Source organism: Vanellus vanellus (genome assembly GCF_965231255.1).
Source record: "Vanellus vanellus genome assembly, chromosome: 3".
Classification (NCBI taxonomy): Eukaryota; Metazoa; Chordata; class Aves; order Charadriiformes; family Charadriidae; genus Vanellus; species Vanellus vanellus.
In genome coordinates this window covers 13,476,258-13,586,510 of record NC_138907.1, presented here as the reverse complement: position 1 = coordinate 13,586,510, position 110,253 = coordinate 13,476,258, and the positions used below count along the sequence as shown (strand labels likewise).

At 42.3% G+C, this 110,253-nt stretch overlaps 2 protein-coding genes across 6 annotated transcripts; both read right to left on the bottom strand.

Moving 5' to 3' along the window:
• Positions 1-29,738: 29,738 nt before the first annotated feature.
• THUMPD2 (THUMP domain 2 tRNA and snRNA guanosine methyltransferase) lies at positions 29,739-46,519 on the bottom strand (the record flags this gene model as incomplete). The annotated part of the gene is made up of 10 exons (XM_082481623.1): positions 29,739-30,226; positions 31,846-31,963; positions 35,441-35,555; positions 36,164-36,235; positions 40,195-40,282; positions 40,589-40,641; positions 41,978-42,055; positions 43,282-43,694; positions 44,923-45,055; positions 46,424-46,519. 10 exons carry the CDS (start codon positions 46,517-46,519, stop codon positions 29,908-29,910), a joined length of 1,485 nt encoding a protein of 494 aa, XP_082337749.1. The 3' UTR covers positions 29,739-29,907.
• A 2,247-nt stretch (positions 46,520-48,766) lies between these two features.
• GPCPD1 (glycerophosphocholine phosphodiesterase 1) lies at positions 48,767-94,670 on the bottom strand. Of its 5 annotated transcripts, none has more exons than XM_082481208.1 (20): positions 94,537-94,670; positions 85,980-86,065; positions 82,686-82,770; positions 81,671-81,755; positions 75,210-75,285; positions 73,348-73,389; positions 71,937-72,060; positions 68,818-69,064; positions 67,599-67,761; positions 67,377-67,509; positions 67,088-67,142; positions 65,265-65,357; positions 63,208-63,285; positions 62,102-62,141; positions 61,247-61,308; positions 60,076-60,141; positions 58,931-59,067; positions 57,570-57,705; positions 57,070-57,230; positions 48,767-50,546 (listed from the first exon to the last, which is right to left on the bottom strand). In XM_082481208.1, the coding sequence occupies exons 2-20, from the start codon at positions 86,026-86,028 to the stop codon at positions 50,342-50,344; spliced, it is 2,037 nt and encodes a 678-aa protein (XP_082337334.1). In that variant the 5' UTR covers positions 86,029-86,065; positions 94,537-94,670; the 3' UTR covers positions 48,767-50,341. The 5 variants fall into 5 exon arrangements, with proteins under 5 accessions (XP_082337334.1, XP_082337335.1, XP_082337333.1 ...); XM_082481209.1 differs by lacking the exon at positions 94,537-94,670 and adding an exon at positions 93,724-93,886; XM_082481207.1 differs by lacking the exon at positions 94,537-94,670 and adding an exon at positions 86,396-86,448.
• Positions 94,671-110,253: the final 15,583 nt, after the last annotated feature.

Below are 110,253 nucleotides of genomic sequence, written 5' to 3'. Positions count from 1 at the left end.
GTGGCCAGCAACCAAAGCTATGCTTTGTCCTCGCAGTCCCCTGCACCAGCTTTCATTGCCCCACAAACCTGGGTATACAGCCTTCCTATAGACTTGAGCCTCAAAACCACCTTGGGCCATTTTCCCTATGATCGGGGGCAAAAATACTCAAAGACCAGCCATTGCTTCAACACCAAGGGGCCATCAACCGAAGCTGTGCCTTGTCCTCGCTGTCCCATGCAACAGCTTTCATTGCCCCACGAACCTTGTGGCTCAGGGCCTTCCTCTTGACTTCAGCCTCAAAACCACCTTGTGCCATTTTAGCAAAGGTCGGGGTCAAAAATACTAAACAACCAGCCATTGCTTCCACACCAAAGGGGACAGCACGCAGAGCTGTGCCTTGTCCTTTCTGTCCTGTTGAACAGCTTTCATTCCCCCACAAATATTGGGGCTCAGGTACTTCCTCTTGACATCGGACTCAAAACCACCTTGCGCCATTTTCCCAATGGTCATGGCAAAAATACTCAACGACCAGCCATTGTTTTCACACAAAATTGGCCATAACGCAAAGCTGTGCCTTATCCTCGCTGTCCCCTGCAACAGCTTTCATTGCCCCACAAATATTGGGGCTCAGAGACTTCCTCTTGAATTCAGCCTCAAAACCACCTTGGGGCATTTTCCCAATGATCGGGGGCAAAAATACTCAACGACCAGACATTGCTTCAACAACAAAACGGCCAGCACACAATGCAGTGCCTTGTTCTCGCTGTCCCTTTGAACAGCTTTTATTGCCCAACAAACATTGGCGCTCAGTGCCTTCCTCTTGACTTCTGCCTCAAAACCACCTGGTACCATTTTCCCAATGGTCGGTGGCAAAAATACTCAACAATGAGCCATTGCATCCACACCAAAGCGGCCATAACTCAAAGCTGTGACTTCTACTTGCTGTCCTCTGGAACAGCTTACATTGCCCATAAAACTTGGGGCTCAGGGCATTCCTCTTGAATTCAGCCTCAAAACCACATTGTGCCATTTTCCCAAAGGTCAGGGGCAAATATACTCAATGCCCGGCCATCGCTTCCACACAAACGGGGCCACCAACCAAAGCTATGCCTTGTCCTCACTGTCCCCTGCAACAGGTTTCATTGCCCCACAAACATTGGTGCTCAGGGCCTTCCTCTTGACTTCAAAGTCAAAACCACCTTCTGGCATTTTCCCAAAGGTCGGGAGCAAAAATACTCAACGACCAGCCATTGCTTCCACACCAAAGGGGCCAGCAACCAAAGCTGTGTCTTGTCCTCGCTGTCCCGTGCAACAGCTTTCATTGCCCCACAAAATTTGGGGCTCAGGGCCTTCCTCTTGACTTCAGACTCAAAACCACCTTCTGCCATTTTCCCAATGGTCATGGGCAAAAATAATCAATGACCAGCCGTTGCTTCCACACCAAAGGGGCCAGCATGCAAAGCTGTGCCTTGTCCTCGCTGTTCCCTGCAACAGCTTTCATTGCCCCACAAACCTTGCAGGTTAGTGCCTCGCTCTTGACTTCAGCCTCAAAACCACCTTGTGCCATTTTCCCAATAGTCGAGGGCAAAGATACGCAACGATCAGCCATTGCTTTCACAACAAAGGGGCCAGCACGCAAAGCTATGCCTAGTCCTTTCTGACCTGTTGTACAGCTATCATTGCCCCACAAACATTGAGTCTCAGGGCCTTCCTCTTTACTTCAATTTCAAAACCACCTTGTGCCATTTTCTAAATGGTCGAGGGCAAAAATACTCAACCACCAGACATTGCTTAAACACCAAAGGGGCCAGCAACTAAACGGGGGCCTTGTCCTCACTGTCCCCTGGAATATCTTTCAGTGCCCCACAAACCTTGGGGCTCAGGGCTTACCTCTTGACTTCAGCCTCAAAACCACCTTGGGCCGTTTTCCCAATGGTCGGGGGTAGAAATACTCAACGACCCACCACTGCTTCCGCACCAAAGGGCCCAGACACCAAAGTTGTGCCTTGTCCTCGCTGTCCTGTTGAACAGCTTTCATTGCCCCACAAACCTTAGGGCTCAGGGCCTTCCTCTTGAATTCAGCCTCAAAACCACCTTCGGCAATTTTCCCAATGGTCGGGGGCAAAAATACTCAACGACTAGCCATTGCTTCCACACCAAAGGGGCCAGTACGGAAAGCTATGCCTTGTCCTTGCTGTCCCCTGGAAGAGCTTTCATTGCCCCACATACCTTGGGTTTCAGAGCTTTCCCCTTGTCTTCAGCCTCAAAACCACCTTGGTCCATTTTCCCACTAGTCGGGCGCAAAAATACTCTTGGATTGCCCCATAAACCTTGTGGCTCAGGGCCTTCCTCTTGAGTTCAGCCTCAAACCCACCTTGTGCCATTGTCTCAAGCGCCAGGGGATAAAGTACCCAACGACAAGACATTTTTTGCACAACAAAGGGGCCAGCATGCAAAGCTGTGCCAAGTCCTCGCTGTCCCCTGGAACAGCTTTGATTGCCCCTCAGACTTTGGGGCCCAGGGTTTTCCTTTTGACTTCAGCCTCAAAACCACCTTTTGCCATTGTCCCAATGGCCGGGGGCAAAAATACCAAATGACAAGCTATTGCTTCCACACCGAAGTGCCGCGATTGAGAGACGGGACGCAACTTGATGCAAGCAGAAAGTCGGTTTATCGAAAACTTGCAGATGTTATATAGAGATCGCATCACAATCTGGTTCGTTCTTTCAAACATGTACAACTAAACCTACTACTTCTTATTGGCTAACGATAGTATCAGAAGGCCGTTGTTAGGGGCTTTCCTGGCACTTCTCACAGCCAATTGTTATCACTTCCATAGGTGCGTGCCCCGCTTAAGACCTATTCATCAGGTGGCACCTTTCTGCAACCTCTTAACGTTTTACCAAGTTCTGTGGCCCACAAGCTCCAGCAGATCTCCGCCTATCAGATGTGTAGAGCTTGGGGTTTTGCTCTTTAACCCTTCTCTTCCCGAATCACCTCGCAATCCTCGTGCCACATCTCCCCCTTCTCTTTGCACCACAAGCATCTTCTGCATTGACCGAGTCACCAGCATTTGAAAACATTGAAACACACAGGGTAATATCAATAACAAAAACATAAAAGCAACTAAGGCATTAAAACTGTAAGCCGTCCCAAACTACAAGGGCCTCCTCTGACATGAGAAGGGTTGGTGGGCCGTGCCCTGCCCCCACAGGAAAAAACATTCCTGTGGGCAATTGGAGCAGGACATTGCTAGATGTTGACATGTATTTCGCCGCACAACCATGCCAAGCGGTTTCATTCCCAAAAACGGGATGCGTCAGAGACACATTCCAAGCCCTTGATTTATTTGGATCTGTGTAATTAAACTTAACACAAAGATCCATTTTCACTGATCCTAAGAGTTCAATTTCTTATGGTTCCAGATCGGACGTACAGGCAATTTCACAAGGCATGTGGAAAAAGGGGTTATTTGGCAAGGTCATGGCAAGACATAACATGTCCTGTCCTGTAATATTGGCCAAAGTAACCCAGACATTAATTTTTGGAAGCGGGGGTGGCACAAAAGAGAAAAGAATAGTACAAAAATCCTTGTTATCTTTTGCCTAACTTCCATGCAAATCATCACCTGCATTTCTCTTTAGTCTTTTCCCACTCCTGCCGGGAAATTGTCCAGGTGACAGGCACTAGAATGCCTTTGCTACACTCAAGTTTACGCACCCAAAGGTTTTCTGCACGTTTATACACAGACAAAACCCAGTCCCAGGAATAGTCCCAATATCGATGTCCATTCACCGTCTCATGTCCGGTGACGAGCAAGATCTTAACAATGTCAAGTTCAAATGTGAAGCAATCCTCACACCACCTGTTGGCTAGCGATGCTCTACACCATTGCTCCACCTGGCACCTGTGGCAAGTACGTAATACCCATAGGTCACGTCTGCATTTCACATACCAGATCTGGGCAGCCTGCTTCTCCTAAAGTGCTGTCATCCACTGGTGTCTGCTTCAGTATTGCCTGCAAGAGATTCTCGAAAAGGACGCACGTTTTTTGCCAGAACCCTGCGTGGACCTCTTTCCATGGAGACACAAGCATACCCTCTTCCCCATGCAACGAGCGGGTAGGGCCCCAGAACCTTACCTGATTCTGGGTCTCGAACTAGTACCGGGGCCTTACAATTCATTTCAAAAGAAGTATTTGAGTTAAAGTGTCGGACTATCGGAGGGTTATCGTCGAACAGTGAGCAGTTAAAAAAATTAAAAACATATAAAGCTTTCTGTAGCTTTTCATCAGGGGTAGCCATCCCCATTCCCCCTTTTTGTTGTCAGCCCGTCTGTTCCCTTCTGCTATAAAGCCAGGTAGGGAAGTATGCGAACTGACATGCATAACAAAATAAGGATGAGGGCGAGAGTCTAAGAGGAAAATAAGTTCCTGCAACAAAACAAACAGTTCAGAATGTAAAGGTTTTTATGTCTGTTTGTATCTGTAAAGGTTGAGGAACTGTAGTCTGGGCCCTGATGCGCCAACCTAAGTATTTCCATGGCGGTATTTTTTGAACCTTCTCCGGCGCAATACAGAGGCCTGCTCGATTGACAGCAGTTGTGACAAGGGCTACAGCTTTCTCCATGACCTCGTGATGTTGTGCGGCCACTAGGATGTCATCCATATAATGGTACAGCAGGACACTAGACATTGTGGCCCTAACAGGACTAAGTACCTTAGCTACATATCACTGACAGATTGTAAGGCTATTCTTCATTCCTTGTGGCAGCACAACCCACTGGTATGTTTGCAATGGAGCTTGCATGTTGACACTTGGAACTGAAAAAGCAAATTTAGGAGCATCATTTGGGTGTAATGGGATATTAAAAAAGCAGTCTTTAAGGTCAATAACAGTCAAATGCCAATGTCGAGGAATCGTAGTTGGGGATGGGAGTCCTGGTTGGAGGGCTCCCATGTCTTCCATAGTGTCATTAATTTTTCTGAGCTCATGGAGCAAGTGCCACTTGCCAGTTTGTTTTTTAATAACAAAAACTGGTGAATTCCAAGGACTAGTAGAAGGCACAATATGCCCTTTCGTTAATTGCTCCATAACTAATTCTTGGAGGGCATGAAGCTTTTCCAGTGGTAGGGGCCATAGATCTACCCAAATAGGGGTGTCAGTCTTCCATGTCAATTTGAGGGTGTCGCGCACCTCAACGGCCCCATCTAAAAAGGGGTGCATTCCCCACTGCGATAGCACATCACGCCCCCACAGAATCATAGGAACAGGTAACACACAGGGTTTAAAAGAGGCTATATGCCCCTCCGGACTTTGGATCTGAATTAAATCAATGCTCTGGTGGCTATTGCCAGTTCCTCCAATCCCTGCTAATGCTTGGGAAACGTTGGTGAGAGGCCACTGAGGGGGCCACTTAGCCTGAGAGATTACGATAGCATCAGCTCCTGTATCAATAATTCCATTCAGCACTACTTGCTCTTTTTCACAGGTAAGGGTACACTGACATATGGGTCGTTTTTGAGAAATAGATTGTACCCACAGAATTTGTGGTTAGATCCAAATCCTCCCCTCCTTTGATGAGGTTGATTAGGAGCGGGGGAGTTCGTCCCCACTGGAATCAATATTAATTGTGCTATACGGCTGCCTTTAGGTATTGTGCAGGGAAGAAATGGGGTCCATGCTTTAATCTTAATTTCGTCAGTGCTCTCAGAGTCAACGACTCCTGGTAATACAAAAAGGCCTGACAATGTTGTAGATGATCTCCCTAACAATAGTGCTTGTGTTCTAGGAGGTAAAGGCCCCGAGACATTTGTTGACAATAGGTGAACCGAAGGATTGAGTAATGTTACTGTGTGGGAGGTTGCCAGGTCCAATCCGGCGCTACCATCTGTTGCTGGACAAAGGCTTGAGGCACTGCTGCTTCCCTCTGTGGAGGTTGGAACGTCAGCTGTGGTCCTTGTGTCTGCATGCATCGCTGCCCCGCGCTCTGTGATCAATTTCCCTGTATCAGTTGACCCTGGAAATCATACTTAGACTGACATTGATTAGCATAATGATGTCCTTTTCGGCATTTAGGGCAAATCCCAGGGGCTTGAGGCTTCGCCCCCCCATTCATGACCAGGCAATTCTTTTTCAAATGGCCTGGCTTACCACAACCGTAACAATTCCCCACGCCTGATGGACTTTTCATGGCAGCAAAAGCGGCAGCCGTAGCCTTGAATTTATGATCTACAGTGCCAATCCTATTACAAGCTTCCACCATTTCAATCAACATGGGATTCGGATTAGGAAGATATTTCAATAGCTTTTTACAATCTGCATTAGCATTTTCAACAGCCAGCTTCAACAACAGTATTTCCCGAGCCTCCGTGTTGTCTATTTGACGTTCCAAAGCCTGTTGCAGTCTATCGATAAAATGAATGTAAGATTCTCAGGGTCCCTGAGCACTCGTGGTGAAGGCTTTCTGCGGTTTCTGTGAGTCGGGGATTTTAAGAAAAGCCTTATTCGCAGACCGCCTCGAGAGCCTCCCGTGGCCCGAAACCTCCAGCAGGTCTCTGCTTATCAGATGTGTAGAGCTTGGAGTTTTGTTCTTTAACCCTTCTCTTGCCGAATCACCTCACAATCCTTGTGCCACACCAAAGGGGCCAGTACGAAAAGCTCTGCCTTGCCCTTGCTGGCCCATGTAACCACTTTCATTACCCCACAAAACTTGGGGCTGAGGGCTTTCCTCTTGACTTCAGCCTCAAAACCACCTTGTGCCATTGTCCCAATGGCCGGGGGCAAAATTACCCAACATCCAGTCATAGCTCCAACACCAAAGGGGCCAGCAACCAAAGCTCTGCCATGCCCTCGTTAAACAATGGAACCGCTTTCATTGCCCCACAAACCTTGGGGCTCAGGGCCTTCCTCTTGACTTCAGCCTCAAAACCACCTTTTGCCATTGTCCCAATGGCCAGGGACAAAGAAACCAAATGTATAACCATTGCTTCCACACCAAAGGGGCCAGCACGCAAAGCTGTGCATTGTCCTCGCTGTTCCCTGCAACAGCTTTCATTGCCCCACAAACCTTCGGGCTCAGTGCCTTCCTCTTTAGTTTAACCTCAAAACCACCTTGGCCATTTTCCAAATGGTCAGGGGCAGAAATACTCAACGACTAGACATCGCTTCCACACCAAAGGGGCCAGCACAAAAAGCTGTGCCTTGCCCTCACTGGTCCATGGAACCGCTTTCATTGCCCTACAAACCTTGGGGCTCAGGGCTTTCCTCTTGACTTCAGCCTCAAACCCACCTTGGGCCATTGTCCCAATGGTCGGGGGCAAAAATATTCAACGTCCAGCCATTACTTCCACACCCAAGGGGCCAGTACGCAAAGCTGTGTCTTGTCCTCGCTGTCCTGTGGAACAGCTTTCATTGCCCCATGTAATAAGTAACAGAGGATAATTTGCTGATCCAACCAGTCGTTATAGACTTATATTGTAAATTTGTTAATCAAACCCCTATGTAAGCTATGCAGCATTTCACAATATGCTAATCGCTGTAAACCAGTATATCCGGAAGAAGTAAACAAGATATACTAGCCTTGATTGCTGATAAGGGAATACTTTAGAGCTGTAAAAGTATGTATGGTATGTATGTAGTATGCATGCTCTAAGTGATAAGATTACAACCTACCAGAAAACCAGAAAAGACCCCCTAGCAACAAAGCCCAAGGCCGCAGAAGAAACCAGCGAAAAGTCACGTTAACCCAGAAGAGAAGGACTGTAAGAAGAGGACTCTGAAGGGGGTAAAGTGCGAGCCTAGGTGGAGCTGCGACTCCCTGGCCGCCCAGCACTGCCTTTGCTTTCCTACCTTAATAAATACTTAGTGAATCTGTTTTTGATTCAATTGGTCTTAGTTTCAACTATAACAAATTTGGTGCCGTGACTTGGATCCAGACAGCTGACTCGGAATTCAACTCTGGGAGGGTGCCCCATCCTCGGATGGTCCTGGAGGAGATTCCGACTTAGCTCACCTGGATTTTCCGAACTGAGATAGGAAAGCAAAAAGAAAGAGAAAAGAGGTACTGCAGTTCCCCGTAATTTTTGTGCACGAAGAGCCGGACGAAGACTTGGGAGTGAGTGAGTATATTGCGATACCGTTCAGTCGGGGATTGGATACCCAGGGTGCGAGCGACTGAGACGTCCATCGGACTTAATAGTCCACCAGGCAAAGCGAGTGTGGACCTCCTAGTAGTGTGGTTCCCATTGTCCGCGAGGACGTGGGCCACAAATGGAGGGAAGCAAGTGAAACCTGAGTGAAAGAAGGCACTCTCTGAAGATGGGACATAGGGGGTGGGGGTGGGCTCCCTATACCCCATGATAGCCCGTTAGGTCTAATGATTCGATATTGGGGTACTTTCCCTCCTTAAAAAGGGAAATCTAAGGAGAAAATGGTTCATTATTTTATGGAAATATGGGGAGAAAGAAACAAATAAGGAAAGACTTATATTGGCCAATTTAGATTTGTGATCGGTCTGACTATCTTGGTGCAGATTAGTGGCAAATGGCAAATGGTTTAAGTTACACGTAATTGGCTATTCTTTTAATTGGAAAATCTTGTGTGAGTGAGAAGTGTAACGGGCCCTTTTATATGACTGAGTGAGTGTTTGAGTGAGTGAGGTGCAGAGTTTGCGTGTTCGCCCTAAGCGAAAAGGATTTTTATAATGGAGGAGAGGGAACATTGACATAGTCCAGGTGCAGACATTAAATGGCTACTACAGCGGCCAAACTGGACTAATCAAGACACTGAACATAAAACTCATGTGGTGGATCTGCGCACCAGAGTTGATCAAGAAACTAAAGAATCTGTTCCTTGAGGACAGAATATAAATAAAGCTCTTAGTGAACAACAAAAGAAAGATGAGACCCCTACTGAATGGTTGGAAAGGTTGAAGAAGAGTTTACGGTTGTATTCTGGGCTAGATCCCGATAGTCCAGTGGGACAAGCCCTCTTAAAAACGCGATTTGTGGTCAAATCATGGATAGACATAAGAAAAAAGTTAGAAAAGATAGAAGACTGGCAAGAAAGAGGACTAGACGAATTGTTATGGGAAGCCCAGAAGGTATATGTTAGAAGGGAAGAAGAAAATCAAAAGAAGCAAGCCAGGATTCTTATGGCAGCTGTGAGGGAAGGGCAAAATTGAGATAGGAAAAGAAATGATCCCCTGAAAGGCCCAGTAGATGTAAGAAAAAGATTTGGTTCACAAGAAATGGATTGTTTTTATTGTCACAAGAGGGGACATTTACAAAGAAGTTGTCGAAAAAAGATGCAAGACGAAAAGATATTTAATGAAGATTGGGGGGGTCAGGGGCTCTATTTACTGGGGACTCCTAAAGTCACCAAACCCTTGATAAAGTTAAAATTGGGTCCCCAGCATGAAGTGTTCGAGTTCCTTGTGGACTTGGGCGCCGAAAGATCAACCATCCAAAAGTTACCATCTGGATGTGTTGAATCAAAGGAAAAACTCCGAGTAATTGGTACAAAAGGGGAACCTTTTAAAGTGCCCCTGATAAAAAGTGTAACAATAGAAGTTCCAAATAAATGTGGAGTGGGAACATTTTTATTAGTTCCAGAAGCTGAGTATAACCTTTTTGGGACAAGACCTGATGGTGGAATTAAGAACTAATTTGGGAGTAGATTAGGAGAAACTAAATGTAAAATTATGCTTATTAACTGCGGAAGATGAAGCCAGAATTAATCCAGAAACCTGGTATAGCTCAGGATCGGTGGGAAAATTAAATATCAAACCGATCACGGTCTCCATAAGAGACCCAGACCAGCCAATTAAGATAAAACAATATTCCATCTCCAGAGAAGGGAGAGAAGGGTTGCAACCAATAATCTAGAGACTTTTGACCCAAAGACTTTTAGAACCCTGTATGTCTCCTCACAATACTCCCATCCTGCCCGTAAGGAAGCCGGATGGGTCCTAACGTCTGGTACAAGATTTGAGGGCTATAAATGAACGAACCATCACCCGGTTCCCCGTGGTGGCAAACCCCCACACTATACTTAATCAATTAAGCCCAGATTACAAGTGGTATAGTGTCATAAATTTAAAGGATGCCTTTTGGGCCTCCTCCTTAGAGGAAGATTGTGGGGATTATTTCGCCTTCAAATGGGAAGATCCCAAAACACATAGAAAACAACAATTACGGTGGACTGTCTTGACCCAGGGGTTTACAGAATCCCCAAATCTGTTTGGACAAGCTTTAGAGCAATTATTAGAATCCTATGAATTAAATCAAGAGTTGATTCTGATACAATACGTAGATGATTTACTAATTGCTGGAAAAACTCAGGAAGACGTTAGAAATGAAAGTATTAAATTACTGAATTTTCTAGGTCTCCAGGGACTAAAGGTCTCAAAATCTAAGTTACAGTTTATGGAAGAAGAAGTAAAATATCTAGGGCACTGGCTTACAAAGGGGCATAAGAAATTAGATCCCAAAAGAGTAAAGGGAATCTTGTCTCTAACAACACCCACTAATAAAAGGCAAATAAGACAACTATTAGGATTGTTAGGATACTGTCGACAATGGATAGAGAATTACAGTAGTAAAGTTTTTATATGAAAAATTAACTAAAGATGGGTTGGTAAAATGGACCTCCGAGGATGAGAGATGTTGGGAAGAGATAAAAAGAAAATTGATAGAAGCACCTGTCCTCAGCTTACCTGATATCCGTAAACCCTTTCAGCTTTTCATCAATGTGGATAATGGAACAGCGTATGGGATTTTGACCCAGGGATGGGCAGGGCAGAGAAAACCCATAGGATATTATTCTAAAATCTTAGATCCTGTAAGCCAGGGGTGGCCTACATGCCTGCAAGCGGTAGTGGCAACCGCATTATTGGTAGAGGAAGTCAGAAAAGTCACTTTAGGAGGTGAACTGAAAGTATACACCCCCCGTAACATCCAAGGAGTATTGCAACAATGGGCTGATAAATGACTTACTGACAGTCGGTTGTTAAAGTATGAAGGAATTTTAATTAACTCCCCTAGATTAGAAATGGAAACAACTTCTATTCAAAATCCGGCCCAATTTTTATGGGGGAACCTAAGTAAGGATTAACACATGACTGTCTCCAGTTAATAAATTTACAGACCAAAATAAGGGAAGATTTAGAAAAAGAATTAGATGAAGGAGAAAAATTCTTTGTGGATGGCTTCTCATGGGTAGTGGAAGGGAAACGGAAATCAGGATATGCCATCGTGGATGGGTACAGTTTTCAGATAAGAGAATTGGGGCCATTGAATACGGCTTGGTCTGCACAAGCCTGTGAATTATATGCTATGTTGAGAGCACTAAAACTTTTAGAGAATAAAATTGGGACTATTTATACGGATTCCAAGTATGCCTTTGGGGTGGCACATATTTTTGGAAAAATTTGGGAAGAACGAGGCCTAATCAATATCCAAGGGAAAGGGTTAGTTCATGAAAAGCTAATACAAGAAGTTTTAAAGGTGTCATGGTTTGGCCTCAGCCAGCAACAAAGAACCACGCAGCCGCTTGCTCGACTCACAGCCGTGGGAAAAATCGGCAGAAAAGGGCAAAACCCATGGGTTGAAAGGGAAGAAGAAAGAAAAACAACAACACCGGTAAAGGAATATAAAAACGCTATTACAGTACCGCCGCACAGCGCACCGACCGGATCCGCACCGCAGCCTGCCCCTGAGTGGCGACTGACTCCCTCTCCCCAGCTAGCTCCTCTTATAGCTGGGCATGGGTCAGGTGGTATGGAATACTTGCCTCCCCTGCCGGCTCCTTGGGGAAATTAACCCCATCCTTGCCGGAACCAGGACATTATCCACCCCTTATTCCATACCATCTATGTCATGCACAGATCTTTCAGTTCCCATAGTCTATGACCTATCCCTTAAAAATGTCCATTAAGCTCACTTAGTCCATGACGGTAGGCTCCATCGGTGAGAACAGTCTCTCAGGGCACGTAAGATGATGTGTAGTGCTGAACTGTTGGGTGCTGTATTTGAAGCTCGTGACTAGGGAACCCAATGCAGTCCATGCCCACGGTCCACAGGTTGAAGATGTCGATCTCAAGGAGATTGCTGGGGGCCAGCTGCTGAGGCTGGTGTACCTGATGCAGTCCATGCCCACAGTCCGCAGATTGAAGATGTTGATCTTAAGGAAAATTGCTGGGCGCCAGATACTGAGATCAATTCTTATTACATCATCACGCACTTTACTCAGTCTCATCAAAGTCCATCTGTCATTGATTTGGGTGATTCTTCTGTAGTACCATTGATAGCAATGATAATGATAACATACACCAGCAAGGTTATTTAACATTTAACATCATAAAATTATTCATTGGCTATTCTCACCCAAAATCAAATCCCCATGAGGTACACATCGGACCTCCCCATCCTCTCGCATCACCCACCAAGTGCACCCGGGTCCTTGTGCAAAAGCAATCCCATGGATGGGTTTGCCTTTGCCTGAGGCAGGGCTAATCCAGACTGTCTTTCCTAACATATTCTTCATATGCACTACAGGGACTTTATCCCCTTCTACTGTACGTGGAAGTTTTGATTGGGCAGGGCCAGCTCGATTGGCAGATCCCCTAGTGTTAACTAACCAGGTGGCTTTTGCTAAATGGGTATCCCAATGTTTGAAGGTCCCACCCCCCATGGCTCTTAGGGTAGTCTTTAGCAGTCCATTATATCGTTCTATCTTACCCGAGGCTGGTGCGTGATAAGGAATGTGATATACCCACTCAATGCCATGCTCTTTGGTCCAGGTGTCTATGAGGCTGTTTCGGAAGTGAGTTCCGTTGTCCGACTCAATTCTTTCTGGGGTGCCATGTCACCATAAGATTTGCTTTTCAAGGCCCAGGATAGTGTTACGGGCAGTGGCATGGGGCACAGGGTATGTCTCCAGCCATCCAGTGGTTGCTTCCACCATTGTGAGCACGTGGCGCTTGCCTTGGCGAGTTTGTGGGAGTGTGATATAATCAATCTGCCAGGCCTCCCCATATTTATATTTTAGCCATCGTCCTCCGTACCAAAGAGGCTTTAACCGCTTGGCTTGCTTAATGGCAGCACACATTTCACATTCGTGGATAACCTGTGCAATAGTGTCCATGGTCAAGTCCACCCCTCGGTCACGAGCCCATCTATATGTCGCATCTCTTCCTTGATGGCCTGAGGCATCGTGGGCCCACTGAGCTATGAATAGTTCACCCTTACGTTGCCAGTCCAGATCCACCTCAGCCACTTCAATTTTAGCAGCCTGATCTACCTGCTGGTTGTTTTGATGTTCCTCAGTGGCCCGATTCTTGGGGACGTGGGCATCTACATGACATACTTTCACAACCAGATTCTCAATCCGGGCAGCAATATCTTGCCACAGTTCAGCAGCCCAGATGGGCTTACCTCTGCTCTGCCAGTTGTTCTGCTTCCACTGCTGTAACCACCCCCACAGAGCATTTGCCACCATCCATGAATCAGTATAGAGGTAAAGTACCGGCCATTTCTCTCGCTCAGCAATGTCCAAAGCCAGCTGAATGGCTTTTACCTCTGCAAACTGACTCGACTCACCTTGTCCTTCGGTGGCTTCTGCAACTCGTTGTGTCGGACTCCACACAGCAGCCTTCCACTTTCGATGCTTTCCCACAATTCGGCAGGACCCATCAGTGAACAGGGCATGTTTCTTCTCATTTTCTGGCAGTTCATTATATGGTGGGGCCTCTTCTGCACGCGTCACCTCTTCCTCTAGCGATATTCCGAAATCTTTGCCTTCTGGCCAGCCCATGATCACTTCCAGTATTCCTGGACAACTGGGGTTTCCCATTTGAGTTCACTGTGTGATCAGTGCAATCCACTTACTCCATGTAGCATCAGTTGCATGATGTGTGGCAGGGACCCTTTCTGTCAACATCCAGCCCAGCACTGGCAGTCGAGGTGCTAAGAGGAGCTGTGCTTCAGTGCCAACCACCTCCGAAGCAGCTCGAACCCCCTCATATGCTGCCAATATCTCCTTTTCTGTTGGGGTATAGCGGGCTTCGGATCCTCTGTATCCCCGACTCCAGAACCTCAGGAGTCTCCCCTGGTGCTTTCTGTCAGAGGCTCCGGGTAGGGCCATTCTCCCCGGCTGCAGTATAGAGCACATTTTTAATGTCTTGTCCCACCCTGACTGGCCCCAAGGCTACTGCATGAACTATTTCCTGCTTAATTTGTTCGAAAGCTTGTCGTTGCTCAGGACCCCACTTAAAATCATTCTTTTTCTGCGTCACTTGATATAGAGGGCTCACAATCAAACTGTAATTTGGAATATGCATCCTCCAAAAACCCACAACACCTAAGAAAGCTTGTGTTTCCTTTTTACTAGTCAGTGGGGACATAGCTGCTATTTTGTTGATCACATCCATTGGGATCTGACGGCGTCCATCTTGCCATTTTATTCCTAAAAATTGGATCTCCTGTGCAGGTCCCTTAACCTTACTTCGTTTTATGGCAAAGCCAGCTTTCAGAAGGATTTGAACTATTTTATTCCCTCTCTCAAAAACTTCTTCTGCTGTGTCACCCCATACAATGATGTCATCAATGTACTGCAAATGTTCTGGAGCTTCACCCTGTTCCAGTGTGGTCTGGATCAGTCCATGACAAATGGTGGGGTTGTGTTTCCACCCCTGGGGCAGTCGATTCCAGGTGTACTGGATGCCCTTCCAAGTGAAAGCAAACTGTGGCCTGCACTCTGCTGCCAAAGGGATTGAGAAGAATGCATTGGCGATATCAATCGTTGCATACCACTTGGCTGCCTTCGACTCCAGTTCGTATTGAAGCTCTAGCGTGTCTGGCACGGCAGCGCTCAGCGGTGGTGTGACTTCATTCAGGCCACGATAATCCACTGTTAGCCTCCACTCTCCATTAGATTTTCGCACTGGCCATATGGGACTATTAAAGTGTGAGCGAGTCTTGCTAATCACTCCTTGAGTCTCTAGTTGACAAATCAACTTATGGATGGGAATCACAGTCTCGGTTAGTACAATATTGCCGTCGATGCACCGTTGCAGTAGCGATCGGCACCTGTTGTTCTTTGACCCTCAACAACCCTACCACAGAGAGGGTCCTCAGAGACCAGGCAAGGTGGATAACTGTTCAATTTCTTCTGTCTCCAAGGCAGCTATGCCAAAAGCCCACCGGTATCCTTTTGGGTCCTTGAAGTATCCTCTCCTGAGATAGTCTATGCCAAGGATGCATGGAGTCTCTGGGCCAGTCACAACGGGATGCTTTTGCCACTCGTTTCCAGTTAGGCTTACTTCAGCTTCCAGTACAGTCAACTCTTGGGATCCCCCTGTCACTCCAGAAATACAAATGGGTTCTACCCCTCTGTAATTTGATGGTATTAAGGTGCATTGTGCACCAGTGTCCACCAGAGCCTTATATTCCTGTGGCTCAGATGTGCCAGGCCATCAAATCCACACAGTCCAATAAACCTGGTTGTCCCTTTCCCCCACCTGGCTGGAGGCAGGGCCCCTCTAATCCTGATCATAATATACATTACTCACTTGTTGCAAAAATGATTTGGAAGTCCCTTCAAGAGGATCGGAGGTAAGATCAGGCCTTCCATTCTGTCTAGGGAACTGTCTGCTGGAAACAGGAACTGCACTTTTCCTGGAGGGATCCCCTTTTGTGATTGTTCTTCCTTGCAGCTCACGTACCCGTGTCCGTAGTGTTGAGGTAGGTTGTCCATCCCACCTCCTCGTGTCCTCTCCATGGTCACGCAGGTAAAACCACAGAGTGCCTCGTGGTGTGTACCCTCTATACTCTCCCTCTTGAGTAGGGAAACGCCTGCTCCTATGTTGGAGAATGGTTGCATGATCTCAGCCACAGTTCGCTTGAAAATCTGTGCGAGGCTCAGTTGACATAAGTTAGCCGAAGTAGGCCTCACAAGCTGTGCTGAATTATGCTGATAAGAAACTTTACAAAGACATGCTGACCTTGCAGCGAAGAAAGAAACAAATTTGAGGAAGAAGCAGCATAAAGAATGAGGAACTCGCTTAGCTAGCTAACCGCAAGTAGGGGGGACTATGGAAATGTAACTTTTAGAGCTTTGCCAATCAAAGAATGACTAGTAGGCATAATTATCTAAAACAGTATAAAAATGTAAGCGTGTCACAATAAAGTTGAAGCTTGCTTTATCACTCATGTTGAGTTTGACCACTTGACTTCCCTCGCTCGTCGCACTCCTAATAGCTGAGATGCTGGCCTGTACAGGTGGGGAGTAGGACATACTCTCTTCAAGTTGCTGGACCTTCTGGGACAGTTTCTCCACAGCTGAAACGAGGGGGGAAGATAGGCTTTCTTCATGTTGATGGAGTCATCCAGCCACCTCATCCACTGTTGGTCCCTCTTCACCTCTCCATTCCATCACTGCCAAGGAGTTGGCATATGATGATGGTGCGCTCCGTACAAACTTCCGCCATATGGGCCTTGTGCACTGGACTTCATCAGGATCTGTGGGTAACTGTGCATTATCTGGGTCAAAGTAAATCATCTCCCATACAGCTAATTCCCTCAGGTACTGGATACCTTTTTCCATGGCGGTCCACTTGCTTGGACAACATACAACATCTGCACTGAAAGGATACCTTTCCCTTACACCTGCCAAGAGTCGCCTCCAGAGGCTGAGGGCTTGTGTCTTTTTCCCAATTGCCTTGTCAATGCCCGCCTCCCTAGACAGGGATCCCAGCTGCTTAGCTTCTCTGCCCTCTAATTCCAAGCTACTGACCCCGTTATCCCAGCATCGGAGCAGCCAGGTGACAATGTGCTCACCAGGAAGGCGACTGAAATCTTTTCGCATATCTCGCAGCTCACTCAGGGATAGGGATTGGGTAATTAGCTCTGGTTCTGTCTCTTCCTCCTGTTCCTTTGATGGCCCTGGTTCATCATCATCCCTTACTATGTGAATTGATTTCTTGGTGTATTTCTTCTTCTGCATAGGAGCAACTGATACTGGCACAGGTTGGTTGTCCGGTTCAGCTGCAGTGCCTGCCGCTGGGGTTTGAGTGGCTGCATTGCCTGTCACCAGGGTTTGAGTAGCCACAGTGCCTGCCACTGGGGTTGGAGTAGCCTCATTGTCTGCTGGTCTGGCTTTCCCTTCTTTCCCCTGAGGGTCCTGCATAGTACTGAGCAGTGTTTGGTAGATACTGGCCAGGGCCCAACACAGTGCCATAAGTTGTGCCTCTCTGGAAGAGCCACAGCATTTTCCTTTCAAATATTCTATTACTTTATCAGGGTCCTGTAGTTGTTCGAGGGTGAAGTCCCAAACCATTGGAGGTGAGAAGTTCTCTAGATACCTGCCCATGTTCTCCCACATGCCACGCCACCCCTGACTATCTGGCCTTGGGACAGATTTCTGAGTGGTAGTCTTAAACAGTTGTTTAACCCTAAGCAGGACTTGAAAAAACATTCAGGAGGCATAGCAATAGGAACACACTGGTTTGAGCGTCCCAAGAATATTCAAAATTCTCAAGAGGTGTTATACCTGGCCCAAAGGAGAAAAGGGAGGCAAAAGAGCTGGGGAAAGTATCTCCCCCTGTTTCTCCCATAGATTGGGTGTGATTGATAACTTCTGAGAGATGGTAAGCAAGGTATGGCCGGGACAGCAATACTGCATAGAGACCCCAACAAAGCCACTTGAATAGTGATGTTACCATATCATAAGCTGATATTGCACAGGACAGCAAAATGCTAGTCCTGATCCCTCTCCCTGAGATAACAAACAGCATCACGGGGAGTACACACAGCATATAAGAATTCACATAACACAGCCATGTAAACAAACGAAGCAACATTGTAACCAGAGACTATTTAACTAATAGGAGAAATGCATGTAAGAAATCGGTTTTAACAAGCTCTGGTCAGATCTGTCGTTTTTGCAACCCTTCGTGCCCCACGTTGGGCGCCACAAAGGACTGTCGTGGTTTGGCCTCAGCCAGCAACAAAGAACCACGGAGCCTCTCGCTCGACTCCCACAGCCGTGGGAAAAATAGGAATATGGAATACTTGCCTGCCCTGCCGGCTCCTTGGGGAAATTAACTCCATCCTTGCCGGAACCAGGACAAAAGGTTTTAAGAGGCCCATTAAAAATAGCTATAGTCCACATAAAAGGGAACTAAAAGGGACTAACCCATGCCGTAAGGGGAAATAATCTAGCTGATGCAGAAGCAAAACGGGCCGCACTATTAATAATTCAGACATTGGAAGAAGAACCTGCAAAACAAAAATTGGAAAAGTCTTTCACCCTCCAATAACTAGATAAATTGAAATTAGTAGGAGCAAAGAGAGATGGCAACAAGTGGCTGCTACCGGATGGCAGAGAAATCCTTCCAAAAGGATTAGCCTGGGGCATACTTAACAAATTACACAGCAAAACCCATTGGGGAATTCAAGCCCTAGTAGATCAATTTGAAACAAACTATGCCTGTGTTGGGATATACGATCTAGCAAAAAGGATCTTAGAAGAATGTTTAACCTGTCACAAAGTGAATAAGAGACAACTTAGAGAAAAGGTACAAGTGTCAAGAAACAAAAGAGTTAAGTAGTAAGCTGTACTTTATATACCAGGTGTGTTTGTAAGGTATAACCATAGTAACTAAACAAAGGTAACCAATGGTGATGGAGAAAAGTAGTAAATCATAACGAAAAGAATGGATTCTAAGATCTTTAGGTATCTAGATAAAAAGGTACACGGCATGCCAGAGGGTCAAGCTGGACCTTGAAATGAAGCTTGAAGAACTTGGCAGAAAACAGGCACTGGAATAGAGTCAAAAGGAGTGAGGTGAAAAGGACAAAGTGAGGAAGACGTCTTACTTCATCTGAGGAAGACGTCTTACTTCATCATGACGACCACCGACGACCACTAGGGGGAAGACGAGCATGTGCAGAGAAGGAGGCTGATGTCGCAATAGGATGAAGCAATCCGTAATGCATATGTATAAGATAATGTAGCAATACTTGTTGAATATGTATGAGATTGTGTAACCAAAAAAATATAAAATGAGTGTTCGGCAAGGCCATCTTTGGAGCCAGATTTGGGTGCGTACCCCTGGTTCCCGGCGCCTTGAAATAAAGCACCGCATATAATCGAAGAAAATTAGTTATGTGTTTGTCTCCGTGCTAACACAAGGAGGGCGTGAATTGGCTAAAAGACCATTTGAGAAAATACAAGTGGATTTTACTGAATTACTGAAGGTTGGGAAATATCAGTATCTATTGTTCTTGGTTGATCATCTTACGCACTTTGTAGAAGCTTTCCCGGCAGCAAAAACGTTTATTAAAGTTCTCTTGGAAGAGATTATTCCAAGATATGGGACTATTATGGTAATTGACTCAGATAGAAGCCCACATTTTACCTCCAAAATAATCAAGGGAACAACTGAATTATTTGGGACAAAATGGGAATACCACACTCCCTGGCATCCTCAAAGTTCTGGGAAAGTAGAAAGAATGAATGGGGAGATAAAGAAACACCTGGCCAAGCTAATGGTAGAGACGAAAATGAATTGGGTTAAATGTTTGCCATTAGCCTTACTGCATATTAGAACTCAACCAAGAACAGATACTGGTATATCCCCCCTTTGAAATGTTGTATGGGATGCCTTACGAGTTTGGAATATTAGTAGAACACCCAAAAGTCGAAGATAAAATCTTAACGGAGTGTATTTTAGAACTCACTAAAAGAAGACAGGAGCTAAGAAAGAAAGGCCTTGTCGCACAGAGACCTCCCTTGGACATTTCAATACACTGAATCCAACCTGGAGACCAGGTGTTGATCAAAACCTGGAAAGAAACATCATTAGCGCCCCGCTGGGAGGGACCTTTTGTTGTTTTACTTACCACAGATACAGCAGTACGGACAGCAGAGAAAGGATGGACCCACGCTAGCAGAATAAAAGGACCTATCTTCCCAGAAAGGTGAACTGTGACGTTGGAACCAGGAGACCTTCGAGTAAGATTAAGGAACTAGACTGGTAAATGCACTTCTCCAGAAGAGAAGTAAGAGATAGTTTGTATCAGTGGTTCCAAATACCACTAGAAAATACTTTACGAAAGGTATATTTTGTCCCTTGGAGTGAAGAAAGGATATCTGATCAAACAGGAGGGAGCAGGTTATATAAACAGACAGGAACTCCCCAAGTCCCCCCCTTCTGTTGTGAGACAGAGATGGGAATACCCGAAGTATCCCGAATAGAAAACCCAGCAAGAATACCATGTATAAAACACCCTACTTCTGGACACCTATGTTGGGTTGTTTGCAAATGTGCAAGGTGTGGTAGGAAATGGTCATGTGGCTCATTTAACAGGCAATCTTGCTGTATGAAATGTCGCAAAAATCTGACATACCAGGAATCAGAAAGTCAAGCAGAAATCTGTAAATTATTTTGTGGGTGGGAACTATCAATACCTGAACTCTGGGAGGTATATGAAACAGACTGGTATTAAGACAGTGCACTGTAAGATTCGCCTGGAAACGGGCCCAACAACAAAATAGGTGGAAATATATTTGAGAATTATTGATAAATTAACAGCAGATTTACTAAAGTGAGAGAGGTGTGGTAAAAGGAAGACCAGAAAATTCCCCTGAAGACTACCTGCTGCTGCCAAGAAGATACTGATATCCCGTTGCTCTCTGCAAAAGAGTAGACGAGGACAGGCAGAGAGGTATTAAACAGTGGGGAAATGAAGGCTGGTATCCTGTTAATAATACTAATTACCACGACCTCAGGAAATGAGCACCAACCCTTCAATTCGCTGACTCCTGGAACCACTTTGATTGCCCCACAAACCTTGGGGCTCAGTGCCTTCCTTTTGACTTCAACCTCAAAACCACCTTGTGCCATTGTCCCAATGGCCAGTGTCAAAAATACCCAATGCACAGCCACACACATCTGGTTAAGAAAACACACCACCAGGACTGCTTTTTATAACTTACTGTTCCTGAAATACAGCCGAAGCACAGTCAGCTGTCATGTATTGCAGCCCCAGGACCTCTTTCTGCAGACCTGCTTTGTAAAAGCTAAGGAATGACATAGCTGGTTACTCTTCATTTCATAGAACACGGCTAAGTTGAAGAACCAGGAAAAGTCCAAGCATGTCAAAATTCTGCTTTCAGTGTACTGCTGTAGCACACCGCAGCATAACTGAAAAGAGCTTTTAAACCAGCAGCCAAACCTATTGCCTAAAAAGTTGAATACAGACGCTAAGGTCATATTTATCAATTGCTGCAACCCAAAATCACTTCTCAAATATGGCTGTTAATAAATTTCAAATGTAACACAACAAATTCCAACAGAACTAGCCAAGCTATTACCTAAGAAAATTTGGTTTAAGTTTCTCCCAATACATCAACATACTGGTGACCCATCCATTTGGTACTTTTTAACAAGAAATATGATATTCATCTGTATTTTATTTAACTGAAAGCAAATTTCAAACCACAAACTGCAAATTAACATCACAACAGACTGACTGTTATCTGTGGTGTATTGCCAATGGCTTGCTGTATCCTGGCTAGTTCTTTAAACATGCCAACGCTGAAGAGCAAACAAATTATTTTCACATAGGGACTCTCCCCCAATCTGTAAAACTTGCAAAGAAAGCCAGCGCCACACTTCTGAAACGTGGACACTGCCCACCTGAAGCCAAGTCAAGCCTCTACTGCAACTGGGAGCTTCAACTCCAGAGAGAAACAACTCACCGAGCAAACGGAGGGTGGCTAGAGCACATTCGTTGTGCACCAGTCAAGTATCCCGAGGCTGCCAAAAATACCTGATTCAGCTGCAAGATGCCAGTTGTTCGCCCCATCAGCATGGCATGAATGCAAGTTACCCCAGCTGCAGTGCATCCCCAGGCTCCAGCCATGGCTTAGAGAACACACATGGCACCATTCTCTGAATCCTGCTCAGCACAACCCACTCAATGCTCTTTTCAATTAAGTCCCTTCATACTTTGGAGAGTGGAACTAGCTAAGTAAAAAGCTGCCTTTTTTTAAAGGTTGACATTATCTGAGTCAGAGGCAAGATGTTCATGAATCAAAGGTCAGCATTTTTTAACCTCCCAGATTAACAAGAAAAATTACTGGGGCCTTACCAAAGACCTGAGATCATCAGGGAGTCTTGTTAATACTTAAAAACCTGTTTTGGGGTAACTTGGACTAGTAAGGTAATCAATGAGAGACAATTGTAGCAGTTACAGGTGAGGAGATCCTGAAGTTATGCATCCCTGCATGCAGCTGGGATGTGCTAGCCAAGCTGGAAAAATTTCACAGGCTTCAGGAACATTGCTAGTCTAACAAAAAATGTTTGGTAATTTTTAAATTTTATTTATTTTTAACAGTACTGTGCCCAGCTGTCAGGAATTTGTTTCTCTGACTATGGCCCCAGAGGTCACTACGCTCTACAGAGTGCTAGGGGTAACTAAAGCCAAGAGAGGAGGTGGGCAGGAGCTAGTGACAATTTTGGAACAAATCTGATTAAAACATATGAGGCTACTCATCACAAAGTCTTATGTAATGGTGATGCCAAAAAAAACCATCAATAGTAGGCAGACAAATCTATAGATACATCTGGAGCAGGACGTGCAAAATCCCAGCCAAAGGAACAGAGTCAAAGCAGCAGGCAGCCTCGCCAAACCTGCGTTCCCCACACCTTGTGGCTGATTCAACCCCCACCCATTGCAAAGGGATTTATTCTTCAACGTCATGTTCTCAAAAGAACTGTTCAAAATCGGGCAGGGAAGAACAAACATATCTTTTCACGTTCAGCTTAAGCATTGCTTCCTTTCTTCAACACCAGCAATCTTTGGCCAGCTAGTCATTCCCTAGACCAGTATCTGCCTGGGCTCATGAAAGCCAGAAAGGAGGAACAAAATCTGATTTAATGCAGGTCACCAATGACTTCAGGAACAGCAGACTACTTAAAGGCATGAATTACTTAAGAAAACGTGACTTGGAAGTCGACACTCTGAATGAGTTATCACTTTGCATCCTGTTCCATTTGGGTTATTAGCATTGAAGGTGTTGTCACAATTAAGACTATGAATTGCCTTTGTTAATCTGAGATTAACAGATAAAAAGATTATTCTGACTGCAGTGATGCAAGGGTTCCTTGCAAAGGATAAGGATGAGGATTAGATAGCCCCCACAGGTTTTACTAGATCTCATCAAATACCTTTGAAATCATCTGTTGTGAAACAATTCCTTGCCCAAGCTCACAGGAATGAGAGGCTGAGAAAGTCTGAAGTACCGTATGCTTTTCAACACATGTTGGAGCTGGCTCCGACTCTTGCTTTGAGGGTGCTCGCATACATACCATACAATACCTCAGTATGTTGAGGGCACTGCCTTACGCTTTCATTTAGCGTAACCATACTAGAGTTGCCAATTACTTAGGGGTTTTGAGATTGGAGCATCAATAAGGAGTAGGTGGCTGAAGAAAAATTTCAAATAAGTGTTTTTGAGTTGGCAAATGCAACCAAAAATTTCAAAGAGGCTCGCTGAGAAAACACACGTTCGTTTTTTGTTTCCACTTGCCCCATAAGTACTTTAACTCTCAGTCTTTCTGATGATGAGGTTACCAGCAATAGCCAAGAGCTCTTCCTCCCACCCCTGTTTCCATGTGCAAGGGCCTGCAACTAATTCCTTCACATGCAGATTTCACTGTGTCAATGGGAACGCATTACACAGGTTTTCCACAAGCAAAGGTCAGCCTACAATGCCTGCGTTTACACATGGTCACTTTACTGAATGTGTACAGCATTTACACAACATCTGCTCTGGAAAACCATATAAGAATCCTCATTCTACCAGCAGCTAAAAGAACGATACTCTTCCAGAGATCTAGATTGCATATCTGGGAAGGAGTTTAAAAAACAAAAAAATCCACCAGCCACTAAGTCAAGCTGAAGAAACACTACCTAATTAAACAGAAAATAACTGTTATTTTCTCTGTGACAACAGTAGGAAATACCAGATCAAAATGTTATATAAAAAACTGCCACCAACTAAAAATAAAAGCTATAAAAATCCAGGTTTTGTTGTTACTCGATTGTACAAAAATTCATTAACCAAAATGCCTCACATCTGGAATGACCTTATTACTCTGAAACAGGGAAGGAAAGAGCAACAGAGTGGGGCAGTGCTCAGATGGGGTCTATGTGGGAAACACCAGCCATGCAAAAGATGTGCATGGTGTGTGTCTGAAAGGGAAGGGAAGGGAAGGGAAAAGGGAAGGGAAGGGAAAAGGGAAGGGAAGGGAAGGGAAAAGGGAAGGGAAAAGGGAAGGGAAGGGAAAAGGGAAGGGAAGGGAAAAGGGAAGGGAAGGGAAAAGGGAAGGGAAGGGAAAAGGGAAGGGAAGGGAAGGGAAAAGGGAAGGGAAGGGAAAAGGGAAGGGAAGGGAAAAGGGAAGGGAAGGGAAAAGGGAAGGGAAGGGAAAAGGGAAGGGAAGGGAAAAGGGAAGGGAAGGGAAAAGGGAAGGGAAAAGGGAAGAGGGAAAAGGGAAGAGGGAAAAGGGAAGAGGGAAGAGGGAAGAGGGAAGAGGGAAGAGGGAAGAGGGAAGAGGGAAGAGGGAAGAGGGAAGAGGGAAGAGGGAAGAGGGAAGAGGGAAGAGGGAAGAGGGAAGAGGGAAGAGGGAAGAGGGAAGAGGGAAGAGGGAAGAGGGAAGAGGGAAGAGGGAAGAGGGAAGAGGGAAGAGGGAAGAGGGAAGAGGGAAGAGGGAAGAGGGAAGAGGGAAGAGGGAAGAGGGAAGAGGGAAAAGGGAAAAGGGAAAAGGGAAGAGGGAAAAGGGAAAAGGGAAAAGGGAAGGGAAGGGAAAAGGGAAGGGAAGGGAAAAGGGAAGGGAAGGGAAAAGGGAAGGGAAGGGAAAAGGGAAGGGAAGGGAAGGGAAGGGAAGGGAAGGGAAGGGAAGGGAAGGGAAGGGAAGGGAAGGGAAGGGAAGGGAAGGGAAGGGAAGGGAAGGGAAGGGAAGGGAAGGGAAGGGAAGGGAAGGGAAGGGAAGGGAAGGGAAGGGAAGGGAAGGGAAGGGAAGGGAAGGGAAGGGAAGGGAAGGGAAGGGAAGGGAAGGGAAGGGAAGGGAAGGGAAGGGAAGGGAAGGGAAGGGAAGGGAAGGGAAGGGAAGGGAAGGGAAGGGAAGGGAAGGGAAGGGAAGGGAAGGGAAGGGAAGGGAAGGGAAGGGAAGGGAAGGGAAGGGAAGGGAAGGGAAGGGAAGGGAAGGGAAGGGAAGGGAAGGGAAGGGAAGGGAAGGGAAGGGAAGGGAAGGGAAGGGAAGGGAAGGGAAGGGAAGGGAAGGGAAGGGAAGGGAAGGGAAGGGGGAAGGGAAGGGGGAAGGGAAGGGGGAAGGGAAGGGGGAAGGGAAGGGGGAAGGGAAGGGGGAAGGGAAGGGGGAAGGGAAGGGGGAAGGGAAGGGGGAAGGGAAGGGGGAAGGGAAGGGGGAAGGGAAGGGGGAAGGGAAGGGGGAAGGGAAGGGGGAAGGGAAGGGGGAAGGGAAGGGGGAAGGGAAGGGGGAGGAGGGCTAGTATTTAGCACTTCTCCCAATGTATGTCACAATGGCAGATTAATGAGGTGAGGTCTGCGCAGCTGAATCAGTATAGACATAAAATCCAAGGTCCAAGGAGGTAAATCTCTTGCCAATTTTATATTTGTCCTTCAAATGGAAGCTGGTAATATAAAGTGTAGAACTCTGCAATAAAAACTAGGCCAAAAAGCAAAGTCTAAGACAGTAAAAACAGGGCACTTCTGTTCTTGACTACTTCCTTCATGAATTGTTGAACAAAATGCAGGCGAGTGACCTCTAAACAAGTTGCCACTTCACAGGACAATGGGTGTGAAGGTACAGGCAGGCTTCCTGACCTGGATTAGTTCTGCTCTTCAGGAAAACACACCCCAACAGCTTCCCAACCCCCTTGCTTCCAATCCTCCAGCCTCGCTCAAATCCACATGACTCCCCCCAGGAGCTGACTGAACTCTACAAGCCAGCAGAAAACCACCTCCCTCCCCTTTTTTTGGTTAGTTTTCTGCCAGGTTAGCTGACCGTGCTGGCCCAGGCATCGTGCTGAGTGCCAGAACTAATGCAAGACTGACAAGAGCAGGGTAGGGAATCGCCCTGCTCGGGCAACAGTGAGTTGTTACATCAGTTCAGCCCATCCTACAAAGTCACAGCTGTAATTAACAGGAATAGAACTACTAAGAATTATGCTAAAAATAATTAGGTTCCACATTCTGGTAGGAAGCACAATACTAAAATGCGACAGAGCTACAATTTTAGCAAGCAATGCTTTGATAAAGGTGATGTTAAATAAAAGATCTGAAATGAAGGCAAACAAAAATCTCTACACAAGGCATGGATTCTTGGTTAAGGAAACCACAGTCATGGAAACTAAGCCCTGTAGTGCTTATTCAGCACAGTAAAAACAGGATGGCAAAACATCCACCCCTCTCTGCCTGCCTGACAAGCTTCAAAAGACAAAGATGAAATAGAAAGCATTCAAAGCATAAGCATTTATTCCCAGCCAAGTCAAAAGGAGCTTCAACAGCTGTAAGGTCCATCAAGAAGAAAGACAGACTAAAATGCCTATCAAAAAGCATACCACCAAAATGCACAGTTTCAATATTTCAGAAGCAGCAAAGCTGTAGAACTGATGCCTGACTGGATCACCCCAGGAAAGAGGAGCAAGGGCTCCTTTCATTTCTCCAGATGTGGAGAGAAGAGATTTGGAGAGAGAAGGACTCTACAAAATGGGAGTTCATCAAAATTCAGGTTCATCTGTTCTGGACACGATCTCTTCCAGCAACACACAGTATCGCTATCAGAAACCTGAGACTCCGAAACACAGTTGACAGCCGAAAAGAGTAACAGTCACCAGGTGTTCCCCAGAGATACCCACAGAACCAGACAGTTTCAGTGTGACACAGGTGAACCAGTAGATACATGACTTCCCTCACCAAAACCAACACCCACGCTAAAGGGCTGGGGAGCAGAAAATCAGGCTTTTCCTTTTTAAAAAATGAGACCTCAAGCAAAGCGCACCCTACTGAGTTCTGCGTCTTCATTTGTTAACTGGCTGAAGCCACAAATGACAAAAAGAACTTAGATAAGGCAGACATGGTATAACAGATACCTTTGCAGGAACAATAATCTCACTAATTATCACAACTATTTGAATTTTCAGTAAAGGGGAAAGTAAAAGAAGATGTAAGATGCTGAAAATCTTTGGAAGCGTCCACTCGCATCTGTGAGATGGCAAATGAAGTTCAACCTTTATTAAACCAAAGTAATGATTTTTTTTCTCCAAGATATGCTGTGATATAAATTAATCGTATGAACAAAAGAAATGGACCTACAGTAACCTCAGAATATACTTCCAATCAACAGGCGGTTACCATCAAAGGTATTAGGACAGGGACAAACAAATTCTTAATGTGCTCTCTATCAGAATACTGCATGCAGCACTTGTAACCCAAACCCCAAAAGACTGGCATAAACTACAGAGGGCCTGGGAACAGGGACGATTAGAATGGCAATTTCATGCCAAGACACAGAGAAGTCTTTATAAATGAGAGATGAAGTAAATACAGAGCAAATAAAATTCAGCAACCACATCATTTAACTCTGGAAATATTTCCTGAAACTGAGCAGGACAGGACAGTGTCTCTTTTTCACAGCTAAAAAACTGTAACTCTTCTTTTACACTTTGCTGACCACCCTACACAATTAAACTCTCTGCAGCAGTGAAATAGAGAAACACAAAAGACAGAAATGACTTGTACAACAGCAGAACTAATTTTCACCCTTTCTAGCAGGTGTCATTTTGGATAAGAAAATTTGACAGAAACAGAAGGTGAAATTCAAGAATTTTCCTGACATGTAACTGCCACCAGAAAAGCAATTTTGCCATCAGTCTATAAACTAGACTTTAGATGAAGCTAAATTACTTGACAAATAAGTTTATTGAGACACAGAAAACAAGCCCATTAAAACGGATATGTGATGTGCAACGCTCAAGAATACTCAACTCCAAAAAACCACTACTAGCAGATCATCTGTCTGTGTTTTGTTACAGATACATCAACCATCCAACAAAGTAGTGACTCGATTTCACCATTAACTTTAGCCCTCTTGAGAAGAGATATCTCTGGACAAGGGAACAGATTTTAAGTCCTGTGTTTTACTTAAACTTCTAATGAGAACTTTGTAATATTAACATTTTAGCTATCTAATGTGGCAACGTAGATTCACTGAAGAAAATTTAAAAACCTAATAATCATCTCTTTCAGACCCTCACCGAAAACAGTGTTATGTCCAGTGTTTATGTCCCTGGATACTTTAAAAACTAAGCAATCAGATGTAGCCTCATCTCCTGGGATACATTAAAAACTAAGCAATCAGATGAAGCCTCATCTCCTACAATAAACTTAGACTGGTGCTCATTAGAGGGAGGAGACACATTATTGTTGATTGTGCATATTTGATAGAGAGCTAATGGCAGGAACAAGTTACCCATTACCCTTCTTTTGATGAATTTGTTACCATCTCCTCCAAGGCCTCTTTGAAAGCTGAACTTGGGTGGGAGGGCAGATAATTATAAAAATATTGGTTCAAGCCAAAAATCCGTACTTGTGATGCACTGGCGTGTTTCCAGGTACAGCTAAACAGCAGGACTCAGCAGCAGGATCATATCAATCTGACCCATATCCTCATTCCCTTAGAGTCTCCATAGTTCAGTCCACACCATGGGCTCTTACTTCAAATTCCAAGATCTCCAGAGTAGAGACTCTGGTGTGGAAAGCACATGGATCAAGTAATACTTCCAACAGGCTACACACAACAAACTTCAAAAAAAGAAAAAGAAAAAAAGCAAACAAAGCCCAAACCAGTCCCAACACACTACTAATTGTTATCTCCACACTACTCATGGCAGAGGAACACACTGTCCATCCCAGCTTGCCAAGTTGCAAATGCTTGTCCAAAATAGCATCTGAAAGCTATCTGCAGTAATTTTCTATAAAAACACTTCCCTGTCAGCTCAGCAGCCATGGGAAAGCCTTGCATTAGGCTATTCGCCCCCAACAAATACCTTAAAAGAACTGCTAAGACCTCTCTCTTTTCAGCAGAATTTTTCCACGTGCTTCTTTGCAGGTAGAAGTCAATTCTAATTGTTCATTCACTTGACAAGTTTTTCAACCTTCCACATTGTGCCTTTGGAGTAACATTCTCAAGTTAGGAAAAGCACTATTTCTGATAGAAATAAGTCTCTTCACCCTAAAAAGCTAAAGCATACTTGTTAGACACATGCAAATACTGCAAAGAATTAATACAGAAAATAGTTTATTTGCCACTCCAAGAGATCTCAATAGCGACATTTCAAATTCATCAGAAATATGCTTTAGAATAAAACACAAGACTGCAAGGTGCATGGTAAAGCATAAATCCAGCCCTCAAAAAGAGCTAGAGACTTCTTCAGACAAGATGTGCCTCCTGAAAACATTGCTGAAGGTCAAAATCCATTTACATTTAATATTACAGGTTTGTTTGGTTTTTTTTTTTTTTTGCAGTTCTGCAACACAAAGACTTTCTGTCCCAAAGAAATTCCTCCCAATACTGAGAGGCTTTCCCAAAATAAAGATTTGAGGACTATGTCTCATTACAATCTTTTACAGTAAAAACATCTGGAACACCAGTAGGCATCTTCCATCTCTCCTAAAAAACAAAGATAGAAAAGCAACACTTTAGTACATCCAAAGAAAGTCGAGGTGAGCTACCAAATGGCACAGGGTTCGTTCAATCAGAAGAGCTCCACCAGACCACTGCCATGCTTTTTCTCAAGTGTATCAGGATTTGAGTTCACTTTAACACAGTGCAAGAAAGCTACCGATTCCCAGCAGTAGAGATCTTCCTATATTTGTATATGAAAGCATCCGTCTTTCCAAGACTAACTCCATAGACCCCATCTGGCACCAGAGACCCAAAACGCATCTGTTGGCTGCTGAGACAGGATTCTTCAACACTATTCACCAAGGAGGAAGAACTCCCATCAACATTCAGGGCTTTTGCAGCAGCGGTTTCACTTGTGTCATCAGAAATAGCATTAGGAGAGTCATTTTCAGCACACTTGGTAATGCCATCCATGCGCTTATGGAGATCTTGGCTCAGCAGCAATACAATAGTGCCTCCAACACGAAGTACTCTGGCAATTGCAGGAAAAAGAAGGGTTAGGTGTTCATCTTGCCTGTCATTCATTCATCTGTGCAGAACTCAATGCTGCTGGCACTTCAGATGCCAGATGCACTTGATAAAACACCTAAGCATGTCAAGGGTCATGGCTCAGCTCAGTAACCTACATCTGCAAATGGAATTTAAATTACCTATTTTCATATCTCTTCCTAAATGGGAGAACTGGGCCCTATCCTGACTCCCAAGCATATACAACCTCAGGAGTTCTTTCCATTGCGTTAACTGGGTCCATCTTCCCTGCTTTTTCACTCTTGGTATTCTTCCAAGGATCAAGAGCAGTATCACCTTCAAGCCCTAGTTTTGGGTCGCATGAGCTACCCCTAGTCTGCAAAGGAACAGCTTCCCAGGGCAGCAAGACCTTCTCGGGCTGGTAAGGCAATTCTGAAGCTGACCCTTCCCTTTGGAGACTCTAAGCCTGTCCTTTCTGTGTTCCACTAATCCTTAATGGCTTTCAAACTCAGGAAACAGAGGAAAATTAGCCATTGTTTGCAATCCATTTTTCTTATTACACAAGCAAACATTACACTTGGCCTTGAAAGAAGGGGAAAAAAAGACCATTCTGCCTCTGTTTGCAGCAAGTGGATTGAACAGTCTTACTGGTGGAGCTCTTATGGTGATGGGCCCTTCCTCAAGTCCACCTTTCCAAGGAAATATTTTGCTTGCGATGGCCCAACAGAGCAAATAAGACCAGAAGACGAGCATGGCCAGAGGGAGGGATGGCCAGAGGGAGGGATGGCCAGAGGGAGGGATGGCCAGAGGGAGGGATGGCCAGCGCAAGCTGATATAGGATGCCCCTGCCAGTCTGCGGAGCTACCTCACCTTCTTCACTCTCTTCCCACAACATTCCTGCATTGGGTGAGCGAGATCAACACCCACTGAAGACTAATCCTACAGAGCGAGCTTGTTTTCAGCCAAGAAATGAAATAAAGGAGCAGATGGTTTGAAGTGCCTGTTAGAAGCAGCCCGCTATTAGCTTGGCTCAACTCTGCCACAAAATGAATGATGGGTGAGAGATGAAAGGAGGCATCTAAAAGCAGACACAGTGGCTAGCTGGATATTTCAGTATACACTAACAAAAAGGAAAATGCATACCACCATCTTTTGGTCTGAGATCCTTCTTGCTAAGGCAGGCTGGTGAAAGCTTGGTGTGAACCCAAAAGCCTATGATTTTTATACAAGCAGACTTCAATCGAGAAAGGATTACTGCTTTATTTGCCTGGCCATGCTTTAAGTTGGTCTAGGTCACCCTCTCCTCTTTCTGCCTTGTAAAGAACATTTGTGAATGTGACTCACAAATATTTCACCATCATGCCTTGTAAAGAGTATTTGTGAGTGTGGCTGACACAACAAGCTCATTCCTTGTCAGCCTGTGCTGCCATCAGCACGTCCACAGCTTGCAAGACAAGGCACAACAGCCTCTAAGGGGCAAGTAAAGGACTCAGACTTTCACAGCCTGCAGAGGAGCTGGAGAGTGTTTGGAATAAAGCAAACCTGAAGCTGACTGAATGCTTAGTATCGCAAACCATCATGACATTTACATCAAACCCCAAACACGTCAAAGGCCACACATACCTCTCCATTTCCTGGAGAATATCCGGTAGGAACTCTATGTCTTTTGTGATCTTGAACTTCTTCCCAAATGGAATGTCCGAAATCACAGCATCAAAGCTTTCTGAAGGCAATGGCAATGCTGCAGAATAAAGGCAGGCCTTTACATCTGACTATGTGAAAAATGAACAGCAGCTATGCCCCCGTTCACCTTACAAAACCGTCTGCCAGCTCTTTCGTGGGTTTTGCACCCAAATTCATAGCCCCTTCTGTATTTATCCTCAGAAACGGCACTATGAAGCTACCAACCCAATGCAGACTGGGAAGAGACAAATGCATGAGACAGTGGCTTAGCTTGCAGATTCCCTGCTACTGGTGGTATGTTTGCCCCCAATAGCACGACTGCACGGTACCAAACTAACCTCTGCTTCTGAATTCACAGTACATCTTTACAAGGAAAATGCAAAAAAGGAGCTAAGCTTGCAAGCACTTACAGATACACACACCTGCATGGCAAGAAACATGTTAAATTTCCCTTCACTTCTCTTTTCTCCCCCCCAAGAATCTGGTTACAGCTAGAATCACATGGATTCTGTCAGAGCTAGTGTCTTTGAGGTGTCTCCCCTGAGTTTCTGCATCCTGGGAACAGTCAGTTCTCTTGACCATGATGCAGCACTGCACCCTTGTGGTGATGAAGGCCGACCAAATACCAGGCTGTGCTGGCCAGAGCATATCCAGCATGTGAAGGTATGAGAATATGGGTTCTCCATCCCTCAGGATGCTCAAAATTTGACCGGACAAGGCCTTGAGCAACCTGACCCAACTTTGGGGTTAGCCCTGCTCTGAGCAGATGACAGGACTAAAGACCTCCTGCGGTCCCTTCCCACCTAAACCCTGCTGTGATTCTATGCCAGCCTTTCCAGAACTGGCTGGAGATGTTTCTTGGGCCATCCTTGGATCAACATTTGCAGCACAACAATTTTATCTACAAGGGGAAGGACAAGTTACCTACAGTCCTTCTCAAAACATGCAGAAATAACAGCTTCTGAGCACTGACAAAGACACCTATTACTTGTTCAGTATTAGGAAAGCTTGACAAAGTACCTTCCATTACCCAAGATGCCAAGGCTAATCACAGCATTTAAATAAGTAATAAAGCTATATATATTCTTATAAAAAAGAAATAATACTTCTTACCATTCTGGTAAAAATAAATATGCAAGGTAAAAAAATATGCATACTTCATCACCCATGCACAGAAAAAAACACTCAGCTTTTGTCTGTCATTAATTTCATAAAGGACTAACCTAGAGTCGGGCTTTGAGGTCCAGAATAAGGTCATAAAACTACTACCTTCTCCTCAGACTAGCTTGTGAACTAAGAGCAAACAAATTTCCTGTTTCTGGCAAAAGGCATCATCATTTAAAACAGTCCTGTTGCAAAACATCAACAATGCAACACTCAGCTTAGTGAATCCCCACTATTACTCATTTGGTACATTTAAGTTAAAAGCGACATTTTATCTGGATTTGTCCATGCTGCGTTCCCATTAGACACAAAAAATCGCTCACATGGTATGTACTCTTTGTGGTATTCACACATTTACTATTAAGACAGACAACTACTGCCCATGTCTGACAACTGTTATTTTCATTATCATAGAATCATAGAATTGCTGAAGTTGGAAGGGACCTTTAAGATCATCAAGTCCAACCATTAACCTACCCTGACAAAAACCACTTCTAAACCATGCCCCTAAGTACCACATCTACCCTTTTTTTAAACACCTCCAGGGATGGCGAATCCACCACCTCCCTGGGCAGCCTATTCCAATGTTTAATAACCCTTTCAGTGAAAAAGTGTTTCCTAATATTCAATCTAAACCTCCGCTGACATAACTTAAACCCATTTCCTCTTGTCCTATCACTTGTCACCAGGGAGAAGAGGTCAGCCCCCACCTCTCTACAACCTCCTTTCAGGTACTTGTAGAGGGTAGTAAGGTCTCCCCTCAGCCTCCTCTTCTCCAGGCTAAACAACCCCAGTTCCCTCAGTCGTTCCGCATAAGATTTCCCCTCCAGACCCCTCACCAGGCTTTGTAGCCCTTCTCTGGACATGCTCCAATGCCTCAATGTCCTTCTTGTAGTGAGGGGCCCAAAACTGAACGCAGTACTCGAGGTGGGGCCTCACCAGTGCCGAGTACAGGGGGGTGATCACTTCCCTAGTCCTGCTCACCACACTATTCCTGATACAGGCCAGGATGCTGTTGGCCTTCTTGGCCACCGGGGCACACTGTTGGCTCATATTCAGCCGTCTGTCCACCAACACCCTTAGGTCCTTTTCTGCCAGGCAGCTTTGGAGCCACTCTGCCCCAATCCTGTAGTGCTGCATGGGGTTGTTGTGACCCAAGTGCAGGACCCAGCACTTGGCCTTGTTGAACCTCATACCATTGGCCTCAGCCCATCAGTCCAGTTTGTCCAGATCCCTCTGCAGTGCCAACCTACCCTCAAGCAGATCAATGCGCCCGCCTAGTTTAGTGTCATCTGTGAACTTACTGAGGGTGCATTCGACCCCCTCATCCAGGTCATTGATAAAGATATTAAAGAGAACCAGCCCCAGCACCAAGCCCTGGGGGACACCACTTGTGACCAAACACCAACTGGATTCAACTACATTCACCATCACTCTCTGGGCATGGCCATCCAGCCAGTTTTTCACCCCGCAGAGTACACCTGTCCTAGCCATGAGCAGCCAGTTTCTCAGAGAATGCCGTGGGAAATGGTGTCAAAAGCTTTGCAAAAATCCAGGTAGATAACATCCACAGCTTTTCTCTCATCCACTAAGTGGTCACCTTATCATAGAAGGAGATCAGGTTTGTCAGGCATGACCTGCCTTTCACAAACCCATGCTGACTGGGCCTGATCACCCTATTCTCCTGCATGAGCTGTGTAATGGCACTGAGGATGATCTGTTCCATGACATTCCCAGGTACCGAGGTCAGACTGACTGACCTGTAGTTCCCTGGATCCTTCTTCCGGCCCTTCTTGTGGATGGGTGCCACATTTGCCAACCTCCAGTCAGCTGGGACCTCCCCAGTTATCCAGGACCACTCATAAATGATGCAAAGTGGCCTGGTGAGCACTTCCGCTAGCTCCTTCAGTACCCGTGGGTGGATTCCATCTGGCCCCACAGATTTGTGCATCTCCAGGTGCTGAAGCATGTCCCTCACCATTTCCCTTTGGATTACAGGGGCTTCATTCTGCTCCCCATCCTTGTCTTCTAGCTCAGGGGTCTGGGTACTCGGGGAACAACTGGTCCTACTGCTTAAGACTGAGGCAAAGCCAGCATTAAGTACCTCAGCCTTTTCCTCATCCTTGGTCACTATGTTACCGGCCCCATCTACTAGAGGACAGAGATCTGTCTGCTGAGTTTATTCTTGCCGATGTTCAGAGGGGGAAGAGAACAAATAATTATCCATCTGCTAGCACTACAGTCACTACTCAGCTATTTGTTGAGAGTTAGCTCCACTACACACCATCTCAAGAGAACCCACATTACCTGTATAACCCCAGGACCACAAAAATCTTCAAATGCATCTCACTTGGAAAGCCTACAGACATACCTTTCACAGAAGCTTTAAGTAACTCAGTCTTATCCATCAGGCCTGCAGTCCTAGTATTCGCATCCGCACCCTCTAACTGTGAATCACTTATATCAGCACCCCAGTAACAGGCTTCCTGTTCAGAGAAAAAGAGAAAAGTCATCTAGTTGACAAACAGGTGTATTTATTTTATAAACCCCTCTCAAAACTGCTTTGTTGCACAGCTCTTCCACCACAAACCCCTTGCTGGGAGATCTACAACCAGTACACAGAGCAATACAGAGAGGACAGAAAAATGGGGGAAGTCTGTGATATCTTCACTCCTTTCATGTTTTGCTCAAGACACTTGTAACTGACAGAAATACTGGAGCTATCTCCTAACAGCAAGACCCCAGCTAGCTACAGGTAGCCACACTGCCTCTGATACTGACAACTGACTGTAATGTCCCATTGTCACTTCTGTTCCCAGAAGTCCAGGCAGTTTTAATAGTGCATGGTTGCCTCACACAAACCCTGCAGTATAAATCCAGGTCTGCCAGCACCTGCCTGCACAAGTACATAGGTCTTTGTTTTACATTCCTGTGAAGGAACATTTGTACTAAAACTCTTTTAACAACTGCCCAGAAAGATCACTTTGGTTCCACCTTTACAGTAATGGATTTTGGTATAACAGGTACAGATTTTTCTTGATGCAACTACAAACAATCTTGCAAAGGTCCTGCTCATTGCAGCTGCGATACTCACGGGCCACTCTTTGGCAGCTTCCAGCAGTATCGTTCCCAGCCCACACATAGGATCCAGCACAAAGGCACCTGCCTGCAGAAATAAAGGGGTTATTGCATCCCAAGCACGAAAGACTCCTCTCTGTAAGAGACGACTTGTAAATTCCCTGAAACAAATGGTGAGAGACAAAAGATGGGGGAGGCCCTCTGAGCCTCCCTGAGGAATGTCTCAAATACTCACAAGGACTTTGAGATATGGCTGTAGCCAAGAGGTGAATAATGTGGAGTCTGGACAACGTAGGTCTTGTGCTCAAAGAACTGACAAGGCTAATACCTTCTTATCTCGTGTGTGACCCAGGAGAGAAAACTCATCAAGACAGCACAGGATGTGTCTGTTGGGGGGAAGTCTTGTGAAGACAAGGTTTTCTGCTCAACTTGTGAAGCTTGTTAGTTTCTTTGTTTTCGGGGCCACCACGTCTGATAATGACCTTTGCCTCATTATCCACGAAATGCATATTAAAGTTCACACCCCTGCATATGCTAATGAAGATTATCGAGATCATGCTAAACATACATGACTATAGGACTTGTCTCTCCACCCAAATCATGCTACACATCACCTGGGGGGGGAGAGAAACCTGAGCATTGTAACAGCAGGGTGGGTCACACTGATACCACGAATATAAAAGGGGAAAATAAGTGCCCCTGCAGACCTCTTTTCTCCCTGGAGAGAGATGTTTTTTCCCCTGGAGATCCACAGAGGAGCGCTCCTACGAACCAGAAACCCCCGTTGCCTGGACCAACGCTGGAACCAGGACCGGTGGTCTCTTTATCTCTCTCTCTCTCTCTTTTTCTTTATCCCTCTGTTTCTCTTTCGCCTCTCTTTTTCTTTTAAAGTTAAGTATGTAACACAAGGCATACCTTACCACTCACTATAATTCATGGTATAATTTGTTGTGTATCTGTTGTGAAGTAACACAAGGTGTACTTTATCACTTGCCATACATTGTTTTACCGTTTGCCATAATTTGTTATATACCTAACCAATTATCATGGACGTAGTTAAGACATATATTAATCACTGTGGGAATCTAATAAATGTTTTTGTACGGACCTTGAGAGTTGTCTCACCTTAGTCCACACTGTTGGGGATTTGCGAATCTGAGTCGCTTCCCCCCCTCTCTTGTGAGTGGGGCGTGACACTCTCCCAGGACAAAGCTTACTCAGGATGACCATGAAATGATAGAGTTCTCAATTCTGGGAGAAGCAAGGAAGGGGGTCAGCAGAACTGCCACCTTGGACTTCCGGAAAGCGGACTTTGGGCTCTTCAGGAGCCTGGTCGACAAAGTCCCCTGGGAGGCAGTCCTCCACGGCAAAGGAGCCCAGGAAGCCTGGATGTCTTTCAAGACGGAAGTCCTAAAGGCGCAGGAGCAGGCTGTCCCCGTGTGCCGTAAGACAAGCCGTCGGGGAAAAAGACCGGCCTGGCTAAGCAGGGAGCTAGTGTTGCAGCTTAGGGAAAAAAAAAGGATATACGGCCTTTGGAAGGAAGGGCAGGCCACCCAGGAGGATTACAAAGAGGTAGTAAAGCGATGTAGGGAAAAAATCAGAAGGGCCAAAGCTCAGCTAGAGCTAAACCTAGCTTCTGTTGTCAAGGACAACAAAAAAAGTTTCTATAAATATATTAGCGATAAAAAGAGGACCAAGGATAATATCTGTCCTCTAGTAGATGGGGCTGGTAACATAGTAACCAAGGATGAGGAAAAGGCTGAGGTACTTAATGCCGTCTTTGCCTCAGTCTTCAGCAGTAGGACCAGTTGTTCCTTGAATTCTCCGACCCCTGAGCTAGAATACAGGGATGGGGAGCAGAGTGAAGCCCCTGTAGTCCAAAGGGAAATGGTGAGGGACCTGCTTCAGCACCTGGAGGTGCACAAATCTATGGGGCCGGATGGGATCCATCCAAGGGTGCTGAGAGAGCTGGCGGAAGTGCTCACCGGCCCACTGTGCATCATTTATGAACAGTCCTGGATAACTGGGGAGGTCCCAGCTGACCGGAGGTTGGCAAATGTGACGCCCATCCATAAGAAGGGCCGGAAGGAGGATCCAGGGAACTACAGGCCAGTCAGTCTGACATCGGTGCCTGGGAAGGTCATGGAGCAGATCATCCTCAGTGCCATCACACGGCACATGCAAGAGAACAGGGTGATCAGGCCCAGTCAGCATGGGTTTGTGAAAGGCAGGTCATGCCTGTCAAACCTGATCTCCTTCTATGACAAGGTGACCCACTTGCTGGACAAGGGAAAAGCTGTGGATGTTGTCTACCTGGATTTTTGCAAGGCTTTTGACACCGTTTCCCATAGCATTCTCCTGGAGAAACTGGCTGCTCATGGCCTGGACAGGTATACTCTTCGTTGGGTAAAAAACTGGCTGGATGGCCGTGTCCAGAGAGTGGTGGTAAATGGAGTTAAATCCAGTTGGTGTCCAGTGACGAGTGGTGTCCCCCAGGGATCGGTGCTGGGGCCCGTTCTCTTTAATATCTTTATCAACGATCTGGATGAGGGGATCGAGTGCTCCCTCAGTAAGTTCGCAGACGACACTAAACTGGGGGGGCGTGTTGATCTGCTTGAGGGTAGATTGGCTCTGCAGAGGGATCTGGACAGGCTGGACAGATGGGCTGAGGCCAATGGTATGAGGTTCAACAAGGCCAAGTGTCGGGTCCTGCACTTGGGTCACAACAACCCCATGCAGCGCTACAGACTGGGGGCGGAGTGGCTCGAAAGCTGCCTGGCAGAAAAGGACCTGGGGGTGTTGGTGGACAACCGGCTGAGCATGAGCCAGCAGTGTGCCCAGGCAGCCAAGAAGGCCAACACCATCCTGGCCTGCATCAGGAATAGTGTGGTGAGCCGGACTAGAGAAGTAATCATCCCCCTGTACTCGGCACTGGTGAGGCCTCACCTCGAGTACTGTGTTCAGTTTTGGGCCCCTCACTACAAGAAGGACATTGAGGTGTTGGAGCGTGTCCAGAGAAGGGCTACAAAGCTGGTGAAGGGTCTGGAGGACAAACCTTATGAGGAACGACTGAGGGATCTGGGGTTGTTTAGCCTGGAGAAGAGGAGGCTGAGGGGAGACCTTATCACCCTCTACAACTACCTGAAAGGAGGTTTTAGAGAGATGGGAGCTGACCTCTTCTCCCTGGCGACAAGTGATAGGACAAGAGGAAATGGGTTTAAGTTATGTCAGGGCAGGTTTAGATTAGATGTTAGGAAGCATTTTTTCACTGAAAGGGTTATTAAACATTGGAATAAGCTGCCCAGAGAGGTGGCGGATTCACCATCCCTGGAGGTGTTTAAGAAAAGGGTAGATGAGGTGCTTAGGGACATGGTTTAGGAGTGGTGGTGTTTTTATCAGGGTAGGTTAATGGTTGGACTTGATGATCTTAAAGGTCCCTTCCAACCTCACTGATTCTATGATTCTATGATTCTATGTACAGATCACCTACATACTCCCACTGAATCCAGCGTAGGTAACAATAATCACTGGTGTGCCAGGGCAAACTTGCTTGTAAGAGAATACAGTAAAAAGTGTTCGTATTTTCACTAAAGACAACACATCAACACATCTAGCCTTGAGGTGACATTTAGGGGAAAAAAATGTGAGTGTACTTAAGGTCCCTTCCAACCTAGACGACTATGACTGCAGATGTATATTGGTACCAAATTAATCTGTGGAAAACATCACACTTGCTTCTGTTTTCACTTGGGAGAACAACCGCAACCAAGATTTAAAGCCTGGACAGTGAAAAAATCTTGTCATTTAGAGATATATATGCATACAAGGAACAACACCTCTGCTGAGAAGGACATGGGATTACAACAGATATCTGGTTGAACAGCAGTGGCAGCACACTCTATAAACACAGATAAGGCAAACCCTGTCCACATGCATTAGAGCATGGAGCATTAAAATCACCATGCTTCTTCAAAGCTTCCAGCTCTGATGAGCAGCAACCCCCTCTTCATTTGGGACTCTACATCTTTGCCATGAACATTCACTTACACTGATTTCAGCTAGAGATGCCATAGCCCACGCAATTGTTGATCGCAGTCCTGCTGTTTTGATATACTCTCTGTTTGCCAATGGAAGCCTGCAGACAGCAAAAAAATCAACGTAAGATAATGGGGCACCGACCCAGAAAAGCCCACATAATATGAAAGAACAAATGAACTGGACAGATCTGCAGACAGACACACAGAAACCACAGTCTGCTTTTGTCCGCAACTCACTGCAAAATCTGGCCTACGTGCTCAGATAAGCTCCAGACAGACCACAAGGCTAATGTCACAGTCCAGTGAATATTAAACCAGAAGATAAATACTGAGTGGACAGCAAGACTATTTAGAAGTTATGCCTGTTCTAATACTGCCAAGACAAATCTAGTGAGAATGCCTACCTGAAAAGGGGAATCCCCACCACAGTGTGAATGTCATTAAGATGTACAAAGATCTGAAAGAAGAAAAAAAAAAACATTAGAAACCCTCAATCTGACATGACAATAGCTTTAACTCATTTAAACCAGACACAAAAAATGTTTCTATGAACTTCGGATCCTACTTTTTAAGAATAAAAATGCATGCTTTAGACAATTACAAATAACCGGAAGAAATCACACTAGGTAATCTGAATGCCACTTTAAAGATGATTTAATATTTAAGCAAGCTGGGAGGGTAATTTTGTCAACCAGGAGTCCATCAGAAAGCACTTGAATCTTGAAGGGAACTGATTTTTGTAACATTGAATGGGTATTTTTAATTCTGAAACCATTTCCCCTAAGCAGGGGAAGGTTATTTGCTGTATACTAGCACTCAGCTATTCACACAAACTTTAAAAAAAAAAAAAAAAAACAAAAAAAAACACAATTGCCATGAAGGGGCATTCCAGATGGAAGGCAGACATGGGTAATCCTTCCAGAAACATAGGCTGCTCAAAGAAATTGTCTTTCTGTCCCACAGAGAGCATCCCAAAAGAAGACAGAGCTCCCCAATAGGTCTTGCAGGACTGCAATCTCTCCCCAGGAAGACCAAAGAGAAACATGACGCTGTTGGAAAATCACAGTCTTCAGCACTTGAATGGTTTCACAGCAAAAACCTGGACAAGAACAAGAGCCCCATTTGAGGCTCAACAAAGCCATACTTAACACACAGGCTGGAAAACCGGAGCCAGTAGAGGAACTCACAGCTTTTACAGAAGGCCTCAGACCTCCCAGCATCAGTGCCGAGAGCAGCTTCCACATGCCAAACACAGGGATGGAGAAACAGCTTGTCAAGAGCAGCAAGTCCTTTCCAAGGTCTCCAGACCCCATGCACAATGGAGGGTGCCTTAAGCAAGCTGCTTGTCAGGGACGGGATCTGGGAGGAGGCTCTTCTATAAGCGGCATTCTCAAGTTGAGTTCCTTGAGAATATGACCTTGCTTCTCACTCTTTTCCCCCTGCAGAGGCTAAACTAGCCCCCCAGCAGCTCAGGTGACCTCCATTTCCAACACAGTCAGAGTCCAGCAGGTTGTAAGCGTGCCAGATTCTGAAACATCACCTGTATGGATCTCACCCCTGATGCAGAGGCCCATGCTGGCCGGTCTGTTATTTAAGTGCCCTGGGAAGCACACGCACAGTGGCTATCAAAAAGCTTTGCTCAGCGCTACCAGATGATTTCTAGTTAAATTCAGCAGCAGAAAGACAAACAGCAAGAGGCCACGGTCCCGCAAAGGGAGCAAAAAACAAAACAAAAGATATTGGGGGCAAGTCTGGAAGCAGCAACAGGCCACCTAGCAGACAAGCATCACTACCTCTAGATCAGGGTCCCGCAAGTCAGCCCGCCACCCACACTGCTTCATGAGCGCTATGCCGACAGCTCTTCCGATCTCCTGCAAGGGGGAAGAAGAGTCACAGGCAGTTAAAATAACAGAATTAAGCAAACTACAGATCACAGCCTTGACTGCACAATCCTCACAAATAACTGGAACAGAAAGAGTCTCTCTTTATCCCAAGGAGAACAAGTTGTACAAAGATCACAAGAGGTACAACAGGGCAGAGCAGGTCAGTGAGGGGCAGAGCAAACACAGCACAGGACAAAATGACTGTCACTCAGCTGGAGGCTGAAGTTCAAGTCCTGCCCAAGGTACAACAAAAGCTGCCATCATTTTAGAGTTATATCTCATATGCACAAAATATTTCTGATGGCTGTAAACTAGATTACCTAAGAGAAAAAAACATGAATGCACAATTACAACATACAGTCTTAATGGTTGTATGATGTCTACAAAGCTCTGAGTACCTTCAGAGTATGAGAGTTCAAACACACAGCACAGATTTAAGCAGCCATTTGTGTTGCCAGGGTCATGTATCCCATCTTCCCAAGGTACTAACTTTAATAGGAACACAAAAAAAAACCCCACAAACTAGTAAAACTACTGTTATCTTCAAGTACGAGAAATCTACATAAACTGCAGCTACAAAGGGTTTGTTTTTTGATTTTTTTTCTTTTTTTTTTTTAATTTTCCTCACAGTAGAAATATGCTATAGATGGGAAGAGCACTGGATGGAAGGGGCCCCTGGAGGTCTCCACACTACCACTCTCTCCCATGGACCAAGATCCACTTCACCCAGGACACGTCCCAGGGCTCCACCACCCTCCTGAGGAACAAGTTCGCCCCAATACCCAACCACAGCCCACCAAAGATGCAAGTTCTGGCTTTTGCCCCTTCTTCTACACTGTCTGCCACACTTGAGAGGAGTCTGGCTCCATTGTCCTTGCAACGGCCCTTTAAGTAGCTGTGATCAGGTTGTTCCTCAGACTCCACCAGACCTCACAGACCCAGCTACCTCAAATTCTTATCTTTACTTAGTCTCAATAAAAGGCACTGATTTGAAAAACATTCAGGGTAACAATGCTCAGAAATTAACAACAGCCTTTATATTTCCACTTGTTTAAGGTAAATGCAGGTTAAGGGCTTTTTTTGAGAAAATACAGAAAAAGCCTTGATCAGTTTCTTATGCTAAAACATACAACACACAATTAAAATGACAAATAAACTACACATCTCCCTTCACCTTTGCTAAACTCTTTTAAAATATAGATACTGTAGCATACCTGTGAAGGAAGTATTTTGGCAATCGCTCCACTACAACGACAAGAAACTCTGAAACTGAAGCTAAGCTGCTCATTATTCACAATAGGCTTCTCTCCACTGCTTTTGGAAGGGTCTTCTAAGGAAGTCTTGCTTTCAGTCCAGCAGTCCTGATCACTCTTTCTCTCTGGTACCACACACCTCTCTCCTGCCAGACATTCCTCAGACACAGTCTCTCTCACTTGTTCCATTTTCTGCCTTTTAGTTGCAATATTTGTCTCTTCTTCTGATTTTCTCTTCAGAGGCAATCGGTTTTCTTGAGAGACTTCATCTTCTTTCCCCTCATGCCCATGAAAGTTTCTCAAAATAGAGACAACATCCAGCCAATACTTTGGCTCCTCAGTGACAAGGCTTTTAATCTTATGCAGTATTTTCCCTGGAAGAAAAAGCAGTTTCAGGGTAAGTAGTTTAGTCTCAGCATTTGATTTTTCCTACAGAGTGAGAAGAGCTGTTAACAGGGACTGTGTTCAGGTTTCATTCAGGCGCGAATCCAGGAACCACAGCAGCAATCACAGGCACAGCTGAGCTCTTTGCACCCACAAACCCCACTAGCAGAGGCCCAGGCATCCCTCTGATTACAAGTTCTGCAGAAGCAAGATTAAATCTTGCAGGGGTTGAATTCTGCAGAAAAATTCAGCAGCTCTAGTAAACCAGACCACCTCTGAGTCATTCCCAGGGAGAGAGGACCAGCCTACCATGCCATCCTCCCCAAAAAGCACTTGGTCCAGTATTAGAGATGTGGGACACTTGCCAGGATTGAAAGACAGACATGAACATGAATCACTTTGATTCAGCTCAGAATAAAAGCCACAAGTTTAATCTTTTAGAAAGGAAATTTCTCCTTGCTATTCATCAACCTGCCTTCAATCCTGCAAAGTCTCTGACATATGCCTAAACTTACACTTGTGGGTAGTAGTCATCCTCTTGAGCTAGCTACAAGAGAAGCGTGAGAAACATACAGGCCACTTAAAAACCTTGTAGCTGGTCAAGGGGACAAAAAAAAATATGCATTTCTAGCTCTCATTTAGAATCATGGTTACATTTGATCCTCAAAGCTGAGGGCCATCGGTGGTCTTCCAAATAAAATCCCACCAGCATGCAGATATCAATCCGTCTTACTTGAAGTTCTTATCCCAACACTGACAAACAACGTGGCCCGAGTAGCTGAGATTTACAAGAAATCTCTGTTCTGAACAGTGAAGCGACACAGGATATATGTCTGGACCCACTTTGCCTAAAGAAAAATATGGCTCATCATTAAAATGCAGAACTGGACTTCAGGTTCAATCATTTTTTTGGAGAGGGTGGGAGGGTGTTACACATGCACACATATGTACAGTGCCAGCAGAAAACAAGCTGGTAAGATATCCATTTAAAACATTTTAAAAGCCATTTTCAGCACCAAAAAAAAGCACCAAAACCACATCTGGGTGAAAGACCCTTCAGCATTGATTACTTTCAATTAAAACTACACCTATTAGCAAACAAATAAAATAAATCAAATATTAACTTTATACATAGGACTGGAGGTGGGGCTTCAACCTTTCTGCATGCCCAGCTGTGAGCCAGGGGGGATGGCCCACGGGAAGGGGTCAGTGCCGCACCTTTATTTCGAGAAACCACCAGTGGGGCGCGTTTCTTCAGCAGCAAAAAGAGTCTCTCTCCAGACTTGAGTTTCCTCAGCTCGCCTGGTACCGCCTCTGTGCTGAAGAAGACCTTTCCCATGACACAGTCCACCTTGAGGGGAAAAATGGAAACCAAGCTGACACAGGAAGGTGTTTGGGGTGAGCACTTCCAGCAGCCCCGCAGCCCCTCATACCCACTTGCCCCTTTAATGTTGAAAAGAGTTAAAAATCCACAAAACTGAGCAACTATGATGTGGTGGCCTACTCTGAAACTATAGCAATGGGAATAGAAAGTCCCGAAAACAAAAAGCACATAAACATTAATAATCCAATTTTGAAGTTAGCCATTGTTCCAAGTGGAGCCCCAACAGAATAGAAAGTTAAACAGTAACCTAGTGGTAACTGATAGGATGAAGGCACAGCCTCTAGTTACATTAGGTAATTTTAATACTAAAAATCAAACCTCTAGGAGGAGATCTTATACATAAATGTAAAACAACCTTAGTATAAGGAGCCAGTCAGAACTTGCAACGTGAGCAAATGAATTTTTGTTATACAATTACCAGTGACCAATCAACTATTTTGATATGATTTGCCTTCCCTACTTTTTTGTACAAAAGACTCCAGGTATTTCCTAACAGGTGTGCTAGCTTTGCAAGTGATCGCCTGGCACCTTTTTCTGCCCAGAACTGCAATAAAACAAGTCTTGACTCCATGCATCAGTTGGTTTTTGCATGCCGGGTAAAGAACCCGGAGATCCGAGGGCTGGAGCCCCTCTGCTGTGAGGACAGGCAGAGAGAGTTGGGAGTGTTCAGCCCAGAGAAGAGAATACTCCAGGGAGACCTTAGAGCCCTTTCCGGTCTCTAAAGGGGCTACAAGAAAGCTGGGGAGGGACTCTTGATCAGGGAGGGGAGCCATAGGACAATGGGGAACGGTTTTAAACTGAAAGAGAAGACATTTAGATTAGATATCAGGAAGAAATTCTTTCCTGTAAGGGTGGTGAGGCACTGGCCCAGGTTGCCCAGAGAAGCTGTGGCTGTCCCATCCCTGGAGGTGTTCAAGGCCAGGTTGAGGACTGGGACTTTGAGCAACCTGGTCTGGTGGGAGGTGTCCCTGCCCATGGCAGGGGGGTGGAACTAGATGGTCTTTAAAGTCTCCTCCAACCCAAACCATTCTGTGATTTGGGACAACACCTCGGTGGGGAGGGGGAGGGCAGCACCAGATGCGGCTCACCGGGGGTGGTGAGGGGACACGGCCTGGCCGAGGGACAGATGTCCCTGCCACAGTCTTTAGCGGCCCCTTCTGAGCCAGGCCAAGACCGGACCCGCGGGGTCCCCCTCACGCAGACGGCAGCACAGCCGCGGCCGCCGGTCTGCGGGGCGCCAAGCGAACTAGGCCGCCTTCCCCACCGATACCGACCCGGACCGCCTCGGGTGGGCACCGGCACCCGGCTCCAGCTCCGGCTCTCTCCCCCCCTCACCTCTGTGGCGCCGAGCCGCTGCCGCACCTCCTGCGCCAGAAAGGTCTCCAGCCCGCGGCCCACCGTGCAGAAGTACCGCCCGCCACCCGCCGCCATCTTGGCCCGCCCCGTCGTCATTTTGGCCCGTCCCACCTTCCTCAGAGCGGTCCCACCCCAGGGACCCCACCCCTCAGGCCGCCACCTCCCGACCTCAGGGAGGGCTCTGGCGCCCTCAGTCCACCCCGGTACCAAAGAAAGGGGTCCAAAAGCAGTATGAGTACACTCGGTCTGATCTTCACCCACCCCCACGGGATCCACTTCGCCGCTCCGTGCCTTTGTCAGCGCGACGGGAGGTGGCGGCCTGAGGGCCCGCGGGCGCACGCGGTGAGATGAGGTACTGCCCACAGCTCCCCCTCCCCCCCCCTCCAGAGGCCACCTTCTCTGATGCAGGAATTTTAATTCTCCAAACTACTCTGTTTGGGGTTCTTATCACCCCCTTCCCACTTACGGGGGGACAGAGCCAGACCACGAAGCGGCACAGGTCACATGAGTCAGGCAAAGACCAGGCCTTTGACTTTTGGTGGGGCCAAAAGGAAACGCACCAACAGTAGGAAGAGTGAAGTAATTTTGTCTCACCTACCATCTCTGGATTAATTAAAAAACATTAGCTGTCCCTTGGCGGGAGCAAAGCCATCCAGACCAGGCCGGTCTCCAACAAGCACTCAAAAGCCAGAGGGGGCAGGATCCAAACCAGCCAGAGGTAACAGGTTTCAGTGGAAAATTCAGACTTAAAAATACTCAGTCATGGTTCCCTTCCCTCAGTCAGCCAGGGATAGATTTCCTGCCTTTTATTTCTCTGCAGACAGACTCACGACAGCCCTGGAATGGCAAGCGCCAGCTGAGCACACTGCAGCAGGCACCCTACCATGGGCTGTGTGGCTGCAGAGGAACAAGAGCCCACCTGCAGTGTCAGTGGTCCAGGCAAACACCTGCTGGAAGCAGCCACCAATACAGGTTATTTAAATTTGTGGGCTTTCTGCCTGTCTTTGTCTGAAGACAGTTACCCAAACCCATCAAACTCAGTGGAAAATAGAGGTCCCCTCAACAAAGCCACTATCTTACACTGCTTTTGTTTTGATTCCTGTGAGAAACAAGCTGGTTAACAGCAAGGGGAGAGGTGAGAAGGTTTTGGAGGAACTGGAGGCACTAAACAACCTAATATGGTGCCAACTTACACACTGGAGGAGCGGAACAGACAGCTGCCTTTCACCAGCCGACACGCATACCTTGGTGACCATCTGCCACCATGTGGGAGAGCAGTCTTGGCAGAAATCCTGCTCTTCCAAGGAGCCTTCGCCCCAGTTAGGCATGGATGCGGAGTAGCTGTGTGATCAGGTGAGGGGGTAGGAATGGAACAATTTCACAGAAGTACCTAAAATCCTCTTTGGCAGCACCACAGTTTCCCTCAAAGAGCTGTACACTCCACAAAGGCAGTCTCAGGAATCATTTTCCCTCCCCCCCTCAGATGAAATCTCATAAAACTCACCCTTGGCCACTTCAGCATAAAGCTTACCAGCAGCTGACAGGCACTCCTGTCTTCACTCATCACCACAGCATTTTCTTACAAGAGGAGGTTTTTAGTAGGATATTAGTTGAACATAACTCCCCCCGCCAGTTCCCCCAAGCTTGCTCTTCAGTCTCCAATATCCCTGCTGCTGTCAGCTGTAGCAGAACAGATGTTGCATGTGGCCAAGCTGCGAGCTCAGAGCTTGTTAAAGCCTAGTCAGCTTACTACTTAGTTACTCAGAAATAAGAAAGTGGGCAAGAATACATTAAAATTGTAATGCTGCTCAAAAATATCTTGTAAAATTATCACCACAGTAGGTGTATTTATTTCCACACCCCACCCTGGCAAACAGAATAGACAAATGTTATTCTCTGAGCATCCAAAGGCTAGGAAACAAATTTTTAAGGGTGTCAAGTCCTTATCAGCATCACGCTGTGATTAGTCCAAGAGGGTGCTTCGGACAGCACAACTTTTAAACCACCTTCACGCAAAATAGCTGTCATATTCAGCATCTCTGTGGATGCGCTGCCCAGCATTCATGAGAAGTGACATGCATAACTCAGGTAGGGGTTGTACATCAGTTGGCAAAGCCCTCAAGACCTGTCAAAAAACAAGCCCGCGGGGTAAACAAATGAGGAAAAAAAATGAAGAATTAATCACATAGGTGAGGAATCTGGACTTGCTGTATCGGATAACAGCCACAGGTTCCTGATGTCCGACACTGGGTTCAGTGCTCCCTCCCCCCCAAAAAACACAGCTCACACACTTTGAAATTTTGGTTTATTTTTTCTTTTTTTTTGTTTTTTTTTTTGTTTTTTTTTTTTTTTTAAATAAAAGACAGTTTCCAGATAACTAATCATTACTGTGCTGTTTGTTCAGGACAAACAAACTTTAAATACTAAAATGCACAAGGCAAGTTGAAACAAGCTGTTTCAAACTGCTCAGCGGTGCAGGCTCAAGCACTTATTTGCAATGGCTTTACTCTTTGTACAATCAGTTCTATGTAGCAATGACTGTATATAAAGAATATAGTACACACTATTGTTTTCATTGTCAATTTACAAGAGAAAAAAATAAATATTTTCCATTCTTATTATACATTAACACTTCGGTGGAAAGTTACAGCCGTTGTGTTGGCATGACCTGCAACTTCAGGAGGAAAAAGGACATGCATACCTACTTATTAAGAACTCTAAACTATGACTTTGTAATAAATTACAGAGGGTAGATACCAGCCAACAGAATACCGATTCTCTGAATTCAGTACATTTGTGATTCTTGCTCTGAGGAAAAAAAAAAAAAAAAAAAAAAAAAAGAATCTTGCAAAATACAAAAGCTAGAAGCTTGTATTATGTAAATAAGACAAGCCATGTATGGTACAGCCTTTTCAAAAATAGGCTCGTGGTTTTAGGCAAAGAAGATTAAGTTGTTAAGTCCTTGCACCCTTCACACATAACTAGCACCGTAAAGATGCAAGGACCTCAGCAAATACCTAAATTTCATGCTTAATAACTAAAGCATGCATTTTGTAGAGGTTGTGCATGTTACATATTCTGTTTATTAAGGTTACTGTGCAAAAATGAGTCTCAACCATTGAAGATGTTTCTGTAATTCTGTTCAAATTAGTTGCAACATTTCTACAGTTTAGCAGGCCTATGTGAGATTAATGGAAAAAAGTCATACTTGTGGTTCACCCTTGACTGCTATACACAGACACTGTACCAATGAAATTGGCAAATCAGGAAATAATGGCAGCAGCCTAAGTGTCCAATGAAGTGGGGAAAATTGAGTTAATATGCATTGCAGTTTACTTAAAAATATATATAGATTTTTTTAATGGCACAAAGCTTTGTACAGGTGGATCTATCAGTGCAAATACATATACATGAGGTACCAGTTAATTCAGGCCAGATCTAATTATACGTATCTTACAATCACTCTTTAATTTCCTGTTGCCAAATACAGGCCAACAAGCTGTAGCACTGAAGTAAACTCAAAGTCAAAACAATTTTTCCAAAATACCAGATCATTGTAATTGCCCTACAATTTGGTTTCTGAGCTTCCACTCCTCAGACTGACAATTTATTTTTTTTTTTATTTTTAACACTTAGTGTTAATACTTAATTTTCTTTTTCAAGATTTGAGACTTGATTATAGGAAAAAGATAAAACTGTGTATGCAAACTGGAACAATAACTATAGCTGGTTGAGTATTTTAACATTGTTTGACATTTTAACAAGTACAGTCAGGAAGGAGGAACCCAGTTATTGCTATTTGGGGACTTAAAAACAAAACAAACCAACCTGAAGGCATAAACAGCATTGTTTCAATGGTGAAAGTTAAATAGATACAAAACAGCATTCTGCCTAGATTCAGTCCTTTTGCATTTGAACACTCTTCAAGTTATCTACAGCCTTCTCTTCCAGGCAACTATGATGACATTTACATGGAGATATGGATTTAAAGTGGCTAACTGTGGGGCACACACAGCTTTTCAACTCTGGTAATTCTTTCTTGAGACGTTCCAGCTGCTCCACCTGGAATATATTTGGTTGTTCAGGATTCGAGTCATATATCCTGAATAAACAAGAAAAAAAAAAAAAAAAAAAAAAACCACACTGATCAGTATAACCTGACAGAAACATAGACTAGATGAAGCAACTGTTTCTCCCCCCCCCCCCCCCCCCCCCCCCCCCCCAGTAAAATTAGGTATCAGCAAGTCTATAAAAGCAGTACATTCGAGGTTAGTACCCTAAGCTTTGCCGCTCATCTTGCAATATAAAATCATATTCCTTTTACACAATGGTTAATACTTCATTGGATATACTAAAAAGCTACCCAGTGGCATTCACCTCACTTCTGAAAAATATGACTTTTCAGGTGGCACTAAACAGTGAAGTAAAAGCAGAATTGCAGGCTTCACACTTAAAAGCGTTATGGAATTTCAGAGAGATTATTTGAACAGACTGTGATATACTACTTCTACATCATACTGAATGGAGTCTATACTTACTGTTTCAAGAAGTATTTCACCACCACTCCCCAGTTCAGAACTTTTGTTTTTTTTTAAATTACCATTACAATATTAGGGGAAGAGTGAAAAACAGAAAATCTGATCTTTATTCATACCTAATGCAAATTCAGCTAGCTATACTATTTTAAAGATTATATCCTCTTTTCACTTTCTTGTTTTCACACATGAAACAAAGCTGCAGGATTTGAATTAGCAATATTGTACCAGATTGCCCAAATCCAAACCACATTTTGAGTTTGACAGTGCAGGCACTGAGCGTGACTCAAACACTATTTTGGTTTAATTCATTATAAAGCAAAAGAACTCATGTTCCTGTAACCTAGCTTTGGTACAACACTTATTGTGACAAGGATATATTCTGATCTCCCAACATTAATTTTTAACATCTGTATGTTATTTATATCCACAATTTAAATCCCAGCATCCAGTTACCCTCACTTGTAGCTATCGCACATTTACAGTTTCAGGCATTGCAGGTCTCCAGGTTTATCTCCTTTAAATGAAAACTTCTGGAAGAAATTACTGTGGCTTCTGCCTTCATCTCTTATGACTCCTTCAAGAAAGTGATTTGGTTTTATTGCATCATCCTTTCTCTTTCATACCATAATTTCAAGGTATGTCCAAATGGAACACAATGTCCCAACCAAAACAACGGAATGCTACATGATACAGTGCCAGGTGCCTTTTTACCTTGGCAAGACAACTTGTGAACTGTTGGCAAGTCCAAGACATGAAAAAGAATATCCAGCTCAAAGAGCAATACAGTAAATGAGATTCAAATGAGGAAATGCTTCTGCAGGAAATGTAGATATAGATCACATTCCCTACAGTAAGACTAAAGATAGTTTCTGTAAAGAAATTCCTAGAAATGAGGACAAATGATTTCCAGTTTCATGGAATACGAATTACTTGCACAGCACCTATAATCCAATACAGGCCTAAGATATGACCCAAAATTGCCTAATAGAAACTATCTGTAAAATAGAACCCCAACCTTCATTCTTTCCTCCCAGCACGCAGGTAAGACCTGTGCTTTCTTCAGTTAAGTTAGCTTACTACGTTATCAATTCTTCTGGGCGTTCAAGACAAAGCACTGAAATTAGAAGATAGTTTTCTATATAGTGACACACCTTAGGAACTGCAAATGTTCAGTCCTTCTCATCACTAGAACAAAGGCATGTTTTTAAGCCCCTTGTTCCTGAAACATGGCTGAGCATGTTCCTAAACAACTTCTGGCAGGCATTTTATTAGCTCTTTACTTGGGCAAGCATAAATTCTATAACTCTTGCTTCATACTTAATTCTTTTCTGCAGTGATTCTTCTAAACCAAAAGCAGAGAAGAAAATTTGAGGCACAGCTGTTCTTGCATCTCAGAATTTCTTGTTCCCACTTTTCATTTGGGTCCACAAAAGTACACCAACAGTTGGCAAAACCAGAGCATAACTCCAGGACTTCTCATGTGAATTATTTCCAACATCACATATCACAATAAGGAATAAACTCTCATCTCCCTATCCCTCATTCTTCAACAGGACAATTATAAATAATTAACTATGCACCAAAGTTCCTCCGCTTTACTTCCTATTAATAAGCAAGTCACACAGAAGACTGGGAAGTCCTTTTGTATTACTTTAAATCAGCATTTTCTACAAAAAAGCTTTGCAGAGCATTCCAGGGTTATACAGTGGGCACAGGACTGCGTGCTTAGCGCCTATCAGGTGTTCTTGCAACCTCTGAAAATACAGGCAGCCAGCAGGTCTCAGTCACAGCTGTTTTTCTTTGCTATTACTTCGCCAAAACCTGAAGAGTCAGCAGCACCAAAATACTGTTTCCATGCTAAAAAGATTTTCTGAAGCTTTTGATTACAGCTTTTCATTTTTCTTTACTTCTCAAGGTAAACTTGAGTTTACTTTGCAATTCCCAAAATAGGAAAGACTTAGACTACTATCACATAACATCTGAATTCAATCACTGAGTAGATTAAATTCTAAAATCAACTAATACTAGTTAACTTCCTGCATATATCCATGCTGTTATTTAAGTAACATTCAGTTTCAGGCAAATAAAATGGTACAGAGTTAGTCTTCTAGTTTTGGGAAGTGTTTTGAGTGCTTTTGCCTTGCTAAATTTGTGTTCATTTTGGGAAGTTACTAATACCAATAGAGCACAGAGCTTTTGCCTGGAGTCTGCAAATGCAACATGCAGCCATAAGGAACTGTAGTGCTTCACAAACACGCTGAAGATTCTCATGGAAAAGCTTTCAGCAAAAATGTTTGAGGATTATTGATTTAATATTTTCATGCAGCTGTGTGTATTATTCAGCAAACAGAACTCAGATCATGTAAAGTGAATTAAAAAAAAAGATAACACCAGTATAAGTTAGCACCCACCCCCTCTCCACATTGGTATTTAATACATAGCCAACTGGTGTAAAAGCCTAAGACTGTATTGTTCTTACTGAGTTAAGTATATTCAAACACAAAAGTATTTCCCGGACTGTTTACAAAGCTTATCCAGGAGAAAAATACCAGATAAATCACAAATCCTGCTTTAAAATTTGTGATTTTTACCAATCCAGGGAATTTAACTACAATAGGTTAAAGCTTCTTCTCTAAATAAAATCTAAACATCAAACTAAAAAAGCGTTTTAAGTATGAGATTTTATTTTCTGTGTGAACAGAAGCTACCCAGTCATGCACTTAAAGTACTTCTCTAGATTAGGGCCCAAAGAGAACCCTGGAGGCAGAGGTGGCACCCCTTTTCGGGAGGTTGCCCTTTTAACACAAGTAGTGTGGATATTTTAGATGCCAAGATGGAAGCCAGTTGAACACAGGAAAAAAAGCAGAATATTGTCCTGGCAACTGCACTAGACCATCCATTTTAATGACTTTGGGTACGTCTAAAAATCTGCAGCCCAAGTGGAGAAAGGACTGGATGGGGGAGGGGGAATAATTTTCTTTCCCCTGACCCAGTGAGACCGTTCTTTTAATAGCACTGGCATTTGTAAACTTCCCAGATAGTCTTGCAGTTTTTCTCCATGCAAAATAAAGTCACACCCCCTACCTGCATTTTTTTTTGCCCGACATTTGGTATCAGCAACTTTTGGTATTCAGGACACAGTTTTTCTGCCATCTTCGCAAGCGGCTACAATGTTTTGCTCAATTCTACATGGATGATTAAAGTTCAGAAGAAATAGCTTATAGAAATCATCTCTACCCAGATAGTTCATAGTCTTTGAAATAATTACTGCATGCAGTAACGATAACTCGGGGCCATATCCAAGCAACCTATAATTCACCAAAATTCTTGTATTCACTCCCTAGACAAATAACACTGGAGGTGGTTTACATAAAGGTCTAGTAAACAGCAACTCAAAACACCAGGCAGAGCGATTTTTGATAAATATCTGGAATTAGTGTTTAGTCCAGAGAACCAAAATTCTGCAGAAGCACAGGAAGAAGCACATCTTGATTCAGCCCTGGAAACATTCTGGAATTTGCAGATGGAACCACAGTATAAACTACCTTTACACTAATAAACAGGTTATTGCAGTCCCTGCTTATTTCTAGACTGTAAAACAGGCACATACCTCTCTCTGCTGGAGTTCTGCTTCACAGTAGCTTTGAATTTATCTATTTCTAAACTTCAAACAGCATAGAATACGGATGCTTATACCATACCTGTTTAAACTTTTGACAATTTAAACTCTTGATATTAACTTCATACTCTGAAATGATTTGAAAGACTGCCTCTTTTCCCAGCAGCTCCAACTGGGAATGGAAACGCTTGCTGCCAGGTTTTACATTTAGACAAGCCATCCAGGACTTGCAGGTACCACCTGCATTTCAAAATGTCCAGCTGGAGATATCCAATGCAATTTTGTGTTATGTTCCTTCTAAGGAACCTATATTAAGATTAAATTTAATTCTATTCAGACAATTAGTAAATTTTGAAAAATAATTAAGAATTGTAAAGGAATATTCCAATATTTGTTTTAACCTACAGAAAAAGGTCAATAACATTTAGAAATTAGAGTTAATGAGACTGCAACAATTATACTGAAACAAGATAATTTGTTTGCTACTCAACTGCAGTTTGTAACTTGATAAAGAAAGAAAAAAAATGCACCACTGAACTGCTGTTTTTTTAAAAAGCTTCAGAATTAATATTAAATTTTTGGGTCCCTCTCAAAGTGGAAAGATGTCAAAAGGTGGAAAAGATACAGGGGGCAGGTGGTGAGAGGAGAGATGAATACTATAAAGAATCCAGATGGTCTATATAGTACAGGAAGGCTAAGAATTTTTTGTTCAGTTCAATCTGCAAGGGAAATTCAGCCTATAAGCAATTCCAATGAATCAGTTAGTCATCAAAAGGTGAGGCAAAAGGTGTTCTGCTATCATACTGCAACTTAAAACATAATAAACAGTAAAAAAGGCAACATAAAATGACATGTAGCAGCCTTGCAGACTTGACAGAAGTGCAATATTATTTAAGTACTGTTAAGCAATTAAGTATCTAAAGTAATAAAAACAACATGAAGTCAGAAATAAGGCTGTTAGCTGCATTACTATTTTACCATGGTGGTGCATATCCATTACACCAGGAGTAATTAAGAACTCTAGAAGACTGGATTAGTAGACATCAGTTGAACAGGTACTTCATAAGAACACTTTATGTAGTATTTAATTAAAACACCCCACCTGTCTATAGACTAACAATTTATCACTTCAAGTTATGCATATCATATCATAGGATCAAGTTTCATCACAGTGCTATGGACTGTACACTACAGAGAATACCACTCTGTGTATTCTGTGGATTGGTCGTCTGTGTACCAATCCAGAAATATTTTTCATCTACTAAAGGGGCCCCAATCTTCAGTTGTAGGAGAGGTACAACACGTAGCACTGCTGTAGCAGGAAACAGGGCTTACTTCTGTTTCCATTACTTCAGTCTGAAGCTGATCCCCAATGTAAAAATCTTGTTATTCCTTTATACCACCAATGAAAAGACATTCTATACGGTACAAGAACGAGACCTCCAGCAAACCAGAGAAGCGCTGGACCCACCACTCGAAGGACTCTCAATAGTCAATAGATTGAAGGGAGTGAAGCTGTTCGTTTTTTTTGACACTGGGAGCCTACAACTCCAAGAGCAAACATATTTGATTTCTTGCCTCTAGATATGTTGACTCTCAGTTTTCACTTCATAAAACAGAGCCCTTGACAATTACTTGATCACCCCCCGCTTTTTTAGGTACAGCAATATGCAAAGCAATGCCCTTACTAAAGCAAAAGGTTTGAAAGTCTTCTATAATTTGACACTTTAGTTACACTTAATGCTTTCCCAATTACATATTCTTTGTAATGTATCAGAAATTCTAATTTAATATAGCTTCCCAAAGTAATAATCATCTTGTAATAACGAATTTCACACCTTTTACAATAGAAGCTAAAAGTTTTTGGTTTTGTAAGGAACTAAAATAACACTTTCATTCAAAGATTCACCATGGTATTCTGATGTCCACCTGAATTATGTGGATATAACAACTGCTTTCTGAAGTGACCAGTTTGGCAGTTTACCCTGGGAGTCACTCCAAGCTGATTTTAATAGGAAAAATGGTGAGTTCACAGCTTTGAAACACAACAATGTTGGCAAAAATTAAGTTAAAATCATTCATTTAAGTTGCACTAACCATTTCAATAATTAAATATGGAAAGCTGAAGATTTCAGCCAAACAGTTAAATAACACTGTCCTCATCACATCATGTACAAATTATCATCAGGAATGTTAAAAGCACATTAAATGCATATGCCATGCACCAAATCAAATCACATTTACATTAACCTCAGGAGAAACAAGTTATTTTGCTCCATATATACAGCTGAAAGAGTACAAATTGGTGTTAGTCTTGTTCTTGAGCTGGGTTTACGGACTGCTTGTACTTGTAGTACAAAAGGAAGATAATCTGCACCCAGTCAGCCAAAAAAAGTAACATAAAATTTCACAAGACTCAGGATGCAACAATTTCTCAGCTTTATTATTTTTAAAACAAAATTATGTACCTGTCATATATTAGCCCATGAACACCATATTCTCTCAACTTCTTCCTGTTGTCTGGGTCATTTGCATCATCACCCCACGAAAAAATAACTAGGCCTTTAGATTTGGCTCTTTTAATAAATGATGGATTCCTCAGCAAATCTTCAGAGTGCACATTAATTCCCTGAAATACAGAAGACATCAATTAAAATCCATGTTTCCGAAACACTCTCACATCAGGTTTTTAAATCTTTTGACACGCAGCTCCTTACGGTTTCATCCATAATAATAAAAAAGTTAATACAATTAAAGAGTTTACCACTAGCACTGTTTTTTAAACAATGTATTAATCATACATTTGAAACAAAGGACATTATTTCAGTAGTTACCAAATGTTAGCGTATTTCTTTTATGAGGTTAGCTGTAATGTTAAGCATTAGTGTCAAAACTGATGGAGTTACAGCAGGGAGTAATAATTTAGTTTCATTTCACTGCAGAGTAATATCAGAACTTGTCAGCTTACCAGCAAGTTTTCAAACTGTGCAAAAGTAATGGCTATTGGAGTTGTACGAGATCTAAGATCCATGAGTTCTGGATAGAGTTTAGATTCTCCTTGGGTGAGAAATAACACAGGATACTTGTTTTGCTTATGCCGAACCCTGTTAGAAAAAAAAAGTTCGCAAGTAGCAAATGTGTTAAAAAGCAGCGGAATTCAATCTTACTGCTTGAGGAGAATTACGCTCTTTACTGCATGTTCTTCTAGCTCCTAGCTGGTGCAACAAGATGGTACCACAGTTTAGCATCAAACTATGTGACAAACTGCTCCAACTCTTCCTTTTGCCACTAGTAGAGATTAATATACAGTTTAAGGGAAGCTAGACTTCAAGTTGAACTCAGATCCACATCCTCAAAATGTTTATATAAAATCCTCAAAGACTGCTCAATTCTGTGATTTTCTTAAATGCACATCAGAGTAAAATGAAGATTCACGATAAGGATTTCTAAACATGGTCAATATACAATACCAAACCTTACTAATGTATTTGCCAAGTTGGGATACTGGTACAGTAGTATGAAATGGCAACAGATGGAAGCAAAGTTTTGGGATTAGCATGTTACACACTCTTACCCGCTTGCTCCTTAAGCCTTTTATCAGTACCTTGATTTGGTTTTGTTCCACCCATTTATCCTTCAATGGTATTTCATCAGTACACTCTCCAATCAGATGAGATTTCCGTAAAGCCTTTCATTGACTATGCTAAATCACTTCTTGTTAGAGTACTACAGCATATTGTTAGTTCCTATGTATCCTGACTGTCTGTTCCCCAGTTCAACTCCCTTGCCTTTTCTGTGCCCCAGTACCTTCAATATGATATTCCACAAAAGCAAAACAAATTGCTTAACCAAAGAAAAAAAAAAAAACTAAAAAAACCCCACCACCAAAACCTCACAAAAAACCAAACCACGTACAGGCAATCCAAAGCTGTTTCATTTTCGCTCCTTTTTAAAAGGCACATACAATGAAAGAAATTGTAACAAGATGATATTCTTTGTAAGTTAGGCTTGCGTACCCCTCAAGTGTGACAGAAAAAGACTTTATGATGCCAGAAACAATCTTGACCTTTTTTGATGTGTCAAGAAAGGCTGAAGCATTCAGGAAGGGACTTGACAAAAATATCTACTTTGATTTTATTCTCTTATTTTATTTTTGGGGCAGGTCAGATGGCAAAGTGGTCTTGTTCCAATTCCCAACTATTTTGGCACCCGAAGTTTAGGTGTAATCAAAACTTGTGTTATTTGTTTCTTGTTGGGTATTCTTACATCCAGAGTAAATTTCACCAAATAAAAAGAAGAAAATAGGTTATTTATCTCTTCTTAACTTACATTGTACAAATATCTGCATTAAAAGAAGAAAACACAATTCTTCTTCTTCCAGCATTCATCAAAACAGTTTTTAGAATAATATCTAGAAAGAGGTTCATATCAAAGTAAGTTGACAAGTTGCCATCCCACTGACCATCCTAGAAAAAGAAAGGACAGGTTTCAGCCACTGAAATTAATACTTACTAAAATGATTTTAATGAGCAACAGTCTCTCATTCAACCTGAGCAAAATGAGAATTCAGTTTGCAAGTCTGAATACAAAAGTCACTCCTTCAGGTGACCGAATGCCAGTTACAGCTCTACAGGACTGTCAGTCTATGAGGTGCACCTGAATTCTAACAGCAGTAAGATTCGCTGAAAAATTCACCTTCTTTCCATCCCAGACAAGATTTCTACAAAGCCTTTTCTAATTTTGAGAACAAAAAGGAATTCCAGGAAAGATCACTAAAAACTATTACAGATATTTTGTATTGCTATTTCTAAATATAAGACGACAACAATAAGGTTTGTAAAAAAAAAAAAAAAAAAAAAAAAGAAAAAAAATGCAATATCCTTTGTCTTTGAGAACAGCCTTTCTGCAGTTGGCCCATCTGAGAGCATTAGCATGTCCCGATGCACACAGACTTCCACCTACCTTTCTGTGTAGTTTCTTTCCCCCACTCCAGGCTTCCAGTCCTAGCCATGACAACCATTTCCTTCCAGACCGAGCACTACTCAATCCAGCTGAGTCCACAATACTGCGGACTAGAAGGAAACAGTTGCTTGTATTACTGCACCACGTTGTAGCTGCTCCTGCACCTGGCCAGCAGAGTTTGAATTTCTTGTCACTTTTCCCATGTACAGCATGGCTGACCTGGGGCGATCCACTGACTTTAAAAAGGGTTTTCTACTAAAAGCAGTCTGAGCTGCAAAATTGACTCAATCCTATAAATACATCCTATGATTTTAAGAGTAAGTTTGTTCATTTGCTAGAGTGGTGTTATTATACTCCCAGTTTTAAAGACAGTGGGTTATAATAAAACAAAAGTGACATAAAAAATACCCCACAATTATGCCTTTGTAGCTCATAAATCACCATGTCAAATTACGTGCCTTGGCCATGAGAATGGCAAGGTATCAAAGTAAATTACATCTACATTTACTTACCCTTTGTTGGCAGATCCATTTTATTTCTATGTTGAACCCAACATCTTCAGAAACAGACTCCAGGACCTGAAAAAAATTCATTATAAACAGACCTCACAGCAAAGGAGGACAACTAAGCACTATGAGGGTAATTACTGGGAAAATACATTAGAATTTAATGTCAATGGAATCTAACAGTAGAATAAATCCCCTAAGTTTTTAACATTTAACAGAAGATACACATATACCTTCTTCTACTTCAGTTTAAACTTAGGAAATACATAAAAAAATGGATAAAATCTGAAGGACAACATTTTGACAAGGTACAAATGCAAGTCAGTTCACCTTAATGTGTGTGAGAAATGCCTCGTTTGTATTCTTAAAGAAGAAATGGTTTTTACTTCTCCAGGAAGTTTTTTTGAATGCAAAAAAGTAACACATAGCCTTAAGTATGAAATCCATGAGCTTGCCATTATGATGATGAGAACAAGAGTATGCAAAATTCCCATAATTATTTGTAAGGTGACTTCAAATCAAAAGGTGAAGCTAACAGCTAATGAAATTAAGGAAACATTGGTAGATGATTCTTTAACCCTATCAAGAAAGTAACATATTCTTTCTTATAGGAAGAAAAAACCCACCATAAATGGTAACAAACTGTATTTGGTCAATACTTGTCAGTTGTTTCTGTGAAAAGTAAGCCAATGCAAAGCCCAGAGTTGGCAAATAGTCAAGAATGGGAACATACTAGACATTCACTTAGCATTTCTCTGTCTGACTCTGCTAGACAGCCAAGAATACATGATGGAACTGCCAAAGGCCAGGTTTGGGGGTTTTGTTTGGTTTTGGGGGTTGTTTTGTTTGTTTGTTTTTTCAAAATTAGCAAACAATTGTCAATGCATTAAAATGCAATGCCCAGGTGTTAACCAGCTGTAACACTAAGTGTATCCTGAGCTATACAACTTGGGTTCATTAATTAAGAAGCTTGAAAGATATGCAAACTGTTACTTTTAAGTGCTGAAAAGGCTCCAGTGGCCACCAATAAAGCCCGTGTTCTCAGTTCCAGCATAGATAACGGAGGCCTAAACCCCAAAATGAGTATCCCCTGCTACATGTGCAAAGCTGAAAGAAAAAAATGCATATTTTCATGTTCCACAAACATCATCTCTACTATTCTATATTCACTGCTTACTCTCTGCAGAGAAGGAAATGGCTGGGTCTCAAAAGCAGAGTTTTCTTCTTCTTTAAAAGATGCTGAAAAGAAATACAAAATATTGAATCACAACAAATAGCAGCACTGCTAATCCCAGACAAAAAAAAAAAAAAAAAAAAAAAAACAACCACTGGCTCAAAATCATAAAGCTTTTAAGAGTAAAGAATTGAATTGGGTCTATTGTTTGATCACCTAAGCCTTCCCTCTAACACTGACATACTCCAACAATGGTGTTGGCAACTCCTGTCTGACCAGCGGGAAAATTTTTTGACCCCTATTAAAAACCTTACCGGTATATTTATCAGAAAGAGCTTCCCCCATCCCTCACCGTTTCAGCCACTGAATCACAGCCAGTAGAAGCAGCCTTGCCTGACAAGGCTTATTATTTATTTTATCTTTTCCCAGACAGGTAGGATGTGGGAGATACTTTGCCAGCTTGCTGTCCCTATAAAGGGGATGAATTAAGGCCAAAAATTTACAGCATCAATAAGACACCCTACAAGAGTTACCAAAGTTCTCGTTAGGAGTTCTAAAGAGCTGCGAAAAAGTACAGTTAGAAGGGATAAGACAGAAACATGAGTGTCAATTTTGTTATTCATAAATGTATATTTATCCCCCTTCCCTGTCCCCTCTTCCCAAAGAAGTAAGTTCTGTCCAAGTATTTACTTCCCAGCTAAGAACTCTACAGCATGCACAACATTAAAGTAACTACATAAACATTTAAAAATGTTCAGGAAGAAGCCAAATGTGATTGGAACAAGTGGCTGCAGCCACAGAATATACATCATTACACGGTAATGAATAACATCAAGACTCTTGTGAACTACTACGTACCATTGTGATCTTTTACTTTCAGGGCAGTCACGTGAGCCAGCTAAAGAGCATAAGAAGAGCAAAGTTAACAAGAACTCCACTCACAGAGATCTTACTATCTGTAAAATGTAACTAATTTTCCTTCTAAATTGTTTGTAAGTTTAAAAGTTCATCATAGAAACAGTTTTAGTGACTTGTTAAAGAGTAACGGAAATCCTAGTATGCATCACAATCTTCTTTCAAACTTTAAACAAAGATTCTAAGGAAAGCTCCAAAAAGTTCTTACTGAAAATTCAGAAAACATGTTCAAGGGTAAAAACACACATAATATAATTTAACATCAAGATGTGAAGAAGGCTGTCAACTGTTAGACTCCGTGTTTCCAATCAAGTGCAGACAGCAGCAGCGGTTTTATAATGTAGTCACATACTGAGACAGAAACACACCAGGCATAGGGCCAACTCCCTCATTCTATTCAAATTCTCTCTCCACAAAAAGACAATCAAGTAATTTTAAGTAAGAAGAAAAATATAGTTCTTGAAGCAGCCAGGTGCTTCCTTGACTGAGGACAGATATCTCAGCTGGGTCTTCACCATCCCAGTCTCATCCCCTGACCCCCTTTCGTGTAGGCAGGGCACGTCTGTTCGGGAGATACAGTGATATCCAATTAAACAATCTATTAGTTTGTCCAATCCATACCACTGAATCATAGACCCTTCTGCACCTCCACATGCGCCTCATCTCCCTTGTTAACAGGGAAATGTTTGAAAATTAGATAGACTTTGTGACTTTTCTTCTTCAAAGACTTCAGAGCGCTGGCTTTCAATAAACACTACCACCGTCAGCCTTTTTTTTTTTTTAAATTATCAATGTTAGCATGATACAGATCTACACAAGTTGTCAGACCATCTCTTTAAAACATATAAGTAATGAAATTTATTCAAGTTGTAACGATGGTGCAAAAGTACAATTCTTGGAATTAGCTACTTGTTCTACTTTGTAGATTTTTAAAACTTGTGCTTTCCCCAACTATCTATATTTACTCCAAAAAAAAAAAAAAAATCTAAGCTTCATACACAATTTGAAATTCTATACATGGCACATCATACTAGCCAGAGAAACTATACCTTCAATAACTGCAGCTGATCAAATGTGAGTTCTTTGACTGCAATTTCAAACAGTTCCAAAGGCTCCGTATCCAGTTTCTTTGAAGAGAAATAATACATAATTAAGCATCATTGAAAACTACCAAAAAAAAAGCTTACATGCTTTTAATATGACAACATTAAAGGCAACTAACTTTTTCTCTTTTACTGATAAAGATACAAGTTCTATCTTATTATAATACAAGTAAGATGATCAGTTTTCAGGAGACAACACAGGTACTCAGAAACATAAAACAGGTCTCAATTTGAAAAAACAGGAATTGGTCTTTCAGGCAAGTCAGAGGCTTCAGTGTTCTTTCTTCAGAAAAGGTTAGCATGTTTATTCTGTAAACACTGGAGCAGCTAATGTATTCAGGAAAAAGCTTCCTAGTAAACAAATGCATTAAAAAATAGCCCAAGTTCAGTTTATTATTGTCTATCCAATGTCTCAGAAACTAATAGAGAGACAAGTGTCCTGGTAAAACTGAGATACACGTAGCCCTCCCCCAAAATAAAGATCTGATGACAAAGAAAAAAAATCCGTCAATCCATTTTTCACTTTTCCTCTTCACTATAAAGAAATTTTTACTCAACAAGACAATACTGATTCATCATCCACTGAACATGCATTTCCCTTGGTCACAGTTCCATCTCCACAACTGTTCAAAACAAAGCTTCTTATAAATCACAATATCGCAATGGGTGTGAGGGTTTGATGATACAGGCTTAGTACCAAGATGACAGAGAGAACTTCTCTTGCAGTGTGCTCTGCCATGCTACTTTCGCTTTCACTGTCAGAACTAGAAAGAAAGAAAACTAGAACAGAATCCAACATCTTTACACTGCTGCTGAACGCAAGTATTCTGGCCTTGGTGGAGAACATACAATAGACCAGACAGAAAAGCAGCTCAGTGGGTTGGTTTTTGGGTTTTTTGGTGTTTTTTTTGTTTGGTTGTTTTTTTTGAGTCACTGGTCCTTACACCTATGGTTCTCTCATATTAAGGAGTGTCATATCACTGTACTCCATGAAAAAATTCAATTGTTATGCTTTATAAAACTTGGGTATTTAAGAGGTGTTGTGATAGTCTGTTCAAAGTGCCTTTTAAAGAATGCTTAACTGTGTGTATGAGTAACAGTACTGTTCACTGCTTATGTTACAGTACTCTTGCCTCTTACAAAAAAAAGGCAGAAAAGGTGTTTTGGTTAAAAAAAAAAAAAGGAACAACTGTAACCTCATAAGGTAAGCAAGGAAAGGAACAAGACACTTGCTTCGAAGAGCCATTTTCCTGCTCCAAGAACCTCTGTCTTAACTCCTTTCCTTCTGTTCCACCAAGCAATCCCAAAGCAGTTCTTCAGCCTCACTTACTGTCCCAACGAGACATGAAGTTTGTTAATCTCACAGTTAAAGAACAGAGCAAAATACAGAAGTAAAAAAGCATTAAAGAAAGAGTCAGTAAAAACTAATGGAAGCCAAGCCATCTGTGGCTAATCAAACTCCCTAAATGAAGGAGAACCTTGCTCATTCTACTTCTCTGCTTTCCCTCTTCTGGGCACTACTGGGATACCAAACAAGGTAGACTTTGGTTTGACCTAAAGAGCAGTTATGAGCACATAACTGCTTAAGGGAAGTATACATTTAAGGATCAGCAGGTGTAACAAGTCATGCTGAGAATCACACTAACTCCCTCTCAAAAAAGATACAACCAGTTTTAGACTCTGACAGTCTAAAAGAGTTCCCAGACGTGCTACTGAATATAGTGGAGTTGTCTGCATTTTTCTTCCAAACCATAAATAAAAAAAAGCTAAAAAATAACTACATTCTAGGATTGAAGAGTCTCAAAACATGCACCTGAAATGCTGTTGCTACAACATTAAAAAGAAAAACTTGAATCTTCCTGCTCTACTTTATGCATACAGTAACCCTGCATATTTATTCCCATTCCACTCCTTGAATCCCCAGAATTATTTTTGAGGGCTTGGCATTTTAGTTTCTGGAACAGTCACATTTAAAGAGAAAACACAGGTATCATCTTCTTTACCTTTTTCATGGCCATGCAACATGTAAGATCGTGGTATACAATAGGCACATGATCTTTAGAAAGGTGTACATCAAATTCCACATATGCTGCTCCCTACAGAAAATTGAAAAACACACAGAACAAAACAAAAACGCGTCAGCTACTTATGCACAAGGACTACAGAACTGCAGTCAAGTTGCCAAGTATTCACAGGTCCTGGACATTGTCCAGAAGTTGAATGCAACTGGCTGTTACCAATCATACTCAACAATGGATTAGAAATGAAAAAAAATCCTATGGGACATCATTTTAATTACTATAATGCAGCTCTGACACATTGAGCTTGCTTAATCTTGTAAGCCCTCTAGCAATGTTCAAGTATTGTAAGCTTGATGTCAGAGAAAGGCTAAGATGATGTTTTTAAACATAGATGCCTTCACGGTGGCCTTCCTCCCTCCTCCCCACTGCCCCACCAAGACACAAGCAATTGTTAGAATATTTTTGGTAAGAGGGAGGGCCAGAAAGACAGACAGAAATGCACAGAAACAATTTTATTTTTTTTTAAACTTATTTTGACTGTCAGTAAATCAATCCTTTGAAAGTCCTCAGAGAATGACATTCGCATACTCTCTTTCAATCAGTACAGGAAAGAAACAGGACGGGCTTTTTTTCAGCCCTTTTCTCAGCAAAAATATTTTTAGAGTGGCGGCTTTCAGCATTTTCATCTGCAAATAGTTGAAATTACTTTTCCAGTGCTGCTGCTGATGGCTCCATAGTCAGTTTCTGCCTCAATGAGTATTTCTTGTGGGCTTTTTAAAAGCTGTCTATAAACCTGCAGCATCCACCCAGAAATTAAGAGCTACTGTTCAAAAGAAGCATTTAGTAACTGCAGTTTTCTTTTGCTCTGCAGTCAGTGCCTGCTCCAGACACTGTGTTCAAATTATACTGACACCTAAACGAGAGAAAGCTTTCAGCTATGACTCTCGGGGAGTCCAGAATCAGTAACCAATAAGCATAATACTTCAGATTCTGTTCCCATCCCTTTAACTACTTCAAAAGATTGGTAAGAATCTGCATTAGCAAAGAAGTACCTGAAAAGACTTCGGAACCCTACAAGTTAAGTGGCAGGTGATCTCATCGCACCATCTTTATGTGACTGTAACTGCAGCTCTTCACTGTGAAAACAGGAACTAGACAAAGAGCCTCTGAACGTGCTTCTGACTGCAGCTCCTCTGCTGCAGCATCTCACTAGATTGTCCAGATCAATCTCTTCACAGATCACTTCAGTGAAGAGATTATTACAAGGAGTAAAAGCAGCCACCTGAATCACAGAATTTAAGCTTCCGAAGCCAGTATCTCCCAAATAGAAAGTCTCCCCTTAGGATTCCAAGTCTTCTTTGTAGGAAGCACTGAAACAAAGGATTGTTTTGTTCTACCAGCTCAGTTCCCAAGTCTCATTTTTGGACACCAATTTTAGGTACTCAACAGTCCCTGAGCAAGACCTTTGCCACCTGACTATGTTGACAGAGTCTAGCAGAGCCAAAATTTTATTTATCGTTCAAAATTATTCCAACCCTATGTCTCTGCAGGGTTGAGAATCAAATTTTCCCTACATTAGGGCACCACCAGAACATATCAGATGGAAGCTTTGGGGTTTATTTGAGGAGCTTGAGAATGAGAGTCTAAACTAGCTGTTACTTGCCTTCTTATCTCTCAGGAAATTTCCACAGTGATTTGATGTAATTTTGTGTCAGTGCAATTACCATCCATTGTATTGAAACATGGAAATTAAGCACACAAGGCAAAGCTCGTTTTACTTATACAGGTACTATGTGCATACATACGTGACTAGCAGCATTCCTCAGAGAGGCAATAGTGTTCTCTTGAACTTTTGCAAGTCTGAAATAACAGCAAAGAAAAAGGGTTTGTTCGATGCAGCATGGCACCAGAGTCCATTGAAACAACAGAAATACAAATCAGAAGTCTTTCTTTTAGAGAACCCCACTTTTGATATTGAAGCGACTTAAATGATTATGGGTTGTAGCTTTTTATTTCAAACTGTCTGCTTCCTCAACTGATGTCAGTGAAACTAAACATAACCCCGTCCTCAGATTAAAATGCAAATGAACTTACTTAGCTGTTGTTGTAGAATTTCCTGCTCCCCTGTGTCCAACATCTAGAGTTGTTCTTGGTTTCCAATATTTTGCATATGAAGCCTTCATATCGCAAGTGTACCCCTGGATCGGTTTAATAATTATGTAGTCCACTACAAGAAAAGAAGCAAATGCTTCATATATCAAGAGATAATGGATGACTTCCAGTAAAGTTATCTACATCTGTTTGCATCTACTGTACCTCTAACTTTTCCAATCGTCTTCCTTGGATTTCTGCTCATAATAGCAAGTGTAAGAATTCCAGCGCTCTTTCCGAGTTCTGCAATTGTGGATGACAGGAGGCAGGCAGAACCTACATGACCTGGGAGCACATCACCTTGTACTACTTTCTCACCTAAATCTTCCTAAAAAACAAAACAAACAAAAACCACAAATTACCTCCTATTACGTGTAGGTGAGAATTCGAAACAAATTCTTCTTCCTTGCTCCTCAGGAAGATATACACAGCCACTGATGTAACAGAAATTTCTTGTGTGTTACAGAAAACACTAATTTCAGGCTAAAAAATGGGTAATCTACCAGCGTGTTGAAAATTACAATCAGGAATATGAAATTGTTGATGGAAATCTATAAAACTCATGTACATTTGTCTGAAAACTCTTAGATTTGATAAGCTTTTCAGATCAACATTGCATGCATGGAATAGTCTGTCTTCTAAAAAGCCCAAGTCATGTCAAAGATGAATTGGAATAATATATATGCTTAAAATAACTTTGTATTCATTTGCAGTGAAGGAAGAGGGCAGCTAACATGTAGAATATGCACTTGACCATAGTCAAGTTCAGGAAATACATAGCCACTTTACAATTATGAACATAAGCGATCGTAAGGGCATTTTTAGACCAAAGAGAACACTTAAAACTTTCTGCTGCATAAACAGCATGAAGAGACAAAAGCTGTTTTCTTTTAAAAAGGACTGAATATTAAGATCTTTCAGGGAAAAAAAAAAAAAAAAAAAAAGAGTGCAAAATAACAGATGGGAGTAGTGAGAGAAATCTCTTTTGTTTATAACTTAAAAATTAAGATCAAATAATTGTAATTTAACTAGTTCACATACACATTGTTCAGATTCAAGAAGAATAAGCAAAACTTAGGTCTGACAAGGGATAAAAATTAAGACAACCTAACGATATGCAGTACTGCCCACTGAGATTTGAGTGTAATTTGTACTGACTTCTAAATAAGCAGAAACTGCAAAACTTTCTGTGCCATATCAAGAAAACACACAAAACCTTTCTGTAAAATGGGGTAGTAGCCAATAGACTCGTAGCTTGTTTACACGAGTCCAAAAGATCAAGAATATCAGGCAATAGCTGTGTCCCAACAGTGAAATCTTCATGGTAATTGACCCTGCCTCCCAAAGCAGACTGGAGTTGCTTCTTAGCGGTAGTGAGACATACCTCAAAAAAATCAAAGATTAATTCCAAGTTATCAGGCTCCATGGTTTGTATTGTGTATTCTATCCATCGGTCTGGCTGCAAAGCATAACCACAGTCTGGCTGAGAGTGTCGGCATTTGTATTCGTTGTTACTTATTAAGGAGAACTCCACAGTGTTTGCCATTTTCTGAGGGACAGTAGGAGATGTCTTTTCTTGGCCCTCTTCGTCATCCTCATCTTCCTCTAGGCCTTCTAGAGTCAATTTTACTCTACTCAACCAGAAATACAAAACAAATGGTTAAGTCACAGGAGCGTCTTTGGAAACACTAGAGAATTAGAAGGAAGCTTGAGCAGAAGCTCATACAATACAAGAATTCTTCTCACCACCAATGTCTGCAGGACAGCACCCTACGCAGCAGACCCTCGCAAGAGTCAGAGTTTGCAGCTATTATCTAAATCCTTTTTAGCATTTACTTTAGTGCTCAAGTCACTTCTAAAACTGGAAATGAGAAAATTCTGCTAGTGGTCTGAGAAGCAGCACTCCATCAAACTAATTAACAATTTGGGCTGCCAAACAAACAAGCCTTTCTCCACAGATTGATACCCATAATGCCAAAAGGCTAATGAAAAGCACTGAAAATAGCAGTAATCACCAAAATCAGTGTCTGGACATCGGTGGCTGCTGATAAGTGCACACACACAACTTTAAGCCTCTCTGAACACCGATAAAGCAGGTAAATGTATTCTATTAGACATAAACAACATATAATTAGTAAGTCCATTGAGAAATTCTGTCAGACTAAGTGATCGTTTAAAAGTAAACCAAATGCAATTTCTGAAAAATCCTAGACTGAGAAAAATAAGCCTTTCTCTAAGACTCAGAATTCATTATTATACAGAGCAATCCTTCCACACAGAAGGAATCATGCCAGTGATGGAAGCATATGAGTAATCCAAACCCCTTTCTGAATCATCAAAGCAGTAGATGGGATAAAGAGTTGTCATTTAATTAGATGCCAATTCACTAGTAAAACTGAAGTCATATCTCAAAGAACCAATTACAATCATAAAAGTCTTTTATACTAAGTCCATATTCTTAATATCCTTATAAAAAAAAGAAAGTCACGACACAGATGCTCCATAAGCTTGAAAAATGACACTGCCATAGAAGGTGACAGTCACAAAAACTACCTGGGCAGATCTAACCTTTTAGGCAGAATATAGAAAACAGAGTATCCAATGAATGCATTCAGCTTATCAAATTTAGATTTCAACCATCTATTTTAGACAAGGATTAGGCTTCAGAAATCACTCTCTCTACCTGCTATAACACACAGGGAAAAACTTCAAAGCTCTAGAGAACAGGACATAAGTTTTTATTTAACACAACATTCTTCAGTGAGAATTAACTTTTCCCTCATCAGAAGAGTTGGAAATGAGGGGGGAATAAAAAAAATAATAATAGTAAAAAAATCAAGTGTCAGATCATCAAAATAAGGCACACAGGACAGAACTCACTCCCAGGTTAACCGAGTTATCTGTAAATTACTTTGAGAGTGGTGTGCTGGAAACTACTCATTTGTTACAAGCTCAAAATCTGATTTCCAGTGATTAAATACAAGTTTATATTTTCTTTTAATATTTTCTATTAAAGAAAACAGGGAACCATAATCCTTTCCAAATAAGAAGATGGGTTGTATGCAAGATTAAACGTCTCAAACACATCCAGGGATGGTGACTCAACCACCTCCCTGGGCAGTCTATTCCAATGCCCGACCACTCTTTCTGTGAAAAATTCTTTCCTAATGTTCAGTCTAAATCTACCCTGTTGGACCTTGAAGCCATTCCCTCTTGTTCTGTCATTAATTACCTGTGAGAAGAGACCAGCACCAACCTCTCTACAGTGTCCTTTCAAATAGTTGTAGAGAGTGATGAGGTCTCCTCTCATCCTCCTCCTCCTCAAACTAAACAGTCCCAGCTCCTTCAACCGCTCTTCATATGATTTGTTTGCTAGGCCCTTCACCAGCTTCGTTGCCCTCTGCACTCGCTCCAACACCTCGATATCTCTCTTGTATTGAGGTGCCCAAAACTGGACACAATACTCAAGGTGTGGCCTCACCAGTGCTGAGTACAGGGGCACTATCACCTCCCTACTTCTGCTGGCCACGCTATTTCTAATACAAGCCAGGATGCCGTTGGCTTTCTTGGCCACCTGGGCACACTGCCGGCTCATATTCAGCCACTTGTCAATTAGAACCCCCAGGTCTCTTTCTGCCAGGCAGCTTTCCAGCCACACCTCCCCAAGCCTGTAGCGCTGCATGAAGTTACTGTGGCTCAAGTGCAGAACCTATAGCTGTAACGTCTGCTTTTTGAGACACCTCTGCAGGTAAAACCATCAAATTGATTTAAGTAGTAACAGAAGTGATGAGAGAACGCTATTATCTCCACCATCCATGTTGACTGGAAATCTGCAGTGCCAGTGGGGAATTAACCATATATTAAATGGAGAGGGCGGTTTACTTTGGCAAGGAGAAAAAGTAGTATGCAACACAAAAAAAAAAAAAAAAAAAAAAAGGAAGCCTTTCCCCCAACCTCCACTCTTCCACTTCCATTCTGCTCTTGTTAAGAAGTTAAGAAAAAAAGAACAAAGAAGAAAACTCTTTGAAAGCAATAGCAAAGAACTACTTAAGAACACTGCAGTTCCAGCCAAGAAGCACGAAACACCAAGGCAAGTATGGAATAAGTATTTCTGAAAGACACCTGTTACCTGCTGCTTAACTTGTGCTATCGCATCTGCTTTTACATTTTTAATAGCTTAATAACTATCAGAAAGGCAAGAACTGAAAAGTATGAAGTCAGCAGTGAAACTAGAATAGTTTTGTTTGACTGTCTTCCTCTGTTGAAACAGAAGAAACTCTTTCAACACTACATTAATAATAAAACAAGGTAACTGAAACACACTACCAATTTAATATTATCACCATATTTTTTACAAAGTGTTTAAACACCTGGAAATTGGCCTAATAGTACACCCCTATTGGCAAATGGAAATTAATTTGAAGGCTAGTTTAAGTAAAAAAAGAATCATTGGTATTGACAATTAACATTAGATAAACTGCAAACTGATGAGCGGACTCTTACCTAAACCTTGATGTTTTAAATTTCTTCTTAGATATCACTACAGGTGGTTTCTCAGAATAATGCAGACGTAATCTTATTTCTGTTTGACATGTCAGCCACCCAGCATCCACAGTTTCAATACCATCTATTAAAAAAATCAAACAAAAAGTAGAAGCCACTTTAATAACTTGTTTTATTTTTGAAAGAGGGAATCTAGACAGTTTAATATATAAAATAAATACAGTTCCCCTGACATCTTCCAGACAATACTCCTTATCACCAGCCTTATTCAATAATATTTCCAGAACACTTGAGTGCATCCTTTCACTTGTATTTTTCTACCCCAAATAGACAACAGATACTGCAGCTGTTTGCTGGCTTTTAAGATGATTAAATAGGAACAATGATCTTTGCCAGCTTCACCTGTAAACCATCTGCAAGAGAGCACTAAGTATCCCAGTGTTAATTTTATTTAGGGTATCAAGGGCTAAGTTAAGCCTCCAAAGGTAGATAAAACATTCCCTTGTCCAGGAATCTCTCAATACATGGAATAACACTGACGGAAACTCTGAAGATTCATATCCAACTTGAGACTCCCTGTTTCTATTGAGATATAGGTGTCGAATTAGTTCATCATAATCAATGCCAGTAAAGCAGCGTCAGTCTGCAGGGCAGGATATAGCAACAGATATGACAGGGAACAAAGCACGGAGGAGAATCCTCAACCTCACCATGAGGACAAGGAAAGCCTACATACAGGATGGCCAGAAAGCATAAGCTGCCAGACCAGGTGCTGAAGAAGACCCTGTAGTTTTGAAGAGCTCCTAGCAAAACGTATCATTCAATGAGGATATGAAGAAAAATGGAAAAGCTTTAAGACAAGCTGTGTGAGACGTGACAAAGTTACATTAGGTGCCAAGAGATGGAGCATTAAGTGAAAGGTGGATTAGAACTACCAAAAGTGACATATGCACACATAAGAACACGAGGTTTGAGCTTCTGCGAGGTTCTGGCAGTTATATGCCTAACTGAAGAAGCAGATTGTGTACATTTAGTGTAAGTGATAATATTTTTCTTGGCAGGAAGAGTTTTTTCTAAGGGTAGGTTTTAAGAGAAAGTTAACGTTCTATTTTTGTATTTCAAAAAAAATACATGCTCGTCATCTAAAGTTCACAAATTTCAGCCTTGAACACCAGCACACTGACAGTATTTCAACTCTTCCTACCAGTCTTTCATTAATATTAGAAGGGATTACAGCACAAGTGTGAATTCACAAATGCTGGATACAAAAAGAACCATATAAGCAAACAATCACTTACAGGCAAGTCCTGTCAAAACTAACTTGGTATTTCAAGTATTTTTCAACTACAACATTTAATCTTGTTAAAATTAAATATGTAGTAAACAGTAAAGGACAATATATCTCACTTACTACGGATTCCAAAGTATCCATCATCAATAGTAATTTCATTTTCTAGAATTAAAAGGAGGGGAAAAGAATGAGAGAAACTACTTAGTATTCATATTATAAAGAAACATTGCCAAGTTAATTCTACTTTTCCACTTCACCTCTAAAAAATATATCTAATAAAAAAGTAGTAAAACTGAAAAAGACAAAGAATAAGCATGTTTATTGCAACCTTCTATAAAGCTTTTTCCCAATTTACACTTTTTCCTAGTTTCCACAAGAAAAACCGAATCAACACACAAAATGTTATGTTTTACCTGAAGTAATCTGAACTAAGAAAAGAAAGAAGGTTGCATAATGCCCTAGTTTGCTGCAGAACTTTGCTGATAATATCTACATCCTACTGGGATCCAAGATGTTTTTCTTGTTAGGGTCAAAGACATTAAAGTTTCTTGCAAACATAAGAAAGCTTTCCTCCTGTGCATTTATAGTTAAAGCTTCTAAATTAAGTTAGTCAGAATTAAAATGCTTATTCTGCCCATGTGACAGAAACCCACCTACGATTAAATGTTCAAAACACTTATTTCACACTTACTTTTATCCTTACACTCTCTGAAGTTTTCATATCTGAAACCTTACGGCGCTAAGTAAATTCCCCAGCATTAACAGAATTGCAGTAGTCTATACATTTCTCAAAACATAAATCTTAAAAATTTTGTCTCTACAGCCATTAATCCCCCCCCCCTTTTTTTTTTTTTCCTAAAAAGAATCATGGGCCTGCCCTCAATTTTTAATAACCACAGGCAACAATTTACGATCATCATGACCAGGTGCTAACATCCTGGGTTTGCTGCATTTTCTTAAACACTCGTTATGAAGCATCGAGTACTACTTGAGGAAAAAAAAGAAAAAATACTAACTGTTTGAAATTAAGTTATCCAATTTAGAGATAAAGTCTAGACCATAACAGAGGGTAGGCTGCTTCCCTAATCAGTTACTGACAAATACAGAAACGTAATTTTGTTACAGGAACAGAAACACTTAACTAATTCAATTGAAATTCAAACAAAAAAAAAGGTGGGGGGAAGAAACGTGATCATGGTACTATTCATAATTAACAGTTTCTTTAACACCAGCTTCTTTCTAAAAGTCATATTCTTTCAGTGCATCAGAAGGTATTTAATAAACTCTTAAGTATGGAGGAAATAACATTTTTCATATCGTAGGAAAGACAGTGCATAAAACATGCCATCCCATAGCAGCGTAAGAGATCTCAATTACAAGCTACAATCCAAGGTTATTTCAGTCACTCTTAAAAAAAACCCAAATTTTCCCCTGTTCAAAAAAGCATTAGGAACTTGTATGCAAGTCTGCATGTCACCTTTCCTTCCAGCAAAATAAATTGATGCTAAATTGCCGGGTAAATAAGCCCATTCGTGTTTCTATTTACATTAATCCATTTACTTTAAGAAGCCCAATTAAGAATTTTTGGTTTAAAGTTTTACTAATGAAACAGTAGCTAAATAAAAGCAGCAGTGACTTCCCACCCTCCCAACATTTTGTCTGGAAAAATAATATGGATCCTTAGTCTCAAAGAATTAAACTTACAGAAAATTATTACAGTGCCAAATTAATAAAAAAACCCAACCCACATCATCTTAAGGATGGCAGCAAAGAATTTCACATCCACTCTGTTTTTAAGCCACTTATATAAATAAGTATTTTGAGAGTAAGGCCCATGTTGTGCAAAGAAAAAAGTTTATACCTCCAAGACATTAATAAATTTAAGTATTTTAAAACTATAGTTATCAATCCCTCTAAACCAATGTGCAGCATATTAGCAATCTTATGCATATGCCTCAAACAGATGCAGTTGATGCCCATACCTAAAGGGGTAATTGATCGTGGTTGTAGATGAGTCTCCCACATGTGAACTATGACTTCGCAGGGACCATCGATAGTCTGTAATTTAAAAGTTAAATGTCTGCAATAATTTCTTTTGTTATATCCGATTTTCTACCCATGAAGCTGTTTGGGATGGTGGTGAATTAAACTTACGGATTTAAGAAAGAAAAAGAAGGTAAAGGAGAAAGGAGGGAGGGGGAGAAGAGAGAAAACATGAAAGAGAACAAAAGAAAACAGGTCAGGCTCATTTCTTACCCCTGCAATTGCTGGTGACGCTATCTGATGTGTCAGGTCATACTACATACAACAAAACTTGTGACAAAGTCTGACAGGGTGGAGAAGTTACATGAAATTATTAAACCATTACGGCTTATATCTACTCTGCTGGACTACCGACTTACTCTCCTTCCAATACAAAAAACAAAGCGTCCCGGAACTCATTAAGCAGGCTTTCTTTTTTAATTAGCAGAGTAGAGCAACAATTTACAAAAAGAATTCACATAGCCCACATCTCTCCAATTCCAAACAGGACTCGGCAGCTACTTGCAGAGTTAACAGTTGCAGGGGCGGTTTCTCCCCCAGAATTTGCTTGACTGATTCAAAGTCCATAAAAACACAGTTATTTTAGTTGTGGTACAGAATCACAAATTATCTACTAATTAGAACACCAATAATCAGAATTTTGCTGCCTCAGAAGGAAGAATACAGTGATACAATGCAACCGGCCAGCAGTGAAGCCCCCTGCAGTCCATTCCATTTGGGGCAGGATAAATTGGATCATGCCACAAAACCAAAGTCTATGTTTGTTGACAAACGCAGCCAAGACTCGGATAATCAGAACAGTAACTCAATCTCTTCTTTCATAACAGTATAACTTTGAAATTGCTTTCTAGGTTACAGCTTTTTGGTAACCGCTGGAACATGCCTGATTCCCAGATAGCTGCAGAGTTTGTAATTTTGGTATTTTGGGTGTAAGTAATTCTTATTTCCAAAAAGACTTGCTACTGTTGCCAGAGTCATACAAGCTCCAACGCCAACTTGTCCAAGTACTTCAGGTTCTTGTTTTAATAGATTTCAGCTCAATGGGGACATTCAGACAAACTTCAAACTCAGCAGTATAGTTACACGATTTGCTTTTTTATCTTACAGCTCACTGAATAAATTCTTTAGCAGCAGATGGGATTTCTCAATCTTTCTCAAACACATTTAATCTACTATGCTTTGGATGACTTAACAGCAAATGCCAAATACGTAAAAAGTGCTCAGTAAGACAGCTTTGCTCTGTGAGTCAGCTGAAAGCTGTTACATTTTTCTATGGAATTCTGAGGCATCTATACTTAAGGGTCACATCACAATAAAATACATATGCTTAAAGTTATGCTTTAAAGATGGAATACGTGTAAATGTAAATAAGATATGGTGAGCCTGTTGTTTTCACTTTATTCCTGTTATAGGGCAGTTTTAATTCCCATTTTCTCACCACTGCCACAATAATCACTCTTACGGACTTCTAGAAATGCAAATAATGAGAAGTTTCTTTCCCCTTCTTTCACAGCAGATCTGCATGTCACAATGAGTTTCCAAACGCTGTGCTTGCCAGCAGGGCAGCTACCATTTCCTAACGCCGCACAGGCCCCCAGGCTTTCCACCAGCAACTCCCATGAACTCATACACAACTCGTAGCTCGCAATCCTGAGGAACACAAGCCCATCCTAGCATGGTTAAGCTGTTTCCTTCAAAAGGTTTTTCCTTGGAGAAACTCCTAACATATTGTATTAAAATACCACCTTATTTCTTACACTACTGTAATTGTACATTTTAATTTTAGGTTCTAAAATGATGAATGGGAATTTGACAAATGTTAATCCAACAATAAGCACAACATGTTGGGTACATTCAGCAAAATTTCAGTGCCTGGAAGGAACACAGTGAGCTGATTATGCACTTAACACTTTCCATACTACGAAGAGCCAAGCAAAGCTACCTGGAAAAAAAGGGCAACGGATTAGAGAACAGGCACAGACACAACGGAGAGACTTCTCACCACCCCTGCTCAGACTGTCTTTGTGTTTATAGGCATTTAAATAACCTGCAGCCAAGATGTTTTTATTACAGCTGATGGAAGTTATTTTTACAGTGAGGTTAAAATACCGATGTGATTTCAGAGGCATAGACTGACCACATTTGAACAACAGCCTAGTTCAGATCAGCCTGGAGCAGATGTTAATGATGTGTTATTAATATTCATGGTATGGTAACATTATCTAATAAGTCAGCCTCTGCCAGGACAGTCTCAGAAGGGCACCTACCCAAAGGTCACATCAAGCAGCCCAGTGGGCAGTACACTGAGATCAGAGTAAGTGGCACTGTATGGCATGGATCCCTCTCCACTAACACAAATAATAATAATTTTTTTTTTAAAAAAAGAGGCAAATACACAAAATTATGTTGCTTGTTTTATGTTTAGATGAACATTTGATGCAACTTTAAAGCTCTTAAATGACATTCAAGAATTTTCTAAAAAAAAAAAAAAAAAAAAAAAAAAATTGAAGTCCTCTTACATTCTCCTCAGAAGCTGGAGGGTTCCCCAGTAGTTATTAGACACTTTTGAAATGAAGGGTAAAATGCCTACGTAGCATAATGTTCCAGAGGTTCAAAGCAGTCTGATGCATGCTCTGTGTGAAGTGTTTGGGTGCTCAGTACAATTAACAAATGAAAGCACCTCTGTGAATGTTCAAATGATTATTTAGGAGGCCAGTTCCAAAATTCCTGATCCAAGGCAACACAACAGAGTAGGTATGAAAAAAAAATATGATCACATATAACTACATTTATCCGATTGCACTTCTTAACACTATGTTTCAAGGATATTAATCTACTTCATGAAACAGCTAAATGAATTCCACTTAACTGCTGATGCTGGGTTTCTGACAAAAATTTCTCTGGATGTCTGTACCACAGAAGAGACAATAATTAAGTACAAAACCAAACAATCAACCAAAGCCAGTCAATCCATCGTAACTAACTTCAAGGCAACAGCCCATGTAAGTCACCTGCCAGGACATCCTGAGCTAAATAGAGATTTTATAGCCCTAGTATTTCCCGTAAGAGTTTAACACACTATCTCAGTCTGAGCAGAGGTGTTCCTTTGTCATGACCAGGTTAACCATGGGTTATTAGTCTAGTGAAAGCTTTTCTAAGGTACTCTGATATTAAAGAAATTACTGAGCCTAGACCTAACTTTCATATATATTACTATATTCCAGACACTACATGGATTTGATTTATTTATGGTTTAGAAAAATAAACTTTAAGCATCATTTAAACCTCTATAATTTAGCAATATTCTCAGAAGTGCGAAAAATGCTCACCAATCCTGTCTTAGAAGTCCTGCTACATGCCCAGATAGCTTAGTTATTTCACACTTTCCTTGGAATTAATAACCCTAACCTTGCATGCTCATTTACTGTTGGAAAAACAACTACAGAGCATAGCTTAACAGAATAAGGTGTGTATTTAACTTACTAAGGTGTTCAAATATGCATCATGCAAGCAATACATATCAAAGCATTCTCCTAAAACGTATGATATGCACAAGAATTCAATTCCAGACAAGGGGGTTCTGGTGTGTTGTCATCCCCCAACAAATATCAGGTAAGTGTAGAATAAAGCAAGGAAGGTACCTTACATACCAGAAAGGTAACTGGTACTGGGTTAAGACTGTTTAAGACAAGAACAAACTAGTTTAAATTCCTGCCCTATGTCACCAAATGTATGTATTTACTTTTAAAATGCTTAAGATGATTCATATGATCATTAAGTTTTTACAACACAGTAAAAGCTCTTGATATGCAGAAGCCAAAACTTGCACCAATTTTATAGTAAAATGTTCTTCATGTATACAATAATTTATTTGTATTCCTACAAATATTCTATAATTTTCAATATATTAAGTATAAAATACCGCAACACTCTATTTATGCAACCACAATCATGTTAGCACCAAAATGCTTCAGTGCAAAGCAACCAAATTTCCCATGACATTGTACTACCCTTCAAGCAAAATAATTTAAGAGATCAAATTATCACTTTTTTTTTTTTAAAGGGATGTGAGAAAAATACTTTCCTATTTGTTTTATTTCAAAATGTGAATTATTATATCTATTTTCACATCTAGTCTGCAGCAATATTTTGGGTAATATGAGAACTAGCACTTCTCTGTGTAAACATTTATCACACCCAGCTTTGCCACCATGTCCAACTCAAGCATCTTCAAAGATGCAATTGATACAAAGAAAGGGAACAGTAACTTCAGCTGGATCCATCTTCACCATGACTTACTCAGTTACGTGGTGTCAAATTTGTATGTGCAGACTTCAACATATATTTAACACTACACATGTATTTGTTATCCTACTACAGACCATGACATGCAAAATTGCACTGATATAAAAAGTTAACAATGTCTGAGGGATCATGTATCACAGTCCTTTCAAATTGAGGAGATTAATCACATGCAATGCCTAATAAAATTACTGAAATATAAATATTCAGAATAATTTCCTTATCAAAGTTGTTAATGCTAAAGTCCTCCACATACTGTCTCATTACACTATGCTGTGCATTATAATCCTGTTATAATGAGGGGATCCTGCTTCTGTATTCTTTTCTTGTAAATTTTTTGAAAAACGAAGAAAACATTATAGCTGGAATTCTTTTCTTCAAAAGACTTGGAAATAAAGTTCCGTGCACTTCACAGGTACAGGCTAGAGACCACTAAGAGGATAACTATGTACCCTAGCAATTCACATACTTTGTTTTGTAGGGTAGTTTTCTTTTTTCCTCCTTTTTAAATACAGTAGCTCTTTATGCCGGTATTGCATAAAATTTATACTTACCTTGGCAGACTCTGCATCACACGGTACATAAAGCGTGCACAATACAGAGTACCTACTTAAAGAAACACACTCACCAATACACATTGTAAACTTTTTCAAATGTTAAAACAGAAATTGTGTGGTCTATAAGCACATTTTCTGCCAGTCTGTTCTCACTAAGTGTGCTTTTTCTAGCATGCTGTTGCTTACATTTTAAACTTATGGGTGTTTGCGAAAAAAATAAAAGTCTCAGAGCTGCTAGGCTCTAAGAACTGATCTACTTTTTGTAGTCTGAGCTCAGAAAAAGAAATCTATTATTGCCTTCCCTTCTTTTGCCCCAGAATAATGATTTAAACATCAGTTTCAGATTAGACTATTTCACATGCTGTAATGAAAAAACAGCATGCAGAAAAACAAGTCTCCTGTGTTTCATTTAAAATTAGTATCCTTCACTGAGATGATACCTCTGAAATATTTTTCTCAGTGAAAGAAAGGCTAGTCCAGCTGACAAAAAAACCTTACATGCTCTTGACAGCAATTTACAATATTTAAAAGACACGGACCAGACGATTCTCTAACTCCTTTGCACATTTAGCCACAGACTTCATAATCCCAATTTCAAATGAAGAAGCCCAGGGTGAAGAGCCACAGGACATTCATAGAGTAAGAAAGACAGCAAAAACAGCTTTAAATGGGTTAGTTCTTACAGTTATTACTTGTTATTAAGAAAAACATTTAAGGTGTAGCTGCTTATTTTCCCTAATTAGTCCAATTTTTTTCTGGATGCGGTCTCAGACTAAAGTCTGAAGAACTTCCCCTTTACCCTCGTATGATATCTGCTGACCAGTAAGCTGCCACAAACATCCAACTCACATGCAACTTTGCCATCAATGCCTGTGAAAACGCACCTGTGTGCCTCTTGGGTTTTCTTCCCCACCAAGTCATGCAAACACCTATATACAAATCTAAAGAAAACACTGGGATGCCCCATCCCTTATTTTACTTTTTCACTCTGAGAGATCAACGTGTGTTAAGTATGCAGCACAAAAGCTAGTTAATACTTCTTACGCTTCACCAAAAAAAATCTGCAGTCATTTTAAAAACTGTAGTAGATTAAGAAAATTAAATACACTTTCTCACACTAACCATTTTTCTCTTGATATTGCTTGCTTCCATGCTAGAGACCCTTGCCCTGCTGAAGTCCATATGCAATTATAAGCGTAGATGTTGTTACAACTCCACTATAACTAATAAGAACTTCACTAAATCATTTAAGCTTTGTAGTAATGTCAGGCATTTCACTATCACTGGAACTTTTAAAACACTAACACTGGTAAGAGTGAAGACAATTTAACAAATATAATTAAACAGCATATGGTCATGTATTTCCAGAAGTGAACTGCTTGTATTTCTGCAAGTGTTTCAACGTTTCAGATGTTGCAATATAAGATTTATTTCTAGAAACTCAAGTTTAACTCAGAAAATCCTTTTTACTTCAAATAAAGATTTATTTTTTTTTTTTTACTAAGGGTGAGCCAACTTAAAATAGAAAAGGTTGTACATACCTTAGGTTCTAGGAAGTATCCTTTAAAATACCGATACCGAACAGGAACTCCTCTAGGAAGCTCTACGGTAGCTTTCCATAATTGACTGGAAAAAAAAAAAACAAAACCCAAAACAGTTTCAAAATACAGCCTAACAGCCACCTCCAATGTACGTCTGTCCTAAAAGATACTCTAATGTTTAGTATATTGCTGCAAGAAAGTTTTTTACATGGTAACTTACCCAAACATGCAGAAAGCACAATAAATACTTAAAAGTGAAATTACACTTTCTAATCCATAGATCTGAAGTGCTCTAATGCAGCAAGAATTCTCATCCTCATTTAACAGATGGGAAAAAACATGATGAAATAATTTAGGGACTCATCCAAGATCACACAGCAAGTCACTGACAGAATTAGAAATACATCCTACGAGCCCTATTTTCCTGCATCATACAAACAGCGATAGGCAGGGGACCATTTTAAGAAAACATGCGATTTCTCCACTGCATTTAAGGTTTTTTTTTGTACACATGTAAACCACATGTTTATATACACACAAACCACTTAGAGTTTTAATGCAACTCTCATTTTTGAATAATCTTCTCCCCATCTCTTTTTAACCTATACAAATTATTATTTTGGCTATAAAGTAAACACTACAAACATCTATAACTTGCTGTATATAGCTATGGGACTGAGAATTATCCATTGCAGTTTCTTATTCAAAGTGTCTATAACTGAACTACTGAAATATGCCAACCACAATGGCAGAAGCATTATCTGTAACTAGAAAACCATACCCCAAGTTAAACATTTTCATAGACAGGTTCCTAAGCATTCAAAACGTTCAAGGGCAATGCAGGAAATTCTGAAGAGTTTTATGAACAGTATGTGTAGCTCAACAGCTTACAAACTCAGAGCCAGAATAAGTTTGTTGCTCTAGAACTCCAGCTACTTTAAAGGGAACAAATAATAAAAAACAACACAAAACACCCCAAACAAAAACAAAATTAAAAAAAAAAAAACCAACTTACCGATCGTCAGTTTGCAGGACCACTGCAACTTGTGGATTCCAATTTCCCAAAGCACTGCAGCTCCCGCATATTGCAAAAACCTCTCCTAAAAAAAAAAACAAAAAAACAAAAAAAAAAAACCCACCAGAAAAACCCCACCATCATCAGTCAAGCCTATACGGAATTAATAAGTACAGCCTACACTGTAAAACCTTCAAATATCTCGAACATATACACCAGAATCACCCATCTAAACATCCTCTTTTCGCTTCAGAAAGGAATTTTTTCCCCACCCAGGGGAACTACGGCAGCATTTTCTTTGCCATCATAAGGATCTTGCTGAGACTGGGACTACTGACAACCCCAGCCCTTAAAAGGGCTTCCAAATTGTCCTGCGGTAATAATGTTCAAAAATCTCTGGAAAAGCAGCAGGCAAGTTTTCACTGTAAAAATGCTTATTGTCAAGTTGAACCACTTTTTTTTTTCCTTATATACTGTATTTTTTTTTTTAACATAGGTACTAAAAACATAATTCTCTAAAATTCACAGCAACAGTCTAGAAAGCACAAATAGGAGGTTGTAGCATTATTCCCAAGACAACACATCCACTTAGTTTTATTCCTGAGAAATAAAATTATTTTTGCTGCTATGCTTTCAGTTCTTTATTGGCTATAAAAACATAACGCTGTTACACAAAAAAAACCAACACATGAAATTGTCACACACTGTCTACCCTAATACATACATACAGAAAAAAAGAATCCAAAGGATTACAACAGTATAAGAATGCTTGATTCTGGGATATCTGGGAGTTAACATTGCAACTTACCCTTGTTTTTAATATAAAACTTATACAGAATCACAGAATGGTTTCTATTGGAAAAGACCTTTAAGATCATCAAGTCCAACCGTTAACCCAACACTGTGAAGTTACCACTAAACCGTGTCCCATATGTATCTGGATATGAACAACAACAATGATAAATACAAATGGAAAGGACTAATTAGTATTTTGCTTTTACAGGGTTTCAACAGTATTTTTGGACACAAGAACAAAATCTGTTGCAGAAGGAGAAAATGCAAAGTTTTAAGTATATTTCGACACCATCCACTTAGCCTTTTAATCTTGCTATGCAAAATCTAAGAACTACCAGAGCATTTGAGTAATTTTTAAATAAAATGTAATAAAAAAAATACTGAAGTTTACCTCAGCCTCTAACATGAAATGTCTAAATGTAAAGTTTCAAACAAAGTCACCCTTAAACCAAAGCAGACATAAGGAAGTTCAGCTAAAGTCAAATTAGTCCCTCAATTGGGAAGGGAGGGGTATTTAAGAAAAGGGGATCAAATCAAGAGCCGAAAAGTTGGGGAGTTAAAGTATCAGCCTTAACAAAAGCAAGATACAAGCATCCATGATGGGGATTTCCTGTTCTCAAACTGAGACAGCTGTAGCAATACTGTTGGAGCCATACTAATCTGAAGATACGAAGTAGGCACTTTGTATAGACAACAAAGATACTCTACCTCCTTTTACTAAGCCAAAAATCATAGCTGGAACTTCAAAGTCTGAAAAAAAAGTTTTGAGGAAATCCTTATGCCTCTAAAACTGCGTCCATTTTTTTTTTTTTTTTTCAGTTATACAGGTTAATCTAGTAAGAGATACCACCAGGACCGTGTATGAAAGAAACCCCTGCAGACCCAGGCATTGCAAAAAATCTACAAAAGCCAGGAATTAAATAAAACAATTTGTTCCTAAAGACAGCTTACTGAAATAATTTTAGAGAACAACAATCCCTTTTTTTAATAAAATCTTTTGTTCCAATTAAATTTTTTAAGAAATCAAGCTTTTTGGATGCTTGCTGTAAGCATACAAATGCAGACAAAAATCAGCTCTATGAGTATACTTACTATAGAATTCACTGCACACAATTGCCTGGGTCAGGTGCTTTACCTTTTCCACTCCCTACTGGGGTGAGTTATGGTTTAGTTTTCCAGGGAGGAGATAAGGGGGAGGGAGGGAAGACCACCTGAATACCACACAGTTAGAATATCTGACTGGCAATATTAGAGAGAAGCTAAAATTCTTTTAATAACCCTTTAAAATAGCAGCACTTAGTACACCTTAGTGTACACACTAGCCAATCTGTGAAGTGCCATCTAAATTATATTCCTCTTTGTAGCAGCAAGCTAGAATAGTTTTCTGGCCTTTATTTTTTTTTTTAACCAACATGAACATGCAGTGAATCCTTATCACTCAGCAAGGTGCAACACAAAAGGCAACACTTCAACAAGACACACAGTCACCCTTAAACTCACTTCAACAATCACACTGCAAGGCTTGAGCAGGATTTGTAAGATACTGCTGAAATTATCCCAGGAAAGGCAGGAGTGAAATGCATGATAAACTGGAAGTGCCTTTTTCAAAGGCAATTCTAAACACGGCAGGGTTTGCTTTGGTTTTGTGTTTGAAGCTTGGGGGTCTTCAACCTCTCCCCCCATCCTGTGCTGGGAAATCCAATGTGGCCATGGGCAGAGCTGCTCCAGCTGCAGCAGCGAGGAAGCTATCCCAAGCCTTCTGCCCAGCCTCAAAGCTTGCACTAGCCTCAACAACATTGTTATCTCTCTGCTTGGGCCAGCAAAATCTTTGTGTACACTTGGAACCAGAAGCTCCATTTTCTTTTAATTTCATAATAGCTACTCTTTGGCCACCTAGCAGTCTCTTGGTATGGGACTGTGTCCTGATGAAGGCCTAAAAGAGTCACAAACCAGTAACCAGCAACCCTCTTCCTTCCGCTACGATGAGGCAAAAATGAACCGCTCCATGTCACAAATATGTAAAAGCCTATGGCAACGCGTCAGGCTTCATCACCAGTGTTGATTCCAGAAGTGGTTTGGCTAGAGGGAGTGAGTCAAAGCATCATTCCCATGCTGGTGATGTGCTCTTATCCTGCCAGTTGGCCTGGAACCACTGGCTTTGACATCAACAGGAAGGGAGAGTGACAAGGACACAGGAAGCATGTCAGCACTCAAAGTGAGGATTCATGTCTCACCAACTAATTACTCACCATGGTGATCTGACAAAATCAGTCAGATTTTTGTTTGAAGAAAAAGGTAAAAATTAATTCCCAAAGCTCATTTTCAAATTCCTATGTGAAATTTCTTAATTAATGTATTTTTCAATGACATCATTTTGATATTTGAACTGACACGTTCTTTTACCTCTGAAGAAAACAGACAAGACAGCCTTTGAACATTCTTCAATTCAGTTTTCTTCGAGTTAAACCATACAAAAAGGAGAAAGCATGATTTAGGTACCTGGTACGGATGGTCCTCTGACTTCAAAAGTGACTTGAGAAGAGGTCATTCTTGCAGAACTTTTGTCTTAGGATAGTTGAAATCTCCTGTAGCGGGAGGAAAAAGATACTACATTTCAAGAAAAATACACTACCTCTGTTGCTGTCCTAAGAGGAAACACGAATCCCACCACTTATAGGGAAGAAAGCCACCAGTGACGTTACTGTTTGAGTGAACAGTAAATATACAAAGCTCTTTAAAATCAGCAGCAGCCCCAGAAAATAGCATCCAGATGCAGAGGATACTGCTGCAACACTGGCACAAGAAAAAAAAAAAAAAAAAAAAAAGAGACTGCTAAATCATATACCATATGCAAGTATCAATATCATGCAGCATTCAGCAGTCTTAAGCTGAGATTTAAAAAAAAAAAAACACACCTGTTTTGACTGATTTTGCTCCCAAAGAGGCCACTGGAAGTTTTACTACGAGACATTGAAGATTATAACCTTTGGCAAGCAGTAACTTCTGACTGCCTCACTATGCTATTCTTCAGCATCCTCTTCAAAACAAAAGAAAGGTTTCATAGATCAGCACTACCACCTTGAAGGAAAAAGGGGAAGAACCCATGACAATGTACAGCAGCTCCTTCCTGCTCCTTGAGTCCTTGGACTCAGCGCCCCTACCAATACTTCCAGCCTTTCACACGGAGCACCAGCAGACTTGGAAACACCACAGCAGGAAGGGACTGCCTACAGCCTCCACAGCCAGGGCAGTAGTTGGAGGATTGACCCTGCTTCAATTTTCTACCCTCCTCCAATACACAATAACCTGATGGAAAAAAGCTGGCAGAATCCCAATCTCCTGTTACATCAGAAACACTATTGATGTAAAATATCCTTTTATATTATTTATGAAAGTAGTAGTCATATCAAAGTCCACGTCCAGGTGTTGCTATACTCCAAGGACATCCCTTTGGAAATGGGTTGCAAAATCATCATACCAATTATATGCAGAATTAACTTTGCAATGCTCTCAACTAATTCATTTCTTTATATTATTATGTTGGTTTGGGTTATTGTTTTTTTAAACTAGGCAAGCAGAATATTTTTATTGTTATTTTTGAATAGGACAAAAGCAGTTTATTTCAGTAGAGTGTTGGTCATTATTATTGAAGATGTTACTGAAGGATTGATGACAAAAAGAACTAACAGCATTAGAGAGCAATCTACCTTTCATTAGCCCTACTACAAGCCTTTGCCTTCAAAGGGCACAGAGGCCTTGAAAGCAAGAAAAGCTAAAGTCACATACCAAGGGGGGGGAAGCTTATAATCAATCTTTATTCCTCCCAGGCAGATAGACAATGTGAGGATCTCCTCCTCCTCCTCTCAATCTATTCTTTTTCTCACTAATGCTGCCTTTACTTTACATTCCTTTTTTATCCCTTATTATCCTTCCTCCATGTCAAAGGAGATGACTTTTCAGTGGTAAAATGAGAGCAAGAAAATGGTAGCAATTTAGATGTTTCCAGTCATATATTCCAATTCTGCATGTAATCTTTTACAAGTAGCATTTCTGTAAATGATCAAATTCCAAAACTACTGAAGGTAGAAATAAGCACAATAAATAAACAGGAATTCCATGAAGGGCACATCCTTTATGAACTTTGTCACATGTGTGTCATTAGGTGGTCTGTATGTTAACAGTGACACATTATAGCATTTATTTTTAGCAGCTATTTATAGACACAGAAGCACAGCATGTTTCAGTGCTGAAACTAAAATTGGACTTGTGAAACCAGTCCAGTATGACACAAAAATTTCAGTTTAAAGCTGAGAATATAAATTACTAGTGTGCATTTAGGATGACAAGGAATAGTTCAGAGCCTTTGGCTGTGCTGACCGACTGTCCTCGCTTGGACACCCTTTAGCTGAAAAGCTTAGGCAAAGTAGGCAAAAATGCCTTGCCTAAAAAGCAGGTAAGAGACAGCTTACAGCAGGGTTTTGCCTTGTAAAAAAAAAAAAAAAAAAAAGGCTGTTTCCAAATGCAACATGGCTCAAAGTTGAACTACTTGAGGAAAATCAGCATGCCTGTCTTACTCCATATTAACTAACTACCCATCCGTTCCTGTAGAAAAATCTGAAATCCTCCTAAGTCTATAAAGCTTTTAGCCAATCTTGTAAAAATTCTATGTACCTACTTGCAAGACATTTGTGGGCTTTTCTGAACTGCCTAGCAAAAGAACATTACTTTTCTATATAATAGTAGTTATCATAAGGAGCTTTTGATAATTGGCTTTGTAAAGTTGTCAAAATTCTGCTCAAAAGGCATTTTCTCTCAAAGACTTACTCTACATCCTACAAGGGATTCGTATCAGGAAAAGAAAAACTCTAGATTACATCGCCAAAACCAGGCATGATTTTTCTAGCAGAACTGCAGCTACAAGTATTGCTCATATATTCACATTTCAGGTTAAAGTACTACCCCTCATTTTGAAGGAACATCTTTTCTAGCAGAGCACTGTACATAAATACACAGCAAGGAAAAATAAAAGAGATCTGCTTTTGTTAATGAATCGAGCCTATGTTGTATATTATCATGCACTAACAAAACACTCTGTACTTTCAAGGCATTATATGAAAATCATAAAACCCTAAGTTTAGCTGTCTGGTAAAAGCCTAAGTTTAGCTGTCTGGTTACTACTGGTTCCAGAGAAGAGGGAGTAATTTAATTCACAGAGGGAAACGGCAAGAAACCCCAGACAATCAAATCCTCTGACCAGTAGGTGTCAGGCGTTTTTTTAAACACTACGGTCCCTCCTTCGGCTTTTCAGCACTGCCTCACCAAAGCAGCTGACAAAGAATTACAAAATCCTCTCTGCTCCCCACACTTGTAAAGATGGACTCTTCGGGAGACTGTAAAGAATCCTCAGCTCAGAGGGGTCTCAATTGTCTGCTCAAGGGAATGGAAACAAGTTACATGAAAAATGTTAACGCTTTATCATCAGCAAATATTAACTAAGTCAACCGAGCAGATTTATGAACTAGAAGTCCTTGTGCGACAACCACTTTTAAATAACCTTTGGGTTCAAAGGTATTAAAGCAGAATTCACATTTGCTGCAACTCCGTGGGTCCAAATACAAACACTTGCCCCTTATCCTGTGTGCCACCTCCTCCCTTTTGATCAGCTTTTTATGGGCTGCAACTACATGCAAGCAAGCAAGGAAGGAACACCTGAATCTCCATCCCTTCCTCACAGGAAAGAGAGGTCTCACCCAGGTAGACATTCACACAATGGTATCAGCACTTCACAAAAAAAAAAAAAAAAAAAAAAAAGTGTTTCTCTCCCTTAAATTCTTGCTTTTACAATAGAAACTTGTTCTTTCTCCTATCACATCACAATTCCAAGTCTCTCACACTCTCCTCCTTTCTCAAAGCCAAACCCTTACCTGTCACAGTCTCTGGAGGCTTCCCAGGGAGATGGTGACTGCACAGCAGCAGCGGCACTCTGAGTCCTGGGGCTGTACCAACCTGCCTTCAAAAGCCTGACTCAGGTAACCCTGCCCATCCACCAACCTCCCGGTATAAAACAGGCTGTCTGCAAGGCTTCCAGAGGAGGGGCAAGACCAACAGCCTAGTAGATAGGGCCATGTGCAATCTTGGTTCCCTGCCATAAGGCAAAGCTCTCCTCATGCTCTTGGATGGGAAGAAAAGCAACCGGGAATCTTCCAGTTTCAGAAATCCACTTACTTGGCCTTCATACATCCAAAAGAAAAGCAAAGATTTTAAGCATAGTACCCTGCAGGCTGAACAGAAAAGAAGAAAAAACCACTTTGTTCTAATATTGCTTGTAAAGTGTTCCTTTCACAATTCTCTCCTCCTCACGTGCACCTGAAGGAGTACAAGAGCGACAGGAGTTAATGTACTTCCCTAAATCATACGGAACCCAAGCTCTCCCCTCCTGATTGTAGAATAGCATTTCTAGAAGATGCAGGCAAACAGCCATGGATCCCTAAAGGCGCTTGGAAGAAGAGAAAAGACAACATTTCAGACCCCTTCTGGCATAACGCAATCAACTATCCATGTGTCACAAAATATCACATCTTTCCTCTAAAATGAGGTAGCAAAGTTCATCACAGATGGGGAAGACCAAGACAATTTTTCATTGTAGTCAAAATACACCAGAAGGTGGACTTAATTTAAAAATTCCAAGCTTGAAGTTCATTAGAACCTTTTCACTTACAGGTCTGGTGGTATATAAAACCCATTCATGACCCTTCAGCTTTAGTAGATTATTTCTGCCCCCACCCTTTAATTTCCTTAGCCGTTCCAATCTATTTTAAGAGGTATTGGCTGTTTGCTGTCCCACATCTTATACTCAGTATTTCAGGCTTAGATAAATACATACCAAGTAATCTGGGACAATCCTGGAATATAATAACCTTGCTTGTAAACCCTGAACAAATTTTAGACACATAAAAATTCATACCATTCATAAAGTCAGATAACACACTGTCTCTCAATACAAGGGAGATTTTTTAATAACAACTCAAACAGGTTTGCGAGGCTGTGACTTCTAATGGTCTAAGGGTAATGTTTGAGACAGGCTTGAAGTACAACGCAATCGTTTTTTTTTCTACTGCAGAGACTTACAAGCCTGAAGGCTTTGAACTTTCTTGTTGTATGGAGAGGCAGCTTTCAAAATTAGGCAGGAAACACTTTAGGCAGTGATATTAAGATAGGCCTGAATGAGCAGCTGAGGATAATCAGTGTTTGGTGTAGGTCTGCTGCTTTTTGGCTTTCTCATCAGCATGTTGCCAAAACATACCGAGTCCCATTTCTATTCCCCTCACACTCCAAAAAGCCCCCAAAACCCTATTTAATAAGCTATTGGTAGAAATTTCTGATGTAAAGCTATTAACGCAAAACTCTCTTGAGTAACATTATGTTTAAGGATGGCTGGATAACAGACAACACAAGTTTTTCAATGAGGGTAAACCAAAGCTGATAAAAGTAACTTTTTAACCAGTGATTTTTTTTAAGATATCCAGGTATATAAATTTTTTATAGGTACTTAATGGAATTTTTCAAAGGTAATTAGACAGACAGTTAACATGAAACAGCTAGGTACCTTCCTGAAATGCATTTTAATACTTTCAAACATCTGGTTCTTAATGTAAGAATATTTTGAAACACTGTATTACTGAATTTGCTTAGTTATCTGTAGAAAAATAAAGACCATCTGTGTACAAACAGGCTCTTTTACACTGTTAGCACACATTTCATCACAGCGCAGACTACTAGTACAGCCAAAAGTAAACATGTGCTCAATTATTTCAAAATATAGCTCAATATTTTTTTGCATATAAAGATCAAAAGGGCAAGGAATAGAAGGCTGCAGTATTTTTGCTTTTATTTTTCTGATTTTAGGCAGACATTTTCCACCTTAAAAGCGCAGACTCACGAGACTGATCAACACCAACTCCAGCCTGAAGCAGGGGAAAGGTGCTACAGTGCCAGCCAAGCCACTCAACGGCCAAGAGCACGCGCTGGCAGGAGCAGGGCCAATGCCGGGCACCTCAGCTCCCCACAACCTGCCTCGGGAAGCCTGCATTTGAACACTACTCTGCACTGCAGGAGAAAGTACTGTACTTCTATGTTACCTTCTTGCAAGCTGTACTAGCCACAGCAATAGAAAATCTACCACGTGTCAGATCTGGTGCTATGCTGAACAAAGAAAAGAGATGAGCCTAAGCACACCAAACTGCTGTTTTAAGACACAGTTTTGTCATTTTTACTCACAGCATTAGACTCTCAAGCATAAAAATATCAACTCGTGCTACTTCAGACTACACCCTTAATATTTAAATGATATTATTCAAATCTGATTAAACTTGTAATACGAAGAACAGATTTTGTTGCTTGTGGTTGGTCCTAACAAGAGATCAGAATATTATAAAGTACATCTAAATTAACAAATTAGATATGTAATAAAATTAAGTAACAATAGTTGACAACACCTAGATTTTAGAACAAGGTCAGAGGACGTGCTTGTCAGGACATTCACTCTTAACTGGAGGAGAATTTTTAGGAACAACATAACAGCATAAACTCCTTCATTTTCACCCAAACAACCAGAAGGTTCTTCCTGCCTCCTCCTTTCCCCCCACACCTTGACTGCATGAGAAAGGACGGCCACAAAGTCAGCAGCTCTCTCATACTGCATTGCAGCATTAACACTGAGCAGAAAACAAACTTGCATACAAGATTTGGACGTGCTGTGCTGATTCAAAGGCAGGAATTTTACCAACAGGGCTGCGCTGACATTTAGAAAGAAGCAAAGCTTAAGTGCTATTTCTGAAACAGCATCACATTAGTATATAGCAATAGTGAAAAATCTCCTTAAGATGCTATTTTCAGTATCAATTTAACTACCTGTTTGCAAGGCCAAGCCAGCCCTGGTAATCAAACACAAGATCGCTATCTGACATACTGGGTTGACCTATAATGCACCTGCTTTATTTTAAATAGCAAGAACTTAATGGTTTTCAGCATTTCTTAAATACCTGCCCATGTAGCAGACTCTCCTGTCTTAGCTATGTCATAGCAGTTTCATAGGCAAAGTTCTTGAAAAAGACAGGAAATGGCTGGGGCATATTCGCAAGTAAACCAGAATAGTCTTAGTTTGATTTCTCTTTGCTGAAGTGCCATTTGTTAATAACATGTGGTTGTCAAGATCTTAACCAAGTAGTAATTTAGCTCTTTGTGATCATGCTGACATCCCTCACTTAGAAATGACAGGGACAAATAACACATATAACGCTCCCCACAGCTCTCACTACTTGATACAACGACAAACAACTTTTTTTAAAGGTCTTTCAAAGCCTGTATCCATTTTATTGGGGAGCAACCTGCTTTGTTAAAGAAATTAATTATGTGGCAGTTTGGCAGTTTAGACTGTAGCTTCTATTCAAGATAAACAGCATTCCCCTGATTTTTTTTTTTAATATTTTCTATCATTATTTTACAGCAAAGTGCTAGAGTAGGAAGACATAAAAATCTACAAGGAAAAACATCTTTTGCAATAAAAAATAGAATTGCCTTATCAACTATTTCCCTCTACCATTAACATTTAAGGTATTTTGAAGGCTAATCCCTACTTAACAGCCCACGCTTTAATTAATTAAAACACTACCACCCTGCAAGACAAACTATTGATTGAAAAAGAAACAGGGGGAAAAAAAATGAGGAAAATTAATCTGTGCCTTCTGGTTAGGCAGCAGGTAACGAAGTTAATCAGGAGTTGTCTTATTAGTCGGTATGAGATGGAGAACGGAGTGGGCTCCTCTGCCCCGGAGCACCCGCCCCCCCGCCGCCGCGGGGTGCCCGGGCCTGACGCGGCCTTACCAAGCGCTCCCCGCCCGCCACCGCCTGCCCCACCGCCAGCCCCACACTGTGTCCCCAGTCCCGGCCGTGCCCCCACCTCCCGGCCGCTTATATAACGCCGGCAGCCACCAGGCCAGCGTTTTCGGCGGGCACGCCAATAACCAGGCCCGGCGTGTCCCCCGGCCGGCAGGTCGCCCCGGCCACGCTCACCGGATGACGCTCCGGTGCCGGCCCGGCCCGGCCGCCGCGGCGCCCGCTCCTTAGACGGCGCACTTCAGACCTCCCCTCAGGTGGCGCCCGTCGCCGCGGCACGAGCCCGCCCCGCTCAGGCCCACGCACCAACCGCCCGTCCACCACCACTGCCGCCACTACACCGACTGACCTAACCGAGCGACGCTCCCGGCTTTCCCACGCCGGCGCCGCCCGGGCTGCCTGCCCCTCCTCCCGGGGTCGGCGGCCGGTGTCTGGGGACGCGGGGGGTGGGGAGGGGGTGCGGGGTGGGGAGGGGAAGAGGGGGACGGCGGCGGCGCGGCCGCCAACCGGTTTCAGCTGCCCCCAGCTGAACCGGGGCGGGGCGGCGCCGAGGGGGCGGCCCCACGTGACCTTGCCTCGCCGACGCGTCATTTTGGCTCCGCCCTCCCCGCCGCAGCCAATAAGCAGCAAGCAGGAAGGGCGAGGGGGAGGAGGGAGACCATGCCTTTTCCTCGAAAGCCCTGGGTCTGCGGGAGGGGGCGGGGCCAGATGAGAAGGGGAGGGGCACGGGCGGGAGGGAGGCGGGGCACGGGCGGGAGGGAGGCGGGGCACGGGCGGGAGGGAGGCGGGGCACGGGCGGGAGGGAGGCGGGGCACGGGCGGGAGGGAGGCGGGGCACGGGCGGGAGGGAGGCGGGGCCAAGGAAAGGCGCGGTGTGAGAGTGGAGACGGGGAGGTGGGAGGGGGGGCGCTGAGGGTGACACCCGGCTCGCGGCCGACTGCACGCCCGCGGCGGGGGGAGAGCTCCACCCCACCCACCCCCAGCTCTCCTCAGGGCCCGGCACCGGCACCGGCACCGGCAGTTACCCGCGGCGCAACCCACCCAAGTACCGAGCGCCGCGCCCCCCCCGGTTCCTCCCGCGGTGCGCACAGCGCCCGCTCCCCCAGCGCTGGCCCACCTTCCTCAGGCCCACGCACCAACCGCCCGCCACAACACCGACTGACCTGACCGAGCGATGGTCCCGGCTTCCCCACACCGGCGCCGCCCGAGCTGCCTGCCCTTCCTCCCGTGGCCAGTACCTGGTACCGGGAGGCTGGGGGCGGCGCGGCCGCCAACCCGTTCCAGCTATCCTCTCTGAAACCGGGGAGGGGGCGGCCCCACGTGACCTCGCCTCGCCGACGCGTCACTCCCCGTCGCTTTTGCCCCGCCTTCCTCGCCGCAGCCAATAAGCAGCGAACAGGAAGGGCGAGGGGAGACCGCGCCTTTTCCTCGACAGCCCTGGGTCTGGGGAGGGGGCGGGGCTAGTGTGATAAGGGGCGTGGGTGAGATGAGGGGGTGGGGTTTCCCTGAAGGGGCGGGGCGGGGCGGGGCGGGGCGGGGCTGGGCTGGGCTGGGCTGGGCTGGGCTGGGCGGGGCTGGGCGGGGCTGGGCTAGTCTAGGCTAAACTAAGCTAAGTGGGCAGTTGCCCCGAGGGAGGTGAGGTGGTGGGGAGGGCGGGAGATGGGTAGGGACTTTGCTGAGGTGAGGCAGGTTTCCATTATCATCTTCCTACCCCCTGAGGTCATCTTATCTCAGGTTCGGTCCCTGATACCTATACCCGTTCTGGGAGTGTGAAGGCTGCTCTGGGGACAGGTGGCCCTGTTTCTTTGAGGTACAGTTGGGTTGCAGTGCCTCAGGCAGCTGTGAGGTAGTGGCATTAGGGGCACGATGGCCTTGTTTGTGGTATGAAGGGGTAGGCAGCATGCCTTTCTTAAGAAGGGTTTTGGTCTCTGCGGGTTTGGTGGTGGCCATCTATCTCTGTGTGCATTTTTCTGAGGCCTTGCTTACGCAGGTGTCCCAGGCCTCCGTTGCCTGCTGAAACATGGGGTGGCGGGAGCTGGTGCCTTCCTGCTCCTCATGCAGCTGGGTCAGGGCGCTCAGGCAGCCCCCCTGCACTCATGCAGGCTCTGCCTCTTCCTCCACACAGGTCTGGTTGCCCAAGTGCCCAGTCGCATGAGCAAAAGGGCTGTCATTCATGGCACAGCTAAAAACCTATCTTCAAAGCGATGGCACCAAGGCAAAACAATGTGGGAATGCCTGTGCTGGAGTTCTGAAGCCACAGGCAGAGTTTAAGTGTGATACATGTCTCTGTTTCAGGGTGGCTGAGGCCGTTGGGTGAAGACCCCAAGTAGCTTTGCTGTAGTGTTGTGTTTGCTACTATGACTTTGTGGCTTTCCTGAGACCTGATTTTCTGAGAAAAAGGGTATACCACTGGAATTCACACAACAAAGTATTAACAAATAAAGGGAAAATATTCTCCTCTGCTTTTTTTTGAGGGAGCTTGTGCTCTGTTTTGTAGCAGAGCTATGAGTTGTAATAGTATGACCAGTCCTTTCACTCTAATACTAAGCGTGCATTGATAGTTTGGTAAGGAACTGGCTTCTGCTTTATACAACTGTGTCAGCTGGCAAAGAAGCTGCAGTTTGTATATGTGGAGAAACCGCTTATCCTGTGTTGCATTGGGAGTTAGTGCTGTTACAAGTATGCTGCTCTTTGCTGTCCTTCCATCCATCGTTTAAATAAACAGAGGGCTATTTTCCATTCATTCATCCCCTGCAAATCGAGACAGGTTTATAAGTAATTTGTGACACAGACCTGGATGTTGTAGGGAAAATGAATGTTAATATCAGATGTTCTATAGCAGAAAAGTATGTAAGGCTTCTGAATTGCTGAGGTCTTTATGTGAGTACTGCAAGATCAGAGTACCATCACCAAAAAAAAAAAAATGGTAGGGGGAGGTATGCAGTAAAAAGAAATGGTAGCCGAAAGCAGTTTATTTTGAAGTCAAAAGGATAAGAGGAATTCCTCCCAGTGAGGAGGAGGGAGGGTTTGTGAAAAGTGCTTGTTGGAAAGTGCGGATCTTGTTAAACAGGAATGAGAACTACTCTAGTTACAAACACTTAGTAATTAAGTAAACATTAGGAACTATCACTTCTACAGGTGTAATCAACAGTGAGCTGAAGAAAGAGGAAGAAGAAACTTTAGAGAAAATACTATGTAGAAAAGTAATTGCCTACTTGTTTTCTCTTGCCCGTTTTTAAGATGTATTAGTTCAAGTAATTTGTTGTAAAGCGGAGATAGAATTGAACACTTTCAAGCTGGCTTTGGTGTGCTAAATTTTCGAGAAATGGGTTGTTGATATGGTGCCAGTCATGTTATAAAATTGTACTGTTAAATTTTTGTTAAAAATGAGAAGTTGGTCTCTTTCAGCTCTACTGTTTGTTTCAAAAAATGCCTGTCTAGTCTGAACTATTATTGCAATAATACAATAATTCATTATAACTAAAAATTGCAATTTAGGCCCTAAATAGATTCAAGAAATACCCATGAGTTCATTTTATTAAAGATGTACATCTCCCTACTTCTTCACTAAGATAAGAGAAGCTAATATATATAATCAGCTCAATTGAAATGCTTAGAGAATTCTCTTTTTCTCCTTGTAAACTTATGTGGTTGATTTCACCTAAAAGCTGACGTTCCATCAAATAAACCATTTTTTAACTCTTCAGGTATCTTATAATAGTATATATTTATTCATATGGAAAGAATGATAATAAGAATTTCTATGCTGCATTAAGAGAAACACATTCTAAACAGCGTAATTTGTCATGGCAACTTTCAAGAACTATTTTTCTCTTTAAAGGTAAGTCGAGTTTGTCAAAAACAGAGATTATGTTCTTCATTCTGTAATTGGTAAGGCTTTTCCAAAGGAAGACATTTCATTGAGCAGTATGATTCTTTTCTCCAAAAACTTCATGTTACTATGACTGCTTTAGCAGGACTGCTCTTTGGGTTGAGGCAAGTCTTCTGCTCTCTACTCTGCTTCAAGCTGTGAGATCCCCATCTTGGTTTGTTCTTAAGCCTTTTACAGAAATACAAATTTTAATAACTTTATTCTGTAAATAATTCCACTGCACTACTACTTGGTCTTGCTGAATAAAATAAAACCAGTTACTTAGGAACAATGACTAAGCTTGTGCTCAGTGTAGATCAAGACGGAAAAGGGTGGGATGGGAAATACTGTTATGTCTTGGCTTAACCTGAAAAAAAGTCTACATTTAATTAAGCTTGCCAGTGTACTTTTTTTTTTTTTCCTTCTCCTTAAGGAGTTGCTTCAATATGGTTGGATCAGATAAGGTCATACTTTGCCGTGACGCAGCAGGCAAGACTCAGCTACTCCTTAAGATAATATAAAACTGCACAGTAATTAGCGCATGTAGATGAGTTTATAAAACTCTTCTTAAATATCTGTCAAAGAAGTTAAGATTGGTGATCTATTTTCCTTGTTTACATAGCAACAAAATTAAAAATATAGAAATGGGGTCTTATATCACATAACCTGAGTTGAATCGAGGTGCTGTTTGCAGAAGTCCCAAAGAGATCTGGAAAGTCAAGGCTACAAGATCTGTTTCAAGTGTGCAAACGCAAACCGTAGTTAAACTATGTGTGCACACGTTGGAAAGCATGTTGTGGTTTAACCCCTTTCCATTATGGTAGTTTAATCAGAAGTACTAGAACTTAGCCAGTGCTGACTGGCTAACTGCTTTGCCTTTGCTCTGGCAACAACACTGTTGTGAAAGTAGTGGAAGAACTAAAAAATGCCGTGTGCGTGCAGCCTCTGCAAGCACTGTGGAAGCTGCCTTAAAATTGTCCCTTGCTCCCAGCCATGACATGGGGTGTGCAGTGGGGTTGGAGGTAGTGCGTGCCATAGGCAGAATACCAAAGTAGACTTGAGGCTGTACTAGTTGAGATGCAAAGACCAATGGGACTTAGGCAGCCTGTTTTTTGTAAATAATGACAAGAATACTTGCCCAAGTGCAGGAAATAAATGGTTGAGGCTAATGTATAGGATATCCTAGTAAACTTATACCAAAAAGGCACTAGGAAATGCCTTCAAGGTTTTATGTCCATTTCTGTAGCCAATGTAATATTTACTTCAGCTGCCAGAATTATAGAGTCAACCTCTAAATCAAGCTTCATTCATATTATAAGTAGTTATAAAGATCGTGAACATAAAATTATAGATGTGCTGCTTCCTCCTTCATAGTTTACATTATCAGTTCCAGAGAACTGCTTGTAGTCATACCAGTATTCGCAGCTGATGAAAGCTGGGTGTATTTAGATGAATTGCACTCCTTATTTCACTGCCCTTGGTTTTTCTGCAGTTGCTCTGTCTCTGATGGGTTTTTGTGAATGAAAATAGCTGGTAAAATTATTCAAATGAATGCAAAGCATTAGGCATGCAGTATCTCGTTAGATTTTTTTTCATCGCTTATTCTTGAAAATGCACTTCTCACCTTTTCTCTGGCACTGAGAGTATTGCTGTATCACTATCTAATGTGAAATCTGGACAGTTTACAGGCACTAAAGAAAAGTGGTGCTAAGAGACTGGAAGGTATCAAGCAAGAATAAAAATTGCAAGACAGTAGAACTGCTATTAGCATGGTAAAAGCCCCTCAGTCTCACAGAGAATTAGGAGAAAGGATTATTAGAAAAAGGCCTGTCATGCAATGGTATTTTCTCTCTAATGTATGCTGTAATACAGTATAATATATTTTTCTTAGTGGACAAGTTAGCAGTTAGGGGCATAGAAACGCATCAGAGAAGTGGGTGATAAGAAATAAGCAAGAAGATAAGGCTGTGTTCAAAACTTTTTAAACACCCACAGTGGGGAAGCCTAGGAGGTAAGCAAAAGGTGTGGATGAAGGGGAGGAATGCTACTCTAGATTTGCAATAGTTCAGATTCTCTTTGACTAGGGGAGATTATTGCCTAATACAAGGACTAGGTGTGCTGGTAGTAAATGTGACATGTCAGAAAGGTGGACGAGAGCATTGCTATTTAGTGACTTTATTTTATATTTATAAAATATAAATATAAAATGAAACCCTTATGTGGCCACTGTTAACCATTATAAAGTCTATAACATGAAAAATAATAGTTACAGATATTTCACTTTCCCCTGTAGAAAATTCAGTCATTTTCAAACACTGTTAATTTTCATGTATAATCTGGCACCAGTGCTTGACAGTGTTACAACAGAAAATTTAAAAAAAAAAACAAAAACCAAACAGGTGCTAGTACAATATTGCAGAAATGAGTTTTGGATTAGAAATGAGACATCATAGACATAATCTAGTCTTGAGGGTGCCTGAGCATGATTTGCTTCTTGATCTAAGCTGGTTTGTAGTTTCTGAAATTAGATGTGTGTAAGTTTCATTGTGAAACACCTAAATAAAGAACAAAAGTGCCACACCATCAAAGCACCACATTTAACCTGGCCAAAGTTGATTACAAATATAAAACTTTTTTGTTTGTTTTCTACATAACTAAAACAAGTTATATAGTAAGTTTTGTGTGTCTATATAACTTAAATTATATAGTAGGTTATATACATAACTTCTTTGTCTTATTTTTGTATATATAAACATATATGTGGTATTCTGTGAACTCCTAGGTTTGTCTGCATGCCAATTACAAGCCATTCTCTTGTGTTCTTGCACAAAAACTTCTTGTGTTACAATTTCCATCGGATTGTCTCTGAAATTGTACTGAAGTCCTCCCATGCTTGTTTTGCCTGCAGCACCCATTTTGCTATGTCAGAGACAAGGGTGGTCAGAACAACTGCAGTTGGGGAATATGACACAGATAATGTTTATTTATTTATTTATTTATTCACCTCAACAACAGGGAGGAACACCTGCCCTAAGATAAGGAAGGAGAGGGTTTCCTATGACAGCAGGAAGGTTTGACTCTGGTGTGGTTCCAAATCCCATTTCAAAGGTCATGTTTGTGCTTTAAATGACTCATGTGGCTGAATGTTATGCTCTGCCAGATAACAACAGTAGTGATGCAAGTGCTTCCTTTGGACTCTGCAGGTCAGGGCTAGCAATAATGCGGAGCTGTGGTGTGGTGGTGGCCAGTGTTTCCCAGGGGGAAGCACAGTGGTGCTCCCAGTGGCCATGTGAACACCAAAGGGCCCAAGAGGGGCAGAACTGTGCAACTTCTTATTGCCCATTGGAGCTCTTTACTTCCAGACTCAACATTTCTTGAAGTGTACCTGTACTGAATGTACTTAGATGGATAAATTAAGTGGGAGACCTCAAATCCAATAGGGGACAAATTTAGCTTTTCCTATGCTCTCTCACTTCCTTTCCTCCTCCATCAGTGCTGAGAGAGAAACGTGTTTACCCCAAGTTTCAGTTATAGATACGAAATTCTTTAAAAGTACAGGCTCCTGTCTGTGACTGATATTTCTTGCTTTTTATATGTATTAAATAGGTACCAATTCTCGTGTGGTAGCCCTAGGTTCACTGTATCGTCGTTTCCGGGAATGCAGCCATACCCCAGGGACACAATTTCTTTCTTGTGAGCAAAGCTCAGCCTGAGGAGAAGCTAAGAGTGTCCCTGGCCTAAACCAGTCTAACATCTGGCTGCAGCATTTTGGCTCTACTACACCTGCTCTTGCACTCCTGCCTGCCCTTTGTACTTGCTCTGGCCCTCGTCTAACCTCTTACTGAGCTATACTAGCTCTCTGTCAGAAAGTGTGGGGTTTTGTTTGGTTTGGTTTGGGTTTTGGTGTTTTTGTGGTTGGTTTGTTTGTTTGTTTCAGTTAGGTTAGTTCTGTGGTGGGTTGGCGGGCTGAAACAATTCAAAGCCAGGTTGGATGAATGTTAGAGCTGCCTTGGCACAAGTGGGGACATCGGCAGCTAGAAGTTAAATCCTCTTTAAGCTGCCAGGGAGCTGCTTGCTGCAACAGTGGAGTTGTAGAAACAGCAGCTCGGAGGCAGACGTATCGTTTGAGGTTTAAAATATAGATGGGTATCGGTGAGTGACCTCAGAGAGGACTTCTGTAGGAAAACAGGAGAACATGTCACTTACTTTATACCTACTCTGTATTCTTGGCTGTCTCTGTCATGCTCTTGTAAGCAGAATGTGCCTATTCTGCCCACAGCATTGAAAATGCCCCAAAACGAGATTTTTTTTTATTTTTTTTTTTAAAGGCTAACAAGATACAAACCAAGAAAGCTTTTGGAGCAGTTCTGACTCTTATTTTCCTTGCTGGAAGGAAGTTAGCACTCCCATTTCCAAAATTCTGCAGATACATACAGATGTATGTAACTTTAAAGATGACAACATCCCTTGTTTCACAAATCCAGATTTACTTGCAGGTAGGTTATTACTCCAGATGAGTCTGACAGTTCTCGTTACTGGTTGTCTCCACATGAAGCTGTTCAAAAGTCTGCCATTCACATTTTAGTCAATGCTTTAAAAATTAAGAGCAACAACTACAAAAATGCAAGATCAGTGATAAAAATGACACGCTGTACAGCTGAACGATGCGTAGCATTTGTGTAACAGCAGCAGAAACTGGTTTATCAGGTTCACCCCAGACATGTAAAGAATTGATAAGCTTTTGAAACAGTACAAAATCTATTGGAACACTGGCTGGTTTTCTCACAAAAAAGACCCTGCAAAATCTAGGCTGTAACTGGTGTGAGGTAGTGAGATCTCAAAGCTAGCTTGTTGGATGGTGTGAACGTCCTTTTCTGTGAATCACAGGAAAGTGCTGAAAATGTCCCCAGGTGCTGTCAGCCGTGAGACCAAAAGAGGTCAAGGTGTGCTGGGGAACTGGCCTGATCCTAAGCCTGTAGGCAAAGGCAGCACAGATAAAGCTGCAGACAGGCCACAGACAGACAGAGGATTGGTTAACTAAAATGTGCGAGGCTCTGTTTTGTCGGTGCTGGCAGCTCCTCTGGCAAGATTGCACCCACAAAGCTCAGCTGCTGGTCATGATCTAGGTAAACTGCAGGTGGCTCAAAAATAACTGCAGGAATAACCCTCCCTGCTGTCTCGCAACTCTTCCTCTTGGGACCTGACCCTGGGGAGAGGACAGGTGAAATAACGATTAAAATAATCTGTGGGGATGGCTCCTAGCGAGGAAAAGCTGTGCTGCAGTCCCAGATTACATTTGGTCATCCTGAACCCAGGCCAGCACTCTGCAGAACGCAGCAAGTGCGTTCCCACTGGGTGCTACTGGCAAGACATGAGGTGTGATCATCAGTCACTTGAAGGCTTAAGTTGTGTGAGTTACTCTAGAAGACCACTGGTGCAGAAAATATCTTTTTGTTGCACTTTGCATTTCTCTGAGCTGCAAAAAAACTCCCGCTGATTTGCAGGGAGGTAGTCTGGGGCTCCTACCAATTTTATTAACTATTGCCTCACACTGGGACTGTGCTGCAGGCAGGCATGTTGCTCTGTAAACAGCACCCATTTGCTTCCACAATGGAATAGTACATGCCCTTAAAATCCGCTAGTGTTGAATTATGGCCAGTCATGCATTGTATTACAAAACTTTCTTATTTTTAAAGTACAGATAAATGCGATAGCCTGAGGAGTAATGTGTGAGCACAGAAATTATCTTGTTTAGTATTAATGGGAAGCCTATGGTGTTTCTCTGCTCTCTTCCAGAGCAACATGCAGCTATAATTATTTCTGCTGTTTCCCTTCAAAGTATTGCTCCACAAATAGCTCCACCCTTAAAAAATGAACCAGTTTTTACCATTATTAAAACAAACCAGAGTTCTAGTATCCTGGGGGCTCAGAACATGAACTGTATTAAGGGATCATATAACACTCCAAAGACTTTTTGGAGGCTAAACATCTACCTTTGTTCAGTGGAATTGGAATCACAGAATGGTTGGGGTTGGACCTTGAAGACCAGCTAGTTCTGACCCCCCTGCCATGGGCAGGGACACCTCTCACCAGAACAGGTTGCTCAAAGCCCTGTCCAACCTGGCCTTGAACACCTCCAGGGATGGAACATCCACAGCTTCTCTGGGCAACCTGGGCCAGGGGCTCACCACCCGCAGTGAAAAATTTCTTCCCAATATCTCATCTAAATCTCCCCTCTTCAGAAAATTTTCTAAATTGTTCAAGTATGTAACTTTAGTAGTGATTTAAAAAAAAAAAAAAAAAAGCTTCTACAAATATGCATAAATGAATCAGCAATGTTTTACTTAAAACATGTCCCCTGAAAGACTTTAAAACCAACTATCCTTCCATGGCGTCCAAGAGCTTTGTGACAGCACTTTTTATCTGTTGTGTTCCTCTGTCCTGCTGGCGTTGCCCTGCAGGGTGGATGCCACAAGCATGCAGAGCCCAGTAGCTGTTCTGGCTGCTCCCACCTGTTCAGTTTTTATCTCCACATTTGCATTGCCCAGTCAAGATTTTTTGATGGGTCACACTGTATTTTTTTTTTTTAAATAGCCCTCCAGTACAATTCACATTAATTTCACAGAATCATAGAATGGTTTAGGTTGGAAAGGACCTTGAAGATCATCAAGTTCCAAACCCCCTGCCATAGGCAGGGACACCTCCCGCTAGACCAGGCTGCCCAAGGCCACATCCAGCCTGGCCTTAAACAACTCCAGGGATGGGGCCTCAACAACCTCTCTGGGCAACCTGTTCCAGTGCCTTACCACCCTCAAAGTAAAAAATTTCTTCCTAATGTTTCATCTAAACATGCCCTCTTCCAGTTTAAAGCCATTCCCCCTTGTCCTATCACTACATGTCCTTGTAAAAAGCCCCTCCCCAGCTTTCCTGTAGTCCTTTTAGGCACTGGAAGGGGCTCTAAGGTCTCACCAGGGCCTTCTCTTCTCCAGGCTGAACACCTCCAATTCTCTCAGCCTGTCCTCACAGCAGAGGGCTCTAGCCCTCGGAGCATCTTGTGGCCTCCTCTTTTTGGGCCAGGTCCTAGAACTGTGTGTATGCAGTCAAAATGCTGGGAGGGTTTTGAACGGAATAGGCTGATTCTGAGACAGGGGGACTACCTTGCTTCTACAAACTGTTATGTTAGCTTTCTAATTCCTTTATCGCATGGATCTTCTGCAAGTGATCCTGAACCAAGCCAAAGGTCAGGCTGAATTAAATCAAATTAATTGAAAAGGCAGTAAGTGAACCAGGGTTTCACATATTCTGAAACACGACTTGTGCATAGGAATCATCGCCTCCAGCTGCAGAGCTGAGATAAAAGTTTATTTTTTCAAACTCTGTAAAGGACAGAAGGGAATGATTCAATTAAAGCAGGAAAGGAAAAGCAGCAGCCATTGAAAAAAGAGAGTGAAAAATTCCTGGAAAAAATACACAATGGGAAAGGATACAGTTTAAAGCCAAAGCAAAGGGAGCTGACCTTAATATGTTATGGCTCCTCAGACACTTATTTCTTGTTTATTTCTGTTTACTTTGTTTTGCAACATGCTCCAGACCTTTAATATTTTCTAATCTGAATAAAGAGCTATGGTTTGTTTTGTCAAATCTGTGTCAAAAACACACAGATGTTTTTGCAGAAATACATATTCAGAAAAAGCTTTTTGTTTCAATTAAGGAAGCATTTTGCAAACTATTACAGAAACAAAACAAAGATATCTTGTTTTTTCAACTCATGCAGTTGCAAAAAATGACTGCACTACTCAGAGATGTTTTTATACTTATTAACTGAGTTAAAACATTTTTTTTAAGTGTTTTTAAATTAAATATTACAGGCTATGAAGATAAAAAGCTCTGTCAGGGTCTCTTTCCCGCTTGTGTGTTTTAAAGGTTAATTTCATGCTGCAGGCTTTCCCTCAGCAGTGGCACAAGAGCTCTGCCTCTGTTGTCCTGACAGCACACCTTGTGTCCTAGGACAGTAAGATCCTGTTCTGTGCCACTAGGAGGGTAAGAGCACAAGAGAGCAGGGTTCTTTCCAGATTTCAGTGAGAAAAGCCCAACAACAAATGGCCTAATAAAATAGCTATTTTAATACAATGGAATAAAAATAGGAATATGGATTGCAAGTAAATCTTACATCCCTTCAGGTCAGACAGACCCCAGATGGAGTGCACCCCATGGCGTGCTGTGAAGATCCTGTCTATAAAGAGGCTCTGTCTCCCTCCCGTGCCATGGTGCCTTTTACTTTGCATAAAAATCAAAACTAGGTGTCTTCTCCTGACGGCCTGGACTGTCACCTCTCTCATAACACCCACCAGTGCACAGCACAGGCCAGCACAGGGCACTCCAGCAGGTTCCCTTGCAGCAGCTGCTCATGCCAGTGTACGGGCTGCTCAAGCCCTGCATACGACGCCTGGTAGGGCAGACATGGTTGCTGACTCCTCAAATACATTTTCCACCAGGCTCCCAATGCAGATGCCAAAGGTCCTTGCCACTTTGTCGATATTATCCAAAACCAGTCCATGGATTGAAAATGTATTGGGAAACAGGCAAATATAAACACACAGCCTAGTGATGTAAACCTCAATTTTCTTGGGGAATTTGGCCAAAGAAATTAAACATGTTAAAAAAATAAGAAGCAAAATTGGCACTAGCTGAGATGACAGCTGGGAGAGTGACCTGCACAGAATAACACTGAGCTCCTGCCAAAACTTTATGCCCTGCGTGACATTGTCACCTTTATTTGCCCAGTTAGAGATAGGTTACAACTTCAGCCATAACTTTTTGGACAGTAGTTGCATTTAAAAATAGAACCATGGCTTTGCACTAACAACAGTTTTGCTCATAAGCTCAGGAAGCAGTGAAGCCTTGTGACTCATGGCCATCCTCACTTAATTATCTGCCTACTTCTAAAAATTAATTAATGGCTGTAATATCATACTTTGTTTACTCTGCATCTTATCTCAGGGCTTCATCCTGCAGCCCTTAATTGTAGTGTAACCCTTGTGTTCAATAGGACTGTTTGCATGATGGAGGATTATTCATGTAAATAAATTATTAACTGGAAAGCATGAGTACAAGTCCCCTGCAAGTACTCCACTTGGCTGTCCCCAACTCAAGAATTAAGTAGTTAGTTGGTAAAGGCCTGATCCAGCATCTGTATCCATCAATGAGTAGGTGCTGACTTCAGTATGCTTTAGTTTACGCTTTAATACTGTGGTCTCTCATCCTCTGGGACATGCTAATGACTTCCACATTGAATGCCTCTTTCCTGGAGGACAAGGGTTGGGAACATCATGGAGACAGTACCCACAGCTGTCATGGGGAGAACGGACCTTGTCCTCGTCCCAAGTCACCAAAGCCTACAAGGCCAATGTGAGTGCACGATCCTAGTGTTTTGCTGAATTGAGCACCTTCAGTCCTAAGCAGCAGCAATTTCCAGGGTGGTCACACTTATCACACCATGGCCCCTGTTTTTTCACAGAGGGGTGGTGTTTATCTGCAGTCACACACCCTCCTGAAGCAGAGCTGACACTGTATTGGAAACGGGAAGGGCAATAACACATGGCAGATCAAAATATGGAGCCGTTTGTCTGCTTTCCCATCTTTTCTGTGCAGGAGTGCTAGGGCAAGTCCTGCAGCCCTCTTCTTCTCCAGGGGAGTCCTGCCATGGGTGAATAATTCACCTGGCAGAACGCCTAGCCCCTTAAAGCATCTTCTGAACCTTTTCCCAGGAAGCAATTTAAGAGGTGAAGTCACAGCTTTTCCAGCAGCAGTTTCAAATAATTTGATCAATACTGCAGAGAGCTGGTGTTGCATGCATGATGCCAGGGTTAGGTGCAGAACCACCAGGTGAATATATTCTTTTGATGCTGGGGTTTGCAAAACAGCTGAGCACCTTCCCATCACCAGCTTCAGACAAAGCCTCCTAACTGCATCGGTCTCACTCTGCAGAAACCAAGTGTAACCAGCTCCAATGGCAAAATACAAAGCCCTTCCCTTGAGCCCTGCGTGCCTTGTCACACAGACTTGGGGCAAAGCCTTCGGTTCTGTCACCTCCGCGTCATGCTGCCCATTTCTTTCTCCTCTTCCCTGCAGGGCATCTGTTGTGTCTGTGCTCTGCTAAACACCTCAGTGGGAGCCAACCCCAGCCAAGAGAAGAGCAGCTTGACCAGGGAAGACATGGAAAGGAAGGGAAAGGAAATTAAGGTAATTAGGCTGAAAAGTGCTGGATTATTTGGCACCTTGGGCTCTTTCCAATGTTTACACAGGTTAAAGCAGCCATTCTTCATCTGTCCTGGGCAGTGGCTGGACACAGTCCTGGGCAACCAGCTCTAGGTGGCCCTGCTTGAGCAGGGGTTTGGCCCAGATGACTCCAGAGGTCCCTTCCCACCTCAACCCCTCTGTGATTCTGTGATCTCAGGGCTGCTGCAGGTTTCCCTTGGCAGAGGAAAAGTCCCAGTTGGTTCATTAAGTCAGAGAAGCAGTGTTTTTCCCATCTGCGCCCACAATGCCAGCAGGGAATGTGCTTAGTAAGTGAGAACATGTGAGAGATGTGGAGTGGAGCTCTGTTCCACCAGCTCCCACTTTTTATGCAGTTGACTTGGGGAGGTGGTACTAGTTCTGGGAGACAGAGGAAATAATTCAGGAGTAATATCTCCTGGAAAAGATAGAGGAATTAATTCCAGAATGTGGCTCAGACACCACAAGGATGGGCTACATGTGGAAAAGCAGGTAGACCTAAATGACCATGTCTTTTCCAGGACACAAGAAGGATGCAAGAAATGGCTGTGTCTAAATTTAACACTAGCATAAGCGATATTATTGGTTATTAATTTAGCAAATAGAAGCAATACATTCCTTTCTAGATCTTAACTCTATTTTCTGATGTTTGGGTGCTTCATATCTCAGTGTGCAAACATATAAACATGAACTGCTTTATGAACAGTAAAGTATCACTTTTACTGCGATTACCTATATTCAAAAAGCAAGAGGAAGCAAGAGGAATCATTGTTTACATCAGGCATTGCCTTGCAACTATTGTGTTAAGAGACCATGTACTAGGATAATCAGTGTTTTATAACTGTGTTTTTTCCTTCTAAAGTGTCTAATCTTTGTGTCTTCTATTTCTTGTGTTGTGACCAAGTCTTGTAGAAAGGCAGATAAAATCTTAAAGTTCGGAAACAGGTGAAGAGTTTGGGAGAGCTGAGAGTTTGGAAGGAGCTGGATTTTTTAATCACATTCACATTGCAATGAATAGACATGGCTTTATTATTTTCCCAGACAAAATGCCACATCATATTTTGCACTTCTAAGTTATCTAACATAACAACAACAGTATCTTGGATAAGGATAGCAAAGGAAGCATGGGGTGTGAAGGCTGGATGATAAGGGAAGACCAGAGAGCACAGACAGAATATTCTTCAAATAGAAAAAGTAGTTTTCCTGGGCAAGTCAAAAAAAAATCCTAAAATCAGTCTCTCAATCCAAAATACATGTACATTTCCTTACTTCCTTGTCAAAGTGGTGAACAAGGGTTAATTTTGAGTTTGTAATGTAAAGAAAATTTCATAAAATCTCTGTAAAAAAAAAAAAACACTTGTCTCAGATTCCACAGAATCATAGAATCATAGAATGGTTAGAGTTGGAAGGGACCTTAACAATCATGTAGTTCCACCCCCCTGCCATGGGCAGGGACACCTCCCACTAGACCAGGTTGCTCAAAGCCCCATCCAACCTGTCCTTGAGCACCTCCAGGGGTGGGACAGCTACATCGTCTCTAGGCAGCCTGTTAAACTTCCATGTTCTACTTTTGCTTGATAGACAGAGAAATGCAAATGAAATGCCTAATTCACCAGGGCAATGTGTTCTGCATTTCATCCAGGAGCAAGATGAGATCATTTTAAAACCCAGAGCTGTGTCACAGCAGCTATACACAATATCAGTTTACCGATGAGCAGAAGTGCACATCATGCCCCTTCTTCTCAATAGTAAACATGCATATTGTTTGCTGTGATGGCACCATACAGAAGCCTACTTTTGTGGACTTTAATAGTATCTTCACTCTTTTCACCCTATTTTTACTCTTTTCACCCTATTTTTACTCTTTTCACCCCACAGGCCACTTGTACCCCTTACCTCTGCTCCTCCAGAGCAAGGATGTAGATAAACAAAACAACGTGCTTCTCAAAAAGAAGTGCACAAACAATGAAAGATAAAAGGAAAGCTGACATGGCAGCCTTTAGACCCCAGAAAGCTCAGCAAGTCTCATTAAACCCCTCCTAGAAGTCTCAGAACATGAATCCTGCACTTGGGCTCTGTGGTTTCAGCTGTGCTGGGCCAGGACTTGAGTGACATTCTGGCCACTGTGCTCTGTGGGCTTAAGAAAAGCAACCAGGATATGAGTTGTAGACAGTGATGTGTCCTGCTTATGCTTCCCCCATGTGACAGGCAGGCAGATGTGCGTCTCCGTTGTTTTGCAGAGACTTACAGACAGCCTCTGCGAAGATTTACCACTACCTAATGGCCCAGGTGGGTTTAACTCCTAGTACAGAGCAGTATTTCACCCCAAGCAGATCTCTGCTCTGCAGCAATAGCACAGATTTCCCTAAGGGCCTGCTCTTTTAAAATATGGTTTATAAATACAATCTCCTCTCCGCTTAAGGGGATTCTATTTATACAACCTGTCATAAAAACTGCCAGTGATTTTCTGCAGAGAGGAGGAGTAGGAAGAAGGAAGAGGGATATTAGCATTAGGACCTCAATTACCAGTAGGAAAGGCTTAGCAAGGAGAAAAATGTAGGACTTTATTGCAAATTTGTGGTGGTCAGTCCCAGAGCTGCTGCATAAAGGCATATTCCTTTGTGAGTAACAGGTACGCGTGAAGAACTGAGAAAATGGTACTTGACTCTAGGACTCAAGTGTATTGCCAACACGAAATGCACACTTTGAAATGCCAGGGGTTTTCTGGTGCAAC

What these genes read in the sequence shown, in the direction of transcription:
- GPCPD1 (XM_082481208.1), bottom strand. Translation starts at nt 86,028, where the DNA reads ATGACCTCTTCTCAAGTCACTTTTGAAGTCAGAGGACCATCCGTACCA. An exon ending in TAATCTTTGATTTTTTTGAG is followed by an intron (nt 67,762 to 68,817) that starts GTATGTCTCACT and finishes TTTGTTTTTTAG; the next exon opens with GAAGATTTAGGTGAGAAAGT. An exon ending in AATGCAGATATTTGTACAAT is followed by an intron (nt 57,706 to 58,930) that starts GTAAGTTAAGAA and finishes TTTTTCTAACAG; the next exon opens with GGTTCGGCATAAGCAAAACA.